Raw genomic sequence first — 123443 nt, 5'->3', positions numbered from 1 at the left:
TCTAATGATACTTTGATGTAGTGACACGTCATGGGCAGATTCTACTGATACTTTGATGTACTGACACGTCATGAACATATTCTAATGATACTTTGATGTGCTGACTCCTCGAGGACAGATTCTAATGATACTTTGATGTGCTGACTCCTCATGAACATATTCTAATGCTACTTTGATGTGCTGACTCCTCATGTACAGATTCTAATGCTACTTTGATGTGCTGACTCCTCATGGACAGATTCTAATGCTACTTTGATGTGCTGACTCCTCATGGACAGATTCTAATGCTACTTTGATGTGCTGACTCCTCATGGACAGATTCTAATGATACTTTGATGTGCTGACACGACATGAACATATTCTAATGATACTTTGATGTACTGACACGTCATGGACAGATTATAATAATACTTTATGTAGTGACACGTCATGGACAGATTCTAATGATAATTTGATGTACTGACTCTTCATGGACATATTCTTATGCTACTGTGACATACTGACACGTCATGGACAGATTCTAATGATAATTTGATGTACTGACTCTTCATGGACAGATTATTATGCTACTGTGACATACTGACACGTCATGGACAGATTCTAATGATAATTTGATGTACTGACTCTTCATGGACAGATTCTTATGCTACTGTGACATACTGACACGTCATGGACAGATTCTAATGATAATTTGATGTACTGACTCCTCATGGACAGATTCTTATGCTACTGTGACATACTGACTCCTCATGGACAGATTTCAATGATACTTTGATGTACTGACTCCTCATGGACAGATTCCAATGATACTTTGATGTACTGACTCCTCATGGACAGATTCTAATAATACTTTGATGTACTGACTCCTCATGGACAGATTCTAATGATACTTTGATGTACTGACTCATCATGGACAGATTTTAATGATACTTTGATGTACTGACACGACATGGACAGATTCTAATGATACTTTGATGTACTGACTCCTCATGGACAGATTCTTATGCTACTGTGACATACTGACTCCTCATGGACAGATTCTAATGATAATTTGATGTACTGACTCCTCATGGACAGATTCTTATGCTACTGTGACATACTGACTCCTTATGGACAGATTCTAATGATACTTTGATGTACTGACTCCTCATGGACAGATTCTTATGCTACTGTGACATACTGACACCTCATGGACAGATTCTAATGATAATTTGATGTACTGACTCCTCATGGACAGATTCTTATGTTACTGTGACATACTGACTCCTCATGGACAGATTCTAAAGATACTTTGATGTACTGACTCCTCATGGACAGATTCTAATGATACTTTGATGTACTGACTCATCATGGACAGATTTTAATGATACTTTGATGTACTGACACGACATGGACATATTCTTATGATACTTTGATGTACTGACACGTCATGGATAGATTCTAATGAAACTTTGATATACTGACTCCTCATGGACAGATTTTAATGATACTTTGATGTACTGACACGACATGGACAGATTCTAATGATACTTTGATGTACTGACACGACATGGACATATTCTTATGATACTTTGATGTACTGACACGTCATGGACAGATTCTAATAATACTTTGATGTACTGACTCCTCATGGACAGATTCTAATGATACTTTGATGAACTGACTCCTCATGGACAGATTCTAATGATACTTTGATGCACTGACTCATCATGGACAGATTTTAATGATACTTTGATGTACTGGCACGACATGGACATATTCTTATGATACTTTGATGTACTGACACGTCATGGACAGATTCTAATAATACTTTGATGTACTGACTTCTCATGGACAGATTCTAATGCTACTTTGATGTGCTGACTCCTCATGGACAGATTCTAATGCTACTTTGATGTGCTGACTCCTCATGTACAGATTCTAATGCTACTTTGATGTGCTGACTCCTCATGGACAGATTCTAATGCTACTTTGATGTACTGACTCCTCATGGACAGATTCTAATGCTACTTTGATGTGCTGACTCCTCATGGACAGATTCTAATGCTACTTTGATGTGCTGACTCCTCATGTACAGATTCTAATGCAACTTTGATGTACTGACTCCTCATGGACAGATTCTAATGATACTTTGATGTACTGACTCCTCATGGACAGATTCTAATGCTACTTTGATGTGCTGACTCCTCATGGACAGATTCTAATGCTACTTTGATGTGCTGACTCCTCATGTACAGATTCTAATGCTACTTTGATGTGCTGACTCCTCATGGACAGATTCTAATGCTACTTTGATGTGCTGACTCCTCATGGACAGATTCTAATGCTACTTTGATGTGCTGACTCCTCATGGACAGATTCTAATGCTACTTTGATGTGCTGACTCCTCATGGACAGATTCTAATGCTACGTTGATGTGCTGACTGCTCATGGACAGATTCTAATGATACTTTGATGTGCTGACTCCTCATGGACATATTCTAATGATACTTTGATGTAGTGACACGTCATGGGCAGATTCTACTGATACTTTGATGTACTGACACGTCATGAACATATTCTAATGATACTTTGATGTGCTGACTCCTCGAGGACAGATTCTAATGATACTTTGATGTGCTGACTCCTCATGAACATATTCTAATGCTACTTTGATGTGCTGACTCCTCATGTACAGATTCTAATGCTACTTTGATGTGCTGACTCCTCATGGACAGATTCTAATGCTACTTTGATGTGCTGACTCCTCATGGACAGATTCTAATGCTACTTTGATGTGCTGACTCCTCATGGACAGATTCTAATGATACTTTGATGTGCTGACACGACATGAACATATTCTAATGATACTTTGATGTACTGACACGTCATGGACAGATTATAATAATACTTTATGTAGTGACACATCATGGACAGATTTTAATGATATTTTGGTGTACTGACACGTCATGGACAGATTCTAATGATACTTTGATGTACTGACACGTCATGGACATATTGTTATATAACTTTGACATAATAGCATGTCATGGACATATTCTAATGATACTTCGACCTCATAACATTTTAATTGGATGGATAGTATGACATTATTTAGACCAAAGTTCGTAGAGTTGTACTTAACCACATACTAAATAGGCTGTGTTTTTCATTTCAAACAAAAGAAGATCAAACGTGTAATTGCATACTAACAGTGTAATAGAAAAGGATAACTTCAACGCAACACGTTATCTCGACATTAAAATACATCAGTTTGATAATACCTTGACATTTAGACGTACAAGTCCGAATGATAACATAAGTGCTTGGCGTCAAAAAGGATTTACCCCTTCGCTCCATTTCCCCCCGTTTTATCAAGTGTTGACACTTGAAGTAAATGAACAAGCTCATTTGGCATTTTACCAGAGCAGGGCTTGTGGGCTTAAGCTAATTTCGACAAATGAGACAACATGGTATTATTACATAAAAGGTTATAACGTGTTAAAGAATACAATGCTCAATTGACAAAACAAGAAAAATATTCGAAGTATGATTAGCTACTTCAAAGGACATGACATTTCCTCAGCATAGACCAGCTAAAACATACCCTCAGCATTACCCAGCTAGAGTGTTAACTTAGCATTAACCAGCTAGAGTGTACCCTTAGCATTAACCAGTTAGAGTGTACCCTCAGCATTAACCAGCTAGAGTGTACCCTCAGCATTAACCAGCTAGAGTGTTAACTTAGCATTAACCAGCTAGAGCGTACCCTTAGCATTAACCAGCTAGAGCGTACCCTAAGCATTAACCAGCTAGAGCGTTCCATCAGGATAAACCAGCTAGAGTGTACCCTCAGCATTAACCAGCTAGAGCGTTCCATCAGGATAAACCAGCTAGAGTGTACCCTCAGCATAAACCAGATAGAGTGTTTCCTCAGCATTAACCAGCTAGAGCATTTCTCATTATAGACCAGCTAGAGCGTTCCATCAGGATACACCAGGTACAACCTTTCCTTAGCATAAATCAGCTAGAGCGTTTCCTCAGCATAAACCAGCTAGAGTGTTTCCTCAGCATAAACCAGCTAGAGTGTTTCCTCAGCATAATCCAGCTAGAGTGTTTCCTCAGCATAAACCAGCTAGAGTGTTTCCTCAGCATAAATCAGCTAGAGTGTTTCCTCAGCATTAACCAGCTAGAGCATTTTCTCAGCATAAAAAGCTAGATTGTGTCCTCTGCAAAGACCAGATAGAGCTTTTATTCAGCATTAACCAGCTAGAGCGTTTCCTCACCCTAAACCAGCACAAGCGTTTCCTCACCCTAAACCAGCTAGAGCGTTCCCTCGGCATAAAAAGTTAGAGTGTTCTGGTATAGACCAGCTAGAGCGTTTCCACAGCATAGACTTTCTAGAGCGTTTCCTCCGCATAAACAATCTAGAACGTTTCCACAGCATTAACCAGATAGAGCGTTCCCTTAACATAAACAATCTAGAGCATTTCCTCAGTATAAACCAGCTAGAGTGTTTCCTCAGCAAAATGCATATGCATAGTAGACGGACGTAAATTTCACAAAAAAAATCTGATACAACTTATATTAATTGATCATTAATTATTTTGATAATCTATATCTCAAAATATGGTTATATGTTTTTTGTTCAATTATTACATTAATATTTCATATATCAAATAATATTTACACCTCAACTTCCATTCCCTAAATGAACTGCCTTTTGCGTTCATCAATCGATTAACCGTCTCCGTGGCCTACTGGTTTAGCGTCCGCCTACGGAGCGGGAGGTCGTGGGTTCGATCCCTGGTCGCGTCATACCAAAAGACGTTAAAAGTTGGTACAAGTAGCTCCCATGCATGGCGTTCGGCAGTAAAAGGACTTCACACACTTTGACCAGCCCAATTGCGTTCATACCCCGAATATGACATCTATCCCGCAATTCATTCCTTAACACAGAACGAGGCAGGCTTGCAAGCATTTGTAAACGCTTTTACTAATCTTGTGTTTTGCTTGATTGTCATCAATCGGAGCTCCTCGGCCATTTTTATCGAAAACAACCTCGGATGTATATATGGACGGTTTACAATATCAGAAATCGGGTCTTTTAAAGTCCGCTGCAAGTAGATCGCGTTGTAAGTTAATTTAGCCGTTAAACATAATGACTTAACTCTTGGAAATCTTAATTATGTTTGCAATTATACACTTCACTGGCAATCAATTTAAACTTAGATCAACAAATACAAGCTAAAACACTACATTTAATTAATGATATATTTAAAAAAATTACGAACTACTTCTACTGATGCACAGGCAATACCACGGTGGAGAACCCACGTGACTTATTTGGTAAAGTGCACGGCAACAAATGTCAACAAGTCTCGATTCAGGTAAGGTTTTTAAAGATAACTTTCTTAATATTTGGAGAATTTTTGTGAAATAAAGACCATAAACCCCGCATTTAAGAGCTCCATCCACGGTAATAAAGAACGTTCTCTAATATCCTAAAGTTTTCCTGAAAATCTTGACCAACTGATTTCTCAGAGTTGAAATCTAAGGCAAAGTACACGGCTTTTGACAAATCTATCGGTTTACTTCATGCTATCCGTAAATAATTCATACAAAAATCTTATTTTAAGCAAATTTTATGTATTTTAAAGTTTTCAGCGTGTATTGTTGAACTTCTTATAGTTATTTAAAAGGCGAACACCAAATTGATAAAGTACACGGACATTTTAGGTTTGATAAAGTACACGGTCGTACAACCGTCAGTGTATATACTCATTATTTCACTGACTGGTGCTAAAACGAGTTATTATAAGTATATTTATTATTTCTATTCTTCAAATTCATTATTGAACATTGCTCCATGTTTGAAAAGACGCATGTAATGGAGTGGCAAGTGAAGAATGAACGCGTTTTAACAGACCGACAGAGTCGCCTAAATGATGGGCTCATTTTCATGAATCATGGAAACATGTGTTATCACACTAAAATTCAGTCCCGTATTTTAACAATATATTCGTAATTGACATATAAAGGGCTTGAAGTTTTTGTAAAGGGTGTTCCACTTCTTTTTCGTATCGTATATGTAAAACGTGTTTGTATTCATTATACATGGTAAACAGTAACACATAACTGCTTAATAACTCTTCATTTTGTCAATTTTGAGAAAGAAAGGTGTTCTTGTACTTTTAATGTCTTCGATTGCTAGCTTATTTGAAAGACTTATACTTTTGTGATATTTGTTTCATTTCAGAATATGAAGACTCCGACTTTATGCAAAGAATGCGGAATGGCATTTCAAAATAATAATAAAAAAAACACATCTAGTAGACCACGATAGAAGGCATTCTGGTCGATTGCCATCGTTTTTGCGGGAAAGTGTTTACACAGACACAGGTTAGTTTTTAGCTTTATTTTTTTCGCCGAGAAATAAGAATATACTAACAGTTATACTTTTATTACGACTCCCCTCGTGTAGAGGTTAAGATTTGCCGTCGTCTGACTGTGTTTTCAACGTTTTTAGGGGTGGCGTTTTTCACATACCGGGTAATAATGTGGTCCATGTTTCAGTGGACAGGGTCGTTCAGTTTTATGGTGCTGATTACACGATCAAACACTCATTGCGTGGCAGTGATATAGTGCTTTTTTATAAATTATATTCAAGTACTGACATTGCCAGCAATTCTCGCTAACTTGTGACAGTACATGTCTTTTTTTATAGGTGCAGCAATCACGGCGAGACAAAGTTGCACGTTTGCAAATAGTGTGGCAAAACTGACCTTGCAAAACTTGAAGATACACGAAAGACGCGAAAGCGGCCAATTGAAGATAACCTAGGGTGTGTTTGGGTTCAAATTGGGTGACACGACCAATCTCAGTGACCAGATTTCTACTAGACACAGGGGTATGCCACGTCACAAATGTCTACAGTGTCGCTCAGCATTCAAGTTCAAATCTGGACTCAGCAGGCAATTTAAGGCGAAACACACCTAATCATGACACATTGAAAGATTACAATGGTCTAGTTTGAAGTGCATTCAAGTATGTTGCCGAGTTAAAATAACGTTTTCATGAGTTTAACATTTTATTAAGATAAATAGCAAAACGTACTGTTACCAAATGGTGCTCTTTCAAAATGTTCGTTTGTCTTACAGTACTGAAAAAATGCAGTGTAAAAATAGTATGAAAACGGATTGAGCATAAAACATTTTCACAAGGTTTAGAGATGCATTGTTGTCATTTTCCCATTTATTTTCTATAAACTCTTAACTGCGTGTATCTTATATAATTCAGCAAGCTTTGAAACACAATTATTTTGTAATCACATTTCAGCCTTTAGTCTAGAACATTCTAATGTTCCATGCTCAGCTCTTATCTAGATGTTCAAGTCTTAGTCCTAGCCTGTAAGTTGGTAATATAGTGTGCTCTCATTCCTCCTTGCTGTTTCCCATCTAACTCTGAGCCTCCATCTTTACAACGAGTTCCTGTCTGTATTGTTCGAAAGACCGCAGTTTTACTGATGTAGATCAGATAATATTTGCTTTAAATGTGGAAATATATATAAACTAAATGTGATGTGCAAAACACATCAAAATAGGAACATTCATGAAATTTATAATCACCACAAACGGGCCGCTAATTACAGAGATGTTTTATTCGCCGTCAGTCCAGAGGGTAATTTATAAGTAAAACTATCTGATTTTTGAAGAAATGTATGTATGATTCTGTATTGATCTGCATATTTAAAAGTAATCGAACTTATAATGGCAGACTTTCTCTTAAATTATTCCATAGACTATCTTTCAACTCCTCATTAAATATGATTGCTAAATATTTAGTTATTTAGGTGTGCGTTATAATGCAAAATTTATTGTTACAACTTAGATAAAAACTAAACACTATACATTCTGACTTCACGAATAGAAAATGCTTATATAACGATTAGTTTGTAAACCGCACTCTACTTTCAAACATAAACTAAAATGACCGTGTACTTTATCATCCTAAAATGTCCGTGTACTTTATCAATTTGGTTTTAGTTCATTTTTACCTTTGAAATAACTAGAAGTTAAACAATACACGCTGAAAACTTTAAAATACATAAAATTTGCTTAAAATAAGATTTTTGTATGAATTATTTACGGCTTACATGAGGTAAACCGATTGATTTGTCAAAAGCCGTGTACTTTGCCTTAGATTTCAACTCTGAGAAATCAGTTGGTCAAGATTTTTAGAAAAACTTTAGGATATTAGAGAAAGTTCTTTATTACCGTCGATAGAGCTCTTAAATGCGGGGTTTATGGACTTTATTTCACAAAAATTCTCCAAATATTAAGAAAGTTATCTTTAAAAACCTTACCTGAATCGAGACTTGTTGACATTTGTTGCCGTGCACTTTACCAAATAAGTCACGTGGGTTATCCACCGTGAATACATCCAAGGTTGTTTTCGATAAAAATGGCCGAGGAGTTCCGAATAAAATGTCATAGCCCTAACCCTACCCATTTGTATTTTGTTTTGTATACATGCACTTATTATACGGTATGGAAATATTTGCTCTACATATCTTAGTTGCTCCCTTGAAGCTATACAATCTTTACGAACTCTAACTAGTTCACTAGCAATCCTTGTGATTTGAACTTCCTTTATCAAATTACGTGTTTAATAAAAAAAATCCCCGACTGCGTTTAAGGATTATTTAAATATCCAATTCAATATTGCAATATATTGCGTCCATATAAAAAACTGTTTTCTATGCGTGACTTCAATTTAATCGATAATATGAAAACGACAAGGAGGTTGGTTAAACAAATAGTTTATAAACATTAAACTGGACCATAAAGGTAATGTAAATGGGACATATCCACAAATATTCTTTCTTATATTTCTATAATTGGTTGTTTATTAATGTATTTTTACATTATTATTATTTCTTTTTTAATGCAATAATATATCTAAATTGTATTGCGTGGATGCATTTTACCGAAGTTATATACGCTAATGCACTTAATTTATATTTTAACCTACGTATTTAGAACACGATTCTTGCTTTATCATAACATGAACTATTAAGTTATTATATTAAATAGTAATATTTATAAATATTTTATTGTGTTGGTGTTTTTCATACTTGGATTTAAAGTACACAAAATGCAATGAATTGAATTGGATTAATTCGTCGGTTTTCAGAGAAAAAAGATGCAGCGGCTATTTCTACGGGCATTGCTTTTCAGCTTATGGTGTTCACTCACAAGCGGTGATTGTCCTCAAAACGGCAACCCATGGCAACCAGAATGGATGCCACTACGCAATGACCTTCTTTGCGATGAACGTTGCGACCGTTTCAAGGCTTCTCAAGTTGACTACATTGTCGACGAGTATACAAATTGCTGCCAATGTAATTCATGCACAAAATGGGAAGGTCAAGAGGTGAATTTGGACATTGAGTATACAACAGTTAGTGGAAAAGGTGTTGTTTTGGTCAACGAGCGAGTTAATGATACACTTGTGTATAAAACGGAGATGAGACATGGTGAGTTAAGTGAAATTCCAAGCAATCTATGTGGATGGGATAAAGAAGAACATTATGTGGACACGCTGTCAAGAATGAACATGGTGAAGGATTTAAATCAGTTTTATAACCAGATTGTTGTCATTAATTTCGAATACAACAGTGTAAAGAAATTGCCGGATTTAAACTGTCTTACGAACCTTGACGGTATTTATCTTAAAGGTAATAAGATATCACATTTAAGTAACACATCTTTCCAAACATTGTCACATTTGAGAATAGTAGACCTTTCGTTGAATAAAATCGTCAACATGGACCCAAATGTCGTTTTCAATACGGATGTTAATGTTTTGCATTGGCAATTTGAAAATAATGATTTGATTGAAGTTGACGTGACTAACTTTTTGCCGGCTCATCCATTTTGCGAAGTAGACTTTTCTGGAAATGAAATAGAACAGCTAACTAACAAATTGAGTATCACTCTGGAAAATGAGATATATGGTCCAGGATTTATCAGATTGCAAGACAATAAAATATCAACATTTCCGGATCTGAAAACTCTGTTCAACTTAGAAAGTCTCAACCAATTTGGGACTTTGCTTAGTTTTGGTTTTGATCTTCGTGGCGTTCCTCTGATTTGTGATTGTCATATGCAGCCATACTATGACCTGGGTAAAAACTACCTCGAAGCTCTCTGGCGAGACTTCTTTAACTTGACATGCACAGCTCCCCCTAGCCTCAAAGACAAACCAGTGTTTGAAGTCGGTCTATATGAGCTTGTTTGTGATCTGCACGTTGAAGACGGGTGTCCAAAACAATGCACCTGCATTGATCAACCTCAGAATAACACTGTGTTTGTCAATTGTTCAAATAAAGCTCTCGACAAAATGCCACAATTTCTCCCGAATTCGACGTTCTCTGAATTTATTTCATTAGACGTATCAAACAATTTCATTCGAAATATAAGTGCCCCATACCTAGATAAACTTGTTCACTTGGATGTGTCAAATAACGCTATTGTAGAAATAGACGAAGATGACATCACTACCTTAAAGGAGGCTACAGTTGTTCTGTCTGAAAATAAGCGCTTAAGGAGACTACCAAGAAATCTTCAGTATAGAAGCATGTGCAACACAGTTATTGTTTATACTGAAATAGATTGTGACTGTACTAACATCTGGATTGAAAACTGGTTTCATGCTAAGTCTTGTGAAGATCAACCAATAAAGAGTGTGGATTTCAAATGCCTTTTACCAGACAGAACAGTCATAGAAGCATCGGACTTTAAGTCAGATATTCTGCGCTGCGAATATGACACAACGTTACTTAAACAAATGTCTTTGATATTTTCTTGTATTCTTCTACTGATTGTTATTGGAGGAAGTTTGCTGTACAAGTTCAGATATGAAGCTATAGTTCTTTGGTTGCGATTGAATCACAAGAGTAAAGACCCAAACATGTATACGTATGACGTTGCTGTGACCTTTAATGAAGATGATGACATGCTTAGAGGTTGGGTAACTCGTACCCTTATCCCAAGACTTCATAATGAGAGATATAAGGTTTTTAGAACTTATATAGACACGGAGTTTGGTGCGCACAGGGATGATGCAGTTGCAGAGACCTATGCGAAATGTCGGAATTTTGTACTTATTCTTTCTGAAAGTTACCTCGAGGAACGGCCTACTGCTGACGAAGATAACTTTGAACAGGAAAGAAAATGGACTGAGAATGAATGGAAATTTGCATGGCATCAGTACAGGGCAGATTACAATAAAAACGTGTTAGTAATAAACTACGATCATATTTCTTCATTTAACGTTGAACACCCTCAGATAAGAGCTGTCTTACGCGTTGGACATGTTGTGCATTTTGGAAATCACGTATCAGAGAATGAAGTATTGGACGAGGTTGTTAGGAAAATTGGACCTAGTTTAAGAGGAAATCAAGGAGAAGTTGTTGCCAAGCCTTTCTTTAAATGGAAAGGTTATCCGGAGATAGATTCAGGTGAAAAATTTGTTGAAAGCCAAAATGAAATGCATCAAAATAGTAAAAAATCACCAGATCTGGATGTCCATCTTGGTGTCCATCGTTTTGTTTTTAGACCTAAAATAAGCCCTGTCGAATCAGACCAGAACATACCTATGACAACTCTTTCTGAATGTAAAAGTAAGAATGTTGAATCACAAGAAGAAACGGAAGTTGTTCTTTCTGAATGTAAAAGTAAGACAGGTCCTGTTGAACCACAGGAAAAAATGGAAACTGTTAAGAAAAAAACTATGACACCTTCAAAATCCAGATCTAAACAGAAAAGATCGCATGGTTTCAAGCATCGACCAGAGGAATTAGATAAAGAAGATGTAGATAATGAAGTAAAATATCAGGGTCAAAGCTGGGCCTATTGTGATACAGTTAAATATGAACCCGGACAAACTATAAGCCGCGCCTACAAACCGCTGTATGGCGAAAACATATCATATGTGTGACAAATTTGAACATATTTCAAAAGAAAAGAAAACTAATCTTGGAATTTTAGATCATCTTAAAACAGTAAAATACAATAATGTATTAAAATTACAAAGAAAATCAATCTTTTTTGGCATCAACCTATATTGTGCACCAAACCACTTGTCGCGTCGGTCATTGCGCCCGGACTCCGTATGCGTATACGTGTTTACTTGTATTATGTAATGGTCATTTATATATTTACAACATCTGTTGTCGTACCAGCAATGCACATTATTATTTTCATTCCATCCATTCCTTTCAGGTCTTCCAGTCTTTTCAATTCACCCATAACTAATAGCTCTCACTTTTATTTTCAAAGTTTGCTTTCCTTTTCATTTAGTATGACTAGAACACGTACATATCTTGGATATAGGATATAAGATTTCCCCGTACATATCGCATTCAATGAGTAAACATGATGGTATATTTGAGCTTTGTCTTTTAATAAATCCTTTGACTGCAGGTTGAGAAATCATGTGACTTAAAGGGGTTCTCAAATATGTCACCACGGGTCACACCTAATGTAGAAAAGAATTACGTTAACTCCTTTCTTTTGACAGAAAAGCTATGAAAATATGTCTTAGCCTATACAATACTATGCTATTTTCTGCTTCTACACGTGTTTAATATTTAAGAGTTGCTTGTATTTGAATGATGTAAATCCTTGGCCAAGTATTTTCAGAAAAACAGTATTTTGTAGAAAGATGCAACGCTGAGGTACACTGTCAAAGGTGAGCCGTGGTGACCTATGTGAGAACCACTTTCAGTCACGTGATTCCTCACCCTGACTAGTGACCTCGGTATTTTTCAGCTTCCTAAAAAGAAGAACCTATCTTTCGCAACACACAATATGTAAATATGAAACCTTTCGGAAACTTACATGTTTTACCAAAAAATAAATAAAGAAAATAATAACACTTTACTTCTGTGTTTTACCGCTCCCATGGGCATGATGACCAACGCCTCCTCTTGCTATTGTTATTCCTCTCGATGACGTGTTGTTACAGCTCGCGTGGGCATGGATGTCCAATCCCTCCCCTTGCTGTTGTTATCCCTCTCGATGACATGTTATTACCGCTCCCGTGGGCACGATGTCCAACCGTTCCCATTGCTGTTGTTATCCCTCTCGATGACGTGTTATTACCGCTCCCGTGGGCACGATGTCCAACCCCTCCCCTTGCTGTTGTTATCCATCATGATGACATGTTATTACCGCTCCCGTGGGTACGATGTCCAACCCCTCCCCTTGCTGTTGTTATCCCTCTCGATGACGTGTTATTACCGCTCCCGTGGGCACGATGTCCAACCCCTCCCCTTGCTGTTGTTATCCCTCTCGATGACGTGTTATTACCGCTCCCGTGGGCACGATGTCCAACCGTTCCCATTGCTGTTGTTATCCCTCTCGATGACGTGTTATTACCGCTCCCGTGGGCACGATGTCCAACCCTTCCCATTGCTTCTGTTATCCCTCTCGATGACGTGTTATTACCGCTTCCGTGGGCATGATGTCTAACCCCTCCCCTTGCCGTTTTATCAGTCTCGATGACGTGTTGTTACCGCTCCCATGGGCACAATGTCTAACCCCTGCCCTTGCCATTGTTATCCCTCTCGATGACGTGTTATTACAGCTCCTATGGGCACGATGTCTAACCCCTGCCCTTGCCATTGTTATCCCTCTCGATGACGTGTTATTACAGCTCCTATGGGCACAATGTCTAACCCCTGCCCTTGCCATTGTTATCCCTCTCGATGACGTGTTATAACAGCTCCTATGGGTACGATGTCTAACCCTTGCCCTTGCCATTGTTATCCCTCTTGATGACGTGTTATTACAGCTCCTATGGGCACGATGTCTAACCCCTGCCCTTGCCATTGTTATCCCTCTTGATGACGTGTTATTACAGCTCCCGTGGGCACGATGTCTAACCCTTGCCCTTGCCATTGTTATCCCTCTCGATGACGTGTTATTACAGCTCCTATGGGTACGATGTCTAACCCCTGCCCTTGCCATTGTTATCCCTCTCGATGACGTGTTATTACAGCTCCTATGGGCACGATGTCTAACCCCTGCCCTTGCCATTGTTATCCCTCTCGATGACGTGTTATTACAGCTCCTATGGGCACAATGTCTAACCCCTGCCCTTGCCATTGTTATCCCTCTCGATGACGTGTTATAACAGCTCCTATGGGTACGATGTCTAACCCCTGCCCTTGCCATTGTTATCCCTCTCGATGACGTGTTATTACAGCTCCTATGGGCACGATGTCTAACCCCTGCCCTTGCCATTGTTATCCCTCTCGATGACGTGTTATTACAGCTCCTATGGGCACAATGTCTAACCCCTGCCCTTGCCATTGTTATCCCTCTCGATGACGTGTTATAACAGCTCCTATGGGCACGATGTCTAACCCTTGCCCTTGCCATTGTTATCCCTCTCGATGACGTGTTATAACAGCTCCTATGGGCACGATGTCTAACCCCTGCCCTTGCCATTGTTATCCCTCTTGATGACGTGTTATTACAGCTCCTATGGGTACGATGTCTAACCCTTGCCCTTGCCATTGTTATCCCTCTTGATGACGTGTTATTACAGCTCCTATGGGTACGATGTCTAACCCCTGCCCTTGCCATTGTTATCCCTCTTGATGACGTGTTATTACAGCTCCTATGGGTACGATGTCTAACCCTGCCCTTGCCATTGTTATCCCTCTTGATGACGTGTTATTACAGCTCCTATGGGTACGATGTCTAACCCCTGCCCTTGCCATTGTTATCCCTCTTGATGACGTGTTATTACAGCTCCTATGGGCACGATGTCTAACCCCTGCCCTTGCCATTGTTATCCCTCTTGATGACGTGTTATTACAGCTCCTATGGGCACGATGTCTAACCCCTGCCCTTGCCATTGTTATCCCTCTTGATGACGTGTTATTACAGCTCCTATGGGCACGATGTCTAACCCCTGCCCTTGCCATTGTTATCCCTCTCGATGACGTGTTATTACAGTTCCCGAGGGCACGATGTCCAACCCCTGCCCTTGCCATTGTTATCTCTCTTGATGACGTGTTATTACAGCTCCTATGGGCACAATGTCCAACCGTTCCCATTGCTGTCGTTATCCCTCTCGATGACGTGTTATTACAGCTCCTATGGGCACGATGTCTAACCCCTGCCCTTGCCATTGTTATCCCTCTCGATGACGTGTTATTACAGCTCCTATGGGCACGATGTCTAACCCCTGCCCTTGCCATTGTTATCCCTCTCGATGACGTGTTATTACAGCTCCTATGGGCACGATGTCTAACCCCTGCCCTTGCCATTGTTATCCCTCTTGATGACGTGTTATTACAGCTCCCGTGGGCACGATGTCTAACCCCTGCCCTTGCCATTGTTATCTCTCTTGATGACGTGTTATTACAGCTCCTATGGGCACGATATCTAACCCTTGCCCTTGCCATTGTTATCCCTCTTGATGACGTGTTATTACAGCTCCTATGGGCACGATGTCTAACCCCTGCCCTTGCCATTGTTATCTCTCTTGATGACGTGTTATTACAGCTCCTATGGGCACGATATCTAACCCTTGCCCTTGCCATTGTTATCCCTCTTGATGACGTGTTATTACAGCTCCTATGGGCACGATATCTAACCCTTGCCCTTGCCATTGTTATCCCTCTTGATGACGTGTTGTTACCGCTCCCATGGGCACGATGTCTAACCCCTGCCCTTGCCATTGTTATCCCTCTCGATGACGTGTTATTACAGCTCCTATGGGCACGATGTCTAACCCCTGCCCTTGCCATTGTTATCCCTCTTGATGACGTGTTATTACAGTTCCCGAGGGCACGATGTCTAACCCCTGCCCTTGCCATTGTTATCCCTCTTGATGACGTGTTATTACAGCTCCTATGGGCACGATGTCTAACCCCTGCCCTTGCCATTGTTATCCCTCTTGATGACGTGTTATTACAGCTCCTATGGGCACGATGTCTAACCCCTGCCCTTGCCATTGTTATCCCTCTCGATGACGTGTTATTACAGTTCCCGAGGGCACGATGTCTAACCCCTGCCCTTGCCATTGTTATCCCTCTAGATGACGTGTTATTACAGCTCCTATGGGCACGATGTCTAACCCCTGCCCTTGCCATTGTTATCCCTCTTGATGACGTGTTATTACAGCTCCTATGGGCACAATGTCTAACCCCTGCCCTTGCCATTGCTATCCCTCTTGATGACGTGTTATTACAGCTCCTATGGGCACAATGTCTAACCCCTGCCCTTGCCATTGTTATCCCTCTTGATGACGTGTTATTACAGCTCCTATGGGCACGATGTCTAACCCCTGCCCTTGCCATTGTTATCCCTCTAGATGACGTGTTATTACAGCTCCTATGGGCACAATGTCTATCCCTTGCCCTTGCCATTGTTATCCCTCTTGATGACGTGTTATTACAGCTCCTATGGGCACGATGTCTAACCCCTGCCCTTGCCATTGTTATCCCTCTTGATGACGTGTTATTACAGCTCCTATGGGCACGACGTCTAACCCTTGCCCTTGCCATTGTTATCCCTCTCGATGACGTGTTATTACAGCTCCCGTGGGCACGATGTCTAACCCCTGCCCTTGCCATTGTTATCCCTCTAGATGACGTGTTATTACAGCTCCTATGGGCACAATGTCTATCCCTTGCCCTTGCCATTGTTATCCCTCTTGATGACGTGTTATTACAGCTCCTATGGGCACGATGTCTAACCCCTGCCCTTGCCATTGTTATCCCTCTTGATGACGTGTTATTACAGCTCCTATGGGCACGATGTCTAACCCCTGCCCTTGCCATTGTTATCCCTCTTGATGACCTGTCATTACAGCTCCTATGGGCACGATGTCTAACCCCTGCCCTTGCCATTGTTATCCCTCTTGATGACGTGTTATTACAGCTCCTATGGGCACGATGTCTAACCCCTGCCCTTGCCATTGTTATCCCTCTCGATGACGTGTTATTACAGTTCCCGAGGGCACGATGTCTAACCCCTGCCCTTGCCATTGTTATCCCTCTAGATGACGTGTTATTACAGCTCCTATGGGCACAATGTCTAACCCCTGCCCTTGCCATTGTTATCCCTCTCGATGACGTGTTATTACAGCTCCTATGGGCACAATGTCTAACCCCTGCCCTTGCCATTGTTATCCCTCTAGATGACGTGTTATTACAGCTCCTATGGGCACAATGTCTATCCCTTGCCCTTGCCATTGTTATCCCTCTTGATGACGTGTTATTACAGCTCCTATGGGCACGATATCTAACCCTTGCCCTTGCCATTGTTATCCCTCTTGATGACGTGTTATTACTAGGGATGCAAACGAATATTCGAATATTCGAATATTCGATCGAACGTTTGGTATTCGAATGTCAAAATCGGTATTCGAATATTCGATGTTTTTGTTAAATTAATAAATTAATAAACTTTTTGCCTACAACTGTCATCTTCGTCTGTCTTGTTTTTACAACGATGGACCCGTAATGCCAGAGGTGTGAACTTGATGACACTATACACGCGCCATATCGGATATAACGTCGGAAACTATAAACAGTTCCCGTAATTTTGCATTTACTGGCTGTTATACAAGTGACATCAAACACATTCCAATATTTTGGGCACATTTAAGATCGGCCTTTGTACCAATGTGTTATCTTCACTGCTTAACAAGCTATGCGATATTGCGCAAATCTCCTTGATGTTTCGAAGGACATGTGCTAGTTATGTGCTTTAAACTGTTTTCCATGTTTCGATACAACGCTCTTGCGTTGACAAGTAATTGTATGGTTTAACGTTTAAGGATATATGTCCTGAATTGTTGTACAATACATCAGTCAAAATCGACGTTTGGCCATTGTTGGTGTCGTTTTCTATAAATATATTTCGTAAACATCAATCCCAGAATGAGGCTGCAACTACAACGTTGGCGCATATCGTCATTTAACCGGAAAAAAATGAAATTCCCCGATCTTTTTTTCATTGTATACAAAAGTGAACGCAGAGGAATTGATATAGTTCTTTTTTTTTGTTTAAAATATATCGCTTTTTCTTGGGATATATTCTGAAAATGGGGAAAATCAGATGCTAATTTGTGGAACATTAAGTGTCCGTCGCGTGTACCGAATACGACAAAGAAGGGTAACAGGGCCCTGGCTATTGCGTTAGTGAATATTAGTTTACTACAATTCTTAAAGGATCATTTTGGTATTCGAATATTCGAATATTCGATCGAAAGAATTACCGAATATTCGAATATCAATGTTGCTATTCGTTTGCATCCCTAGTTATTACAGCTCCTATGGGCACAATGTCTATCCCTTGCCCTTGCCATTGTTATCCCTCTTGATGACGTGTTATTACAGCTCCTATGGGCACGATGTCTAACCCCTGCCCTTGCCATTGTTATCCCTCTTGATGACGTGTTATTACAGCTCCTATGGGCACGATGTCTAACCCTTGCCCTTGCCATTGTTATCCCTCTTGATGACGTGTTATTACAGCTCCTATGGGCACGATGTCTAACCCCTGCCCTTGCCATTGTTATCCCTCTTGATGACGTGTTATTACAGCTCCTATGGGCACAATGTCTATCCCTTGCCCTTGCCATTGTTATCCCTCTTGATGACGTGTTATTACAGCTCCTATGGGCACAATGTCTATCCCTTGCCCTTGCCATTGTTATCCCTCTAGATGACGTGTTATTACAGCTCCTATGGGCACGATGTCTAACCCTTGCCCTTGCCATTGTTATCCCTCTTGATGACGTGTTATAACAGCTCCTATGGGCACGATGTCTAACCCCTGCCCTTGCCATTGTTATCCCTCTTGATGACGTGTTATTACAGCTCCTATGGGCACAATGTCTAACCCCTGCCCTTGCCATTGTTATCCCTCTCGATGACGTGTTATTACAGCTCCTATGGGCACGATGTCTAACCCTTGCCCTTGCCATTGTTATCCCTCTTGATGACGTGTTATTACCGCTCCCATGGGCACGATGTCTAACCCCTGCCCTTGCCATTGTTATCCCTCTTGATGACGTGTTATTACAGCTCCTATGGGCACGATGTCTAACCCCTGCCCTTGCCATTGTTATCCCTCTTGATGACGTGTTATTACAGCTCCTATGGGCACAATGTCTAACCCCTGCCCTTGCCATTGTTATCCCTCTCGATGACGTGTTATTACAGCTCCTATGGGCACGATGTCTAACCCTTGCCCTTGCCATTGTTATCCCTCTTGATGACGTGTTATTACCGCTCCCATGGGCACGATGTCTAACCCCTGCCCTTGCCATTGTTATCCCTCTCGATGACGTGTTATTACAGCTCCTATGGGCACGATGTCTAACCCCTGCCCTTGCCATTGTTATCCCTCTCGATGACGTGTTATTACAGCTCCTATGGGCACGATGTCTAACCCCTGCCCTTGCCATTGTTATCCCTCTCGATGACGTGTTATTACAGCTCCTATGGGCACGATGTCTAACCCCTGCCCTTGCCATTGTTATCCCTCTTGATGACGTGTTATTACAGCTCCTATGGGCACGATGTCTAACCCCTGCCCTTGCCATTGTTATCCCTCTCGATGACGTGTTATTACAGTTCCTGAGGGCACGATGTCCAACCCCTGCCCTTGCCATTGTTATCCCTCTTGATGACGTGTTATTACAGCTCCTATGGGCACGATGTCTAACCCCTGCCCTTGCCATTGCTATCCCTCTTGATGACGTGTTATTACAGCTCCTATGGGCACGATGTCTAACCACTGCCCTTGCCATTGTTATCCCTCTCGATGACGTGTTATTACAGCTCCCGTGGGCACGATGTCTAACCACTGCCCTTGCCATTGTTATCCCTCTAGATGACGTGTTGTTACCGCTCCCATGGGCACGATGTCTAACCCCTGCCCTTGCCATTGTTATCCCTCTCGATGACGTGTTATTACAGCTCCTATGGGCACGATGTCTAACCCCTGCCCTTGCCATTGTTATCCCTCTTGATGACGTGTTATTACAGCTCCTATGGGCACGATGTCTAACCCCTGCCCTTGCCATTGTTATCCCTCTCGATGACGTGTTATTACAGTTCCCGAGGGCACGATGTCCAACCCCTGCCCTTGCCATTGTTATCCCTCTTGATGACGTGTTATTACAGCTCCTATGGGCACGATGTCTAACCCCTGCCCTTGCCATTGCTATCCCTCTTGATGACGTGTTATTACAGCTCCTATGGGCACGATGTCTAACCACTGCCCTTGCCATTGTTATCCCTCTCGATGACGTGTTATTACAGCTCCCGTGGGCACGATGTCTAACCACTGCCCTTGCCATTGTTATCCCTCTTGATGACGTGTTATTACAGCTCCTATGGGCACGATGTCTAACCCCTGCCCTTGCCATTGTTATCCCTCTTGATGACGTGTTATTACAGCTCCCGTGGGCACGATGTCTAACCCCTGCCCTTGCCATTGTTATCCCTCTTGATGACGTGTTATTACAGCTCCTATGGGCACGATGTCTAACCCCTACCCTTGCCATTTTTATCCCTCTTGATGACGTGTTATTACAGCTCCCGTGGGCATGATATCCAACCCTTCCCCTTACTGTTGTTATCCCTTTCCATGACGTGTTGTTTCCGATCCCGTGGGCATGATGTCTACCCCTCCCCTTGCCGTTGTTTTCTCTCTAGATGACGTGCTGTTACCGCTCCGGTGGGCACGATGTCCAACCCTTTCCCTTGCCGTTGTTATCCCTCTCGATGACGTGTTGTTTCCGCTCCGGTGGCATGATGTCTACCCCTCCCCTTGCCGTTGTTATCTCTCTAGATGACGTGCTGTTACCGCTCCCGTGGGCATGATGTCCAACCACTGCCCATGCTGTTGTTATCCCTCTCGATGACGTGTTATTACAGCTCCTATGGGCACGATGTCTAACCCCTGCCCTTGCCATTGTTATCCCTCTTGATGACGTGTTATTACAGCTCCTATGGGCACGATGTCTAACCCCTGCCCTTGCCATTGTTATCCCTCTCGATGACGTGTTATTACAGCTCCTATGGGCACGATGTCTAACCCCTGCCCTTGCCATTGTTATCCCTCTTGATGACGTGTTATTACAGCTCCCGTGGGCACGATGTCTAACCCCTGCCCTTGCCATTGTTATCCCTCTTGGTGACGTGTTATTACAGCTCCCGTGGGCACGATGTCTAACCCCTGCCCTTGCCATTGTTATCCCTCTTGATGGCGTGTTATTACAGCTCCTATGGGCACGATGTCTAACCCCTGCCTTTGCCATTGTTAACCCTCTTGATGACGTGTTATTACAGTTCCCGTAGGCACGATGTCTAACCCCTCCCCTTGCCATTGTTATCCCTCTTGATGACGTGTTATTACAGCTCCTATGGGCACGATGTCTAACCCCTGCCCTTGCCATTGTTATCCCTCTCGATGACGTGTTATTACAGTTCCCGAGGGCACGATGTCCAACCCCTGCCCTTGCCATTGTTATCTCTCTTGATGACGTGTTATTACAGCTCCTATGGGCACAATGTCCAACCGTTCCCATTGCTGTCGTTATCCCTCTCGATGACGTGTTATTACAGCTCCTATGGGCACGATGTCTAACCCCTGCCCTTGCCATTGTTATCCCTCTCGATGACGTGTTATTACAGCTCCTATGGGCACGATGTCTAACCCCTGCCCTTGCCATTGTTATCCCTCTCGATGACGTGTTATTACAGCTCCTATGGGCACGATGTCTAACCCCTGCCCTTGCCATTGTTATCCCTCTCGATGACGTGTTATTACAGCTCCCGTGGGCACGATGTTTAACCCCTGCCCTTGCCATTGTTATCTCTCTTGATGACGTGTTATTACAGCTCCCGTGGGCACGATGTCTAACCCCTGCCCTTGCCATTGTTATCCCTCTTGATGACGTGTTATTACAGCTCCTATGGGCACGATGTCTAACCCCTGCCCTTGCCATTGTTATCCCTCTCGATGACGTGTTATTACAGCTCCTATGGGCACGATGTCTAACCCTTGCCCTTGCCATTGTTATCCCTCTTGATGACGTGTTATTACCGCTCCCATGGGCACGATGTCTAACCCCTGCCCTTGCCATTGTTATCCCTCTTGATGACGTGTTATTACAGCTCCTATGGGCACGATGTCTAACCCCTGCCCTTGCCATTGTTATCCCTCTTGATGACGTGTTATTACAGCTCCTATGGGCACGATGTCTAACCCCTGCCCTTGCCATTGTTATCCCTCTTGATGACGTGTTATTACAGCTCCTATGGGCACGATGTCTAACCCCTGCCCTTGCCATTGTTATCCCTCTCGATGACGTGTTATTACAGCTCCTATGGGCACGATGTCTAACCCTTGCCCTTGCCATTGTTATCCCTCTTGATGACGTGTTATTACCGCTCCCATGGGCACGATGTCTAACCCCTGCCCTTGCCATTGTTATCCCTCTCGATGACGTGTTATTACAGCTCCTATGGGCACGATGTCTAACCCCTGCCCTTGCCATTGTTATCCCTCTCGATGACGTGTTATTACAGCTCCTATGGGCACGATGTCTAACCCCTGCCCTTGCCATTGTTATCCCTCTCGATGACGTGTTATTACAGCTCCTATGGGCACGATGTCTAACCCCTGCCCTTGCCATTGTTATCCCTCTTGATGACGTGTTATTACAGCTCCTATGGGCACGATGTCTAACCCCTGCCCTTGCCATTGTTATCCCTCTCGATGACGTGTTATTACAGTTCCTGAGGGCACGATGTCCAACCCCTGCCCTTGCCATTGTTATCCCTCTTGATGACGTGTTATTACAGCTCCTATGGGCACGATGTCTAACCCCTGCCCTTGCCATTGCTATCCCTCTTGATGACGTGTTATTACAGCTCCTATGGGCACGATGTCTAACCACTGCCCTTGCCATTGTTATCCCTCTCGATGACGTGTTATTACAGCTCCTATGGGCACGATGTCTAACCCCTGCCCTTGCCATTGTTATCCCTCTCGATGACGTGTTATTACAGCTCCTATGGGCACGATGTCTAACCCCTGCCCTTGCCATTGTTATCCCTCTCGATGACGTGTTATTACAGCTCCTATGGGCACGATGTCTAACCCCTGCCCTTGCCATTGTTATCCCTCTTGATGACGTGTTATTACAGCTCCTATGGGCACGATGTCTAACCCCTGCCCTTGCCATTGTTATCCCTCTCGATGACGTGTTATTACAGTTCCTGAGGGCACGATGTCCAACCCCTGCCCTTGCCATTGTTATCCCTCTTGATGACGTGTTATTACAGCTCCTATGGGCACGATGTCTAACCCCTGCCCTTGCCATTGCTATCCCTCTTGATGACGTGTTATTACAGCTCCTATGGGCACGATGTCTAACCACTGCCCTTGCCATTGTTATCCCTCTCGATGACGTGTTATTACAGCTCCCGTGGGCACGATGTCTAACCACTGCCCTTGCCATTGTTATCCCTCTAGATGACGTGTTGTTACCGCTCCCATGAGCACGATGTCTAACCCCTGCCCTTGCCATTGTTATCCCTCTCGATGACGTGTTATTACAGCTCCTATGGGCACGATGTCTAACCCCTGCCCTTGCCATTGTTATCCCTCTTGATGACGTGTTATTACAGCTCCTATGGGCACGATGTCTAACCCCTGCCCTTGCCATTGTTATCCCTCTCGATGACGTGTTATTACAGTTCCCGAGGGCACGATGTCCAACCCCTGCCCTTGCCATTGTTATCCCTCTTGATGACGTGTTATTACAGCTCCTATGGGCACGATGTCTAACCCCTGCCCTTGCCATTGCTATCCCTCTTGATGACGTGTTATTACAGCTCCTATGGGCACGATGTCTAACCACTGCCCTTGCCATTGTTATCCCTCTCGATGACGTGTTATTACAGCTCCCGTGGGCACGATGTCTAACCCCTGCCCTTGCCATTGTTATCCCTCTTGATGACGTGTTATTACAGCTCCTATGGGCACGATGTCTAACCCCTGCCCTTGCCATTGTTATCCCTCTTGATGACGTGTTATTACAGCTCCCGTGGGCACGATGTCTAACCCCTGCCCTTGCCATTGTTATCCCTCTTGATGACGTGTTATTACAGCTCCTATGGGCACGATGTCTAACCCCTACCCTTGCCATTTTTATCCCTCTTGATGACGTGTTATTACAGCTCCCGTGGGCATGATATCCAACCCTTCCCCTTACTGTTGTTATCCCTTTCCATGACGTGTTGTTTCCGATCCCGTGGGCATGATGTCTACCCCTCCCCTTGCCGTTGTTTTCTCTCTAGATGACGTGCTGTTACCGCTCCGGTGGGCACGATGTCCAACCCTTTCCCTTGCCGTTGTTATCCCTCTCGATGACGTGTTGTTTCCGCTCCGGTGGCATGATGTCTACCCCTCCCCTTGCCGTTGTTATCTCTCTAGATGACGTGCTGTTACCGCTCCCGTGGGCATGATGTCCAACCACTGCCCATGCTGTTGTTATCCCTCTCGATGACGTGTTATTACAGCTCCTATGGGCACGATGTCTAACCCCTGCCCTTGCCATTGTTATCCCTCTTGATGACGTGTTATTACAGCTCCTATGGGCACGATGTCTAACCCCTGCCCTTGCCATTGTTATCCCTCTCGATGACGTGTTATTACAGCTCCTATGGGCACGATGTCTAACCCCTGCCCTTGCCATTGTTATCCCTCTTGATGACGTGTTATTACAGCTCCCGTGGGCACGATGTCTAACCCCTGCCCTTGCCATTGTTATCCCTCTTGGTGACGTGTTATTACAGCTCCCGTGGGCACGATGTCTAACCCCTGCCCTTGCCATTGTTATCCCTCTTGATGGCGTGTTATTACAGCTCCTATGGGCACGATGTCTAACCCCTGCCTTTGCCATTGTTAACCCTCTTGATGACGTGTTATTACAGTTCCCGTAGGCACGATGTCTAACCCTTGCCCTTGCCATTGTTATCCCTCTTGATGACGTGTTATTACAGCTCCTATGGGCACGATGTCTAACCCCTGCCCTTGCCATTGTTATCCCTCTCGATGACGTGTTGTTACCGCTCCCGTGGGCATGATGTCTAACCCCTGCCCTTGCCATTGTTATCCCTCTAAATGACGTGCTGTTACCGCTCCCGTGGGCATGATGTCTACCCTTCCCTTGCTGGTGTTATCCCATTTCGATGACGTGTTGTTTCCGCTCCCGTAGGCATGATGTCTATGCTCATTCCCTTGCCGGTGTAATCCCTCTCGATGACGTGTTGCTTCCGCTCCCTCTATAATGGATGTTCAACCACTCCCCATGTTATTTTAACCCTAACCGTCGCAGTTATTTTCGCCATTCAATTAATTTTTATTGCCTTTTTCACCTTTATAAGAATGATCCCAACATCAATTACATGCAGAGATAAAACCAGAGGACCATAGAGCAAGAGCAACCTCTAATCTGCAGGTCTTTTCGAGCTGGTCCTAGACACGTCTGGATCGTGTTCCGTTCCCTAATTGAAGTTGTAAGTTTCGGTCTTGCTCAACACATTAGTCATACAATGTATCTACTACCGATTTGCAAGATACTAGTTGGGGAACGTTTTTACCACAAACATGATATTCGACCGTTAAAAGAAAAGCCAGTTCTCAACCATTGGGTAAAATTCTTGACCAAAACAGTACCTGAGTATGCAAACTTGAAGGTATACCCTGCGGTAAGAGGAATGTCAATCTTCTCTCCCGATATGAACAAAATTGCATTAAGTATGAAACAAATCTGAGACAAAACAATTATTAGCTTTAAACGAAAATAAAATTGATGTAGAATTCTTAATTAATGAATGGCTAAAATATGTTTGAATCATCGTACGTCTACTGCTCTTACTTCAGTCTGATGGTTAAGGCTATGTCAAATAAATAAAAAAAAAACATATCCCTTTTCGCCTGTTTAGAAACAAGTTTGGGAAAAAAGTTTTTTACTATTAACATCTGTAACGTGTGGGTTGTATGTTCAATCGGTGTCGTAGAGCTTATATGAATCGCTCTTATAGCATGGAATATTTCTCAAGCTGCTTTGCCTAATGACTAAATACAATGATTGAAAGCTGATTGGTGGGTTGGCTCATTATCAACCAAATAATCAGGGTTCACAGATTACTCGTTTGTTTAAATAAGCTTTAATCATTTTAATTATGAATGGCATTCTCTTACGGGAGCGTGTATATTGACAATGCAAAATACTTGAACCTTTGTCAGCACACAGATCGCAATGCTCTGTGAATAACGATGATACTTGGTATCCTTGAGTTCCAAGCCACCAGCTCTGTTCACCAGACTAGATCGTAATGATCCATGTATCTGGTTACTTGAACTGGAACACTATGAATCCCAAAGTTGTGCCCGTTCCTGTGGTATGATTCTGTTCAATTTCACGGTATATCTTGGGCGTACTTGCCTTTAATTTCGTCAGCACATAGATCGCAGTGCCCTGTAGAGAACGCAGATGGTAGGTATGAGGCTAACAAGAGTTTCTAGACAACAGCACTGATGACTCCAGACTAGATCGCAATGCTCTTTGCATCTGCCAACTTGAACTGAAACACTAGAAAAACCCTATAGATATGAAGTTTCTGGTGCCTTTTTATCATACAGATCGCAATGCCCATGTGCATTAGTCCACCGAAATGGCCGTCAACGAGTCTATTGACGATTTCTTTTTACTATGGCTGACTCGTGACGTCCCCATCCCAGCAAAAAGTAGCGAACGGGTCTTTGCGCAGAGAATCCACGCGGCCACAATTTTGAAATTATCTCCGTTATTAATTCACATTTTTACGAAAATATATTAGTACATACTATTAAACACATATTTATTAATGTCCCTAATAAATGTCTATGCCTAAAAAACATGTTCAGATATCATAAAACACTTAATCATGTACATGTGTCGATTGTCTATCAAGTATCCCAATATCTGTAAATCTAGGACAGATCTGGCAGGTTGTGTACATGTATAACGGTGACCCAGAATATATTTATGTAAAAATAACGACTCTAATGACAAATTAAGTCCAGTTTAGATCACTGTCGGGTATATATTGAACAACTTTGTCATTTTTATTCAAAATCGATGCACAAGATTACCATATATTCTTTGCCGGTGTTAAATGGTAGAGAGTTGTAGCGTTACAGGGATACATAAGAAATTTCAAAATAATAAAAAAGTATCCCTGATCGCTCATTATTGCAGCGACCTTGTGCATGTGTTCAAGACTTAACATCCACAAGGTCAAGATTCCTATTTTTAGCCTTTGAACGACGACTTCCGGTTTACTGCCTGAAGTTACCTCGATGGCGGTCAGACACAGAATGACGACGCGCTTTTAAATATACTTCCCGGTTGGACGAGTTCGTTATTGATATGAGTAAAACGGGTAAATTCCACTTTGCGAAACTTTTAGGGACTTTTCACTACTGCTTTTATGAAAACAACGCCCGGTTAGTAAACAATGTTTCATATGATTTCTTATATTATTCTTGTCGCTATTAAAATAATTATACGGAATAAATAAGTCTGTAATGTAAAACGAACCTTTGAAAAACACCGCCAGACATTCAACTTTATTTAAGCAAATGACCAATTTAGATCAAAGGGTAGTTCTGGCTTCCATAACTTTAATGCTGATATTTATTTTTTTGATGTTTACAACACATCCAAAAAGGTAATATATAACGTGTTCGCTGAAGTTCTTTAGCTAATCAAAGGGCAGTAATTGTTCAAAGATGCGGTTACGCTACAAATTACTTGTGGATATAAAACAAATAGAAAATAAAACTACTTTCAACCTTAAGCAAATAGTTTTTGTTACATCGGAACCCTTACCGAAAGCTTCGGCCAAAACACGTCTGGTATCTGAATCACCAGGCCTCAAAATCAAGAAGAATACTCAAGTCAAATCTCAGTCTCAACTCTTTTTATCAAATTACATACAGCATCAAAAGATACAAAATTGTAAATGTTTAACCCTTTTTTTAAATCGCATTCTCTCATTCATTATGTTGATTAAAGGTCAATATTATATAGAAAAAATAGAGCAAAATTTGTACTTGAGTCCAATTTGTTATTTTAGAGTTTTCCTCAAGTACATTTTGTGCTGTAGAAATATATTTTTGAGAATATTGAACATTAATGTTAATCTACATCATGCATGTGCTTTTAAGCATAGCAAAACATTAGTAATTTTTAATAATGCCATACTGGAAAATGAGTTGAGATTGAGATTTATTTTCGTGATATTGGGGCCAGTTATTTGCATCGTCAGTAGCTCTGGATTAGCTTAACACGAATCCTAGGTCAAACAGTCATATCTCTAATTGATTCTTTTAGAAACAACTTTTGGATTGTTCTCTTTACAAAAGTCGTACGCACCTTTGAACTTGATCATAAAATCGAAGGTAAAATTGGTCATTCCGAATCTGAGCTCAGCAAAACAAGAAAAATATCATATGCGAGTATAAAACAAATCGAAGACAAGCATATTGTCACAAAAGATAAAACAACAACGTGAACTTCGATTTATACCAACTAAAGCACGTTCATGAAGCTATCAAACGGCCTATATCCTCTGCATTTGCCACTTGGTTAAATGGTGCAAAGTATTTTAGAGTTGTAAACGCTTTACATTGCGTATTGGTAAATACAATTAGATGAACAGTCATCTCACCCCACGATAAACAGTTTACCATTTGAACAGCACAGGCATCTTATCATGACACTTAATCTGAACTGTAGCCAAGACGTTTGGCAACACATTAATGACGAGGCACTTGAAGACCCGGATTTAACTGACGTAGAATGCGAAATTGAGGCCGTTCTTGTTTGTGGACAAATGTAATTTAAACATGACATTAATGTAAGCACCAAGTGAAAAAAGGCGTTCGTTTCAATCCATCGTGGGATACACAGGTGTACTACTACGCTAAGCTTCGTTGTGTATCATCAGCGCTTCTGCTCGAGGAATCTCGTAATCATGAATAATTAATGAGGCAGTTTCATTGGTTCCGCAAGATAGCAATACCTTAATATGCACATACACTCATGCTAATGTTTTCCCTTATAAAGAAATATTCTAACAAAAGCTTTGAAGTCGGTCCACCACCTCTCTACAATGACCTCTGGGGGTAACTGAAAAATTTGGGTTATTGAAAGTAATTATTTGTTACGTGATAATGCATTGGAAGAAGAGTTGTCTCCCTTGCTTCATGCATATTCATTAAAACGACATTTTGTCAGTCAATTGTCCGACCGTATTTATGATGTGCAACGGAATAAATACCGTGGTTGCCGACGATGATAAAATGTTTGCTGAGATTCTTCAATTTCTATGTTTATTTTAGTGTTGTAAACATTTTACGAATATATATTATTATAAGTCGATAAGAACCGAACCTGGCATTCGTTTATCTTCATAGTATAGCAGTTAGTATAAAGCAGCACAAAATGAAGTCTCCTGTGAGAATCGGTTTACTTGTGTGCTTATTTATTTCTGTCGCAAACACAGGGATAATAAAACGCTTCGTGGATGAAATTGATATTCCCACGCTTGTTCAGAGACTTGATGATCTGACAAATAGAGTTGCACAGAATGAGAGAAAATTAAGTAAGTAGCTATTGCGGTAAAATATACACATGTATGACTTCGCTAAAACAAATAATGTCATTGACGCTGTCGCTCTTGAACCAGCCGAATTTATGTCAAGTTCAACTGTCTTGGAAGGGTTATTGTTCAGCATTGTATATGAGCTATCCGAGAATTGCTTAGAATAAGTGAAACTATAATAAACATTGGATATTTTAAGAGCGAGGTTCATCTGACTATAAAAACTTTTGGCCTTTGTACGGATAAACATCAAGTCTTCCTGACATCACTTGTCGTACACTAGCCAAATGTTTTATACAACCATGAACTTCAATACTAAAACATTTAATTCTTATTCAAGAGGTTTAGACATACTTCATTATGTTGCTTTTTCTTTTGTTTAAATTACAAATTCCGAGGAAGTTTTCTTGTATTTTTAAACTTAATAAAAAATAATGCAGCAAAACAAATTTGGTTATTTATTGGTTTCATTTCCACAGTACATTCAGTCTCAATTTCATTTTTTAAAATGCTATGGATAGAATATGATAAGGAACTAACAATCTGACTACATGTTAAATACTTAATTTCTTAGATAATATGTCTACGTCATTTAATTTTATTTGTATTACAATGAAAGGCTTCTGGCCTTTTTCTGTCACCGAAAATTGTAAATACGTAAACTCAACTCTTTTAGGATACCATCCGGTTGCCTTTAAAGCGCATCTCTCACAACGTATGGAGAATCTTTCACCAAACCAGAGGATCATATTCGACGACGTTCAGCTTAACATAGGAAACGCCTATCACGGCAATCTGGGAGGATTCCTTGCTCCAGTGAACGGAACATACCTGTTTTCCGTTTCTATATGCTCGACAAGTGGCCATTTCATTGTCCTTGATTTAATGAGAAACAACGATGTGATTGGACGTGTGCTTGCAGGCGACAGTCTCTACGATGACTGTTCTTCGGAAACTACCATTGCGGAGCTGAAATCTGGGGACGAGATATATGTGCAGCACCACTTGGACGTTGGCGATCTTCTTCAAGTTCAACAGCATACACTGGACAGTTTTACCGGAGCTCTATTGGCTGTCATCTAATGACGAATGACTTTTATTTTGTTGAAGATAGATGTGTAATTATGATATACAGCATATGACAGGCTTTCGACTTTTCTTTTTTTTAATTTTGCTATGTTATTTTATTATTTGTGAAACTATCGACAAAATGAAGTTCTTATCCTTGAAAACATCTAGTTCACTGTAAGCATTGATGATTATTCATATCAAAATCTTTAACTTTATCTAAATTTGTATTTGATCGTTTTAATGGGAATAAGAAATATGGCACGTCAATGCATGGCGATGAAAATTCATGTGCTAACCGTCGAATCATTTAAATGACACAAACATCGCTGTTATTTCGTGCACCATCTCCGTGACCTAGTGGTTAAGGCATCCGCCTACGGAGCGGGAGGTCGTGGGTTCGATCACGGGCCGCGTCATACCGAAAGACGTTAAAAGTTGGTACAAGTAGCTCCCTTGCCTGGCACTCGGCATTTAAGGGTAGTGCTTGGAAAAGTGGTGTACTCAGTACTGGTTCAACCCAGGAAAGTTGTATCTTTACACCGAGCACGTTAAAGACCCAAGAGGTCTCTTCGTAAAGAGCTAATGTATTGCACCCGGATCTCTTGTATCTCACTCTGTTACTTCAAGTCTTCCGATGTCTGGATTTGACTGCGAATTGTTGTCACTTCTATCTCATGTCACTTATGGCATTAAAACACAATTTAAGTTGTGATGCCGTCACGGCGAGGTCAAGCTATTATGGAGCCAGTGGGCACGGGCAGACCTCGATAAACTCAAATAAACAAAGAAAAGTTATTTCGTGTATAAAATACCAGAAAAACAGTTATGTTGTTTTTATGTATTATATAATTCAGATGTCAGGAGCATTATATTTGAAATGGTTAAAGTCTTAAGTAGGCCGAAATATGATTTTTCGCACAACGCAATAAAACAAACTGTTTGTCTTTGGCTTACTTGCAAATGTTATGCCTTTGCACTTATAACAGCAAAAAAGTTTTAAACAATTATTATCAAACACTTTATGTGATCTATATTACAAGCGGAACAAAAATATCATTCTCTAATATCAAAATCTGACCATCGTACTCTTCATAACAATGTGATCTAGTTTATACTAGATGTCTAATTGATTTTGGATTGCTTGACTATTTATATGTTTAGTACAAAATGATTATAACGATTTGGTTGTCATGTGTTAAGAAAATGTCTTTACAGTATGGTACGAATAAAACAAAAATCAAAATATCGATATTCCAAAGTTAAGTACCGATAGGCTTCGCATCTGCTCCGTATGGCTTAAACTTATATTGACTCAATAAAACGCACATCTGTAAGCTTAACCGTTAACCAATAGTTATTAAATAGGGGTCATCTACTCGACCATAGGCCTATTGCAAACAGATCATAAGTTACTGTGTGATCAGGAGTTCGTCAACCGACCTACAGACAGATTAACCGACCCACAGACAGATTAACCGACCCACAGACAGATCAACCGACCAACCAACCATCAGACATACTGACCAACCGATATTTGCAGACTCTTATACCCCTTTATCATATATAATGTTGATAAAATAATTGTGAAGAAAAATACACGAGGAAGAACAACTACGCCAACCGCTTCAATGATTTTAGTTATTTCTGTACGACTGGCACATATTCATATAAATGACGAATGATAGTAGGGTCGGTAGGACCGTGTTTTGATCCAGGGGATGTAAACACCTTTTATTTTGGAATTTTGCAGATTCGTATTTCACAAGACGCAGCTCGAGTGAAATCCTAATCTGCCATAAAACATAAGAGACGTTGAGACATGAGAGATGCTATCACTTTCCGTAACAAAACACAATACTATTTTATGATATACATTACTGGTATGATTCACACAAAAGAAACGTTAAAACATTAAACATTATATATATTTCAATGACGCACTATTTTGTTTTCTGACGTCATTTTAACATTGTGAAATAAAACTTGTTATAACGTGTCAGGGAAGTGAAATACGGCCTTTCCGCACCAGGTGAAATGCGGACAAATGGATTTTGTAAAATGTATTGCTTGCAGTTTTAAGAAGCCTATATGATATAACTGCTCATTCAAATTCACTGGTTTGCGAACAATCTGGATTGATAATTTTTAAAACCAAATATTGAAATAAATTTTATTCCCTGTTTTTGCATTATTCACACAAATTATCAAACATTGGTTTCATGGAAATTTCATCTCAGAAAATGATATCATAAGTTTGAAAGTAACTGTCATAAGTTTGAAGATATCGTAAAAAGGATGTCAATGATCATTATATGACAGCCAATAATGCACCGGTGAAGCTATCGAGCGTATGCTGTTGGACTTGAAGGAGATCGCCCAAGTTCAAGTGGTGTTGAAGGTACACTTCGTCCCCAGATTTCAGCTCCGCAATGGTTGTTTCCGACGAACAATCGTTATACACGGTGTCACCTGCAAGGACTCTGCCAATCATATTGGAATTGCGCATTAAATCTAAAACAATGAAGTGGTTGCCGTCAGAACAGATTGATACGGAGAACAGGTATGTTCCGTTTACTGGGGCAATGAATCCACCGAGATTTCCGTGGTAGGCGTTACCGATGTTAAGCTGAACATCGTCGAATATAATTCTCTGGTTTGGTGCAGGGCTGACCATTCTTTGTGAGAGATGAGCTTTAAAAGCAACTGGATGATATCCTGAAAAGGAATTTTTAAAAAAAACTTACATACAGCATTCGTTTAATAAAAATAGTAATAATTGACGTGACATAAATATATATATATGATGTATAATTTTATGTTATGTACATTTTTATTCATCGGTTAGGAAGGCATACTTACTTAATTTTCTCTCATTCTCTGCAACCCTCTCCGTCAGATCATCAAGTCTCTGAACAAGCGTCGGAATATCAATTTCATTCACAAAGCGTTTCTTAATTTCTGCGTTAACGACATAAACGAATAAACCCGCCAACAGAATTATGTTTTTAAATGACGCCATTCTGTTCACCACTACTAACACAGATCGTCTGTTCAATTATTTAAACCAAAAAACTATATGCTCATCGAGCATAGAAACTATGGAATTTACAGAAAACATAGAAGTGTACATACAGATAGCAAGGTACTTTAAACCACCTTAATTCAGTCTTTGATTTAAAATCCGTACAACCGAGGATTGCTGCGTATAAAAGGCTTATTTAGAAAGGTTTCAACTTAATTTATAGCAGAACCGCTTAAACCGTTTTTTAATAAATGATATGGTATCATAACTACAAACAGCAATTGGAAACATCTAAAAACGAAATGGGTCAGTGATTTAAATTCTGATTTTTTGAGAGGTAATGATAAAGTACCCCTAGTGCAGATCGACCCCATAACCTCCTGGGGGATATGTGGACACGTATACGACCCCTCAATGTTCTTAGTAGAGGATCACTTACTGGAGCTACATACTAACTATGGTATCAAAATTCTCTCAAAAACGGGCAACAAAAAAACGGGGTAAATCGTGTAAAATATGTGAGCGGATGCTACTCATATCCTCAAAATGCAACGGAAAAACACGGAAAAACACAAACAATTACAACGTTTGAACAAGATGAATTTTTAAATATTTTCAAATTGTATTACCATGTAAACATACGTGTAGTGTACCAAAACCATGATAATTCCAGGCAAAGCTATAGAGAGGCTAATAGGGCAGTTTCAGTTTATATAAAAAAAAATGTTGCTGACGCACAGCGGAGTTGGTGTCTTTGGAAATCTGGAATCTTCGTCTTTTAAATAAACAGCACCGTCATTAAAATATAGAAATATTCTTAACGCATCCCTCTAAAGTATTATACTGAATGCTTTCTATAATACAGTTATCGGAATATCATACTATCTTTGATGGATACCAAACTTATTACTTTCTTATTTATTCTAAATGCTATAAAAGAAACATTTGCTCTCTAAGCAAAACCTCAAATTAATTAAAGGTCTTACACTCTCCGAAGTTGAATACAGAAGCACTTTCATTAATATAGTGTTGTTTTTCTTAATGATATTTTATTTAACCGAGATTTGGTTAATAACGGGTAGTCCCCTCCCAGTCTTTAAAATAAAAACACCGTCATTAAATTGCTTTTGACGCAGCCTATATTTTTTGAATAGACAGTAAAATATTGGCTTTCTTTTTGTATTGTCTAAAAATATCCGTACGAATGATAAAGAACAAAGCTGTAATAAGTTGATAATTTATATTATAAACATAGAATGTAGCTATTGATATAATAAGCTTTATCCCCATATAGTAGAATTTCCCAACAATGTTTGTGAGCGGGAGGTTGTAGGTTCGATCCCTGGTCGCGTCATACCAAAAGACATTAAAAGTTGGTACAAGTAGCTCCCTTGCCTGGCGCTCGGCATTTAAAGGGTTGTGATTGGAAAAGTGGTGTACTCAGTACTGGTTTAACACAGGAAAGTTGTACCCCCGTGTATCGGTGCTTTACTCCGAGCACGTTAAAGAACCAAAAGGTCTCTTCGCAAAGAGCTAGGGTATCGCACCCGGACTTCCTTGTATACCACTATTGACTCTTCCGCATGCTGTCCCTTCAGCAAAAACAAAGGACCCTGTTGGAAATAAGTGCTTGGACTTTCACGAGTTATCCTTGACCGCAAGGTGTTCATACATACATACGCACGCACGCACGCACGCACGCACTCACACGCACACGCACACACACACACACGCACGCACACACACACACACATACATAACAATACACCATTCGTGATTGGAATCATACAACTCGTCCTTTGCGCTCGTGTACAATTACAATACTAGTATCACGGATAGCGGATCCACTTCACAAAATACACGGCACTGAATATAGTACGGAACGCATCTACCCTTTGGCTAAAACATTAAAAACTATTATAGTAAAATAACTATGAATAAAACATTCAACATTTGTATACGTGCATACTAAACAATGAACAAACATTTTTTGTAAGGGAATCGCTGAATAGAGTTTACAAGTACGAGTATTACACCGTGATTAAACGAGATTTACAGAGTCATCACAAATCATTGAATAGATACCATCGTCACTGCTATTTTATTCTTAATGGTATTTATTGTATTTATTGCATTTTAAGCCAAACATTAGGCCTTTTAAAAATATTAACCACTACCTTTGAATAAAAAGCAAAGTCATTAAATTATAGAAATATTCTTGATGACATATTTACTTTTTTTGCTGAAAACACTGATTTGTTTAAGTAATAGTTAGATGACATGAAGTGAAATTTTAATGATTAAAAAAGAATGGGCGGAGTGTGCATAGCGAACGAGCCCTTCTTAATTACTAAGAAATCACTTCATGTCATCTAACTGATTTAGAATACAACCTCATTGGCTGATACATTGTCAACGAAAGCTCTGACACAGGGAGTGTGTATCGATGATTGGCAGTAGGCGGACTTTTTAACAAGCGCAAAAGTTGAAGTTATTAATGATTAAGTCCACAACTTAATGATTGCCTTTTTGCAATTCCATTGGCGTAAAATGTAGGTTGTATTCTAATTGAGGGTATTCCGTCTTCGTTTTTCGATAAAAACACCGTCATTAATTTTTTGATTAGGCAGCAAAATGAACACTTCAATAAACTTCAAAATAACGACTCTCTTTCGATTGCTTAAGTCGACCTAGATTATAGGGGTATTATATATAAAACATTGGAGTAATTATTTGCCCATTCATTATACAACAATAGAAGGTAATTATCTATATAATACATCTTGCAATCATATATAACAAGTTATAAATATCGTATCATTTGTTGAAGGTATACCCTGGAGGAATAATGAAGGCAATGCTAAGAGGTATTTCACTAATAAGATAGACGATTAACACACAATAAAATATAAAACAAAATATTAATGCTTTAATAAAGACAGAAGTACAGACAGACAAACAGTAGATATACAGATAGATATACAAATCGAACGAAAGCTCTAACATAAATTCAAAGATCGATGATGATGCACAACAACAAGAAACAAACCTATTGTTATATAATATTTTTTCTTTAAAATAGCTTTCGATTACTATAGGTGAGGCGATATGGCCCGGGATATTAACCATTATTGTCCTGCAAGCCATTTCCCCACTGGGCTTAGCAGACTGTCCATCGGGAAGCACATCACCATGGAAACCATATTGGATGCCGAATCGTGACGACCTTTTATGTGACTCTTCGTGTGACCAACAACTTGGCCTATCATCTGAGTATTTCAGCGATGAACACAATAAATGTTGTGTTTGCCTCTCCTGTACCTTGTTGGACGGCCATGAAATCAGCCTAGCGTTAGAGTATACAAGCGTTTTGGGAAGAAATGTTGTAATAGTCGAGTCTTTATTTAACGAGTCTGCTTTATATATGATAGAATCTACCAACGGCGATATGACTGACTTTCCAAGCAATGTCTGTGGATGGGATACGGATAAGGAATACTTGGAACAGTTTGCAGAACACAGAATGGTTGCCGATTTTGAAAAGTTTAATAACAACATCTACAGGATCAATTTCGGAAGCAACAAAATAAAAATTGTTCCCGACATTAGCTGTTTAGCAAACCTGGACACTCTAAATCTACGCGACAATCGGATATCTCATCTTGGCAATATGTCATTTAGTAACCTCAGTCGCTTAAGAAATCTTGATATATCTTTGAATAATATTCAAACCATTGACCCGAAAACGTTATTCACTGAAAATGTATTCCTACTACGTGTTAATCTGTCAGACAACAAACTAACAGTCGCAGATGTGAGCAATTTGGTTTCCTTGCATCCACTCTGCGAGGTAGATTTAAAAAGTAATGAAATAGAAAGTCTGACAAACAACCTCGGTATCACACTCGACACAGGTCTCAACTATGGTCCAGGATTTATCAATCTTCAAGAAAACCACATATTCACATTTCCAGATCTGCAGTCTCTTCTGAAACTCAAAGACCTAAACTTATTTGGAAAACTTCTGCATTTTGGATTTGATCTACGTGGAGCACCTCTACACTGTGACTGTCACATGCAACCATATCACAGCCTGGCAATAAACAGTCTAAAGGCCCTCTGGAGAGATTATTTTGCTATCAAATGCACTTCACCGCCCGAGCTTAAAGACGTTCTGGTTTTTGAGCTTGATCCGTTTGACCTCGTGTGTGAACTTAGGATAGAAGATGGGTGTCCTAAGGGGTGTACCTGTCTTGATGTACCAGAAAACGACACAGTCTATGTTGATTGCTCAAATTCGCGCTTGAATCAGATGCCCATAGGTATGCCAGAATCGACATTTTCCAAATACATTCATCTCAATCTATCAAACAACCACATTAAAGACATCAGAGCATCATATCTTACCGAACTGTCATATTTAGATGTTTCCGGAAACACTCTTTCTGAAATCGATGAAGAAACAACAAAGCGACTCCAGAACACTTCTTTAGATATATCTAGCAATAGGTACTTACGTGTTCTGCCTAGAAATCTCCAGTACAGGAATTTATGCGAGACCAAGCTTTCGCATCTGGCGATCGACTGTACTTGTGACAACATCTGGATACAGAATTGGATTAAAACTAAGGACTGTCCCAGTAAAACAGACCTTGCGACATTCATGTGTTATATGCCTAATTTGAAGCAATCAATTCCGGCAACTGCCTTTACTCCTGACGTTGCTGAATGCGAATTAGACAAAAGTATGTTTAAACTTGTATTGATTGTAGTAGCCTGTCTTACTCCTGCACTGTTGGTGATTGGTGTTTTCGTTTACATTTTTCGGTACGAACTTCTCGTCGCTTGGCTACGGATGAACCGTAAATACCCGGGCAAAGAAAAGTGTTTTGAATATGACGTAGGAATAACATTTAACGTAGACGATGAAAAACTACGGAAATGGGTTGGTAAAGAACTCGTCCCAAGACTTAAACAAGAGGGGTTCAGAGTTTATAGAGCTTACGTTGATGCGAACTATGGAGCGCCGAGGGATAATGATGTAGCTGAAGTGTTTGCAAAATGCAGGAATTTCTTGCTTATTCTTTCTGATAGTTACATAAATGAAAATGCTGTGGAAGATGACTTTGAAGACTTAGACGAGCCAAAAGAAAGACGATGGACTGAAAATGAATGGAAGTTTGCTTGGAACCAGTATAAATCAGATAACATGAAAAACCTTATAATCGTTAACTATGACCACGTATCCGCATCCGATGTAAAACATAGGCAAATTAAGGCTGTGATGCGAGTAGGACATGTTGTGAGCTTCTGTAATAACAATGCAAATGAAGTTCTTGATAATATAGTTAAAAAGATCGGGTCGGTAAAGAAAATACAACAAGCAAGGAGAAAATCCAGGAAAGGCGTTATCTACACAGTTGTGAAAGAGATGAAGACCAACAATCTTGCTATGTTAAACAAAGAAACACGCACTGTCCAATGTTTGCAGCAAGGAATCACCTATTGGAATCAATCGAACGTTACGCCAATGCCAACGAAGAACACGCGATGGAAAGTATCATTTAGTCAAGAAAGCATGCTTGATCATTCCACAATAATGCCGGAGTGTAGCGAGTAATTATTCTGGAAATTGGGTCATTATTATATTAACTTTTTAACAGTTTCAGAGTGTCTAAACGGACTGTTTGTGAATTCGGTGGGCATTGATCTACACAACTGAATCTGGTGTCCACTTCAGAGGCATATATTTGTGAATGTAAATATTATTACGATAGTCACAATCATATAAGTAGGGTCGGATCCATGATTTGGCGTTAAATAGGGCGCAACTCTTATTGGGTGCAACAAGGTTTGTCCCATCCCAAGGACTGAAAAATGTATGGTTTAAATGTGGAAATGGGGGGGGGGGCTTTATATTCATTTCTCTCCCCGAATCCGCTAGAGATAGCTGTTTTATTCTCACTTTCATTTGTTTCAATTGTTGGCAATAAACTGTATCCTTCTTCACATTTTATATATAATGATATAACCCTTTAAATGTCGATCGGCCTTAAAGTTTGAACAAAGTTTGTATGGCTGTTATTTATCGTTGGTGCAAATGGGATCCACATTAACTCACCATCCATTTACCAAGCAATGCAAGGCCATGTAAAAATGCACAGTGAAACTTGTAGTATGTGTTTATGTACATAGAGTCTCGGCCATTTTCGATTGTGAGATGAATCACTTTAGTAATACTAGAGTTATGGCCCTTTTACATGAAAAATATTAGATTTCTATCTTGTGCAGTCAATGAGTTACGTTTTTAGTATCTAATCATATTATTGTATTGATTTGTCAGTTTGTTGTTATATAATTTTGCGTTACATTTTTTTTTATGCATTGATAAATTTATTCATTGATTTGTATGGATTGAAAGTTGATATTTTTGTCTTTGAAATGTGTTATGTATAATGTGTAAAACGTTTACTTTTCTCAGATTTCTATGTTGCACTATGTTGGCACTGTATGTATTTATAGGTATATGAACACCTTCTCCGTATATAATGTCGACTTGCACCTTAAGATATTACGTTGTCTCTAATCATATCCTTCGTTAAATGTAAAAACTCGTAAAAATTAAACAATCCTTACATGCTCCACTTGCTATTCCATTTGTAAATGTTTATTCGTGTATCTTGTTTTTCTCTCATGTGGTTTATTGAACCTGTATTCAAAATAAAACGTCTATGTATTACGTGGTGGGAATGTGCATTTGCCCCATGACCTTTTATACTTTAAACAAGTTAATTCATGACTTAAATGTCTGTCTGCACAAGAAATAAACATACATGTACATGTATTATTTTTATGGTAATAGTGCTTAACTCTCGAGTTACTTTGGCAATTTAATTATCGACTTCTGAACACTTTCAGAACATTGCTTTAGTTATTTTTCATTGTTTATTAAGTGTTATTTAGTGATTTTGACACGAGTCAACACATCTCTGTGTAGACTGGCAAATAGCAAGAGTGAACTTGCCAAACTTAATTTGCTTAAAAAACATTAAAAAAACTAATTTACAATTTAAAAAAGCAAAAAAATGATAAGATATGACCCAAATCACTACTACATGCTATTTTTCACATGATGAAAATCTTTGAAAATGCTCTTGTCAGACATCACTCACATGATTATACATGTTATTTGGTTAGGGTGCTGGTTAGTGCACTCGCTCCTCACCAATGCGAACTGGGTTTGATTCCTGGTCTCGGCTCATGCGAGTTTGTCAAGTGGTCACCAGTCCCGGGTAAGTGGGTCTTCAACAGGCACTCTGGTTCCCCCCACTACACAAAAACACACTTTTGTGCAAAATCATGACAACAAGAGTGACTTTGTACGAGTTATCATAACTTTCTTTACAATCCTTGTAAACTACATGTTTAAACTTAAAACTTTATAAAAACACCTGTAATGTTTCTTGCGTGACCTTCTGGTGAAGATAATAGACAAGGACCAATCACATGATAAGATATTTGCGTACTTAAATGCTTCAGAAAGTTAATATTTTATACAATGTTTGTAAGACAAATCATAATTACATTTACATAAAGAAGATAATTAAAATATACTTAAAATACAATCTTCTGTCATTATCAAACATAACGAACTATTTTATCACTGGAATAAAAGCAAAAAATGTTACCTGTCATAAATGTCAGCAATTTGAACAAACTTAACACACAAATCATTTTTTATGTTTATTGTATAACATATACAAAAAGTTCACAACTAATATTGGACGGAATGTCAAGCACAGAATGATATCAGATCAAAGCTTGTAGACATAATTATAATATTAAAAAGTGAGTCAAAAAAGAATGCTTGTAATAATTTCATTGTACTTTTACACAACTGTTTTCGGCAAAAAAAAATCATGCTGACATTTTATTTTCTCTCAATTATAAGACATTTTTATAGACAAATAGTCGATGCATGTATTTAGAAAAATGACCTTACTAAAACTTTTGTTTCGATGTACTTTCATGTATATGTGGAACTAATTTTACATGTAATAAGTTTATGTTTTATTTATATATGTATTAATTTATTTATCTAAGTATTACAGAACTAAACAAGTTCTACTAGAAACTTACTTATTTCCTTTTTATATTCTCTACAATTCAATAGAAATAATTCATGTCTTTAAATAGTCACTATATATATTAAAAATCTAGCAAACACAAATAAAAACAAAAACGATATTATCATTTCACCTTTAAATACAAACAATATACTATTTTTTTCAATGTAGGAAAAATTTAATTTGTTTATCTTATCCCATGGGTTTTAACAGTTCATGATTATCAATCCTGAAAGTTAGCCAAGGATCTGTCCAGTACAGTGATTCTTGCCCAATTCAGTATATAAGGGCTAAGATCCCTTTTGATTTTTTTTTTCAAAGTCACACATATATACATGTATATATGTTTGACTTTGGAAAAAAATAAAAATATATATATTATTGATGCTAAGGTATTTTCTTCCTTTTATCGATGCAAATGTCCAAGCAAAACAATCTTTACAACTGTACAATAATCTTAAGTTGAAATCTTTCAATTCTGATTTCAGGATTAATCTTGGGGTCATATTCATAAAACTTCTTAGGTCATTTCTTGACTTAAGTCGAATTCCTACAATTTTCAAACTTATATTTAAAAAAAAAGTGTTTTTAACACAAAATTATGTAAATTAAATAACAATCAATGAAAATAAAGTGTTCCAAATATAATAAAGTTATTATATTTATCATATGACCTCTGATTCTAAACTCAGGGAAATGACTTAGGTTAGGACATGACTGAAGATGTTTTATACCAGTAGAGCTGGTATTCAATATTGGTCTTAATTGGACCAAAGAGCGATGTAGCTAATCGGATTACCTGTTATTAATAACTGTCCAACAGAGTGAATGAAATTGACCACCCAAGCTTTATAACCCCTGTTACCAGTTCATTTTACTTGTAAATGTAGATTAAATTGCATTGTTTACTTAGTAAAGAAGTGTTTTCTCTTGTACTATTTATTACTGACAGAGTCAGTTTTGTGGTATAATGTCTCAGGTGATTCTATGCCTAAAGCCTTACACTTACAATCACAAACTACATACAAACATTTAATTCAAACACGAAACTCCCTACTCTTAAGCAAAGCTCACTTTACTATATTCAAATCAAGATTTAAATATTCATAAACAAAAGTTCTGTTTTCAGTTTCAGTAAAGAATATCAGAATAAAAAAAACCCTCTTTATTATGAAATAAACCAACCCACTGTTCACAAACAAAACTCTCTATTAATAAATAGTCAACAAAAAACTCCCTTTCCAAAAAATAGGCAAACTCCCTATTTCAAAATACATTTCCCTATTCACAGACAGTTGCAATAACAGCTTGTAAATCTGCTAAACATGATTCCTGAAGTTTTGAATCTGTTGCATCCATATCAGACATTATGTCCTGAAGTTTGGCAGCAACATTTGCATTCTTCATCACAACTTTTGCCTGAAATAGAATCAAGTTTAAACAAATGAGATAATTAAATCCAAACCATATTATACAATGATCTTATTCTTTTGAACTTCTTGTCCATGTGATTTTGTATACTTGAAATAAATTGGGTGTTGACGCACATGTCTCTGCTAATGGATTCATATTTTATCATTTGGAAAGCATCTGACGAAAATAACAACAATTTCCATTAAAATTTATTTAAGTGGGTAATTAAGAAAAAACAGACCCATCACTATTGAACTTAATGAAATAAGTATAAACTAACCTTTTGGTTGTTGTAGATAAGAGCCCACAAAGCAGATGCTGCCCCTGCGGTGACCTTTTCTCGGTCCGACCCCACACACACCAGTAGCCGTGGCAACAGCTGGTCTATAAATAGAATGATGCAATGTTTTATAATGGATGGATAAAATGGTCTATAAATAGGATGATAAAATGGAGTATTATAATAAAATAATCAAAATTAATGGAATGATGATAACAATTTATAGGAATTTTATGATATATGTTCAGATTTTTTTTAAGTGTATACTTCCATTCTTATTTTTGTCTTTTCAAGATAGTTTTCATTAGGCCAATATACATTTATTGCTAGATTTTCATTTAAATAATTGTTTTAAATGGGGGTGACATATTATTTTCTTTCGATGACTGTTTTACAGTTAAATATATATGTGTTCATGCCCTTTCTTATTGCATAAGTGGCCATACACATGTGTTTCTAGATGAACCACAAACACAATCACAACAATTCTACTTTTTACATATGAATGTTATACATTGACAATTTGACGCAATAGGTATGAATACCAAACAGTACCAAATCGATATGAAAAAACAGACCATAGTTCAACATTTTTATTTATTAAGTCAATAAGATTAAAGGTGTGCTGGAAAAATGGGGCGGGCGGATGGGGTGGATGAAAATCAAACAGGGCGTGGATGAAAATCAAACAGGGCGTGGATGAAAATCAAACAGGGCATGGATGAAAATCAAACAGGGCATGGATGAAAATCAAACAGGGCGTGGATGAAAATCAAACAGGGCGTGGATGAAAATCTAACAATTGATTTAAAATCGCCTTAACATAAAAAAATATTTTGGAATATAATTACAGAGACGCAGCAAACTTATTTAATTATCAATATATGAGCATTGTAACATTTTACCACATTCACAATTTGTATTTATACTTCATAACAGGTAGTTTTCTTATCGTATTTTAAAACAAGAGCGCCTTAGAGGTGAAAATCCTAATCTTATCTGTATTTTTTTTTGTGAAACATGGGGCATAAGTCAACAACTATAAAATTATGTTTTCTGGACCCTTCTACACATGTGGGCATTGTCACTGGTAATATGTCATGTGTAAAAAGTTTCATATCACTATTTTTAATGGCTATGAGGTGATGGCCTTTTACATTGCTTTACATGAGCATATTGTTGAACTTATGGGATATCTTTTTAGATCATACACATTGCGTAGTATCCTTTTCAGAGAAAATTAAAATTGTAACATACAAGGCATACAAAATCATACCATTAGAAAGCAGCCTTGGCTTGTTCGAAGTGTGACATGCAAGGTTTCTGATAATCATCACAGCTGTTTCTTGAAGTCTGGTGGTGGGGCTTTCAACAAACTCTAGAAGGACGTCCAAACATGCTGAAAAATGTAGATTGGTAAAATTATGTGACTGGTTTTAATAGAATGGAAGCAGGCGCTAAAACCTGGTAGTGAATATTATGGGGTGTTTTTATCCGTAACTGTATACATACAAGTACAAATTGATAAGATAATCAATTCATACAAGTATTTTTTTTATTCTCAGAGTTAAAGGGGTCATGGGCATCTCTTCTTCTTCTAGTTAACCAAGGGACATAACTCATGGAGCTACTGTCAATCCTGTTTTTACTGTCAAAGGGGCATAACTCATTAGGTTCCTGCCCATCCCTTTCTCTCCCAGTTAACAAAGGGGCATAACTCATTAGGTTCCTGCCCAACCCTTTCTCTCCCAGTTAACAAAAGGGTATGACTCATTGGACCACTGTCCAACCCTCTTTCTCCCAGTTAACCAAGGGGCATAACTCATGGGGCCAGTGCCCATCCCGTTTTCTTCTGTTTAACCAAGGGGCATAACTCATGGGGCCAGTGCCCATCCCATTATCTCCTGGTTAACCAAGGGGCATAACTCATGAGGCCAGTGCCCATCCCTTTTTCTCCCAGTTAACCAAGAGGCATAACTCATGAGGCCAGTGCCCATCCCTTTTTCTCCCAGTTTACCAAGGGGCATAACTCATGAGGCCAGTGCCCATCCCTTTTTCTCCCAGTTAACCAAGGGGCATAACTCATGAGGCCATAGCCCATCCCTTTTTCTCAAAGTTATTAGTTAACCAAGGGGCATAACTTATGGCTTACTGCCTATCCCTTTCTCTCCCAGTTAACCAAGGGGCATAACTCAAGAGACTACTGCCAATCCCTAAGAAAAGCATGCCTTTTATGCAAGGAAACCTGTAAATGATCTCACTAGAACTGTTCTATTTTTTCGTAATATATTACTAGGTTATGCTATACTATAATTATATCACATCATAAATGCAATTACACAAAGTACATGTATGCATAACCAACCTGGTATTTTGAGTATGATCTGCTGACCCTCCAACGAAAATGACAGATTGATGAGTAACTCCAGCCAGAGTTGTTCAGTGGCTAGTTGTCTTCCTTTGTTGCCTTTACTTCGCTTGGGATTCAAGTTGCTAAACTCCTGCAGAAAGTTACTCTGAAAGAGTTTAAGAACATTATCATACACATGGTACATGGCTTTTTGGTAAATAGATGCTCAATCAGTCACTGGAAAATAAAAAGGCAAGAATTCATTACCAACATGCTAGAAAACACACAGGGTTTCAAGAGACTAATAACAAAACAGATGGGTTAAAAGTATGTGCATTTCTTTTAAAAAAGTAGGGATGGTTGGGCTCTTTTCTTACCCTTTTGATGCAAATAAACTTAAACCATTTTGATGCAAATAAACTTAAACTTCTAAACCCATCCACCAATTTTGATGTACATATGGTGCAGTGACTTAAATTAGTTTTTGTTGAACAGGCCCAAATCTGAATAAAACTGGCCAGCCAGGGAGGTCCAGTTTTTTTTAATAAGTGCTTTATTTCTTGCATTAATGGCCATTCTGAGAGCATTTAAGAACAAAAAATTATTTCCTGATTTATATTCACAAAATAGTAGAAAAGTAGGACTTTTCCACAAAAAAAGTATGAAAAGAGTGAAAGCCTGAAGCTTCAAATAGGATTCTTAATATTTATCATATTTTTAATCAGTTTTTATTTCTCACCAAAAAGAAAACAAATTTTCACATTAACTCTGCTAAATGTACGGACCTTACAGAATGACTACATTTTGTCTACCAGTGTGCACCAAAAAACATACTTATGTCTTATTTCATAAACACATTCCATTTCATACCACACTCACCTTCCACAAAATGTTGCGACACTCTGACGAGAGGGCCAGGTTTGCGAGGAGAGAAAACAGGCCCCGCTGCACGTGCTCCTTGTGTCCATTCTTGGAGGTGTACTTGACCACAGCGTGCACGAGGGAATTGGGGCTGAGACCGGAACTTCCAGCTGTTGGGCTTGTGTATGCCAGGGAACTTGTAGCTATGATGACAAACATTAAATACAAATAGGTTGTCAGGTTAGCATAGTGGTTAGCAGACTCGCTTCTTACCCTTGCAACCCGGTTCAATTCCTAACCTGAGCGCATGTGAGTATGGTTTGTCAGGTTTCCCTCACAACACAAGACTACAATCTTGTGTAAAATTGTGCCAATGAGAGTGATTAATGTAATGTTGTAATAACTTGTTTAACAAATGTTGTAAAAAATAAATAAGTTTAAACTAAACTCAATACAAAATATGCAGTTGTGCATCAGACAATTGCATGTAAAAGAGAATAGGGATTAAGACCTGAATTACAGTTGTTGGGCTATTGTACTGACTAAGGTACCAAAGTGTGGTCTTTATCAAGCAACACGAGTCTGTCTTGCTACATGCAGACTCATCATAGTGAACATTGAAGATTTAAAGATACTCTGATGCAATAGGCCAAGTTTCAATCCAAACTGCAATACATTTATGCCAATGACCTTCCCATTGTTACTTTGACCTTTGACCTACAAACATGGGTCTTGCAAGTGACACACAGGCTTCTTATGGTAAAAGTTGGGCAAACCTATCTTTAAATTGCCTCAAGGACATGACAAAGTTACAGAAAGGACAAGCCAAAATGCAAAAACATTTAACGACTGATCCCTTGAGTATAATCTTGGGCTATGTTTACAGACAGTCTGAAGTCTGAGTTCAGACTCAAGTGGCAAAACTGCAATTCTTTATTTCATTAAAATTTTCCTTCTTGTTAGTATCGATTCTGAAATTTGCTGAAATTCATTACTCTTCGAAATTGTACAATTATAATTTTGTATGAAAAATACTAAAAGTGCTTTTCTGAGTCTGAGTCTAGACTTGTACTTGAGGCTGTTCGTAATCATGAGCCCCGGACATCTAACCTAGGGATGTGGGTCTTGCAAGCAACAAACTGTCGTCTCATGGTAAATTACATATAGTTTAAGATGCACTCCTACTCCCAAATAAGATTTAACACAATTAATACAAATGTTTCATTATACCAAAAAGGATGAATAAATGTTAAAAACAATGGTTCTTATGAAGGATACCATTGTAGATCACAGTAAATCTTTTAGCACTCACCAATCATTTAATATTTTTGCGTATATTTTTCAGCTATTAAATACATGGTTACAATCTTGTTATCAGTGAATAGTATTTTCCATAAATGCATTATTTAGCAAGTAGTTAAAGGTTTATCACTCAAAATTTATGTTTGTTATACATACGTGTGTATTGATTATGAATAAGAGTTTCACTTTAAGAAAAATAATCAAATCACGGTTTCAAACTTTGAACAAAAAGCCCAGCAAATGTTAAGGTTCCCACAAAATATAACTATACACTTAACCTGTTGGGCTCGAGGCAGTGTAAGTGGTCAGGAGTGAAACAACACAAGCCATAAGGCCAATGTCCAGTTGACACCAAGACCACAGCTTGTGTACAATGTGGTGAAGCCCACTGTGGTAGCATGCCGTCTGAAAACACATTTGTTTGAAATTTGTGTACAGTTTATTTTTGCTTGAATTGAAACAAGTGTCCTTTTGTTGAATTAATGTATTTTGTAATTATAGCGAATAAAGAAAAAATGACCCTCATATTGGTGAAGCTTTCATATTCCCTCAATTTTGCTGAAGCTTTCATATTCCTAAACTAACAGAGTGTGACAATTGGCAACATTTAATAACTTCATTGACGAGTTGAAAGCCTCCAGCCCATACACACACAATAATATTCATTTATGGCACTTAAGTCAAGTTGTTTTTAAGTGACATATTTTTTTCTCGTTGCATTTACAACAAATAGAGAATTACATTTGCTTTTAAAAAGAAGTATCACATGGTAAACTTGACCAAAGGCTAAAACGGAACATTCCAAAACTAAACTAACCTTAACATCTTCGTTCTTGTACATAAAATTCCTCAAAAGGTCAAGTGTCAAGGTTAACTCCTGTATTAAGGCTTCATCCTTGACCTTTGACCCCTGTTTTGATTGGAGGGAGGTCATAGAGAGGCGGGAATGGGTCTGCTTTATATGTTCTAGAAGATTCTCAGCTAGGCCCACTGAAAAAAGAAATATGTTCAGTGGTTTTATGTTAACCAAAAAACTGCACAAAAAGAATAATTGTTTTGTTTCAGAGAAAGATCATGATGTATTTCATGTGTGAGCGCCAAAAGCAATATTTCACAAGTGGGGTAACTACGGGTGAAACTTTTACATATGGTGTTTATGAGGTGTTGTTTTTTTTACCTTACATTTACCTTACATTGAAACCACCAAATTTTTATAATATGCCTTAAATGTTAATTGCATTTTTCAAAAAAAGCATGCCACATTGTATGCAAGCGTAACACAATTTTGAAATAATATCGTTGAAATTGTATCCCAGCCCTGTTTGCGCCGAAGCTTGACTCGGATGTGAAAAAGCTGTCTTTAAGTTCAAAACAGTGATATAATATCAATTCTAAAACTACCAGAAACCATTCAATAAAAGGTTGTCTTGTTTGATATTTTAAGATCAGAATTGATCTGAATATCAGGAACTGCATGTTAAGAAGAAAGATTAAATATTGAATTATTTCACCATTTATATTTTACATGGTTTTGATAGTGTTGTTTTTTAACCCGAATTTGAACATGAACTTGAATAGACTTAGCCTATGTCAGTGATAAAGAAATATATTGTGATTTAAATGATGTTGCTGTTGTTATATATTTTTTAAATTGTGTAATAACTTTGACAATGCAAATGTATAATGTTATTTATTCAGTGCGAAAATGAAAAACAATAACACTTACACTCCAAAGCAGCTGATTTAGCAGTCTGTGAAATAGCCAGCAAACATCTAAGAGCAGTAATGACATGAATTCTCTCCCCTGTTTGTGAGTGCTCTCCTTTTCGAAGGAAGATTTGGTCACAGGAAGTAATCAGGGCCTTACAGAAGCTTGAACCAGCAGTTACATGGCCTCCATCTTTTTCTTCACCATCTTAAGAACAATGAAAACTTTTTCTTGTATATATCTTAAGAACAATGAAAATGTTTTCTTGTATATTTTATGATTATTATATTTAACATTCTAAAACTATGCTGTACATTTTGACATCTTCACCAACTTATTTAAATGGCTAAGTCTGGAAACCCTCAGTGTTAACAAATCATGAAATTTTGAAATTGATGAATTCTACAACAATAGAAATGGGCCTCAGCATGTTAACAGTGCTGAATTCCTTAACCAAATCAGAGATAATACTATCCGCATGTCTTACAATACTAAATAAAACAGAGAAAGTAGCAGCAAGTTCCAAAAAATGATTAATTTCCATTTTTTCATTTTTCAACATTAAGCTAACCTAAAAATCAAAATAAGCAATTCAAAGGCAATGCTACTAGTAATTGCATACCTGCATGCTGTGGAGAATTTAACAAAACAGTGAATGTCACTTGTCCTTCCACATCGGTCCTGCTAGCACCCAGTTTTCCCTCTTCACTACAGAGTGCTGATAGGAAGTCAAGACATGCTGTATACAGATCCCCCTTTCCATGACCTCCTTCCAGTATCCTTAACAGGGCCTCTGTGAAAGAAAAAAAACAATAAATAAGAAAACTTATGACTAATCCCTCCTACGCCTCCTCACTAGTCAACATAGCCAGAAAGTTAAGAGATACTGTATTCAAGTCCCCTCTTCCATGGCCCCCTTTTAGGATTCTTAGCAGGGCCTCTATGGAAGAGATAAAACAGTTCATTAGTGACCCCATGCTTCCCCAAGTTTCTCCTCCTCACTACACAATGTAGCCCAGAAAGTACAATGATACTGTATTCACGTCCCCTCTTCAATGACCTTTAAGGATCGTACAGGGCATTTGTAATAATGTGCTTACTAAAATCATTACTAATATGATAAGCAAGGAAAAAACTTAAATTCTAGAAAGACCTTACATCAAACCAACCATTATTATGGTTTGTGTAGCAACTGAGCTTAGACATCTTAATGGCTGCACCACAGTTTTATCATGCATATACTACACAATGCTGTTTAGGACATCAGAAATACTAACCATCTAAAGTCATCCACTGTTTGTGTAAAACAATTCCATATAACCAGCCCCTTCAGGGTCTTTGACAATTTTTGTTTTTACGAAGGGGAACCTAACAAATGTCTTAATGTTAAAAATGTTCCCTTAACGCGCATTATTGTGGCTAGTTTAGAACCTGAGGTAGCACTTTAACAGCCTGATGCACTGCACTGGGTTTAAACCAGGGTCGTCAAAAGCATGAGCACAGCCTGACAGGTCTTCCAGCAGCCACTAACAAAAAAGTAGGAGGTTTTCTGACAGAAAAGAAGGAAATAGTAGGAATATTTTTAACAAAAAAGTAGGAAAAGTAGGAATATTTTAGGTTAAATATGTAATTATTAATAGCTATTAACTTACCTAGAGGAAATGTTTTTAATGGAAAATCATAACATTCTATATGCCACATTGAATATTTTAGTGAATGATGCTTGGTCGGTTTCTGAACTGTGTGGGTGAAAAGATGATGCACATCAAAGTGGAACATGTTGCCACACCTTTCAACAACAGAAACCAGCCAGTTTGATATCTTAAGTTCATTTTCTGCAAGTAAAACTAGCACAAAGATCAAACTTGAATATTTTTGCGGACTTTATTTTCAAAAAAGTAGGAATAGTAGGAGTTTTTTTAGAATAAAGTAGGAAAAAGTAGGAAGCTGTAATAAAAGTAGGAAAAAGGAGGAAAAGTAGGAAAAAGTATGAACGCTGGAAGGCCTGCTGAGCCACATAGCTTTATCACAATAAACAGTGTAGTATGTTATTTGAAGAGTACCTACCAGCTATGGGTGTCCATTGTTTGGTAAGAACCTGCCCCAGCACCTCAACTGCTGCACCACACTGAGTTTTGACAAGGGTCGTCAAAAACATAAGCACAGTGTTCCAAACTTCACAACAGCTGCCATATGTGTCTGCTGATACTGAAAGAAAAACAGAGCAACATTTTGTTTATAGAGTATATTACACATTCATAGTCATTTAATATTATTTTTGTTTTAACTTATCCACTTTGCCACTGAGGACATATACTCATTTTGGTTTATGATAAAATTTCATACAGCAATTTTTGTCAACATTTGAATGTTTTTTGTAACAGGCAAACTGACCAGGTATCATTTTTGCCATTTGGCAGTATCATTATCTGGTTGTTGGGTATTAACAATTGTTTATTAAAAGTCCTTATTCATTTAAAGTGACTCTTGTATTTAAAATCAATACATACACAGGTGTAACAAACATTAATATTGAGCGATAAACCTTCCAACTTCTTAATAAATAAGACATTTAAGGAAAATATGAATAACTGAACACAAGATTGTAACCCTGTTTTTAAATAGCTAAAAACACACTAATATTGAATGACTGGTGGGTCTTAAAAGATTTACAGTGATCAACTATTGTTTCAGAAGGTAGAAATAATGTGTTTTCTTCACCTTTCTTTCAAATTGAACACGGTACCCTTCATAAGTGACCATTGTTTTTTATATTTATTCCTCCCTTTCCATAAATTAAAACAATTGCATCAATTGCGGAACATCTTATTTGAGAGTAAGAGTCCATCTTTAAGCAAATGAACTCACCAGAGCTGAGAATGCCCCTTTAACAAGAGTCATCACAAGTTACCAAACTTGGCTGTGATTTTTTGCCCATACACATATTGTCTAAGTTTGGTGATGATTGGACAAGAGCTTCTCAAGTTACAGCTTGGACAACATCAAATTTGTAAAAATTTAGGCAATTCAATGGCAACCCCTCTTATGTGATAAGGGCATGTGCACAAAGGTTCTTGCTGAGCAGCACACAGGATCGACGAAAAAGTGGTTGAATATCAGGGAAAATATTGGCGGAAATTAAAAGTAAAGCATGCTTTATATCAATAAAATTAAAACTGCCTTTCAATCCTTTAATTTTTATCATGTCCGTTATGAGAATATAAATCTGTTGTGTTTTTTGCCTCACCATCAGAAAAAATCCTAAGAAGTGACACAATTCCTCCGAGAGCAACCCTATCCTGTAACACATGCAGGCGTGTGGTGTGGTCGTGCACAAGGCATGTGTTCAACAGGCGCAGAATGTGCACGTGCATCTCGAGCAGCTCAGTGAAAAACAGCTCCATCGGCACGGAGCTCGTCAAGCCCTGTATGCCCTCTAGGAATCCAGCATCAAGCATGCTGAAATTGAAGGGAAAAATTGTTTTTCTTATGGGAGATTTAACTTAAACAGCTGGGTTTTTTAAATAGTTTCTAGGTCTTGTGCTGATTTTGAATCCTTTCTCGAAACACCAACCACTTCTTTTTACCGAACTTAAGTAGTCTGGTGAATTTGATTTCACTAAAGGAAGTAGCAAAACCAACTCATGCCAATAGCATTTTCAACTAAAGTCTTGGGATATAATTTATGTTTAACTGTATTTTGATGTTTGTTGTTTTCCAGTCAAACACACATTATTTAAAAATATAACACCAGAGTTATGGACCTTGCTTATCCAATCTACTAACATGTTTACTAAGTTTCAATTGAATATCTTAAAACGTTTTTTTTTTTATGGTCAAGGTGTTAGTCTTTGAACTCTGACAACAAAACTTCACAAGGAATAAAATAAGTAACTCATTCCTAACAGTAGTGACCTTATCTTGAGGCATTTAAATGATAAGGTTCCTAACAAGCCAAGTCAATCAAAAGGCCCTTCTTTTCACACTGCCTAATTGTATAACGTAATTCAATCAATAAGCCTTAAAACCTAAAAACTGCTCCTTACCTTACAAACAAGCGAATAAGTAACTCATTCCTTACAGTAGTGACAATATCTTGAGGCGTTTGAACGACAAAGTTCTTAACAAGCCGAGTCAATCAAAAAGCCTTTCTTTTCACACTGCTTTACTGTTTTAGGTAATTCAATCAATTAACCTTAAAACCTAAAAACTGATCCTTACCTTACAAAGAATGGAATCAGTGACTCATTCTTCAAAGCGGTAACTGTATCTTGTGGGGCTTGAACAATGAGGTTCCTAACAAGCTGGGATACGGCTGCTACAAGACAGGGAGTGGTCACCGACTGTTGTGTGGTTATCTCCCCTGGACACTCTTCACCAGAACTTTCTGCACCTCCTTGTGAAGAGTAAAAAATTATATTACTGTATAGGCATTGATATTTGGTGTTGTTGTTTTTTAAAATATGCATGCTGTCTTCTGTTTTTATATTGCCATGTACTGGTATAAGTTTTTTACTTTTTTTGCTTTCGCGCTAATTCTTTATGTATTATTGAGCATTTAAGAAAATTAAAAATAAGAAAACACTGAAAATGCCTAACATCAAGTTAAAAGCTGTATCCCTTCAAGCTTCAAACAGAAAACCAGTACGCTTTTTACAAAGCCTTTCTAAATGTGAAGGCAAAGACAAAAACCAATGACAAAACCATAGGACTGACAACTCTTCTACAACTACAAGTTCCTTACCTTGCTGAGAGGTTGGAGTAGTTGTAGGGGTCCGAGCCCCTACGGCCCCCAGCCTCTCTGTTGGCCGAACTGACGAGACCCCTGATGACTGAAGTAAGGAATAAAATGTGTTGTTTTAACTACATTTATCAAATTTTGGGTACAAAATTACTCCTCATTATCTGGCGGTGGTAAAATTCCTTCTCTGGCTCCAAAGTTTTGTTCAAGTTACACTGCGGATGTTATGGGGGTCAAGCCATAATGCATTTCGTTTTAATTTATAACAAGCATTTTCAGTGAAAAGATATCCCCTGCCAACGATGGCTTGTTTGTGCTTGATGGCTTGTTTGTGCTTGAAAGTTAAAAAAAATCTCAGAAAGAATAAGATAAGCACATTGGTTTATCCCTTTCCGAGCCAAATTATAAAATATCGACCGGGACTACTTTATGATAAAAAAATTAACGAAATAAATCAGAGGGATAAAATGAACAGGCATCATCCCAGTATAGTAATTCATATTTATTTTAAGTTTCATGAAATTCTGCCAGCTAGTGACTGAGAAATGGCTGTGAATGTGCATTTTTCAAAAAATCAAGGGCAATAACTCCAAGGACAATTGACCGGTCAAATTTTTTTTGGAAGGGCATCATTCCAGTATAGTGGTTCATATTTATTTTAAGTTTCATGAAATTATACTGGCTAGTTACTGAGAAAACGCAGGTGACGGACGGACGGACAGACGGAAGGAAGGACGGACGGAAGGAAAGACGGACGGACGGACGGACAACGCCATTTCAATATCCCCCTCCCTATTTCATAGGCGGGGGATAATAATAAAACACACAATGTTGCAAATTGATGTTTGATGTATACGTTGAATAAAATATGTTTTAAATAATAAGATATAATTATAACAATCAAACAAATTAAAGAAAAATCGGATATTTCATTAAAGTTAAATGGGACCTGTTTTGTTTTGAAATATTCCCTACATTTTAAAAGTTTTTAATGAGCTTTTTGCAGAAAATTTGTATATAACAGATTTTTTTTTTTTTAACCCTTTCCTTCACAGAGGAGTGGCCACATCAGCCGCCAGAGTTAATCCCCTTATTATATAACTTTAGAGCAATATGTATCCATGAGGTTATGGATAGAGGAGTAAAAAAGACGTATCTATGAAGAGAAGGGGACGTCTCAAAGTCATACAGTTACCTGAAGCAATGACATGGTATTCTGGTGGGAAACATTCGTTGACCTTGGCAATAAACCAGCGTCAGCTGAAAATATACAGATAGTATTTTAACTGTAAACTATATCTGAGTATCATTGCTTTTATCATAAATTAATAAAGTTGATATAAAACTAAATGATTTTGGTATAAAAATAAATATTAGTTTTCAGGTGGTAGATAAATAACATGTAAATGATAACATGAGTGCCACAGAGAGAATGCCAATGTACTTTTTCACTGCCAATCAAGGGGCATTACTCAACAATGATTAAATCAATAGTTATTGCCTGAATGATATAAATGCATGTGCTGGCTGTGGCAACATGAATGCCAAGTTACATTTGAATATCTTGAAAGTATTAGGGTCAAGAATAAAGTTACACACATGACAACAATGCTGCAACAGCAACAAGAATGACAATGACACCAACACTTTGATACTACCGTAATTCACCTTAGAGTTTGGACACTCAATTTGGACACCCAAAATTATTTTCAAAAAGAATTTATTTTGGGTACCTAATTTTCGGACACCCAAAGGTCATCAATCATAATTGTAGATAGTCCAACTTGATTTGGACGGGCATCTGATATTGAGATATTTTTTGCATTGGCAAAGTCTCTGGACCGTCCAACATAGATAGATAAGCTAAAATAAAATCCTTGAAACTTCACGTATTATTATGAAACTGGTGAGGGCCCTCATTTAGAATTATTGTTCTATGACATTTATACTTTATATCCAAAACATGTACCACTCTTTACCTAGAACTGATAAAGTATTCTCCGATGCCGACTGCGATAATTGCTGAATCTCTGACGTCAACGTGGGCTGAACAGCGGGCTGGGGATGGTATGCCGATAACATGACCGTCATTTCCCGATACAGTTGACAATGTTCAACAAGAGCTAGTAGGGCGGGAAGACCCGTTAACGAGACGCCATATTCTGTATCCATGACGATAGGTCCCGCCCATATCCTTTGTTCGCCTTCGGAAGTGCCACTAGGCAATGGAGTGCTTGTCAGGTTTACTAGTAACAAGGCAGCCTGAAATATTGTTAATTAAAAATCAAGTTTGCACTCCCTGTCTTATTTTCATAAAACATAATAATTTCATTACTAAATTTTCTAGATTCTACTTTTCATTTTATTCTTCAAATCATATTCCTGTTCTTACCTGTTGTCGGACAATGCTGCACTCGGACGTATCAAGCAGTATGGAAAGAGCCGCTGCCCAAATACCCCCAGGGATGTGTTTACAGTTTGCTGTCAACAGTTTCCGACCTTCTTCCAAGCACGACAAGGTCACAGCAATACCAAGACCAGCTGTCCGCACCTTGTGATAAAAAATTGCAAATTTAAATGATTTAATTTACAACATTTCATTTGGCAAACAGAAGCCAGAAAATTACAAAGGTTTTATCTACATTAAGCTGTAAAATATCATGAGTCACATAACAAATGGTCTCCATGGTGACTATTAAGATGAGTTCAAGTAACAAAACATCTTCATTGATGCTGGAATTATGGATGATGTCCACATAATAAGATCCACATGTATTGGACGGTATCCGATCAAAGTCTCTATAAGTTCACAGAGTAAGCATCTAGTTAATTTCTGGGTTAACTGACATATAATCTCAATGGTGACTGTAACAAGTTGTTCACTCTCCTCAGAATCCTTTTTTGACCCCAGCATAAGCAACTAAGGAAGTCCTAGGTGATCTGACATATCATCTCCATGGTGACTGTAAAGATGAGTTGGAGTCACAAACAACTTGTTCGCTTACCTTAGAATTCCTTTTAGACCACAGCATAAGTAAGTACCAAGTAAATCCTTGGTCACCTGACATATCATCTCCAAACGACTATAAAGATGAGTAAAACTAACAACACAGCTTGTTCGCTTACCTCAAAATCTCTGTAAGTAAGCCCACAGTGTAAGCATCCATACAAGTCCTGGGTTACCTGATAATCATCACCATGGTGACGGTAAAAAATGAGTTGACGTAACAAAACAACTCATTTGCTTACCTCAGAATCTCTGTAAGCCCACAGTGTAAGCATCCAGTCAAGTCCTGGGTCACCTGACATATCGTCTCCATGGCGACTGTACAGCCAGTTTTTTGGCCACTCCTACAATTAAACAATACGACAGTTATCGAGAATTCATTTTATGTCAATGTCAGTAATCTTAATAACAACTTTATGCAGTTTGGTCAAAGTACTTGATTAAAATTATAATAAGGTATTGATTTCAATAATTTTGGTACTATTTTTGATGATATAATAGGTAGATTAATATATTCAGTGTGCCATCTGCATAAATATCAGCAACCGTGGTACTTTATTCTGTTACACTTCATGACCATGGGAAAGTTGACTGAAAAAATCTCATTTTAAAGAATATACATGAGGCAGGCGTGACAAGCATTTTTCCATTGAAATTTCACATAACAACTAAATATACAACACCAATTACCCTGTATTGTCATACTGTACCTCTCCTTTAGATTGTGTTGCCATCTCATATGCCAGGTGCCTCAGACACAGAGTGGCAGCCTTGGTAACACCCTTTCCCATAAAGGACATGGCTGTACCTCCTCGACCGATGTGGAAGGCACACACAACCTCCAGTAGACAGTTAAGAACCTGACAAAGGAGCGTGTTCCCTTCCTGATCTGTACATTCCTGGCTCCACCCTGGCCTATATAAGGACAATTATCAACAATAGGGTTATTGGTACTGCATTAAGATCTTGCAGCTTAAAATAAAAAATTCTTGCAGATTCGGAATACTGGCCCCAATTTCTCGTATTTCTTAAGCTTAACAGGCTTAAGTAGCTTATATCAATTAGACAAAACACATACTTAAATGACCATTTTGGTAAATAAAATATGGTTTATTGGGATAACCATAAAAGTAATTCCTATTTCAAGTCTAATGAAGTTAATATTACATGAATTAAAGACAAAGAAAAATGGTGAGATTAGCTGTTCATCCTGTTATAAGGGACATAAAAAGTGTCCAGGAACTGGGTCCAGCTGATAAACCCTAGATGTTCGAAATCAAGATCAGAAAAAAATCCATTTTAAAAAGTATATGATAGTTTTTTTCATTCATATTTGAAAACCATTTTTAAGCAACTATTTCAATTCAGTTTTCCATTTATATTAAATAACAAGTGTTTTTAGTATAATTTATCAAAAAATATTTTTTCCATCAAAAACATCTTTACTGGAAAGATAAATATATAATATACGGTAGGCCTGAAGTGCACAAAATGGTTTCAACACATTTCAATTGGCAGCCATTTTAACTTGAGTGTATCATGTATAAGTTTTTTTATGAGTGATGATGTAATGACTTTATATAGCATCCAGTCAGCATATAAACACATATAATAGTCATGACAATCTTGACTATAACTATACAAGATGATGATCTCATTTCTCTTATGATCGATAGAACATACAAATTGCAAATGAAATTTTACCTGGCGGTTATGTGCACAAGGGCCAGCAGTGTGGCCTCCAGTGCAGCTAAGTTGTAGAAATGTGGAGCGTCAGTCACGTTCAATCTCTGCACCAGACGATGGGCTAGATCCCCTCGTAGTTGATGAAACTTTAACCTTCAGAGCATAAACAATCATAACGTCAATATTTGTATGAAAGTGTAATAACATTGTATTAACAAATCTATATATCCATCAAAAAAGTTTGCATAAAGCTACCTATGGTCATAGGAAATGCAAAGTTATGGCTAGTTCTGGCTTCAATAACTATAAATTTCACTACTGATTCATTTTTTTGCTTATCAAAAATTGTCAAATTTTTTTCTTTAAAATTTCGGCTTTCATTTAAAGTAGAAGATAATACCAAACAGAGGCAAAATTGAAATAACCAGGAACTTTCTGTTAAAAAATATACAAAAAATAAATTCACCCAATTGGGCCATGTTTAAAAATGAGCGCACCATGTCTGTCGTTTTTCACTTGAAAAGTGGCATAATTTAACAATTATAACTGTAATGGTAATAGGCCTTGTAAATGGGCACATTGTCTTCTGTAACATATCTACCAAGTTTCAAATAACTATTTTGAATGGATTTCAAGTTATGACCACAATTAAAGTTTATACACGACAAGCTACACATGTATACTAAAACAACTACAACAGAAAGGCTAATTAAGACAATACCTGGACATTTTTTTCAAAAAGTAAAAAACACACACACATTTGAATGAGAAACCAAAAAAGTTAAATTCCACTTGGCTTACCTTACAGTGAGAAGATAGGGCAGGGAATTGTTGTAGGCCGAGATAAAAGCTAGCAATGCTTTGTCAAGGGACCTGAAACAGTATTCACAAAAATAAAACATTTACTAGAAAAAAAGAGTATAAAAGAATCCTACTTTATCTTACCTACTGATCTTATGCATAAAATAATCCTATAGTCCATTTAAAGGGTAAACTCTTTTACCTTTATAACTGTCTACATTCTGAACTCTTTCAGATAATGAGAGAACAGCAGACAGTTTGCGGTGCAAACCAAAAAAAGGTAATACTTCGACTTCAAATGCCTTGAGGAATGAAATAGTAAAATGTAGTGCCAACAAGAACACACTGGAGACAACATTAACTCTCATATACTGTTGTTTTTCAGAAAAACAAGCGTAACAGCTAGACAATTAATAAAGCCAGAGTTATGGGCCTTGTAAGAAATTTAGGTATTGTATTTGGTAACATTTGTACCATTTATCATTGACAATAAACAACACCAAAGCTGTTACCCTTGACTGAATTTCATTGATAAAGAGAAAAGCTTAAAAAAGTCAATTGGTACAACCATTAGTCTTTATAGATGTAAAGCCCCAATTTCTCGAAACTTCTTAAGTCCCTTATAACAGGATTAAGCTAATCTCACTATTTTTGTTGTTCTATAAAATGTGTTATATTTACTTCTTCAATATTTTTTAGAAATTGTGTAGGAATAATCTGTATGATTATCAGAATAAAACATTTTTCATTTATCAAAATCCATATTCAGTAATATGTATTTTAGCTAATTGAAATAAGCAACTTAGCCTGTTAAGCTTAAGAAGTTTCGAGAAATTGGGGCCTGACCTTCAAATGAACTCATATCATACCTCTTGATGTTGACCTGGCCCTCATTTGCCTCTTCTGCCATTTCTCTAGCAGTCTGTCTGTGTAATAGACTAATTAGAGGACCTTTTGGATGGTAGAGCACCTCGCCCACCCATTGCAGGATGTTATCTGGTGCCCGATTGGTCAGTTTCAAAACGAGGCTGATAAATCTCAGAATATCCCAAAGGAGGCTCTCATCTGCTGTTGAGGCTGGAGTGACCTTCACAAACCTAAAATATAAATGCTGCATCATGTGGAATGGGCACAAATATATTGACATTATTTTGTGGGATGACCACTCTAAAAGGTAATAAAAATATTGTTTTCTGCACGTGCATTTTTGGACTAATATTTACATCAACAACCTTAGACTGAGAGTCTGAAATTCCTTTAAAAATGGGCTGAATTCACTTACTTATTAATTACTTTTCATAAGGAATACACCCATGTGTTTTAATTATTTTTGTAAGACATATGGGCGATAAAAATCATTTGAATGAAACATGAACTGTTTGAAATGTTTTAAATAACCTGAATACTCCTTATTTACATGCTTTATAGTTTGTAAAATATTTGTCTTTTATATTAATTATTATGTCAACTTTGTATGCCAAAGATTCAGAGTATATGCCACTCGTAATTATATTTAACTACAAAGAATGCTATATTAATCAATGCATTATATTTAACTACAAAGAATGTTATATTAATCAATGCAATCATATTATGGCTTGAGCATTTCATACTTTGAAACTACTTAAGTTGCCCTATTTATTACAAAACACAGTTTCCTCTTCTAAACTGCCATTCGATAAGACAACTACATGTACAATACATATACTATACTATGCCCAAATATACTTATAGTTTGTTTTCGGAACCAGGACGAGAAACCAATACTGAGCTAAGGTAATTATGGTACAAATTAAAACAATAATGAATATTCATAAAACATTTTAATTAATATGATAAAACACTAAAGCAGATGTTGATAGTGCATGACTGTACAGTCTATGTAAGTTTCTAATTTCATTCACATGATTTTACTATATGTAAGAGTTCAAGTTATGCCTTTACAACTTTTTCAGCTGAAAAAAAAGGATATTGTTGCCAGCCCCCAGTGAGGATCGAACTCACGACCCCTGGTTTACAAGACCAGTGCTCTACCACTGAGCTATGGAGGCATGTGCTCTCCAGTGGTTTAAACTAGCATATAAATCCACCTAATGTTATAAATCCAATACTTGTTTATGCACATACTAGACCATGATAATACATCTATTATTAGCTTTCTGATATGCTTGACTGATCATGCTATATTTAAGTTCAAGATTTATGTGTGAATGTACAGTAGAGTAGAAAAGTTGTTCACATCAATTTTTTTTATATTTTCGTATCCAAAATGGTGCAATTTCCTGCATTTTAAACAAGTTTACAGTTATGTTCCCATGATTTAGAATTACCAACTAAAGTCCGATTAACATTAAAATTATTTGTAAAAAGGTTTAATGGTTTCTCTTCCTTGATTATTGGTATTTCTCAAGTTTTCCGACAATAAAATATCGACTCATGTTTCGTTTAGTGCGGGTATTATTTATGTTGACACCGTTGACGTCACAGCAAAACGTGTAAAGCACGCTGCATGCTGGAACACAAAAGAGCCCGGAGCAAAAAATAATCAAAGGTTAATAATAAGCAACACAAAATATAACTTTTAAACTAAAGACGGGAACGCGACTCAATTAATTACGACGACATAGCATAACCCTTATTAATAACACAGATATCTTAACACGGTTCTCAATTATAATTTAATAATTGGTTAACAAACGGACTCGGGATTAAGAAACAAAATAAAACGACACATGATTTATGTTACCGAAATCAATTAACACTTATTGTTTACTTTGCGTTCATAGATGATTATAGGGATGAAGGTCGCAATTACGACAGTGGTGTTTTTCACACATTCCCATTCTTATAAAGAATAGGAGGAGTTTGGTTAATTGGCACTGTTAAACCTCACCGACACGCCTTCATGCTGTCGTCGATCCTGAATGGCTGATACAAATGTCGTAATAGTCCCGACACGCCTTCTGGCTGTCAGTCAACCGTTGCAACCGTTGCAATCGCAACAAAATCGTGTAGTGTCAAAACTGATGATTGTTTTGATAAGGATTGTCGCTACGCGGATTAAAGCATGTCGGCATAATTAACGCGTGTCGGTAATTGGCCTTGCCAGCGGAAGGCACGTCGGGCCCGACAAGCCATAAAGGGCTGGCGGAAACCCTGCTTTTATGAATAAAAAGAATAGTAGTTTTACTTTTTATAACAGAAAAGGTGTTTACTCTATAAATATATTAAGCATTTTACACAAATGGTCATTCAATGGGTTTTTTCATCGCCTTAGTAAACAAGTTTGATCAGAATAAGAAATGTGTTTCTATTTATATCATTTATACAATTTTGATGATTTCTAGTGCTTAATTAATACATAAAACATTACTAAAACAACTACAATTAATCAACATATCCATATACTGGTTAGCAACCCCTTTTTTTACAAGGTCAGAGGTATAAACAACGTTTATTTGGGTCGAATTCCACATACTTCTAACATTTGATATCTGTCAAAAATGATGCCACAATGAAGCGCAAGACTGATTTGTGTAAAATATTTTGTTTTGACTGGTTTTAATTAAATGGGCGAAAAAGTAGTACGGGCGAATAAAGGGCCCCTAACCAGTACAGATATTACAATAGGTATATACCAGGCCTTCTAAAAGTATAGAACATAAATCAGTCTGGATCCTGCGACCCCCCCCCCCCCAAAAAAAATCCCCAACCACTCAAAATAAGACCTGTTCAAAAGCCTGATTAAATATAAATGTCGCACATTTTCACGGTGTGTATTCTGTCAATATGTATTCGCGATGTGACAATTCATAAGAGGGCTCTAGAACCATCATGGCAGATTTAGATAATAATTGATACAAACTTAATTTCAAATGAGATTCTCATCGAGTTTTGTGGCGTTTCTAACAAGAAACGCTGTGATCGTAATTTAAATTAGCTGCGGCCAGCAGGAAGCAGTCAGACGACAAAAAATGAAACAGAATTATGATTTATTTGCTTAATGCTACTACAGTGGTAACTGATAATCTTGAATAATCATATATATCTAGATTTCTATTCGGGGCTTCTAGCTATAAGTTTGATACCGACAACAAATTTTTCATTACAGTGTATCAAAATGGCGTAAGCGGCGCACTCTGCTTTCAGACTCTGTAGTTAATCAAGCGTGTTGCTGTTGATACCCAATTACAGAACTAGGTTAATAAATTCGGAATGTTAATGCTTTCCCGAATTAACTATGACAACTGATTAATTTATAATGACATCTAACCATGATGGCACATCATCCATGACATAAAATGAGAATTTCAGTCACTAAGCATACCTTGGTTACTGTGATGAAACAATTAGTTTTTATTATGGATATGATTTTGCACTACTTACCTGGCTACCGCTCCACACCAATCAAGTGTGTGGAAAATCTCCATGACACCTGCATCGCTCCTAGCAACAAGGTAACCAAGTAGACGCCTGAGTGATCGCTGGACTGCGAAATGTGAGGTTGAGTTTGTGATGTCATAGACTGCTGACTGAAGACCTTGACGGAGATGTGAGTTTGTCAGAATTATTTTGTCAGTCGGCGTCAGGCGGAGTTTTGCAGAAAATCTAAAATAGGAAATGAAATGAAGTTTGCCCCCCCAAAAAATTATATCAAAATTAGATTTTAGCTTTTAGTGATTAAACAAATTAAATAGTGTTTAAAAATTGTTCTGTATTATAAATCTTACCAATAATTACTGGTACAACCATCATCTATAATGATATTAATACATTGCCTTATTTTTTTTCAACATAAAAGAACCAATAATTTTTTTTGTGCTTTCAAGGTAAAGTTATGTTCTATGATCAAAATGATTCCACCAAAATCTCAAAAAGGCATGAACAATTTTACATTAAAAATGATAAAAAAGTGATTTTAACAAAAAAAACATCTAAATTACTTTACCAGCTATATAAAATACTTACTCCAGATCCGAATCCCCAGATTTGGCTGTGGTTCCCGACAAGTATTTCACTAGGTTATCCATTCCCTCATGCCATGCTACATTCCATGTGACTCTCATCATTTCAAGGGGCACGGCCGTCATTAACGGGTCAGGATCAGCCGGTGGCAGCACCTCATGCGGACTTTTCTCATAGTGGACAGAGGGCCGGAATGGTAGCTTGTATCTGTAAGAAAATTATAGGATATATAACATTGTTCTGTACAATACATGCAATATTCTATACCTCATTTATTCGTCCAATCAGAGACTGTCATTTTCAACAATTAACGATACAATATATTTCCATATCAAGACACATGTGCGTACAAAAAATCCTCTTTTTTTCAGTTAATAATGATTCATAGGTCCCATGTTAAACCTATGATAAAGAACAAAAGGCCTGAAAAGGTTCTAAATGAAAATCAGGATCAATAGAAGCTCTAAATGTAGAATTACATAAGGTCTCTTTAAGAACCATGACCAATTCTCCTTTGTTTAAAACGAAACGTAATAATGTTGTTAAAATCTAATATCAACGCTCTTATAATTCCACTATCTGGAATAATGAAGGAATAGAATAAATAAGTTCTTTATCATTGTTCTGTTCATGTTTCTACAGCTGGAAAAAACATATTGGACTCAACAAACCGCTCGTCCAATATGGTTTTCCCAGATGTGTACTTGTCCAAACATACTTTTTTTATTATAAACCATCATGAATCTGCAAGGAATACACATCTCAAAATGCATTTGTCCCTATTCCACCTAGTGTGTTGTATTCCACTTGTTGTCAAGTATCATTGCACAATGTTAAAATGATGTCAGAATGCTAAATAGTGAACTGTTAAGATGTAATTTATTATGTAATATTAATTGTATTTTCTTAATGATTTAAACCAGAAATGTATGCCTGAAAAGGGTTTTTAGAACTGAACTCATCTGGAAGGTCATAATTGTCTTCCATAGATTTGTTCATGTTTTGTCTTCACTTGGCAAAGCAGAATCTGCAAACGTGAGTGGAATATAACCTCCCCTATCAAAATGCAGTTCTATTTCCCTATTTTATTAACGAAATCAAATGCATAGAAATAAAAGATCGAGGGGCACACATGCCTGTCAATACTTGGTGGCAGTTAAACCTCTCTGGTGCTTTTTTTATGGAGAACATGCTCCCAGTGGGGTTTTAGCCCACAACATTATTGGTTGAGAGGCATACATCTACCTCAATAGACCAATGCAGTCAAACATTTTACTTATGATTGAATTATTGTTTTCAAGCGATTTAAACATTCATACCTTAGTTTGACAATGTTCGGCACAGAAAAGGCTGTGTTTTTACTGCCACTGCAAAGAATAGAAAACAGGTTCTGATTATGTTCATAGCAACTGAGTTTAATTTGAAAAGTTATATTTTCACTTTCAGATTGTCAAAAGAATAACAAATAGAGATTATACACGATTCAAAAAAGGACTGGATTTCAAAAAGCTCCAGTAAAGTCCATCAAAGGTTCATGCTCAGGTGACCAGGTTCATGCTCAGTTGACCATATCCAATATACCGTAATTATCTTGATGGGACTGTACCAAGTGCTGTCAGTGTGCAGTCAATGTGGAGTCAAACAGCTGGCTTACAAAAACATAAGGTAATACAAAATCTATACTAATGGCCAAAAGTCGTGTCCGGTATGGGTATGGGCCTTGCAAATCCTCAATACCAATTTTCAACAGATTACTGTACCGCCAGTTCTGGCTCAAATTCCAAAATTCTTTTTTCATTGAATGCAAATTAATGTTCTCTTTCCATCGATACCAAATTTATGAGTGTGCAATATAAAACAGAACAGATATTGTAGTTTTTGTAAACCGTACAAGACTTTTGGATATTGTAGTTTTTGTAGACCGGAAAAGACTTTTGGCCATAAGTATATTATATGTCTAGCATCCGAGTCTCCAATTGACCCACAGCACTGGGCAGGAAAGGATAAGAACTGTACCATTGAAAAAAATAATCTTATTCTCTTTACAACAAATGCCTTTGATTAAAGCAGATTTTACTGGAATCTGTACTTGATCAAAGCTTCCACAATATCTCAACTTTTGTCGTGGAAAAACTGAGAATCAATAAACAATATCCCAAACGTAAAATAATAATTTGTGAAGGCCCTTAGGTGAATTCTTGACCCTTGACATTCCCGCCAACCCCCACACACATCCTGCCCCTAGAAATTCTGAGGGGCTAAAAAAAACTCCCAAAAGTAAACAAAAGAAGTGAATTCTCCCCCCCCACACACAACCCCATAAAGCATCCAACCCCACCCACCTACAATTGATACTCTAGTTGCTCTTACCCCATGAAGAATCTAGCTTGTTCATCAAACAGCAACAACGCCAGGATATGAGACACCTCGTAGCATGTTCTATCATCATTTGACAACAGTAGCGCAACTGGAACAGAAAACAAAAGAAGGTCTATGTTTTGAATTAAACAAGGGGAATAACTCAGAAAAAATATTGAGCCAGTATAATGGGTCCTACCAATCATCTCTTCCATGTCTAAATTTTTATTCACCTTTATAGCACTCCAAAGCAGAATGCCTGGTTTTGGACAATTATGTGAAGTTAAAAATTAGCGAGGCTGCTATTAAATCATTTGATTTGTTTTTATGTGTGTAGATATGTGAACACTCAACTCGACGTGATACAGGTCACCAGAAAAGCGTCCTATAATAATATCCCCTATGTATTTAAAAGTTGACAGGATTTACCAGTTTTTTTTGTCTGGCTATTTTTAGCAACGCAAAAGTAGTTCCCAAATTACACACAGTACTCGCATGGTAGGGAATCAGAAAATGACACAGGTTTTTCAATATGGCATGCTGTATTTTCACTGTTGGTTATGGAAAAGGAATTTGATTGGCATATAATAAAAGCTGGTCTCATGTGCCAGTCTGTGTATCAGGGAAAAGTCCTTAAAATGTATGCATTAAAACTGCTTACCTCTTGCAAGTGTCAGGTTCAAGCAGGTTTTGTGTGCCAGTCTGTGTCTCAAGGTGAAGTCATTAAAATGTATTCAATAAAACTGCTTACCTCTGACGAGTGTCAGGTACAAGCTGGTATCATGTGCTAATCTGTGCCTCAGGGAGAAGTCATTATGAACGATGCTTCTCAGAATGGATAAACAACCAGGGAGGTATGCCTGCATGGCACTCTGGAAAAAAATGCTTGACATACATTGTACATGTTGGACTGCATTTTAAATGTTTGCAATTTATTTTAGTTATTGCCAAGTTGTTGTAGGATGATTTGGCAACAATAAATGACAACTGAATGACTAATATATTACTGTGACTTTTTATTCTTTACGAAGAAATAAAGCGACATGGTAACAAGAATCTCACCTACCCTGAAGCACTGCCATCTAATTCACTGTGTTTAACAAAAATATGTCTTTAGCACAAAAATCAAGTAAACTAGCTTATCAGACCTTAATGACCTAGAAATATATGACCCTGAGAAGGTTACAGACCACTAAATAAATTTCCTATATATTCTACAGCCGATTTGCATGCAAGATAACACTGATTTCTTGTGCTTCACCGCCCCGATCACCATATATGGGTAGAAAGCTCCACTTGTGTACTAAACATTAAACAGCATTGTTAAAAAATGTTACCTTTCTCCTAAGAAAAATTAAAATGTGTCAATTAAAGGAAAATTAATAAGGCATGTAACAACTAGAACTGTAAGCCAAAGGCTAACGAATACCCCCCAACCCTTCCCTGTTTAGGTTGTTTGCCCTGGCCTTAGTTATGGTATCATTAGAAAGCACAAGGCAATACATTTATTTAGTTTATTTAGAATACCTATTACTGAATCAGGGACTGCCATGGCACTGCAGCAGAGATCACAAAATGGTCACTATAGTATGTTGGTACTGTGTACTAATTTTACCCAATTTAACTCATTAAGGGGCCACAACTCCACTCAGGATCATGTGACTCCCACCAAATTCATGGAGGCAAAGGTTTACATCATGGCCATTAATATTTGAAAGTTTGAAAAAGATTTGCTCAATAGCTTCAAAGAAGAATCCTGGACAAAGCTAATTTTGCCCAATTTAGCTCATTAAGGGGCCACAACTCCACTCAGGATCATGCGACTCTGACCAAATCCACGGAGGCACAGGTTTACATCATGGTCATTAATATTTGAAAGTTTGAAAAATATTTGTTCAATAACGACAAAGATGAATCCCGGACAAAAAAAAAACGGACGGACAGACGGACAGACAGACAGACAGACGGACAGACGGACAACCCGATTCCAGTATACCCCCCCCCCAAACTTTGTTTTGGGGGGTATAATGAGTAAGCACTTCTGAATTGGTGTTATTTGCCCTTAGAAAGCTACATACTGTATTAGAGTTGCCGTCTTTCAGCACACCAAGCTGGATGTGTTCCAATATCTTTTCCACCCCACCATCTTTTTTGAAGGCTGCATGCAAGGAAGGGTCTGAAACATATTTAGATTGTCGGAAAACAGCTCATTGAGCATATGTTTCTTGCTAGTATATACCAGACTTTAAATAAAAATTCTTTTATGTTGTTACTTGTATCTTTGGCCAAAAGGAGTTTCACAAAATAAAGCATATATATAAATAGGCCTTAAAAAGTTTGTCTTTTCAACCAATGCTTTCCTTTTTTCTGGTTTAAAACTGCCATAAACTTTAAAACAGTGCCTTATTCATGAAAATTTATATACAAAAATCATTAAACCGTTTGTCATATATGTGTGAGTATTCGCCTTATCTACAAGGGTCAATCTTGTCAAAAAATGTGACTATTGCTATTATCTACAAGGTTCAATCTTGTCATATAATGTGACTATTGCTATTATCTACAAGGTCAATCTTGTCAAAAAAAGTGACCATAACTATTATCTACAAGGTTCAATCTTGTCTAAAAATGTGACTATTGATATTATTTACAAGGGTCAATCTTGTCAAATAATGTGACTATTGCTATTATCTACAAGGGTCAATCTTGTCATATAATGTAACTATTGCTATTATCTACAAGGGTCAATCTTGTCAAAAAATGTGACCATAATTATTATCTACAAGGGTCAATCTTGTCATATAATGTGACCATAACTATTATCTACAAGGTTTAATTTTGTCATATAATGTGACTATTGCTATTGTCTACAAGGTTCAATCTTGTCATATAATGTGACCATAACTATTATCTACAAGGTTTAATTTTGTCATATAATGTGACTATTGCTATTGTCTACAAGGTTCAATCTCTTGTCATATAATGTGACCATAACTGTTATCTACAAGGTTCAATCTTGCCATATATTGTGACCCTTACTATTATCTACAAGGTTTAATTTTGTTATATAATGTGACTATTACTATTATCTACAAGGTTCAATCTTGTCATATAATATAATGTGACTATTACTATTATCTACAAGGTTCAATCTTGTCATATAATATAATGTGACTATTACTATTATCTACAAGGTTCAATCTTGTCATATAATATAATGTGACTATTACTATTATCTACAAGGTTCAATCTTGTCAAAAAATGTGACTATAACTATTATCTACAAGGTTTAATTTTGTTATATAATGTGACTATTACTATTATCTACAAGGTTCAATCTTGTTATATAATGTGACTATTACTATTATCTACAAGGTTCAATCTTGTTATATAATGTGACTATTGCTATTATATACAAGGGTCAATCTTGTCATATAATGTGACTATTGCTATTATCTAAAAGGGTCAATCTTGTCATATAATGTGACTTTTGCTGTTATCTACAAGGTTCAATTTTGTCATATAATGTGACGATTACTATTATCTACAAACTATTGCTATTATCTACAAAGGTCAATCTTGTCATATAATGTGACTATTGCTATTGTCTACAAGGTTCAATGTTGTCAAATAATGTTTCTATTACTATTACCGTAAAACTGCGATTGCTTGAGGTCGCCAGGGACCGAGACAAAACCTCGAGGGAACCGATGTTTCGAGCGACCCGATTTTCAATTTTCCAGTTTGATATGAAATATCTTTCAGTGTATTTTAAGATTGAAGTGGTCAAACAGACTGTTTACTAAGACACCGATTCTTTCCTGTAAAGGATGTGAGTGGGCGTGTTGGTGTCTTGGTATAAGTAATGGGTCCTTCATTAGATTTCTCAGGTGTTTGACAATTATTTTCTTTCATTTGGGTGTGACATTTTGAAAGTAAGGAACCCGATCGAGCTATCCCCCCAGTCATGGGTCCTTCACTAGATTGCTCAGGTGTTCGACAATTTGTAAGTTCTTTCTCATTTGCCAAATTGCAAAGCAAAGTGACAAGAAGGAATTATTTTCAGAGATTCCGATGTTAGATCGATATGGTAGTGTTTTAATCATATTTTATTACTCATTTAAATTTCTCACAATTAACTTCTCGTTATTAACTTGTCATAATTATCATCTCAAATGCCCATATCAACTAATATCGGTCATGCGTTAACAGTGATAAACGGTTTTTCACACCTTTCAAATTGCCTTTTAACTGTCATTGCAATTTTCACAACTTGCAAAAATTTTAACACCTGGCAATTGTTTGTTTATTTTGGAACACGCGTTTGGGAAAAAGTGTGAAATTATGACCTCGAGGGAGCCATAAGGTTTTGTGCACGATTTGTGTACTTGGGAACGAGGATATTGCTCGACTGCTCGACATAATTAGGTTTCGCGGCAGCGTGGGTATATTTTATATGAAAATAGAAGGAAAAAAGTTCGGGACCAAGCTCCGACCTCGAGGGAACGCCGGTTCTCGAGCGACCGCTTGTTCGAGGGAACGCAGTTTCACTGTATCTACAAACTATTGCTATTATCTACAAGGGTCAATCTTGTCATATAATGTGACTATTGCTATCATCAACAAAGGTCAATCTCGTCATATAATGTGACCATTGCTATTATCTACAAGGGTCAATCTCGTCATATAATGTGTCCATTGCTATTATCTACAAGGGTCAATCTCGTCATATAATGTGACTATTGCTATTATCAACAAAAGTCAATCTCGTCATATAATGTGACTATTGCTATTATCTACAAGGGTCAACCACGCCATATAATGTGACTATTGCTATTATCTACAAAGGTCAATCTCGTCATAAATGTGACTATTGCTATTATCAACAAAGGTCAATCTCGTCATATAATGTGACCATTGCTATTATCTACAAGGGTCAATCTCGTCATATAATGTGACTATTGCTATTATCAACAAAGGTCAATCTTGTCATATTATGTGACTATTGCTATTATCTACAAAGGTCAATCTCGTCATATTATGTGACTATTGCTATTATCTACAAAGGTCAATCTTGACATATAATGTGACTATTGCTATTCTCAACAAAGGTCAATCTCGTCATATAATGTGACTATTGCTATTATCTACAAGGGTCAACCACGCCATATAATGTGACTATTGCTATTATCTACAAAGGTCAATCTCGTCATATAATGTGACTATTGCTATTATCAACAAAGGTCAATCTGGTCATATAATGTGACCATTGCTATTATCTACAAGGGTCAATCTCGTCATATAATGTGACTATTGCTATTATCAACAAAGGTCAATCTTGTCATATAATGTGACTATTGCTATTATCTACAAGGGACATACTTGTCATATAATGTGACCATTGCTATTATCTACAAGGGTCAATCTCGTCATATAATGTGACTATTGCTAATATCAACAAAGGTCAATCTTGTCATATAATGTGACTATTGCTATTATCTACAAGGGACATACTTGTCATATAATGTGACAATTGCTATTATCAACAAAGGTCAATCTCGTCATATAATGTGACCATCGCTATTATCTACAAGGGTCATACTTGTCATATAATGTGACTATTGCTATTATCAACAAAGGTCAATCTTGTCATATTATGTGACTATTGCTATTATCTACAAAGGTCAATCTCGTCATATAATGTGACTATTGCTATTATCAACAAAGGTCAATCTTGTCATATTATGTGATTATTGCTATTATCAACAAAGGTCAATCTCGTCATATAATGTTACTATTGCTATTATCTACAAAGGTCAATCTTGACATATAATGTGACTATTGCTATTCTCAACAAAGGTCAATCTCGTCATATAATGTGACTATTGCTATTATCAACAAACGTCAATCTGGTCATATAATGTGACCATTGCTATTATCTACAAGGGTCAATCTCGTCATATAATGTGACTATTGCTATTATCAACAAAGGTCAATCTTGTCATATTATGTGACTGTTGCTATTATCAACAAGGGTCAATCTTGTCATATAATGTGACTATTGCTATTATCTACAATGGTCAGTCTGGTCATAATGTGACTACTGCTATTATCTACAAGGGTCAATCTTGTCATATAATGTGACTATTGCTATTATCTTCAAGGGTCAATCTGGTCATAATGTGATTATTGCTATTTTCAATACAAACCTTGCAGTATAATGGCGAGTTGGTCCACAGCAGATTTTTTCACACCAGGATCAACTGAGAGGGATGTAAATATCTCATACACCTTGCGCAACCCATCCACCTGTAAAGCATAACAAGACCCTTTAAGAGATAAAAAGCATTAATTTAAAAACATTTAATGATCGCTTCTTTATTTTGAATTAGAACTATCACTTGGTGTGATTAATACCCTCCAAAGCAGAATTTTCTGTAAAAAAACAAAATAAGTATAATAATCAAAGGGCAATAACTCTTATTCATCATACACCAAATAAGGCTTTTTTACATGACACTTCTCCTCAACACAGACAACATGTGAGTCATGGATGGATTCCTGGTTCAAACGGTATTATGCGCCAATGGAGGGCTATTCCGTAGGACGAGCAGCCTCGTTCTGGGATTGACCTCTACTAAATATAACTATGGAAAAAAACAAAAACTCAGGAACTAGTGAAAATGAAATGAAAATGTATGTGTATTTTGACTCTTCTAGTGTACATCAATAGAGGAACTATATGCTAAAAACGCTATACTATACAGTTACATTCCAAAGCATGAACATTATATCAAAACATGGAAAACAGTTTAAAGCACATACATGTTACTACATTATTGTAGCACATGTCATTCATATCCTCATGGTGATGTGAGCAATGTTGCACAGAAAACAACACATTGGTGTGAAGGCCGATTCCTTAAACCTTTAATTGGCAAAGGCCTTTAAATTTACCGAAAACAATAGCAATTGTTGGTGTCACTTGTCTAACAGCCAGTTATTGTTAATTTACGGAGACTTTTTATTGTACCTGACGATATGTACCTAAATGACTATGACGTGTGTTAAGTGTAATCTTACCACATTTGTACCTCTGGCATTAGGGGCAAATGTTTGTAAAAACAAGATTCAAGATTCAAACATATTTATTTAGTAACATAAACATAATTATGAATTCGACAACACTTGGTTTTACATAGTAGGTTTTCGAAAGATACTTTTTCCGAATATTTTCATATGTTTTACAAATACAGACAAAATGATCCTCATCTTCCAAATCACCAGAACCATATATTAAACAATATCGTTGCTCATGATTTATTATATCATTGCTGTTTTGGCCAGTTTCAATACATAAAGGGTGTGAAGATAGCCTGTTTTGTAAAAGCAATGCGCTATGTTTTCGATACATTGTCCAAATAAACAGAAAATTCAAATATATATTTTAACTCTCTATACATAAATAAAACAGGGCTGATCTGTACAGAGTTAAACCATGTTTGTTTGTACTGGTCTATCAATCTTTGTTTATATGATACATGGAAATATTTTTTTTTACATTCATGCTGTTTGGGTTATACCAAATATTTGTGAAACCTGCATTATCTAATAAGTCGTTACATTTAATGCCCAATTACTTTTACCTCTTGCAACATCAACCAACATACTTTCATATAAATGCTGTACAATAATATTATTACTTTCTAATATTTGACACCAAAACTTGATAATTCTAACATATCTATTAATATACAAAGGGTATCTACCTAGCTTGCCATACACAGCTGCTGTACAAGTTGAGGTTTTAACATGTAATATTGTTTTACAGACTTTCAAATGTATACGTTCTATTTCCTTATTACTGTATTATATCATGCATAGGACGCACTTTTTTACCCCCAATTCTCGTCTTAAAAATTGCCTGCGTCCTTTCTATGCTATTAGAATTTCATCTGTTTTTTTCCAAGTCCATTTCAGGTCGAAAATATCGGACTGGGAAAGAACGCGGTAATAGTAAGTATCTGTACTGCGTCACCGAAGAGAACAACTGACATAGGTAAAATCACGCAAGTTAACACACGCAGAATAAATATATTGAATGTTTACTTTAAAATGATTTATTGAGAAATAAATTGAAAACAAACACGAGTGTTTACTTTTTTATAAAAAGGATGCTACTCACAAAAACTCGGTGTGAGTCAGCACTTTAACTGGATTGAGTTATAACGGGAACGGAAAATCGGGAAACGAGGTAAATATCAATTAATCGTTGTTCATGATTTTAATGTTTCGATATTTTACAAAACATTTTGGTTGTATGTTACTGTTTTAAAAAATTAATAAAGGAATGTGCATAACGCAAAGTAGCATTATTGTCACTATCAAATCTTTTCAAATGTGCGAAGGTGTGAAAAACACCCGCTGTCTGTCATTAGAAAACATCAATAGAACAAACTATTGCGATGGTAATACGGTATGGTCGTTTGTTCGCATTTTAACCGAGGTGCCTTCCGCTGGCAAGGCTAATTACCGACACGCATTAATTATGCCGACATGCTTTAATCCGTGCAGCGACAAGCCTTATCAAAACAATCATCAGTTTTGACAATACACAGTTTTGTTGCGATTGCAATGGTTGCAACGGTTGACTGTCATTCAGAAGGCATGTCGGCACTATTGCAACGGTTGACTGTCAGTCGGGACTATTACGGCATTTGTGTAAGTCTTATAATATGCGTGAATGTTCTCAAAATATCAAGACATATATCATTGTTGTGTACGCTAAATTACCAAAATACGACGATAATTATCGAAATACACAAGACACTTTTCGAAATATGCCTTATATACAATGTTATAAATTCTTTACCAACCTCAATTTTTCGGCTCCGATTTTGACATTTTTCCGCTGCGTCCTATCTTTTATATTAAGGGTTTTTACCCGTTTTCTCAACTATTTTTTTGCCTGCGTCCTATCTATGCTAGCGTCCTATACATGATATAACTTAAACCCCATATCTCACATGCATAATTTAATATTAAAACAACAATAGAATCAAATATTTGACAAATGTACTTGGCTTAAGTATAAAAGGTTTGACATTCACTAACAAAGTATTTAATGCCTTTAGACCTTTACCAGCTTAAGTGCTTTGATTTAGTTCGAAACTTCCCTTGTAATTGAATACAGTGTCTAAGTAATTAAAATTATCTACAACTTCTAAAGGTTTATCTCCATATAGCCAGTTCTCAGTAACTTTAACATTGCCTCTTTCTAAACACAATGACTTTACTTTTATCAGGATTAAATTCAAGTCCCCATGTTTCGCAGTATTCAAATAAAAGATAAAGACTTTTTGTAATTCTTCAACGCTTCTGCCAAGTTTGATTCTAATCAAACGTTTGTATAGCATATTATTAACACACAAATTTTGTCTATAGCTATCATTGTTAAATGCATTAAATTTCTGTAATGACTTCATATAAATATATTTGGCATTTCTACACTCGTCATTAAACTATTCTGCCTTTTTACTAAAATTATGCTCACTATAATTTTTTTCCAAATAGACTTTCCTTTTTCAAAATAATGGGTCCGTTACATTAACAATAACTTTGGTAAATTTTCTTTAGCATCTTTACTGTTTAACCCATTATCATGGATTATAGAGTGTAAAAACAAAACACACGAACAGAGATGTAGGCAAAAGGTTTAATATTATATTTATTAAATGACAAAAAATTTAATATTGGAATACCGATTTTGACATTCGAATACCAAAGGTTTGATCGAATATTTGAATATTCGTTTGCATCCCTATTTAAGATCCATGATTCTAATACATTTAGATATGTCCTTAAAAATACTTCTTTAACTATTGCATTCAGACAACTTGACTCAAATAAAATTAAAATAAAAACATGAATAATTTTTATCAAACATGCATTAATGAGCAATAGCTGTAATCATTCTTCACATTGTTCATTTAAATCTCGCTCATTACCTAAGGCTCTGTATTTGTATATGGATATCAATTTACAAGGTATAAAAGCCGAATAAAGTTATTGACTGTGCTACAGATAAAATACTGCTTCTTTAGCCCATGATCATTCAACTTATAATGACAATACATACAAATTTAAGTTTTTCTTCATTAGATTTGCATTGAAATATCAAGTGTACAAGCAAAATCACATGTGTCCTTTATATAAGGCCAAAAAAAACAAAAACCTGTGTTTCCGGTAACATGGCTAAAAAAAGGGGTCGGTAGGTCAGGATTTTTTTTTATTTTTTTTATTTTTTTACACTTTCCATATCATGCAATTTTCTGTTGCATCAGATCAATTATGTTATATCTACGCGTTTCCTTATTTACAAAAAGTCTGATAAAACAGCATTGTTTACTGTCTGAAATCATTTCCTTACCTTCGACTACCGTATTTTCCCGCAAATTTTGCCCATGAAATCTGGTGTTTTTTGGTATACAATACTCGTTTGTAAGTCGTTTTATAGGAAAAATCCAGCACTTCAATTTCAACAAATCTGTGATAATGTCCTAGTCAAACAGTCAATTATCAACTATGTTTTTAATTTGCTTGAAGAAAATCCCCGAATTTCTTGTCAACTGTGAGCTCCTTAAACTAGGCCTTCAAGTGGAGGTAGGTTAATAAAAAAACAATTAAACGCGGTTATGGATTTATTTTACTATCATATTTTCGTACATTACTACAATCAAAGTTTCATTCATATTTATAGTGAATTCAAACATTTCGGTCAATGTTTTAAGATTCCCAGATGACGATTATTGATTATTGTTTTTTCGATCGTATGGTATTTTCGTACCAGCCTAGGCGAAATCCTTGCAATCAAATGGTATCCGACTGACCAAATTAGATACAAACCATACCCACAATCCTTTGATCTTATCACCGCTCGTGCTCTGACGTCACAAATTGTACTGGTTGATCTGCAGCCGACACATTCCAATAAATGTGTTGTTAACTTTCACAGGTTTTTGTTTGGATTTCAGTTGATGGGAATTAAATAAGGCGAAATAAATAACCATTGATAATAGCGGAAAAATAATATAACAATTAATGAAATGTGTATTGGAACCTGGCAGTTAGCCTGCATGAATTTGCAAAGCCTAATAAGAAGCCTGCATGATATATGCAAAGCCTAATCGTAAAAAAAAGTAAGTTTTATTTTGGACATGGGTATGGATAAATAACACCGCGCACTATAATTCAAAATATTTTCATTAAAAAGACAGCAAAATATGTCGCCAGTGATCAACCACGTGTTTGGACCGTAAACATGCGTTTGCCAATTTTAAGATATTGGACAGGGTTCGCCACCCTCCGCCATTTTGTTTTCCCGCCTTGGTAATACATAATCAGGAATGAAAGTATATTCTCCGGGGACATTGAAAGAGAAAAAACAAAAATAATAACGAAATATTTAAAGAAATATATTTTTTTACGATAGAGTTTATTATCTTTATTTTTTTTACTTTTATGTCTAAAAAAAGATTAGGGTCGGCGAGGAAAAAAAGGCTTGGTCGGGTCACCGGAAACACAGGTATTTTTTTGGGCCTAAGACAGGTTTCGTATCATGCTAAGTTTCTTTTTCCAGTAGTGTATCATTAAACTTCCTTGTTGAGAATTGATCATGCAAAGCACTATGGGATATGTATACAGTAGTCAAGGGGATAACATGGCTTGAGATCTTGACATGAAAATTTAAATCTTGTTGGAAATTGTGACATTTAACAAACATTTTGCATGGAATACTTAAACTTACTGATTAAAAATGGCTTCAAAGCACACAAAGTCCTTCAAAGACTCAATGTCAATGGCATCTGATTTGATCCATGACTTTGTCTGCTCTCCGTGTCATGAGGACAAGCTTAATACTGAGGCCAAACATTTCTGTAGGGACTGCTCCAAATACTACTGTGACAAATGCCTGACTTTTCACTCCAAAATCCACAAAGAGCACACTGTGTTGGGCCGAAAGGATGTGGACAAGTGGGTGGGGCAGGGCGACAGCCTCATTTCATGTGACCTTCACCCACAAGAGGTCATTAAACTTCTGTGTGAGGACCATGCTGAGATGTGCTGCCACCTCTGTGTGTCCTTGAATCACAGGTTAGTGAGTATTATCTCTTCTTTAAAAAGCGGCTATTTTATTAACATCAATATATCTAAGGATGAGTAAGTTAATCACTCACTGCTGATTTTCCTTATGATTTGAGTGCAAACTAGAGCTCCTGCTTATATGAATGATTTAAATTCATACATATTACAGGATGTAGGTCATATTTCTAAGCTCAAGTTGTCTTGTCCCAAATATCTTGGTGAAATATGATATGCTATAATAAATAACAAAAGAACAGTGGAGAAAACCTGATTTAAGTCTGAAAGAATCAAGGCCATATAATGGCAATTACACATAGGAGACAGTAAAATTTCACACTGAAAATAAACTCCAATGCAATAAATAGAGAACATTATGTTAGTCTATTTGTAGGGTTGTATCAATTCAAGTTGCTTGCATATTCCATATCCAGACCTCAGACCAAAGGTTAAGAGAGAAGTGATAAAACACAACCGATCAATGGACTAAAATTGTATCATTTTAATTTGCACCTTTAAAATATTTGTTTTATTAAAGTAATACTGTTATAGTTTTCTTCACTTTTTTTTAAAATGACTTATTTTGTTCATGTTTAAAGAATTGTACAGGTAATTTGCGAATGCATGATACTGCATGAACGTTTAATTAATATTAGGAAAACTTACATAAACTAGCACATAAAACTATTTAAGATTTTATAATAATTTAATCCAGTCACTCATTCACTATTCTGACCTCCTTTTAACAGGATGTGCAGAAGCATTAGCTTGATCTCAGACCTAGCTAAGGGTGTATACAAGATGGCCGATTTCATGCAGCTACCATGCAAGGTTGCTAAGGTAACAACAAGTCTAAACCAGGTCAGAGAGGTCAAAAAGAAGAACCAAGGCTCCTTGAAGACCTCTGGCAAATCCATGCTGACAAAGATCACGGACCTGAGGAAGTCACTGAACCAGCTGCTGGATGAGCTGGAGAAGAGGACAGTCAAACAGATGGACAGCGTCCTGTCTGACCTGGATGTCACACTTCAGAAGGACATTGACTCCTGCACACTCATACATGACCAGCTCAAGGCCTTGATGGACACCATCCAATCCCAGGGCAAGGACGATGAGTCAAGCTCCTACATTGGCTTCAGGAAGTGTGAAGAGAAGATGGCAAAAGCCAACAGCCTGCTCCAGGAGATGTCCACAAAACCTGAATTGACCGCCACTTTCAAGCCTGATACCAGAGTTACACAACTGCTGTCTGATATGTATTCATTAGGCAAGCTCCAAGGTAATCAGGAAACACTGACAGGCCATCAAATGTCTGACATGAAGTCTTCTGAACAGATCAGGCCATTGCATGATATATCAAGGGTTTACACAGTTAAAAACAAATCAACCTTCAATATGAACATCAAGCAAGATACAGATACATGTATTATTTTGAGTATTACAGAACTTCCATCAGGAGAGATTATTCTTGTAGATAACAGAAATAACAGACTGAAAATATTGAACAGGGAGTATAAGGTAATAGCCCAATATGATGTCCCTCAAAACCCCCAGGACATCTGTCATGTCACTGGTAATCAGGTGGCTGTAGCAGTAAACTGTGTTAATCCTGTCAGGCATGAGGTCCACTTCCTCACTGTGACAGCTGGCACCATCAAGATGACCAGGAAGTTCTCAGTTGATCATGACTGCAAGTCCATCAGGCACCATGGGGACCAGCTGTATGTGGGCTCCTATACAGCCCTGTACCTCTACACCACAGACGGCAAGCTAGTCAAGAAAATGTATGAAGACACATCAGGAGTGATGACAGTGTCTCAATTTGCTCTAAACCAAGATGGCAAGAGGATATACATCTGTGACTTTGCCAATAGCAAAATCATTACAATTGACAACAATGGCAGCATTCTAGCCACACTGCAGGATCCAGACATTATAAGGCCAAATAGTGTACATGTGAGTGAGGTTGGACATGTGTTTGTGTGTTCATGGTTCTCCCACACAGTGTTGCAGATTGACCAGGAAGGCAGGAAGAAGCTGGCCACACTGGTCAGGATGGGAGAGGGCATCAACTATCCATGGGCAGTTTGGTACAGCACCCACACTGGCAGACTGATTGTGGGTGGACATCAAAATGACATTCTGGTGATGGAACTCCAGTAGAGAGACAGTCAGTAAGTAAAAAAAAGTTGGAAATAGTTGATGAAGTGAAGGAAGGAAAACATTGAGAGAGACAGAACATCAGATGCAAACCAGTAATATTACATATTGTAACTGTAACAACTTGAATGTGTTAATCATATTTTAACTGTGTAATATTTAACTATGTGTAACTTAATTCATAATAATCTGTATGCTAATCTAGATTTTACTTATTAGACTTTCAAAATATATTAATAAACCAGAAAAACAACAACACATAAATAGTGTAAATTTAACAAGTATGTGTGTTTGTTTATATTTGATAATTGATATCTGTAATTGTTCAAACCTTTTTAAATTTACTTCTGTATCATGCAATACCTCATGAAATGATAAAATATTATCAAAAATCAAATAGCACACTTTAGTATCATCAAAAACAAATATTCTAATTTAGTATCATCAAAAACAAGTTATGTTAGTTGATGTATATATTATTATCATTTAAATTTCATAACTGTTGAAATACAGTACATTGTAAGAACTTTTTTAATTTACATTTGTATATTGCAATATATATCTCATGAAATGATTTAATATTATCAAAAACAAATAAAGTGATTAATGGTCGTATCACTAAAAGAAATATCCTGATCTAGTATCCTAATAAACAAATTGTGTTGGTTGCTGGTTATTAATTTCTTTACTGTAATACAAGTATTTAATATTTTATACAATAATAGATTGGTTTTAAAATGTATATTATTAGTTTTAGTGACTCTTGAAAATTACACTGACCCAGAATTAGGCCACACTGTTTATTGTCACGTTTATAGTCAATTCCATTTATCGAAACCTGTCTCCGTATAGTGATCTGATTACGTAATTCACACAAGCATTTGTGCCAGAGATTGGCAGTGTCTTTTTTACCATTTTGGGAAGAGGCTCATGGCTTTTTTCATTGAAAAAAAATGCGCCATTTTGACTAAATTTAGGAATGCCAGTTAATTGCTTTAAAGTTAGACATAATAAGATTGTTTTCTTTGAGAATACAACTTTTCCATAAAATAACATACGGGGAAACATAAACTTATGATTTTAACATTTTGGGAAAAGTATATGTTTTAACTTTGGAAATGTGGCAGAAATTATTGGTCAGAATTTGTTTCACTTGCTTGGTTATTTCTGGTTTCAGGAAAGGTTTTCACTATACCAAGTATACCTTACATCTACATGAGTCTATACTGAAACCAACTAGAGCTATCACAGAATTGATGAATGCCCCCAAAGACAGGGCGAGGTTGGAACATGATGACACAAATGCAACTCAATTATTGCCCGAGCATATACCAAACTTAAGGCTGAATGAAAGTCTACTTTGTTATAAGAAAATGTTTGTTTTATGTCAATATTTTTAACAGTTTTTTTCAACCGATGATAACAGTGATCACACCAGTGCTTTGACATTATATCGCCCACCTCCACCCCCTCCCTCAAAAACAGACCAACAGAAACTCTTACCTGAAACACAGACCGGCCTAAATCATTGTCTACCGATCGTGGTGTATCCACTATCAGAAGATTTGCAAGGTCTGTAACATTCAGCTCCGAAAATATGGGTAACCGACGCACACCGCCTTCCTCGTTGGAAAGGTACCAGGATAAGCGTTTCAGGGCCTCTGATCGTACCCTGTATGCGGATAATGAAATCAGTTTAATATATTTTTGCTATTTTATTCCACAATACTTTCTTGTTATTTTAGTTTCATACTTCTTTATATTTAACCTTTGAGAAACAACTAATTACAATATTAAACAAATCACTGTCTTTGGCATAATGTTATGGCCTGGTGGTGTGTAAGCTCAATTATACTCGCACTTGGGCCTTGCCCATTTACTAAAATTGAAATGATTTAGATATTCAATAAAAAAAATCAGCAATGTTTTGGAACTTTTTTGAATTGGGAATTGTGGCTATGTAGCTATTAACCCCAGAATTCGTCCCAGAACTTACCTTAAATGACTGGGTATAAGACGATATGGGGTATTAGACGCAGGCAAAAAAAAAAAATCCGTGAAAAATCTAATAAAAAACTTTGGATAGGCACTGAAAAGTACTTAGTGTGACAATTTGTTTCTGGATGGCACTGAAAAGTACCTTTTATGACTATTTGTATGACTTTTCTGACAGTATATTATAAACGATAACCTGTCGAGAATGAAAAGTGAAGTTATGCAAAAACCTTATTTGTACGGGTTTGTTCTCAAAATGTCAACACCTACAGAAAAGAATAAAGAACGTGGAAAAGTGCAAAAAAACAAGACAATTATCGCATCAGTTTGTAGTATTGGTATGTTAAACAGGTCTAAAGGCAGTGCAAATATTTCACACCTTATCGTACACCTTACAAAAAATATTTTGACAGTACCCAACTTTGCTTTTTTATATGCATGTTTAATTCAAAATAATATTGAATAATTTTAATAATTTTAATCGTTTAATATCTTTTTTAAATTATAAACGTCTTATTATTTACCGTATCCCGATCTTCAACTGCCGTTTTAACCCATATACACTAAGTCATTATGACGTGAGTAACATCCCTTTTAACATAAATCTAAACAAACCTTCGGCCTGAAATCAACCTCAGAAAAAAAGTTCAAAAGTTTGTTACTGGTTATTAGACGCAGGCATGTTTTTACATTGAAATCTTAGGGAAAAAAGTGTGTCTTATACCCATTCATTTACGGTACTTCTCATTAAAGGTCACCATGACCTCAAATCAATGGGGGTCGTCTTTTGACCCCGTCAAATTTGCATATCACATTTGCTGACTCTGGAACACGACATTCAATGGATATTGATCATAAACAAACGTGTGACAGACAAGGAACAAAATCATTCCTTTGTGCCTGCTATGCTCACCAGGCGACACAAAAGCAGACGAGCTGCAACTATTGTGCGATTCTTGACTCACCACAATTTTAGACTCATTAAGGTGCAACTCGAAAATTTAAAGCAATATTAGAGATTCAGAAAAGTATCAAGCCAACTGAGCTATTAGCCAAGATGATGAACACTCACAGACCTGTAAAACACACCACTACAACATTAACCCCCTTTGCGTCTGAATACATCCCCGAACTTACTTTAGGTCTGTAGACAGCATACAACGCAGAGTTCCCCGGAGTTTCTCCCCTCGAGTGATCTCACTTGAGGAAGTGGAGGGTTTGGTTTCCAGCAAGGCTAGAATACTGGTTCCCAGCACTGTGTTAACACTTGCATAGGACTGAAAATATGTGCAAATTTCAGGCTTTCAATAAACCAGCAGCTAAGAAGTAGCGAAAAAATATCGCTTTTTTCTCTCACTAACATGTGAATAATCAAAAGAACATTTATTTCTTATTTTTGTATTCTTTATGCATTTTCTTTTTTAATGCTTTGACCGAAATATCATGCTATTTTTAGCTTTCTCTTATTTTCACTTCAATGAAAATATCAATTTTTATTTGATTCATTGATTTCTGTGATTTAATTCATTGATTTCTGTGATCACATGGTGGAATATTTGATCTTACACCCAAATTCAACAACTATTTATTTATTTATTCATTAAAAACAACAATCAAGAGTTTTTATTTGTCAAGAAAAGAAATACAATTACTTGTTACTTTTATTTATGCATACTAATAAAAACCAATGATGTCTTGTTTGAAGTTCAGTTATAAACTTGAAACATGTTACAAAATAAAATCCATACGCATCATACCTGCAAAATCGGAAGTGCCCTGGCAAGTTCTTTCAACATTAACTGCCATAAGGCTGGGCTCATCAGTAACTGACTCTTTAACAAATGAGTCACTAGCTCACTGGCTGCATTGGCCACCTTGGATACAAAAAAACAAACAAGAAAGATTATTCAGTTTCACAGCTTTAATAAACATAGTGCCATAGTGAAATGACCCCCTGGCTCTTAACTCACTGGCTGCCCAAGATCATTCTGTATAATAGGAATCTGCTAGCTCTTCCAGTAAATCATGACACCACCATAACCTATCTTAACATCTGCGTCTGCATTAACATGGTCAACAACAACTAGTCATGTCACTACAGTAGCTGATGGGTCATGGAAGGGTGCTGCACCCTGTCCTTTGTCAGTGGCAAGATTCTGCCCTCATGGAGACCTGTCTCAATAGAATTAAATGCTCAAGACTGTCAAATATTTCTTTTGAATTGTCTAAAATTTATAATTATGTTGTAAATAAATACACACTTTACATACATGTCTGTTGAAACCTAATATTGCTGCAATGAAACACGTTTCTGACATTTTCTGCCAAATTTATAATGGTTAACTTTTTCATACCCCGATTCAATGTGCCGTTTTTACCCTTAGCACCCGGTTCTTTTTTGCAGCATCCAATCCTTTTTAAATCCTGGCTAAAACCCTACTATTGTATTTTAAATTTGTATGGGTTTTTTAAGAAAATAATTTGAGAGTTTGACATAGCTTTGATAACATTATCAGTTTTGTCACGAAAAAATTTAAACATTGCCAATGACTCAAAAAAAGGTCAAGGTTTTCAAATGAAAATTGGTACAAATGTTGCCTTTGACAAAACCCTACTACTATACCTTTGTATCCTTATCAGCGAGTCCAAAGACAACGATCTCATACAAGATGTCAGCATCGATGATGAATCTGACCTTCTCACAGCTTGTTGAGCCAGGTTCGCTGGCTTTAAGCACACTGAGGTTCGTCTGGAAATGTAAAATAATTATCACCATTGTTTTTTCCATCCTTCATTAAGCTTATTTGTTAATGGTTAGCCACAAATCATTAAGAAACGTCTTTTCAAAAACAAATTTGGAATGGCAATGTGCAAATAATAAAGTTTAAACTCTGAAAATAATCAGAAACCATATCGCGGGCTTAGCGCAAAACGGTTGTAACTGACTTTTTTTCCAAAAGTGATATTTTCATATTTTTTAACCTATTTTACAAGCCTCTATAATATCCCAAAAAATTAGCTCTGTAATCTAAGGATAAATGTATATAAAGCCATATTTGTCAAAAGGTTGTATCTGAAAATGGCAATTTATTTTTGTGCATAACGGCTGTAACTGCACTTACAACCGTTTTGCACAGAAAACTTTGAATCAATAAACCATTAGGATGGGATGTAACTCCAATATCATGATGACATCATTGATGACATCATGATTATTAACATTGTTTTTTAGGAGAGACAGTCATATTGATGAAAAATGATTTGCTTTTAAAATAAACTTCCAATAAAATGAAAAAATGCATGTTTAAACATCACAATTACGAACAATATCTCATGTTTTATTCCTTTAGTCATATTTATTTATTTATATTAATAATGTGTACGATATATTGTCCGTAAGATAAAAAAGTCATATATTTAGGAAAAAGAATTGAAAAATTTGATAGTATTTTTAGGCTAAAAAAATATGATAAGGAAAGAAAATTTAAGTTTAAAATTAAATATCCCTTTTTAGAATTTAGTTTTCTGTGTAAAGTTTGGACATGATTTTAAAACAGGAAAAGAATGTGTGTGTTTTACAATATTGTTTCTCTTAGTAGTTTTTATTTGTAAATATTTATTATCTATTCATATTTCGTGGGCTTTTTATGGTAAAATGAGTTTGCATATTAAAATTTCATATTTTGGCAATATTGACATGTTTTGTACATAGTATCATAACTTTTATAAACTAATGAAAAACAAAGGCAATTGATCTAATGATTAAGGTACATCATTATTGGTGAAAACACTAATTAATTCCCCTACAAACTCTAGAAGAATGTTATATGCTTTAATTTGATTGAATGATCTTCAATAGCAAAAAAGTAGATCTATTGAAGACATTTCGACATTCGTGAGTTCTGAAGTTTGAATTCGTGCTGATGTGAACTAAATCATTTGAATGTAATTTTAGTTTCAAGCCATTGCGGTGTTTATGACTAGCGAAGATCTAGTGATGTCATTTTCATATTCAACAATTCTGGTGTTTGAAGTCATGCTGATGATGTTTACTAGGAATTCAGAAGTAGATCTATTCATCATTTGGATATTCATGAACTCTGTAGTCGAGTTCATGCTGGTGTTATAAATTTCGAGAAGTACCTATGTACTATGTAAAGTAATTCTGATATTCATGAGCTACTGTATACAGTTTGAAGTCATGCTGGTGTGTTCATGACTAGCGAAGACGTAACTCAATTTAAGTCATTTTGGTATTCATAAGCTATGTCAGTTAAGCCATTCTGATGTTTCTAACTGAGTAGGCAGTATGAATAGTTGTAAAATAGTAGGTAGATGGTGTCACCAGTGTCATGGTTGTCATGCTGGTTACTACTGGTCAATACTACAAGTAACTACTGGATAAGAAATAGATAGAAACAGATAAGATGGAAGTCGTTCTAATACTCATGAAGTAAGTAAATGGAAATCATGTTGGGGTTAATGATTGTTTTCGAGTGGATGGAAGTTACTCTGAAATTCATGAGCCAATTAGATGGAAAACATGCTGGGGTTAATGATTTGTTTAAGAGTAGATGGAAAGTATTCTGATATGTATAAGCCAAGTAGATGGAAATCATGCTGGGGTTAATGATTTGTTTAAGAGTAGATAGAAGTCATTCTGATATTTTTTAGCAAAGTAGATGGAAAACATGCTGGGGTTAATGATTTGTTTAAGAGTAGATAGAAGTCATTCTGATATTTTTGAGCAAAGTAGATGGAAAACAAGCTGGGGTTAATGATTTGTTTAAGAGTAGATGGAAAGTATTCTGATATTCATGAGCCAAGTAGATGGAAATCATGTTGGGGTTAATGATTTGTTTAAGAGTAGATGGAAAGTATTCTGATATTCATGAGCCAAGTAGATGGAAAACATGCTGGGGTTAATGATTTGTTTAAGAGTAGATGGAAAGTATTCTGATATTCATAAACCAAGTAGATGGAAATCATGCTGGGGTTAATGATTTGTTTACGAGTAGATAGAAGTCATTCGGATATTCATGAGCCAACTTGATGGAAATCATGCAGGGGTTAATTATTTTAGAAGATAGAAGACGTGAGCCATTTAGTAAAAGGAAATTATTCTGATATCCATGAGCCAAGTAGATGGAAATCATGCTAAGGTTAATAATTTGTTTAGAGTAGATGTAAATCATCTTGGGGTTAATGACTTAATTAGGAGATGAAAGGCTTTTTGAATATCATGAGCCAAGATGATGGGAATTGTGCTAGGGTTAATGATTTGTTTAGAGTACCAGATGGAAGTAATTCTGATATTAATGAGCTAACATGAAAATTGTGCTGGGGTTGATGATATGTTTAAAAGTAGATGGAAAGTATTCTGATATTCATAAGTCAAGCAGATGGAAATCATGCTGGGGTTAATAATTTCTTTGGAGTAGATGGAAGTAATTCTGATATTCAATAGCCATTTACCAGATGGAAATCATGCTGGGTTGAAAAGATTTGTTTAGAGTTGATGGTAGTCGTTCTGATATCCATGAGCCATGTTGATGGTAATCATGCTGGTGTTAATAGTTTGTTTAAAGTAGATTGAAGTCATTCTGATATTCATAAGCCAAGTAGATGGACATCATGCTGTGGTTAATAATTTCTTTTGAGTAGATGGAAGTTATTCTGATATTCATGAGCTAACATGGAAAATGTGCTGGGGTTGATGATTTGTTTAAGAGTAGATGGAAAGTATTCTGATATTCATAAGCCAAGTAGATGGAAATCATGCTGGGGTTAATAATTTCTTTCGAGTAAACCGAAGTAATTCTGATCTTTTTGAGCTAACACGGAAATTGTGCTGGGGTTGATGATTTGTTTAAGAGTAGATGGAAAGTATTCTGATATTCATAAGCCAAGAAGAAGGAAATCATGCTGGGGTTAATGATTTTTATTCGAGTAAACCGAAGTAATTCTGATATTCATGAGCCATTTAGATGGAAATCATGCTAGGGTTAAGGATTTGTTAAGAGTAGATGGAAAGTTTCTGATATTCATGAGCCAAGTAGATGGAAATCATGCTGGGGTTAATGATTTGTTTAGATGGAAAGTTTCTGATATTCATGGGGGAAGGAGATGTAATATGTGATGAGTAAAGCAGTACTGGAAGATGGAAGTCTGATATTTATGAGCTTTGGAAATATCTTACCCCTTAAATGATTTCATCGGGATATGATGTTTTGGTACTGGATTTGGTCGTTGTCAATTTTAAAATAGCTTTCATTTATTATCTATGATTGTGCTAAATGATTATATAAATTTTAAGTTCTTGTATATTTTGAACACCATGATGGTCATTATAAGAGCTGATGTCATTAGTATGCTATGGTGATTTGTAAAAATGTTTCTTGATATCATTTTAACTTAAAAACTAGATATAAGAAATATACATGCAAATCTTAATTAGTTAATGAAATTGATATTCACTTCACAATTGTATTAACAAAATGCTGTTATTCATCAATAACAGGTTGAATTAAAGCTGATTATTAACTTAAAATATGATGTTCAAGATAATTTCAGTATATATTGTTGTTGTTTAAATAAATAAATTATTTAATTGTCTTTCATATATAATAATTTAATTGTTTTTTATTTATAATAAATGTGATATTTTAAATAAAATTTTACCCAAACCCCTGTTTGTGTTAGGTATATTAACAAAAATATACATAGAATATAAGACGTTCTATACACAACTCAATTTTCAAAAAAGAGTGGAAACAATCATAGCTAATTTATCCTCAGTTGATGTATTTAAGCATAATTTACATTACAAGTAATAAATGGTACTTAAAAGTCAAATATCTTAAAGCTATCAAAGAAATTTTAATAAAGAAGATTCAGTTACAACCCTTTTGCGCAAAATGTATTTAAAAATATCTTCAATTTTTCAGGCAAAACAGTTGTAACTGACTGTTACAACCCTTTTGCGCGAAAATAAATTTAGAAAATTCCTCAATTTTATGTGCAAAATGGTTGTAACTGACTGTTTTACAAATATCTCTTTTAAAAATTGAATGCAAGGTGTTATTGTGATTTATTCATGAAAAGTACACAAAATTAAAACTATAATTAAAAAACAAGGTGAAAATGATAGGAACTAGGAAAATAAATCAGTTTTTATGCTCTCCTGAACAATTTTCAAAATGTCAGTTACAACCGTTTTGCGCTAAGTCGCGATATGTCAACTAAGGGCTGTTTTTCAGGGAAATCAATCCACCATTATGCTAGCTTGTTGAGACATCGGGCCCTATGTTTATTAAACGAATGTTCGAGGACAAACATTAGCATCAACATTGAGCTATTAAAACATTGCATGAAGTTATTCTTGAAAATTAAAATCATTAACAATCTTTCAAATTTCTGTAACAACAAGTCACTCAAAATAACAGTAAAGCAATTCCCTACCTTAACACATTGCAGTACAGCAGTAAATACACCCAGTCGCAGCTTTTCTATTGGATGGGCTAGAAGCTGTAACAGCAACTTCTTGTAACGGGCCTTGTGATCTTTATAGTGCTGAGAACGACTACCACTGTAAAATTTATGCAGTGAATACTATATTAGGCCTGCATTATTTTAAATAATATATTTTAAAACAAGGGAGTCAAAAGTCACAAATATGCCAGTTCTGGTTTTAAGACGCCAAGCTTAAAGTGGTTGTAGTTGAGTCAAATTTGAGATAAGCGGTTTAACGTTAAGACAAATTCAGAGGGTATAGACTGTAAATTTAGTTTTTGCCATTTCAAGGGTCATAACTCTGGAATGACTGAGGCATAAGAGCTAGTTATCAAACCTGACCAAGACATTCTGCTCATACATATTCTGACTTAATATGATGATTGGATAAGGGATTCTGAATAATTGATCAGACAATACTGATGTTAGGTTATTTCTTTAATTAAAGGATGATTACCCTTGAGTTAGTCTTGCAACATGGCTCGTTATTCAACACTTCGAAATATAATGCCCATACACATTCTAATGACTGAAGTTATTAACAATATCACTTTTTTAAATTTCTAAAATTAAAGGGAGTTGACTCTCGAATGACTTGAGCAATTTGGCTGGTTATCTTACTTGTTCAATATTTAATGTCCATACACATTCTGATCAAGTTTTGGGATTATTGGACAAAGGCTCCTAGAGTTATTGTTCTAAAAAGACAAATTCCAGGTAATTTCACTAGTTAAAGTGCAATAACTCTCGAGTGACTTAATGATATGGCTGGTTATAAAAAGTCAGATATATTATGTCAATTCAAAATCTGATTATTTCCGTGATGATAAGATTCAGGCTTCAAAGTTATAGAGGGGATAAGAACAATTTTAGGTAATTTCTACAGATAAAGAGCCTTAACACTTGAGTGCCTGAAGCAACTGGCTGGTTATCAAACTTGTCCGTAGCATAATGCCCATACACATTCTGACTAAATTTGGTGATATCATTGGACAAAGGTTGCAAGTTATTGATCAGACAAGACAGCTTTGAGATATAATCTATAAATAAAGGGCTATAATTCTCGAGTGACTCAAGCAATATGGTTGGTTATAAATGTAGTCCAAGATCCAGTGCAAAATACACATACTGACCAAATTTGGGTATGATTGGACATGGGCTTCTAATGTTATTGAGCAGACAACAAACTGGATGCGTTTTTTTTTTAAATTGATGCTTGAAGATTTGAAAAGAATTCCTTTATACACAACTCACCAATTTTTATTTTTGTTACTTTGAGTAAAATACAAAAACATTACACTTTCCTTACATTGGTTTTGATTTCATAATCAAACATATGATCAATCTGAGCCGTGAAGCCAGAAGAAATATATATTAAGAAACAATGAGCTCATAACAAGTGATTAATTTATCTGAAATTGTCTGACCTTTATTTTTGTAAAACCTTCAACCTTCAGTATGCTAAAAAAAACTATGTTCAGATGCAATTCATTCAATTCAAAAATGGATAAATAAAAAGGTCGATAAGAAAAGCCATTGGCTGAAGGCCAGAGGCTGGAAAAATCTCTCCCAGTAAGAACAGTACTATATGCCCGACCAGCTAGAACTAGAGATTGCTTTTTTGAAAAAGCGCTTGTCTCCCCTATTGTGTGGTCGTAGGTGAGAAAAAATAAATGATGGACATGAAATTTGTAACTTTGGACTGGAGACAAACCAACAGTGAAGTTTGGTTTATTCGATTATATTAAATAGTGAAGAGAAGAAAGTGTTGTTGATTAATCATGGAAAATGTAAACGAAGTTTGCATTGTATGAAGTTCCTGGGCGCAAGCGTTATTCAATTATTGATCGGAAACCATTTTTCAGCTCACAGTCATCGTGACCATGACCTTTTACCTACTGATCACAACATCAATAGGGATCATCTACATAACCAACTTGCATACCAAGTATTAAGTTCTTGGGTGCAAGTGTTCTTTAGTTACTGAGCGGTAACCATTTCTTCAACTCAAGGTCATGGCAACCTTGACCTTTGACCTACTGATCTCAAAATCAATAGGGGTCATCTACTAGTCATGACCGACTAGCGTACCAAGAATGAAGTTCCTGGGTACAAGCGTTCTTAAGTTATTGAGCAGAAACCATTTTTAAGCTTAAGGTCACCGCCAACGTATCATTTTTTACCTGAAGGTAACCTTGACCTTTGACCTTTTGATCTGAAAATCAATAGGGGTCATCTTCTAGTCATGAACAACTAGCTTACCAAGTATGAAGTTCCTGAAACCAAAGGATCTTTAGTTATTGAGCGGAAACTTTTTCTTCACTTCAAGGTCATGGCAACCTTGACCTTTGACCTAGTGATCTCAAAATCAATATGGGTCATCTTCTAGTCATGACCAACTAGCATACCAAGTATGAAATTCCTGGTTGCAAGCGTTCTCTAGTTATTGAGCGGAAACAGTTTCTTCACCTCAAGGTCACGGTGACCTTGACCATTGACCTACTGATCTCAAAATCAATAGGAGTCATCTACTAGTCATGAACAACTATGAAGTTCCTGGGTACAAGCTTTCTTTAGTTATTGAGCAGAAACCATTTTTAAGCTTAAGGTCACTGCCAACATAACATTTTTTACCTGAAGGTAACCTTGACCTTTGACCTTTTGATCTCAAAATCAATAGGAGTCATCTAATAGTCATGAACAACTAGCATACCAAGTATGAAGTTCCTGGACCCAAAGGATCTTTAGTTATTGAGTGGAAACCGTTTCTTCACCTCAAGGTCACGTTGACCCTGATCTTTGACCTAGTGACCCCAAATTCAATAGGGGTCATCTACTAGTCATGACCAACTAGCATACCAAGTATGAAGTTCCTGGGTCTAAGAGTTCTATAGTTATTGGGCGGAAACGAAGTGTGACGTACTGACTGACTGACTGACAGACTGATGGACTGACTGACGGACAGGGCAAAAACAATATGTCTCCCCATGAATGGGGGAGACATAAAGATATTACACGCAAATGATTTTTACATGGAAGGTCACCACAACCTTGACTATTGACCTTGTTACCCCCAAAACATTTGGGATCATCTAGACATCATGACCAACCTCACTTCAAAGTTTGGTGGACCTAGATCAAAGCATTCTCCTGATATTGCACGGAAATATTTTTTTACATTCGAGGTCACAGCGATGTTGACCTTTGACCTTGTGACCCCCCAAAATATAGGAGTTTTCTAAACCTCATGATCAACCTCCCTACCAAGTTTGGTGAACCTAGGTCAAACCATTCTCAAGATATTGAGCGGAAATGTTTTTTACATTGGGGGTCGCCGCGACCTTGACCTTTGACCTAGTGACCCCAAAAACAATAGGGATCTTCTACACCTCATGACCAACCTCCCTACCAAGTTTGGTGAACCTAGGTCAAACCGTTCTCAAGATTTTGAGCAGAAATGTTTTTTATATTGGGGGTCGCCGCGACCTTGACCTTTGACCTAGTGACCCCAAAAACAATAGGGATCTTCTACACCTCATGACCAACCTCCCTACCAAGTTTGGTGAACCTAGGTCAAACCGTTCTCAAGATTTTGAGCAGAAATGTTTTTATATTGGGGGTCGCCGCGACCTTGACCTTTGACCTAGTGACCCCAAAAACAATAGGGATCCTCTACACCTCACGACCAACCTCCCTACCAAGTTTGGTGATCCTAGGTCATGCGGTTTTCCAGTTATCGATCGGAAACGAAGTGTGACGTACGGACGGACTGACGGACTGACGGACTACCGGACTGACGGACAGGGCAAAAACAATATGTCTCCCCCAGAGAGGGGGAGACATAACTAAACAGTTTGGCCATCAGATAAGAAATGCACACATATCTTTCACACACAAAAAGAGCTTTCACTGAAAGTGAGGAAGACCACCATATGCCACCCGGATTTAAGAATGGTAAAACAGTATAGTTTGGAAAAAAATCATCATATAACATGTGCTGTGGGCAATTTTTGGTTATCAGCTCAGGACATGAAAAGCACAACTCTTATAAAGTCAAAGACAGAACTACCTGGAAGCCAATTCATCAAGATTCCTAGAAGCTGAGTTTCATTCTTAGAAAGTATTTTCACTAACAGTACTATACTGTAGGAAAAAATCTTTCCTACATACAAAATGGCTCATGGATACAAAACCGCTTCTAGATACGAAATCGCTCCTTGTGTTCTTAATTTAAGACATAACTAATTTATTCTTAGCTTCATAAAAACTTATAGCTTATATTATCCCTCTTGAGTCTGTTTTCTATGTAGAAATTTATGCTTGTGTCCATTTTGACAGACCATGAAAAAGAGTCCCTGGTGGGGTTGAACCAACAACCACTGAGGTGAGAGAGAGTAAACTCAACCACTAGACAACTCCAACTCTGGTAGGGCTTGAACCCATAACCACTCAGGTGACCTGCGGACACCGTAACCACTAGACCACTCACACCCTGGTGGGGCTCAAACCATAACCTCTCAGGTGAGAGGGGCGCACCTTAATCACTAGACCACTCCCACCCTGATGGGTCTCGAACCCACAACCACTCAGGTGATAGGCAGACACTTGAACCACTAGACAACTCCAACCCTGGTGAGGCTTGAACCCACAACCTCTCAGGTGACAGGTGGACACCTTTACCACTAGACAACTCCAACCCTGGCAAGGCTTGAACCCATTACCTCTCAGGTGAGAGGGGGACACCTTAATCACTAGACCACTCCAACCCTGATGGGGCTCGAACCCACAACCACTCCACTTTCACACTTATGTTCTTGATGTAATTGGTCCTATTTAACTACAGCTAATTTAAACATTTTTGCAAACACAAACTATTTTCCATTCTACCTTAAACACAACATTTGTTCAGTATTACATTCTGTACATTAATATTACATACAAGTACACCAGTACTAAGAGATAGAACACTTCAGAAAGTTTTATAACTTGACCAATAAAAGTAACAACCATTCCGTCACATGTAAAACACATGAAACTATACCCTTTGAAATAGGTATTAGTCAGAGAGCTATGTTAAAATACAAATACCTGACATCAGCATTCTCATGTCTTTAAAAAACAAAAACAATTTCAATGTAAAAAAAGAAAAGAAAAGTATATTTCAGTGACTGTTTTGACCAAAATAGTGAATTACCAATGCATACTTTTAAAGCTGCACTCTCACTGATATACCATCTTTACAACTTTTTTAATTTTTGTCTTGGTGATGCCAATGATATAAGGTTTCTGACAATAAATCAGATTGTAGATTTTCATATTTCCGTTTAAAAATTAATGTTTTATGGCTTAAACCGTTCCTAACAGTTTAAGAAAAATGCATAAAACATCACTTTTTTAACTTAAATATAAAAATCTGTGATCTTATTTTTTGCCAGCAATCTTATATAACTTGTATCCATGGGTTTTCACAAAAATTGGCTTGTTCCAAGACAAAAATAAAATAGAAGCGCCGCAATGCGACGAAACCAGGTTTTTGTTATAGGCAATGAGAAATTATAGCCAATTAATTTGTTGTATGAGCAAGTTCAATCTGCAGCTTCATATAAGCTATATTCGCATTAAGATTCATCACTATCCATCAATTCTAACTAAGTTATTGGGCAGAAACCATTTTTCTATTTTTAGTAACAGTGATCTTGACCCCACCCCCCTCAAAAGAAATTCCAAGCTTGCTCTTCACATAAGCTACTAGTACCTACACACAAAATTTCGTCAATATCTATCAATCCTAACTAAAGTTATTGGGCAGAAACAATTTTTCCAGTTTTAATAACAGTGACCTTGACCTTAGCCCCATCCCTCTCAAAAGCAATCCCAAGCTAGCTCTGTACATAAGCTACCTACACACCAAGTTTTATCAATATCTATCAATGCTAACTAAAGTTATTGGGCGGATACCATTTTTAAATTTTTAGTAACAGTGACCTTGACCATAGCCCCACTCCCCTCAAAAGCAATCCCAAGCTAGCTCTTTACATAAGCTACCCACACACCAAGTTTAATCAATATCTATCAATGCTATCAAAAAGTATTTGGTAAAAAAAGTTTTTCTTTTTCAAGTAACAGTGACATTGACCGTAGCCCCTCCCCACTCAAAAGCAATCCCAAGCTAGCTCTTCACATAAGCTACCTACACACTAAGTTTCATCAATATCTATCAATGCTAACTTATGTTATTGGGCAGAAACCATTTTTCTATTTTTAGTAACAGGCGACCTTGACCTTAGCTCCAACCCCCTCAAAAGCAATCCCAAGCTAGCTCTGTACATAAGCTACCTACACACCAATAAGCTACCTACACACCAAGTTTCATCAATATCGGTCAATGCTAACTAATGTTATTGGGCAGAAACCATTTTTCTATTTTAAGTAACAGTGACCTTGACCATTTTTCTTTTTTAAGTAATAGTGACCTTGACCTTAGACCCTCCCCACTCAAAAGCAATCCGAAGCTAGCTCTTCACATAAGCAACTTACACACCAAGTTTCATCAATATCGGTCAATGCTAACTAAAGTTATTGGGCAAAAATCATTTTTCTATTTTAAGTAACAGTGACCTTGACCGTAGCCCTCCCCCCTTAATAGCAATCCCAAGCTAGCTCTTCACATAAGCTACCTACACACCAACTTTTGTCAATATCTATCAATCCTAACTAAAGTAATTGGGCAGAAACCATTTTTCTATTTTTAGTAACAGGCGACCTTAGCCCCCCACCCCTCAAAAGCAATCCCAAGCTCGCTCTTCACATAAGCTACCTACACACCAAGTTTCATCAATATCTGTCAATGCTATCTAAAGTAATTGGGCAGAAACCATTTTTCTATTTTATGTAACAGTGACCTTGACCATTTTTCTATTTTAAGTAATAGTGACTTTGACCTTAGCCCCTCCCCACTCAAAAGCAATCCCAAGCTAGCTCTTCACATAAGCAACTTACACACCAAGTTTCGTCAATATCTATCAATGCTAACTAAAGTTATTGGGCAGAAACCATTTTTCTATTTTTAGTAACAGTGACCTTAACCTTAGCCCCACCCCCCTCAAAAGCAATCCCAAGCTAGCTCTTCCCATAAGCTACCTACACACCAAGTTTCATCAATATCTATCAATGCTAACTAAAGTTATTGAACAGAAACCAATGTTTGACGCCCGCCCGCCGCCTGTCCAACGATTCTAATAACCCGGTTTTCGTTGAAAACCTGGTTAAAAAAGCTGTCAAAACATTTAAATCTGTGAGAGTGCAGCTTTAAAGGGACTAGACACCAGATGAAACAATTGTAAGGAAATAGAAAATTGTCAAAAATTTACATTAAAATTATTTGTTGTGTTAAACGCATTGAATATAACGTACATGTACTGATGTATCACATCACTTATGACAAATGTATCTATTGCAGTTTTTGTGTATTTTTCCAATTTAAAATTTACTTGGTTTGTCTTCCACATAAAAATACCATTGAAATTTAAAAATAGCAATTTTCTTTTGATCATGTAACTTGATGTATTATCGGCCTCATACTAGCTTGTATGAACAAGGCTCATTTGAGGAAACACTACATTTGCCGATTTTGGGACCATCTGAGGTCTTGTCCCTTTAAATGCTCCTTTACATTAATGAAACAAGACCCCAATGCGGCAACGCCGCATTAAAGCCGATTCTTTTATTTAACAATGCAATTTTGAAACCTAGGATTAGAGCTAGTGACCTAGTATTTATAACCAAAAAGACCCATTTTTAAACTTATCGTTCATACAAATAACCTGATCAACAGAATCTATCCCCTTTGTGTGAGGAAAAATGAACATTTTATAAATACATCAGCTTTTCCAATAAGATCTGTCCCAGAGATCTAGTTTTTGACCCTAGATGACACACTTTATCATCTAAGACTTCTTGTACACAATTTTTTTTGAAGTTAATCAAAATTTAAATTTTTGAAAATATGGGTAGATATGAAATTCATGTTTGGGATGTGTGTTTATAAAATAGCAATTCAATTTAGTTGTTGATTGAAATTGATATGTTCGGTAAGCATAGAATTTTTCTATGACATCAGGAAAATATTTCCGAAGATTTGACCTAGATACCTAGTTTTTGATCTGAGGTGACCCATTTTCACAAATGTTTAAGACAACATGTAAACAAATATTCTGAACAAATTTAATAAAGATTTGACAGAAATTAATGAATTTTTATGACCGTGTAATTCTTTCTCCTAAGATTTGACCTTGTGTCCCAGATTTTGACCGGGGATAACCCATATAAAAGAATTTTCAAGATATTATGGAGACAAATATTCTGACCAAGTTTCATAAAGATTTGACAAAAATTGTTGAATTTATGACGTGGAAAGATTTTCCTAAGATTTGACCTATTGACTTAGATTTTGACCTGGGTTGACCCATATAAAGAAATATGCAAGATATAATGCATACCAGCATTCTGACCATGTTTCATCCAGATTTGATAAAAATTGTTGAATTTATTACTGTGAAATATTTCTTCTGAAGATTTACCCTTGTGATCTAGTCTTTGACCCGAGATGACCCATATTCATATACATTCAAGATTACATGCCGACAAATAGTCTGACCAAGTTTGGATAAACCATTGGATAAAAAATCTTGACTTTATTACATAAAATGAAAACTTTAATGCAGAATTGTTAACGCCCGACCGATCGCCCGCCTGGTTTTCGCCATTCTATAACCTTTAATTTTTCCATGAAAAATCCGGCTAAAAATGATGCACAAGAGAGAATCATTTTTCTTTTCGTCATATTCAAAACAAAAAAGAAGTCACTAACACAAAACCTGTGAAGGAAACATGTACTCACATATCTGAGCACAGTCTAACAGTCTCTGTGATGTAGTTCATGTGACGGTGGTACGGTAGGCTGTCAAAGGCTCCCTCACACAGGGAAAGTGTCTCCTTTGATAGTCGAGATGCCTGGAAAAAAAGAGAGAATTGAGCTTACTTCACTCTGGAAAGGTCGAGGCATGACAAATATTATCAACATATGTCAGTATTCTTAACTCCTCGCAATTAGGATTTGGTAAGTGATAAATGTGTCAAGTGGTAATGACCTTCATAAATATGCTCAGTTTAACTATAGTTTTGCCAACATTTTCTCAGCAATCAAACCAAGACCCCTGGTTAGACTTTCTATGTAGCCGTATACAGAGCTATACAATTCATTTGGCCTTAATTAAACTGATGTTTCTCTTTGCATATGAATAGGATTAATATAATAAGGGACTTCCACATATTTTAAGTTCACCTTTTGTGGGTACTATAGTATACTTTGTAATGCAACAGTAGGTGCTTTACCTGAAAACCTTAAAAGCCATGGGGTTTCACCTACAGTGGTTGCTTTAACTTAAACACAATGGTGTCACCACACAAGGGTGGCAATTATTAGGATGCTCCACCTTAAGATGCAATGATTTAATAATGTACAAACCTCTTCCTGGGCCAGATTCATAAACTTGCAAGTCCTCTGCAACGATTGGCAAATGGTTGCCGTAGCAACATACACAGAGTACCTTCCGTCGTCAAGGTACTGTAGGTAACCTAGCAACTGAAGCTGAAGGTCAGGAAGTGTGTTGCTAAGGGCTTCATCATATACAAGTGTGTTCATGATGGAAAGGAGATTCTCTGATATAACCCCTCGACACTGAAAAGGAAAACACAAGTAATGTAGATCTTGTTGATATTTGAAGGGTCTAAATTTTGAAATAGATCACATTCAATCAGGTTAACATATTTAAACCTGAAGAAACATTAAACAACTGATGTGTTCTGATCACTAAATAATAGAAAAAGAGAATACTGGCATTGTGAATAAAAATAAAACTTGCCAAAATTTGTTTGAAAAAAATAACATGAAATTTACATTTACAAAATTTAAAGCATAAAAATGACTTTTTTTCATCTTTTAACTGTACATTTTGTGAGCTTACAGAACTAAAAACGACAGGCTCAAAAATGATTTTAAGTCTATAGACATTGCTCAACCAAATGCAATGCAATTTTTATATTTCCTTTTTATTAACAGTTCTATTTTATTTTTGTCTAATTACTCAGGTGCAATGCAATAATCACTAACCTTCTTAACCTGAACACGAGGGTCAAGGGTCCAAAAACACATGATATATACATTGCTCTATGAAATGCAAACCAATTTTTATATTTTCAGTTTTATTTCCTTTTTTTTCCAATAATCACAAACCTTGTCAAGTGGAACCAGAGGGTCAAGGATCCTAGCCAGAAGCACATGTAGACCAATCAAGCACTGCCTCTGCTGTACAAGGTCACCAGGGTCATTATTAGTGTCATCAGGGTCAGACTTCAAGTTGCTATGGTGATGAAATTTCAATAGATCGGCCATGACATCTAGGCTTTCAATAAGCTTTTCACTCTGAAAATACATACATAACAAATAAAATTCATCAGGGTTATGACAGGTTGTTTTGCCACTTCGTCGTTTTTCTGAGGTTAATTATTAATCTGAATTGTGTTACTATTTCTAAGTTGTGCAAAAACATTTTCAACTTTCTATTATCTTAATGACATTCCTAATGATTAAGTGTACACAATGGGTTTGTTGGCTACTTGAAAATAATTTTGGAATAAAACATATACCTTTCTTAGGTTCTATACACAGATTTTGAATAAAGGCCAAGAGTTACAATGACAACCATTATATCGAAGGTCATAGGTCAAAGGTTGCGTTCATGGTAATAACCAACATACCATAAGCCTCTCTTACACTGAAAATATCTGTCTTAAGACACACTTATACTTTCCCAAAAAGCCCTAGGCTGGCCCTGGCATAGGGGGTTATCATGGTAACCACAATATCAAAAATACCACAATGTTACCATGGTAATGACCTTTGTAATCCAATCCACATTTGTACATGATTCATCTACAGGACTACACTTACAATTGAGCTGCCATGGACAGATCATGCCGAAGGCCTTAGGTAACCATGGAAACCACCATTACCAAGGTCAAGTCTACAAAATTAAATATTTCCATGGTAACAACCTACATACCAAAAGCCTATTAAATACATAACTTATCTACATATGCACTTACACATTCCCTAGCTGCCATAGACTGATCCTGCCATAGGCCTGGTGTTACCATGGCAATCATTATATCCAAGGTCAAGTGGAGAAGGTGAAGGACTTCCATGGTGATGACCTTGAAAAAAAAAAATGTTCTGACTTAAAACACAAAAAACTGGCCCTGTTTTGATAAAGATTTTAAAACTTATGTTCATAAACTTTCAGACATATCTCCATTTTTAGCGTAAACTGTGTTTCAAAACAATGGCATTTATCGCACAGATTCCACCCATAACTCTAAGGGTATCCCCCAGCACTTTAAAGCAGCTTCAGGTTTAAGACTAAATTATCTTACTGCAATGGGCCAAGAATGATTAGTATTATTATACACTTAAAATCCATATTATCCTTGCTTGTCCTGTATTTCATGTTATAGTTTATATATAAGACATTTCAGATGGTAGAATTGAAGTAATACCCTTATTTTCAAACAAAAACAGCCATAAACAACGAACACAAATGCTCATGTTTGTTTTTCTAGTAAAAGAAGGGGCATAACTCAACAATAAGTAAAGCTAGAGCCATGAACATAGGGACACATATGCCAAGGTTAAAGCTTTGGCATGATGCCAACAATGACTGAGCCACCAAGGCTACGACAATACCCCGATTCTATGAAAACCAGACAAGCTGAAAAGATCATGGCAATACTATTCAGTTCATTAACAAAGAACCGAAATGTATATCTTATTTTTCTAACCTGATCAGTAGAGCGTAGAAGTGGCAGTGCTCTCTCCAGAACCTGGGTACAAAACTGTGGAAGGGTTAACTGCAGGTATTGAAGGGCAGGGACATCCTCAAGGTCAATGGGTTCTCCTCTCCTGCCTTCCGGGCTTAAGCCCACACTGGAAGCCCGAGATGTCCTGTCATATAAATATAAAGTTATTTGCTGAGGTCATGACAAGTTATATGGGAAATGTAAAGGAGAGACCTCTTCAATGGTCAGTGGAATCCAATTGAGTATCAGTGAGCCAAGAATCATGAAAAAAAGATTATTAAAGGGGCTAGACACCAGATGGTCCCAAAATCTGAAATACATTATGTCCACAAGACAAGCCTAGAATTGTCATTACAAACTAGTATGAGGCCTAAAACACATCATTTCACATGATTAAAATATTATTTTGTCGCTGCCTCAGCTCAATTTACTCGCTTAAAATTAATGCATAATGGTTTCCCAGTTTATCATGTGTATGTGAAAGCAACATGATAAGTACAGATACAGATATGCTGTTTTTAAATTAACTTGAATTTACGTAGAAGACAAACCAAGTAAATTTGAATTGAACAAAATACACAATAACTGCGAAATATACGTGTGTCATAAGAGATGAGTCCATGTTAAAGTACACAATATATATATCAGTCATCGAAATAAGACTTTTGGATCAACAAGCCCAAATTATTATACTATTGCTTGGCATCAAATTTTTGAACAAGCCCTGATATATAAAATTCAGAATTAGAGTAAGCCCGAAAGACATTTTACCAGTGCAGGGCTTGCGGGCTTGTGCTTATTTCGACCACTGATATATACAGCATAAACAGTGTATACATGTGTATAGACTACTTACAAGTGTGTATATACAGCATATATATGTGTATATACAGTGTTTACAATTAAAAAAAATGTGTTTATACAGTGTATATATTTGTGTTTACAGCTTATATAGGTGTTAACATACCCAGTGGAAGAACCAGACGTATCTCCATCCCGGCCATCCCCCCGGGGGCGGGAATCTGTCCAACCAATCACCGATGGTCTTCCATCTCCTCCTCCATTTTGATTGGCTGATGAAGAACTGGAGGGTGTAGAGAATGGAGTTGGTGTGGTGCTGAAGTCTGAAATAACCAATGAAAAGGACTGTTTTATATTCCCTTTGAAGTATTCAACGCTCAGCCAATCACAGGTCCTTATTTCCTTACTTTGATTGGCAATCAGAATTGAAACAAATGAAATAGAGTGGGCCTGTCACAAAAGGCATAAAAAAACAATAAACAATGCATTACTGAATTATCATTATTTTAGTACTGTAATCCAAACAAGGACAACCTTCTGTATCCACCTTTATATTGATTTGGTCAATCTTTTAGCATTAACCATGAGTTATAAGGGCATAAAGCATTTGACTACATGTATATTATTTGTTTATACACATGTTGTTTGTTCCCTGCTACATATGATTGAAACTCAAAACTTGAATGTTGTTCAATAATACAAAGACCTTTTTTAAACCAATTTTATCCTTTCTAGCAATGATAAATCACAAAGTATCAGCTAACCTTGTTTTGCTGTGTAAAAGTTGGGATCCTGGTGACATCGTATTCTACTACGCAGACATGTGACATAGTCAGCCAATGTCCTCACAGCCTGAAGCCTCGCCACACCCCCTTCTTTGATTGGTCCACTCAGGAGTGAAAGCAGGTTCTAAAAATAAACCAGGTTCAAAATTGTAACGTTTGCAGTAAAATTGAGTTCTAGTAGTTTTCAATGATATGAAGCATTCAATAGAAAAAATCTGAGAGAATAAACCCCACAATAAGAGCACCTTGCATCACACATTTAAGGCTTTTTGAGTCTATAATATAAGGAAATTGTCAAATATTTAGTAATTTTCAGTCGTAAAATGTTGATATGGTCTAATTGCTTCTAATTTCACAGAAGATTTGTTTGATTTATGAACTTTAAGCAGTTACCTTGACAATATTAGGCCTCTGCAGGAAAATTTCAGCAGGAAAATCTTGGAAGACAACGTCACTTAGAAACTCGCACGTGCTGACAAGCATCGAGGCCTCCCGACTCTGGAGAGAACTGAAACAAGAATTTTCACAACACTATGATCAGATGAATAAATGATAAAAAGACACAATATGAAAATCATCCAGTCTTTGTAAAAATACCATGTTTTATATGATACTGCACCAAACATGATGTCTATCAAAAGAGGCAAACCTGAAGCCTTTTGAACCATATATTGAGCAAGGCATCGACAGGAAAAGGTCTTATGTTCGATTTAAATAAGTTGGAAATTGCTTGAGTTTCCAATCCCTTAGTTAGATTTTAAAGAAAGCACTAACAAATGAATAATTTTCAAGCATTTCCTAGATTCTAAACGCCAACATAAGAGTGAAATTACGACAAACATCCTTAGCCTTCATTTGTTATTTCTGATTTCGAGATTCAAGCACTTGCCATTTTGTGGGAAACTATATTAAATTATACTCCCATGCATACTCATTTTTACTGGAGTATGCGTAGGTAGCCACTGTTCGCCAAAGAGCAGACTTGACTATTTTCTGCCCAAAACACATGAGCTAAAAATGAAACGCTGATTTACTGAATTCCACTCATGCCATTGGGTCTGATTTTCCCATCAAGGCCACATACATATGAACACTATTTATATTACTGTAGAACAAACCTGTTGGTGGAGGAGAGAACATGTCTGTCTGTGGGTGTGAGTGATAACCATGGAAATATGGTCATTCTAAAACAGCTACTGCCCTCTAAAAAATCAACGAATGTTTGTCGTTAAAAACATCTAGCCAATCACAGTTTCTATTTAACCTTATAAGCATGCATGACATAAAGCAGCCTTCCCGTAGCAGAAATTTCATAAAAATCCTGCAATTTTCCCCCAAATTATTTTCATTATCATTCAACTGTTTCACAATCACAACAAAAAAAAAAAATCCCCCACACAGAGACACACATCCCAAGATGATTGGCACCCCTCTCTTTTACCGTAAAAAGCTTTTGAGACAGTGCTCGATATATTTTATATAAACTTAATTATATTAAACTTCAACATTGTTTTGAAGGAAAAAACATGCATTTTAATCAAACAAAGTGTGTTTATGGTTATATTTGCTAACAGCAGGCTCTTACATACCAAGCCCCAGATCAGCTGCTGTGGGGTGACCCCCGGGCCCTGGAGTCATAGGCTGTTGCCCCAGATCTCCCTGACACCCCTCAAAGAACCCCAAAGGTGGTTCCCTGTAATCTGGTAGTCTGGCTCCATGCTCAGAAGGGGCATTGGTGCTAGGGGCGAGGGAATAATCCTGGGTATGACGGGTTGCTATGGTATCCACTGTGGTTTCTGCACCCGCTGTCATTCCTAAAAAATAAATACAAGACTTTATATTTCATTCCTGTTTGCGGATTTGGTCTCATCAAATATACAAACTTTACACTTGAAAACCATTATGCACTATATTTAAGCAGGTAAACTCACAGAAGACAGCTACAAAATATTATTTTAATCATGTAAAATAATGTATAATTGGCATCATACTATCCATTGACAATTCTAGGCTTGTATTGAGAAAATAATGTATTTGCATATTTTGAGACAGTATGCTGTCAAGTCCTTTTATGACACTTTCACACCTTATTCCATGAGAAATGAATAACCCAATTCCTTGTTACAATAGAGATATTTGCCTTTGATGCACTGGATAACACTGAAATGTTTACTCATTGATATCAGGCTTTCATATCAACTAGAATTCTATAACAAATGTACTATAGAAATTGTAACAAGACTGGTGATACCAAACCACTGCACGGCAAGCTGGCTTGGACTTCTTTTGAAAACTGTAAACTTTACTGCTGCAGGGCTAGCGGGCTTGGGCTTCAATTAACAACTGTATACTTTACCACTGCAGACAGGGCTACTGGGCTTGGGCTTCTATCAACAACTATAAACTTTACCAATGTAGGGCTAGCAGACTTGGGCTTCTTTCAACAATAATAGACTTTTGCCATCACATACCTGTATGGTTGTGTCTCTGATAGATACACTCTGGAGCATGGTCCAATTCAATATCAACGTCAGGCAGGCGCATGCAGTTCTCAAGCACCTGATCGACAACTGGTTGCAGGGCCGATGTCACATCTTTTCGCAGACTGGTAAGAAACTCAATAGCACCAATGTCTTGTAAGGTTTCTGCACCAGATGTGTGCTATATAAATAGAAAATAAATTACCAATAAGTTTGAAAATCTCTAGGGATTAGCAATTAAAAGAGTTATGGAAGGGTGCTGCACTCTGTCCTTTTTTAGAAGCGACCTCTTGTAACAATGGTGAAAAGGATGAAAATCCTTTTTTAATTTATTGAAGTTTGCTTAAGACTAAAGAAAAATAGTTTTGTTTCGAAAAAGAAAACTTACAATAAGTTCATCAATACATACAAACTTTACATATTTGGTTGTTGTAACCTAATTTTACTTTTATAAAGCACACTTCCTAACATTTTAGGACAAATTTATAATGTTAAGCCTGATACAATAAGGCCTAAAAAATCATTTGGTTCGGGTCAGCTGACCCTACCTATGAAAATAAGAGCTGACTCTACCATTTTTATAGTCAGTTGGTATAAAAAAATCATCTTTTAAAGTGTGTGTTTTAATATTTATTTTAAAACTTTAAAGCTTCATACAGAATAATAAATGTGTTAAAATTGTTTTTCTGGAATTTCGACTTCAACTTCTCACATATACTGTACCTCTGAAAGCCTGCAGAGTAGATTGAGGACATCTGAATGCCGGGAAGATTTCGGGTAGTTGAACCATTCAAGGAGGCGAATAAACAAGTGGCGTTCTTGGACAAGATCAGAGTCACATATAAGCTTGTGCTCTAACTTGGAAAGAATATTCTCCAAGGCTCGAACACGAATCTCATCCAGATGGTGACCTGCAAACACATTATGATTTAAAAATAAAATTTGTCTTGGTCAAGATATTTGAGACTATAAGAATCAAGATAAGGTTTTACACCAAAATTTGGATCTCATATCTGAGGTGGGAGAAAAAGTTCTCCGCCTAAAGATAGAACAGGGAGAACTACATATATTTCAAGTTATTGATCTTCAACATTACAATTATAGGAATCGGACAGCGTTGTTTTTACATTTCTTGTCTGTAACCACGTTAATCTGCAAACAAAAAGAAGCCGTTTCAAGTGGACTGTACTGTTAATATATTAGGGATGCAAACTACTATTCGAATATTTGACAAGGCAGTCCAAAGGACGGCTATATCCCCCGCCACTGTTTTTAGTAGATTTTGTTTTTCAACTGGTACGTTGAATCTGACAAAAATTGTACACAACCACTGGTCAAGAGTGTGAATATAGGACAAGTTGTTTGATTGGTAACCTAAATATTTTTGGATTACTGGCACAAATTGCAATTGGTTCGAGTTCTTGGATCAATACAGTTATTGTTGCTAAAAGTACATGAAATGCATAAGGTCAATAAATCCAGTAAGAATTGACATGCCTACACTGCTAAATGTAAAAAGCCCGGACACAAGCATGTGTACTTTGACCTTTATATGTCTCATGTGACCTTGACCTTTGAGATATGGACCCGGGTCAAGGTCACTGCACATTGTCTCAATGAGGACAATATTTGTACCAAGTACGGTAATATGGTAATCCATCCATGCATAATTAAGTTATAGCCCGGACATGAAATGTTACAGTTAGATGAAAGACGGACAGATGGACAGACAGACGGACGAAGTGCATTCCTATAATCCCCTCCCCACTCCGTGGCGGGGGATTAAATGTTCCACATTTAGATTGAAAAGTTATGACAAGATCAATTTACAAGTGCATAAATAAATAATTTTTCATGACTATGATAAATTTTAGGTTTTCAATTAGATAGATTCAATTTCCCTATATAACTTATAGATAGTTCTCTCTGTCCAACTACTAGTTCTGGCTTCCATAACTTTAATGTTGATATTTTTATGTTTAGGCCACTCCTTTTTTATTCTTTGGTTTACAAGATTTTTTGGAAAAAAATGTCCACCTGGTGGTTGAAAAAAAAAAAAGTTTCTAATTAAACACACAGTTTAAATCTTACATACTGTGCATATAAAACATCAATGAAATGGACTATAAAACATGTTTACATGTATAAACTGCACGTTTTATCATAGATCCTGCATATTTTAATAAATTATTTCATACAAAGAATGATATGACTGCTATCGTCAATTCCGCCATTGCAATGGAACTACCATAACAGTTGACTGACTCACATGCTATCACTATTAATTGGCGAATACGACTATGGAACAACAAACCAGTCGAGATCTACTTCATTCTTACTCTTATCTGTTCGTTTTTTAATTGTTTCGCACCAAAATCAATACGGTCGGGAAAATAATTTTGAAAAAAAAAGGGAAATTAAATATTATTTTTTTTGTACTTTTCGGAAAATTAGACCTGCCGGTTTTGTAAACCAATTTATATAAAAGTAGTGGCCTTACTACACATTAAGTTATGGCGTAACCCCCGTATAAAAGTCAACCAGAATCAACTGAGTATGATGATGCAAATGAAAGACTCTGCAATCACATGACCATGATGACGTAGATGGATTCTATTTATAGCATCGGATTCACATTGTTCATTTAGTTGAAACCAATTAGGTTGAAAATACCTTTTGATAAGTAAAGACAATTATTCCAAATTTGTTACTAGTTATTTACTTATTGTTCGAAATAGAAAAAATAACAGCATATTAAACACTAAATTTGTGAGGTCAAATGTAGGTCACATGGGTATTTTCGGAAAATCTTGTTATCATGTTATTAAATTTGAACACAACTATGACCTAGTTAAGGAATGCTTATTATCGAATTTATTAAAATGATAAATCAACTGTCTATAAAGCTTTTTTTGGTTTTGAAAATGTGTTTGTGAACTACATTTTACTTCATATACCTGAGGATATAGTTATTTTGTCTTTACAATGCATAAAAGTGAAATATCAGCGTGACATAAAAATGTCACAAATTCTGGTAGGGTTTGAATACAGCGTTCTCTTCAGCGAACACGTCCCAAAACGTAATATATAATGTGTTCCTAAAGTTCTTTAGCTATCCAACTACATGCAATTGGTTTACAGCTGCCGGGTTTCTTTGGCTATTGTTCATTCCGTCCGACATTTAGCCACAATAATGCACGTTTAGGGAACTTTTTTAACATTTGGATATTCATTTTGTTCCCATATACACAAGTCAACTATTCCATATCAATGTAAAATATATTCTTCAACCTTTTCTCCACAATACTAAACACTTCGCTGTTAAATAAAAACACAAAAGTTACACTTTAATTATTTTAGCCAATACCTTTTACTTATTACATATAAGTTATAATGAAACACAAATAATTAGTTTAATTTAGATCGACTTCTGTCAATAATTTAGATCGACTTTTGTCAATAAAGCATCGCCATTTTGAAACCATCTAGCAGGTGCGTGTTATCTTTCCGCTCAATATACTTAGCGCTGGGATCTGTCATTCTTGGCTAGTAAAACAACAAGTGGGATATGGACGCGTAGAGTAGCCAAATAAAAAATCATCAAAGACTCTGTTCAAAGCGGCTGTTTATATGGGCTAGTCTGACATTTAGTCCACCTAAATGGCCGTCAACCAGTCTTTTGACAATTTTTAGACTATGGCAGACTGGTGACAGGGATACACATGAAATGTCAAAATAATAAAAAAAAGTATCCCTGATCGCTCATTATTGTAGCTAGTCCGACATTCATCGAAAAACTCTTCACCATTTTTATAAAAAAACTTAATTGAAAGGTTGAAATCAGTCAATCTTACAAGCAAGTTAAACATTAACTGATATCCACCAATCGGATTTTTTTTTGGTTCAGCAGAAAATCAGAAGACAAGCCGTTTATTAATAATAAACATCTTAAGATTAAAAAATAGTAATCAACGAAACAAAATTTACCCAGCTTCTTGAACAGAGAATTGAAGTCAACATCTTGTCTTAATGTTGACCCCATTTATTACTCCAAATGGAGACTGTCAGAGGTAGAAATCCCTATTTTATGTTATGTATCGTTTTCGTCCGAACTTGTTTTGAAACATCCGCCATTGATTAAAGACTACTCAAGGGAAGTCATTCTGAATGAGTTGGGGTCCCTAGACTTACCGAAATACGATTATTTACCGAAAGACGGATAAAATTACCGAAATACGCATGAAAGTTACCGAAAGACGCCTTCTAATGCATTTATTTTTAAATAACCTTGTATATATAATGATTATACGCATTGTAGCCAAAAATTATAAAAAAATATTTAGAAATAATGACTTGATTGACAAAAGAATTTCCCCTTTTTAGTCAAATAGAGTTATCTCCCGTCGTCAACCGAAATACGATTTATGGATATGGTTAAACTGGAGTAAACATGATAGAAATTTACCGAAAGACGCTTGCTATTGTATTTATTTTTAATATTCATATATATTTGATGATTTTACACATTGTAGCCAAAAATTATAAAACAATATCTTGAAATAATGAGTTTTTTGACAAAAGAATTTCCTTTATTTAGCCAATAAGAGTATTCTCCTGTTCTCAACCAAAATACGATTTATTGATATGTTTAAGGTGAAGTAAGAACATGACAAATATATACAGTTAACATAATACTAAATTTTTATTTTATTTTTCATCATTTCTCTACATACATGACATATACATCTGATTAACATCGAACATGGAAGGCTGCATAAAACATAAGTCATACACATAATAAAATTACATGAAATATTGAACGCTGCAAATACAAAATAAAATGATTAACTTACAATATGTATTTAAATCATTGACAAAGACATATACATGTTAATGACAAAAGCTATGGTAAATGTACATTGAAAATTCACCTTGTGTTACAAACAAATGTGTCAGACATACTAACAATAAAATTGAGATTGAGTTATAAGAATATATTAAAAATTACCTTTGAATGCACCATGCGTACCAGTATATATGACCATGAAGAAAAGAAAGTTGTTGTTACCTAAGTTCATATGTACATGGCAAAAATGTTGCCCGAATTGAATTATGTTTCATTATTATGTGCAATATGTATTATTAACTATGTAGATATCTTCATCGTTGAAATCAAACAGTTTAAGTTGAAATACTTTATTTTTTATGGTTTAGCATGGTGCATTAGAAATAATAGCCTGCATTTCCAGTGTCTGCAATGGATTTGGACTCGCAAAAATCACCCGCAATTATAAATGTACACGTAATGCGGTCCTTTAATGCGTAATTATTATGGTATTTACTCAACACGTGTCACAGAGCCGAAAAGGGTTTACCCAAATTAACACACTTTCAATAATACCAAACTGTCCCCCAAAAAACGTGCCGCTACTTTGTGGGGTGTCATATACCGGGTAATAATTATGATGTTTTAAACATGCCTGATTTTGTGTATTTGGTGTGGTCTGGTTATTATTGTCCATAAGTAAGCTAATTTATCTGAAGATGAGAATTTCTTTTTTCGATTTTCATATAAACAAAAATTAAAGTTTGAAAGCCCTGAACTATACTGTAGATCTAAGTTAGTTTAAAAGAAAATGATTTTAGCGACATTTTCGACCTATTTCAAAGGTAATGTCTCAAGTATATTCCAAAATACTTTCAAATGCTGTGTATTGATCTAACATTTCCATAAGAATATAAATGCTATTATTTTAATCCAAATTCATAATCATTTTCATAATACAACAACTAATAAGTTATTTTTACCTGCGTTAAATCGTCTTTCGGTTGGCCAAGGGAGACAAATATTTCACTGACATATTGTCTTTATTCAATTGAACAATAAGTAAATATTTTCATGAACTTTTTCATTTTTATGAGTGTGTTTTAGTTATATGAATATTATGAGATCATCATTAATTGGAATAATTGATTATTTTGGAAGCTTTTATCTGTCTTTCGGTTGGCGAGTCGGCACGCGGAATTCGATCTCGAACACTGAAATTTCAACTGCCTATTACATCATTATATTTCAATATTTTTCTCTAAAATTTGGTTTGGTAATGTATTTATATAATATTGATATAAAAACAATAAAATAAATGCATTAGAAGGCGTCTTTCGGTAACTTTCATGCGTATTTCGGTAATTTTATCCGTCTTTCGGTAAATAATCGTATTTCGGTAAGTCTAGGGACCGAATGAGTTGGACATATCGGTAAAACCTGAAACGGCTAAATTTAAAAATAAGCCGATATGTCAAACGGGGATCTCTTTCTTTATTATAAGACATTCAAGACTATTCGCGAATTTTTCCTGGAAGCGATTAAAAGTTTGAGTGGACCCATGTATGACCAAATTACTTAATACGATATCGAGGCAGTCATTCATTTTGTACACACTTGGCAAAACCGACGAACATTTGATAAAGGTACTCGATGTACAATTATACCCGGACTTCCTTAACAACTGTGCTTAATTATGCAATGATTTATTTAACAAAGACGCCTTAAGATGTGTGCAGTTAATCAATGACAATGCTGCTCGACAACATAAGCTAATCCTAAAACAGTTATTTATATTCCGCTTTCGAAGAAATATCGTTAAAATCAATAGGAAACATCTGTCTATTGATTTTAGCCGATGCATTTTCATTTTTCTTAATCGTTTGTAAGATCAGTCGACTAGAATGCATCCTTAATTATAAATGTGACCAACGTAATGTGTATAAAACAAACTAGTTATAATTACTGTTACTATGACTTCCTATAATCTCGTTTCATTACTATGAACAGTCGAACCCCGCTGGTTCGAAATCGCTTGGCTGGAAGTCCTCGTTGGCTCGAAGAAGTTAAACAATCCCGGTTGACTCGAATTTTTCGAGGCCCGAGGTATTTTCGCTGGTCCATGGGAGTTCGAGCAATTGGGGTTTGACTGTACTATCAAAATTGTATTGCGTTTGTCAATATTTATTCTTATGTATGTATTACCAAATACCATGTACATCTCCAGAAAATTGAGGAAAAAAGTGTTCATGTTTTATTTAGTTTTGAGGAACGATCTTTTTGGGGGAATGAAACATATACTCTTGGTGACACGTTTTTCAAGGGGTCCAACGTGTTTTGTGTTTTCCGAAATTTAAGTGTGGGAAATGTGTGATGCGGAATAAAATGGCGGTGTTCGAAGACATTAGTGGTGTTTTGGGAAGATATGTTCACCTGGTAAGCATGTTTTATATCTTTTCTCGCAATATAAATACGCATACCCGGAGGTCACACGTGTAAGCTTCTATCAGTTTTTAACCTATGTTTCTAGAGGCATTAACAAAAAAGTTATTGAATGTATAAGCTGGACGATGGCTTGTTTGCAAAGTGAAAATAGAAAATTGCGTGACTTGAAACTGTCTTTTTGTCAAAGTGCACCATTCTTGTACCTATTCTTGCTATTATTCATTTTGCATTTTTTTTCGACGGTTAGTGCACTTACATGGTCACTATAAGGCAAATGTTAGTATGCAGAACTACAGCAAGGTACACGTATAGTGTGTAGTTGGTAAAAAATGTTACCATTTTTTTAGAATAACTTGTTAGAAAAAAGTATTTGCAAAGACCTTTGGCTTAATTTATCATGAAATTTAAGAAACAAATAGAATTTGCGAACAAATTCAGAAACAGTAGTGTACCAATATAAGAGTTTATTGCGAGCGCCAGACTGGGGTGCAAATCAGTGCTCATTGCAAGAACTTATCGAACAATGACAAGGGGACAACCCACATTGCCGCAGAATGCCGTTCTGCATGAATTGGCAATGTAAACGGGAAGATTTTTTTCAAAGATTGAGGGGACCGGGGCGGCAGATGGTGGTGAAAATCAGTGCTCATTGCGAAAGTTAAGCGTAGATTGTTCAGAAAAAATCCGCATTACCTCAGAACCCCATTCTGCTCGAATGTACAATGTAATCCGGAATAAAAGTGGAGGTAGGTTGGACGGGTGCGGCAGGCTTGGATGCAAATCAGTGCTTGTTGCAGATTCTAGAAACAGACTATATTTTATATCTTTATCTCTCTGCATGCCAAGTATTCCTGGTCAGTCTGTTGGTGTACATTGCTTAGCGTAGTTTATAATAAATAGTTAGAGCACTCTTGTGTTTCTTATTTATTATATCACATTAGTGAACATTGAACACACGCAACACAAGGAAAACAAAACATGGTGTCAAAAGTTATTTTTGGATTAACTAAATTTTGATTTGAACAGTTTTACATTAGTAAACATGGAATTTAGTGAATTTCAAGCACCACGCATGGAATTGGACTCGACAAATCTGCCAGAAGCATTCGAAAAGTTTGAGCGTCACGCGAAGCTGATGTTCTCCGGACCATTGAAGGCAAAAACAGAAAAAGAGCAAGTGTCATATTTCCTTTTGTGGATAGGCGACAGAGGAAGAGATATTACGTGGAAAGACATTTCGGAAGCTGATGCAAAAAAGCTCAGTACATTTTATGAAAGATTCAGAGAATATGTACAGCCAAAACTCAATCCAATTTTTGCACATTACAAATTCTTTAATCAGACGCAGGAGAATGATACAATTGATTCCTTCATTACTCGGAAAAAATAGTATATGACAAAAACGCAAAACCACTTTCAAGGTTGCAGGTTAATGACTTAGTACGATTACAAGTTGGAAAGATTTGGAAACCCGCTAAAGTAATTAGGATACACAATGACCACTATCATTGTGGACTTGGATGGTAGTGGTACAAATCAGTGCTCATTGCAAGAGATGTGCGTAAAATGTTCAGAGGACAATCCGCATTGCTCAAGAATGCCTTCTGTGTGGATTGTCAATGTAATCCAGAAGAATGCATTCTGCGTGAATCGGGAATGTACTAGTAATCCAGAATAATTTTTTAGGGGACAATCGGCATTCCTGCAGAAAGCAATCTGCGTGAATTGGTTATACAATCCGGAATACAAAAATCGGGGGTCGAGTGGCCGGTGGCGGCATGCAGCGGTGCAAATCGGTGCTTATTGTGAGAGCTGTAAGTAAAATGTTCTGGGACAATACTCATTGCCCCAGAATGCCATTCTGCATGAATTAGTAATGCAATCCGGAATAACCAAATGGGGGTCAGTTAACATCCGCCAGGCGGGAGTTTTCAGTGTCAATGGTGTGCGTTAGAAGTTCAGTAGACTATCAATAGTGTTCTTGAGTGAAACTCATCGTGAATTGTCAATGTAATTTGAATACAATGGGGATTTGTTGACCCTCCGATTTGTGTCCGAGTGCAATGAAGTGTTCAGTGTGTGTAAAATGTTAAGAGGACTATCCGCACTGTTAAAAGGTTATCTGCGTGAATTGGCAGTGCAATCCGGAATAAAAATTGGGCTGGGAATTTCTGGAATGACACAAGTTGGCGTGCATATAAAACGATTGCTCGTGTAAATGATTGATATCCGAATATATATACAACGTCCCCATATGCCACTGGTTAATCACTTTTGTGTTTTGCATCACTTCAGACGAGGAACGCGGTATACAACACGGTCGGTAGGCTGGTCATGGGTTCTATCACAAAGGTCCGTTCCATAATGGAGCACCCTGGAAATTATTCTCCGCCGGGCGTGAGGGTGCATTTTCAGTGTCCAGTGTCAGTGCGTTAATAGTTGAACGGATTATCTGCAGTTGCTTTAAAGCAAAGCAAACACTGTGATCAGGCCGGTTTATGGATGTTTTAAATCCAGATGTTCTTTTCATATGACACCTAAACCTGACAAACTGATTGGATTTTGATATTTTTGTACAAACGAACCCATGCTCAAGCTTTCCAAATAAGAGAGTGTATGTTCTAAGCCATTGCGCCTATAATTTATTTATCAATTTTATTTTGGACCTTTAATTAAATTTCAGCATTTTTTTTTTCACAGCCAATAAGTGATACTTATTTTTGATTACCATTTTAATGCTGCACTCTCACAGACTGAACGTTTTACAACTTTATTTTTATTTTTTGTCTTAGAACGAGCCAATTTATTCGAAAATGGAAACCAGTGATATAAGACTGCTGACAAAAATTCAGATCGCAGACTTTCATATTTAAGTTAAAAAATGATGTTTTATGCATTTTCCGTAAACCGTTAGTAACGGTTTAAGACATTAAACATTATTTTTCGAACAGAAATATGAAAATCTGCGATCTGATCTTTTGTCAGCAGTCATATACCACTAGTTTGCAGATATTTACACAAAAATGGGTTCAATCCAAGACAAACAAGAGGGCCCTGAAGGACCTGTATCGCTCACCTGATCCAATTCAAGTGTAAAATGTTGCCCCTAGAGTGTTAGCATACTTTTCCTATTATTTGACCTGGTGACCTAGTTTTTGACCACACATGACCCAGATTCAAACTTAGCTTAGAGATTATTAATATAAACATTCTGACCAACTTTTATGAAGATACAGATATAAATGTGACCTCTATAGAGTGTTAACAAGCTTTTCCTTAAATTTGACCTGGTGACCTAGTTTTTGACCGCACATTACCCAGATTCGAACTTGGTCTAGAACTAATCAATATATACTTTCTGACTAAGTTTCATGAACATACAATCATAAATAAGACCTCTAGAGTGCTAACAAGCTTTTCCTATGATTTGACCTAGTGACCTGATTTTTGACCGCATATGACCCAGATTCAAACTTCACTTAGAAATTATTAATATTAACATTCTGACCAAGTTTCCTGAAGATACAGATATAAATGTGACCTCTATAGTGTTAACGAGCTTTTCCTTTAATTTGACCTAGTTTTTAACCCAAGATGACCCAATATCGAACTCGTCCAAGATTTTATTGTGGGTAACATTCTAACCAAGTTTCATTAAGATTGTGCCAAAATTGTGACCTCTAGAGTGTTAACAGTTAAATTGTTGACGACGGACGATCAGTTCGTGCTCAGGTGAGCTAAAAATAAAAAAGTTGTCAAAACGGTAAATCTGTGAGAGTGCAGCTTTAAAACAAATAGATTCCACTTTGTGTTGTTCCCCTTTTCTAATCTATTAATACTCGACAAGTTGTAACAGTTAGCACCAGTCTGTAAACAGAAAGGATATGCACTGAAGGTTTGAAAAGTGAAAACGTCCATGTACTTTATCAAATCTAAATAAAATTGTTAGTGCACTATCAATTTTGTTTTGCTCATTTTCCCCGTTGAAATACCTATTAGAAATAAAACCATTGCTTTTGTATCCTACACAATGCATGAAGTTTACTGAAATATGATTATCGTATTATTGAATTACAGCTAAAACAATTTTTAGTAACATAATTTGTCAGGAGCCATGTACTTTGCCGAAAATTTTAACTCCGAGAAATCAGTTTGTGAAGATTTTCAGAAAAGAGTTTAGGATTTTTAAGACAGTCCTATATAACCATGGAAAGTGCTCTTTATAGTGTGGTTTATGGTTATTATATGACAAAATTCCCCCAATATTAAGAAAGTTAATAGCTTATCTTTAAAAAAAACCTACATGAATCAAAACCTCTTGTTTCTTCACATATGTTGCTGTGTATTTATACCTGCACACGACAACACAAATAACAAATAAATATAAGTTCAGCGCTATTTTCCTTTCATTTTGTTTATGTCTTTATTATTAATGTAAATGTGATTATAATTTATTAAATAATATTATGACAAAAACACAGAATAGAACAAATGAATGCTACAACATTAATGATGATGATGACGCGACAGTATGCACGGCGACTACACACATAATGTCAGACAACATATAAAACTTTTAATCTAAACAAGGAGCCTGTGCCTGTCCTTGCCCCACTCTGTCACCATCTGCTCGACCCAAGTCTCCATAAAGTTGGCAACGGTGGGGTCCTCCATAGACATCCGTAAGATGGCGTTCAACGTTTGATTCTGTAGTATGTTCCGTAGTACGTCGGGCCGTTTTTACACACAGCAAGGTCGAGAACCCTCATTCGCAGTCGGCTGTTGACTACAGAAGAAACAGGCCCGCAGTAGCTAATAAACTTAGGTTAGGCATGGCACCCCGCAACGGTCCGGACACCTTCAGCATCATGACTGTTGTAGTTGCCTGGCGGAGTGTCGTGTCCTGCGTGATAGTGTTTTTCAGCACTCGTTTTTCAGTGGCGGCTTCATTGGCATCTGGAAGAACGCGGGTAAATCGGTCCGCCAGCATTGTAAATAACAATGTCAGATATGAATCTTATATTTGCATATTGAACTACACATGTCATGTTTCAATACAGTAATTTTAAAAGAGAATGTTTTTATATATATATATAAATATGTTGAATATTAGTAAAAAAAATAGCATTTTTGAAACACATGTACTGTTGTGTATTTTCAGATCATTTCCGTTATGAATATCCCTTCCGCTGTGAATAACAGTCTACTTAATTACCTAAGAATGTCTGTGCAATGGTCAATTTACTCTGCTTGGTCGCCGGCCGGTAGGGTGGTAGGGTTGCATGCACAGAACGCTTCCAACACGGGGATGTGTGGAAATCGCTGCTCAAGGTTAAAATGCCACTGCTATTTCTTGAACATACCTGCAGTGCAAGTGACAGATTTGCCAAGACCGGCAACAAGTCGGACATCACCAGGAGAAGCGCCACGAATCTGTACTGCTGCATAAACACGGCCAACCACTATGGCACGGCGTCACATCTTTCTCTCGACTCGTGTTCTAGACTACAAAGGATCACGCTGGTTAAAAAGCTTTTATGGGGATATAATGGCCACTAACAATTGTATCAAGTTTAATAAGGTCTAGTCTTAGTAGATTGTAAATGATTAAGTAGTTATTTGGACAACTTGGTAAATGGTGATTTATTAATAATAATAAATGACATTGAGGAGCATCACACTAAATCCCGATTTTTAATTTGACTATGGCGTTCTTTCAATAGCATGTCGGAAGTAATTAAAAATTTGCTTTTTTACTACCATTCATTGTTTAGAGCAGAACTATATGTAAAGAGTGGACTTGTATTGAAATATTCTGACCAAAAGTCATGAAAAACTTTGAGGGTAGTACGTACAGTTTTAAATCATGTTCAGATGATGACAGACATTTTCAGATAAACATCCTCTTAGCAGCAGGGAATAAGTAAATATGAGGTTATTTCAATAACCAATCCACCATCACCATCCCATCCAGCATCCCATACACCATCCTCCTCCCATACACCATCCTCATCCCAAACACCATCCTCATCCCATACACCATCCTCACCGTATACATCATCTTCCTCCCATACACCATCCTCACCGTATACACCATCCTCACTGTATACACCATCCTCCTCCCATACACCATTCTCCTCCCATACACCATCCTCACCGTATACACCATCCTCACCGTATACACCATCCTCACTGTTTACACAATCCTCCTCCCATACACCATCCTCACCGTGTACACCATCCTCCTCCCATACACCATCCTTATCGTATACACCATCATCCTCCCATACACCATCCTCACCGTATACACCATCCTCCTCCCATACACCATCCTTATCCCAAACACCATCCTCACCGTATACCCCATCCTCATCCCATACACCATTCTCATCCCATACACCATCCTCATTCCATACACCATCCTCATCCCATACAACATTCCCACCCCACTATCACCTACCATATACCATCCTCCTCCTATACACCATCCTCATTCCATACACCATCCTCCACTTATACACCATCCTCATCCCATACATCATTACCACCCCATACACTATCCCCTACCATACACCATTCCCGTCCCATCTAGCTGGCATCATTTCAGGGAGAGAAATACAGACAAGCTTACAATCTACAGAAAGCAAAGTGCTTGCAACAAAACTGCTTACCTCTGACGAGTGTCAGGTACAAGCTGCTATCATGTGCCAGTCTGTGTCTCAGGGAGTAGTCATTTAAATGTATGCAACAAGACTGCTTACCTCTGATGAGTGTCAGGTACAAGCTGCTATCATGTGCCAGTCTGTGTCTCAGGGAGTAATCATTAAAATGTATGCAACAAAACTGCTTACTTCTGACGAGTGTCGGGTATAAACTGGTATCATGTGCCAGTCTGTGTCTCAGGGAGTAATCATTAAAAAAATGTATGCAACAAAACTGCTTACCTCTGACGAGTGTCAGGCATTAACTGATATCATGTGCCAGTCTGTGTCTAGGGAGAAGTCATTAAAATGTATGCAATAAAACTGCTTACCTCTGTGACTTTTGCTATTATTTACAAGGGTCAATCTTGTCATAAATATCCTTCTGAGCACTTTAGCTCATATCTTGAGAAGAGGCAAACATTTAATTCACCCTTTATGTACTTGCCTTTACCGACAAGGGTCTACAATCTGGTCATTAAAGTGTGACTATCATCATTTGTCAGATAAATGTAACTATTGATATTTTCAATACCAACCTTGCAGTATAATGGCGAGTTGGTCCATAGCAGACTTTTTCACCCCAGGATCAACTGAGAGGGATGTAAATATCTCATACACCTTCCGCAACCCATCCACCTGAAAAGCATAACAAAATAATTTAAGAGATAAATAGCATTAATTTAAAACTTTTAACAATCACTTCTTTAGAGAATTACATGACAGTCTGTTTGAATTCCTGGCATGTATAATTCTAAGTCAGTTAGACATAGAGCTATCACTGGTTGTGATTAATACCCTCCACAGAACAATTTCTGTAAAAAATAAGTATAATAATCAACGGCAATAACTCATGACATTAACATACACAAAATAATGTTTCATTTACATGGCACTTCTCCATAACACAATAAATATATTTTTTTTATTGATATGTGAGTTATGGAAAAAAGCAGACTTGTCCTAATGCCTCAATAATTTATGGATGGAGAGACGGACGGGATAACTTTATTCTTCATAGCTCCAACAAAAGAAAATGTTTTATTTATAATGATTGTTTTATTTTTGTATGATTTTATGTAAAATCATAATGACAAAAAGAAAAGCTTCCTCGATTGATTCATTCAGAATTTATCTAATACATGTGTAATATGTTTTAACTACCGGGGTATCACAAAATAATAACAGTTATAGATGCCAAAACTTTATCATCATGAATCATAAAACAATTATGCAGATGTGTTTTTTTCAATTTAGGGCTAATTTAGTTCGGCCACATTTCAATCCCAAAATGTACACGTTTGTCATACCGTAAGTGAAAATAAAATTCCCATGTCCTTTAAATTATTTTTTGAAATTTATTTCTCAAAAAATTGACCCCAGAACCATTTCTGTGTGAAACAGTTGGGAGGGGTCGACATTAACTATATCTGGCAAGGATTCCGAAGGGGCTCCTACATATCAATAAATGTGTCCCTTCTTGAAATTAAAGACACTGTCACTGTTACTGAAGACAAGGAAACTCAAGTTCATCTCTTATGATGCCCATTGTTATTGAGAATAACTTAACATTTCAGTATTCATTATCAATAAAATTGACAATACTATTGACTAAAAAAAACTTTTGCCCACCAAATGGGCAATCATTTGACTAATTGTTTTAATAATTTGTACTCGGATATCCTTCTTACAGTAGTAGCATACTTATGACATTGACGAGCTATTAACAAAAACTTGCACTCTCTGATTTCGTCAATTTATTGATCAAGTATCAATATTGCTCTCTCAGATCAATACTTTTGAAAATGTCCTATGTTGTCAATAATAAAATCCAAATCATGGATTGGATGCTGTAAAGAGACTCACTCATGTTTTGGCACCAATTTATTTCCCCTGGCAATGCATCTGAAAGCATTATTTTACTCTTTAATACTCACATTGTATAAAAACAAGAGCTGTCACAGAGACAGGGCGCTCGACTATTCCGCCGCTTTTCAGTGTAAGGATTTAAAAGTTTTGGCGAAACATGCATGGATCACTGTTAGATTAGATTTCAATGCAATACATGATGTGCTGAGATATTAACATTAATGTGGTTACATGGAAAATTTTAACCAAAATTTTCAAGTCTAATAAATAAAGGGCATTTATTTGCAAAATACAGTTATCTCACTTGGTTATTCAATTACGTTGGGTGATTGAATACCATTGTATAAAGTCTCAATGCAATAGATCAAGTAGTTGC

The 123443-nt window shown here is 36.7% G+C and overlaps 6 protein-coding genes, 1 long non-coding RNA gene and 1 other non-coding gene across 10 annotated transcripts; 4 read left to right on the top strand and 4 right to left on the bottom strand.

The window, feature by feature from the left end:
- Nucleotides 1-8697: 8697 nt before the first annotated feature.
- LOC128243611 (uncharacterized) lies at nt 8698-12926 on the top strand. Its single transcript, XM_052961485.1, has 2 exons — nt 8698-8828; nt 9175-12926. Exon 2 carries the CDS (start codon nt 9184-9186, stop codon nt 11980-11982), a length of 2799 nt encoding a protein of 932 aa, XP_052817445.1. The 5' UTR covers nt 8698-8828; nt 9175-9183; the 3' UTR covers nt 11983-12926.
- Nucleotides 12927-29575: 16649 nt separating this feature from the next.
- On the top strand, nt 29576-30998 carry LOC128244904 (heavy metal-binding protein HIP-like). Its single transcript, XM_052963025.1, has 2 exons — nt 29576-29746; nt 30423-30998. The coding sequence occupies exons 1-2, from the start codon at nt 29587-29589 to the stop codon at nt 30827-30829; spliced, it is 567 nt and encodes a 188-aa protein (XP_052818985.1). The 5' UTR covers nt 29576-29586; the 3' UTR covers nt 30830-30998.
- A 2046-nt stretch (nt 30999-33044) lies between these two features.
- Nucleotides 33045-33836, bottom strand: LOC128244102 (heavy metal-binding protein HIP-like). Its single transcript, XM_052962117.1, has 2 exons — nt 33677-33836; nt 33045-33532 (listed from the first exon to the last, which is right to left on the bottom strand). The coding sequence occupies exons 1-2, from the start codon at nt 33834-33836 to the stop codon at nt 33126-33128; spliced, it is 567 nt and encodes a 188-aa protein (XP_052818077.1). The 3' UTR covers nt 33045-33125.
- A 3211-nt stretch (nt 33837-37047) lies between these two features.
- On the top strand, nt 37048-39459 carry LOC128244101 (toll-like receptor 13). Its single transcript, XM_052962116.1, has one exon. The coding sequence runs from the start codon at nt 37048-37050 to the stop codon at nt 39457-39459; it is 2412 nt and encodes an 803-aa protein (XP_052818076.1).
- Nucleotides 39460-41569: 2110 nt separating this feature from the next.
- Nucleotides 41570-111352, bottom strand: LOC128242091 (rotatin-like). Of its 2 annotated transcripts, XM_052959134.1 has the most exons (47): nt 111215-111352; nt 107951-108138; nt 107219-107408; nt 106337-106561; nt 105866-105950; nt 105141-105255; nt 104727-104871; nt 104129-104285; nt 103144-103306; nt 102412-102519; nt 101540-101728; nt 100772-100984; nt 100145-100257; nt 96334-96354; nt 91195-91321; nt 86357-86482; nt 85491-85607; nt 84871-85010; nt 83242-83410; nt 73647-73746; nt 69516-69613; nt 68189-68309; nt 67450-67546; nt 66399-66446; nt 65083-65286; nt 64501-64722; nt 60984-61211; nt 60115-60186; nt 59332-59466; nt 58338-58542; nt 57870-57971; nt 57013-57171; nt 56600-56882; nt 55816-55880; nt 54624-54711; nt 54101-54275; nt 53127-53338; nt 51947-52087; nt 50502-50672; nt 49898-50086; nt 48989-49161; nt 48450-48576; nt 46888-47072; nt 46024-46174; nt 44935-45057; nt 43659-43762; nt 41570-43384 (listed from the first exon to the last, which is right to left on the bottom strand). In XM_052959134.1, exons 1-47 carry the CDS (start codon nt 111267-111269, stop codon nt 43247-43249), a joined length of 6762 nt encoding a protein of 2253 aa, XP_052815094.1. In that variant the 5' UTR covers nt 111270-111352; the 3' UTR covers nt 41570-43246. The 2 variants fall into 2 exon arrangements, with proteins under 2 accessions (XP_052815094.1, XP_052815095.1); XM_052959135.1 differs by lacking the exon at nt 96334-96354.
- Nucleotides 62094-62165, bottom strand: Trnat-ugu (transfer RNA threonine (anticodon UGU)). Its single transcript has one exon. It is a non-coding gene; the product is annotated as a tRNA-Thr (tRNA).
- LOC128242094 (uncharacterized) lies at nt 79141-95628 on the top strand. 2 transcript variants are annotated; one of them, XM_052959139.1, is made up of 3 exons: nt 79141-79590; nt 80328-81752; nt 95584-95628. In XM_052959139.1, exons 1-2 carry the CDS (start codon nt 79253-79255, stop codon nt 81739-81741), a joined length of 1752 nt encoding a protein of 583 aa, XP_052815099.1. In that variant the 5' UTR covers nt 79141-79252; the 3' UTR covers nt 81742-81752; nt 95584-95628. The 2 variants fall into 2 exon arrangements, with proteins under 2 accessions (XP_052815099.1, XP_052815097.1); XM_052959137.1 differs by lacking the exon at nt 95584-95628 and having other exon boundaries at nt 80328-82707.
- A 7572-nt stretch (nt 111353-118924) lies between the features above and the next one.
- Nucleotides 118925-123115, bottom strand: LOC128242100 (uncharacterized). Its single transcript, XR_008262540.1, has 3 exons — nt 123065-123115; nt 121738-121837; nt 118925-120002 (listed from the first exon to the last, which is right to left on the bottom strand). It is a non-coding gene; the product is annotated as an uncharacterized LOC128242100 (long non-coding RNA).
- Between the last annotated feature and the right edge of the window lie 328 nt (nt 123116-123443).

Source organism: Mya arenaria, chromosome 8 (assembly GCF_026914265.1).
Source record: "Mya arenaria isolate MELC-2E11 chromosome 8, ASM2691426v1".
NCBI classification, from domain to species: Eukaryota; Metazoa; Mollusca; class Bivalvia; order Myida; family Myidae; genus Mya; species Mya arenaria.
Note: the sequence above shows the minus strand (reverse complement) of the source record. Positions and strands in the feature narration are given on the sequence as shown.

Coding starts and splice junctions, on each gene's coding strand:
- LOC128244101 (XM_052962116.1), top strand. CDS start 37,048: ATGCCGAATCGTGACGACCTTTTATGTGACTCTTCGTGTGACCAACAA.
- LOC128244102 (XM_052962117.1), bottom strand. CDS start 33,836: ATGGCGTCATTTAAAAACATAATTCTGTTGGCGGGTTTATTCGTTTAT. Junction 33,533..33,676: donor AGAGAATGAGAGAAAATTAA/GTAAGTATGCCT, acceptor ATTCCTTTTCAG/GATATCATCCAGTTGCTTTT.
- LOC128242094 (XM_052959139.1), top strand. CDS start 79,253: ATGGCTTCAAAGCACACAAAGTCCTTCAAAGACTCAATGTCAATGGCA. Junction 79,591..80,327: donor TGTGTGTCCTTGAATCACAG/GTTAGTGAGTAT, acceptor TCCTTTTAACAG/GATGTGCAGAAGCATTAGCT.
- LOC128242091 (XM_052959134.1), bottom strand. CDS start 111,269: ATGGGGTCAACATTAAGACAAGATGTTGACTTCAATTCTCTGTTCAAG. Junction 83,411..84,870: donor ATGCTGTCTACAGACCTAAA/GTAAGTTCGGGG, acceptor ATCCGCATACAG/GGTACGATCAGAGGCCCTGA. Junction 66,447..67,449: donor CAAGCTAGATTCTTCATGGG/GTAAGAGCAACT, acceptor TATTCTTTGCAG/TGGCAGTAAAAACACAGCCT.
- LOC128243611 (XM_052961485.1), top strand. CDS start 9,184: ATGCAGCGGCTATTTCTACGGGCATTGCTTTTCAGCTTATGGTGTTCA.
- LOC128244904 (XM_052963025.1), top strand. CDS start 29,587: ATGAAGTCTCCTGTGAGAATCGGTTTACTTGTGTGCTTATTTATTTCT. Junction 29,747..30,422: donor ACAGAATGAGAGAAAATTAA/GTAAGTAGCTAT, acceptor CAACTCTTTTAG/GATACCATCCGGTTGCCTTT.